The sequence below is a fragment of the Aulostomus chinensis genome, chromosome 8, assembly GCF_037954235.1.
Source record: "Aulostomus chinensis isolate RoL2024-O1b breed Wild chromosome 8, RoL_Achi_v1.0, whole genome shotgun sequence".
NCBI classification, from domain to species: Eukaryota; Metazoa; Chordata; class Actinopteri; order Syngnathiformes; family Aulostomidae; genus Aulostomus; species Aulostomus chinensis.
The window spans coordinates 24,539,486-24,683,664 of record NC_141327.1 but is presented as its reverse complement, the minus strand read 5'-3'; the positions used below and the strand labels follow the sequence as shown (position 1 = coordinate 24,683,664).

Sequence of the window (144,179 nt, the reverse complement as noted above, 5' to 3'; positions counted from 1 at the left end):
GTGTACTTGGATTTTACACATCATTCGTTTAAAGGACCAGTGTATGGGATTCTGGTTCTACAGGCAGTAATGGAATATACCATGCATGCACTGGGCACCATTCAGTGGTGAAGCAATTTTATTCATGTGGTGTTTTTTTTTTTTTTTTTAAATAAAAACTCAAGTAAAAATAAAAAATAAACAAACCCAAAAAGGTCCCAGACTAAATGTTAGAAATCTTTTTTCTTACTCAATTCAGAAAAAAAAGAATGAAAAAGATCTTGTTGTCTGTCACAAGTGTGCATCGTGATGACATTCAGAATTTTCTGATCTGTTTGTCCCAAATAAATTTGGCAAAAATCTCTTCCAGATCCAGTTCCTGGAGACTCTGTGAAATTCACCGAGCGGCGATTCCTGATGATGTCACTGATACAGACGCTGTTTAGTTTACTGACACATCTGGGACAAGGCACATGATTATTCTGGTTGTAATCGATGACATATGAAAATAACTTTGTTGGTAAATGGAGATAAATCTCTGATCCTCTTTTCCGCAAGAGAGGGGCAAGTCGTTTCAGGTTTATTACTCCCGATTATTCGTCTTACTGCTTTAAAATGAAAATAAAATCAATGAATACACAGCCAACATTAGTCACCGAATGCACCACTTATCCACCGTGACCACAGCCCTGATAAGAAGCTGGTGAAATGTTAATGTGGGAAGCTTCATCCTGATCAAAAGATCCATAATACAATCATTACTTGTGGAAGAAAAAAAAAAAAAAGTTGTGCAGTTTAAATCTGCAGCGTCGCTCATAGAATCTGCAGCGGAGTGAAACTCTGATGCATAAGAACACTGGATCAATAAAATCAATTTCAATTTCATCACAAGGCGCGCCAGAAAAACTGCAAGGTCAGTTTTAAATATATCTATGTAAATAAGAGAAATGGATTGAGGGGAATAATAAAGTTTCATGGATAAGAAACTTTAAAGAATTACCAGGCGGGATTACTTGCAGTGTCAGACTTGGGAGAGCAAGTGCCCTTGACCACTGTGAGATAAGGCATTATCTGGCACTCTTGTTACTGTACCTGCTCTCTTCCCTCTTCTTTCTCATTTATTTCCTTCAGTCTGTGCAAGTATTGGTATTTTGTTCCTGCCTTTCTCCACTTCATTTTTCACTCCAGCATCCAGCTCATAAAAAAACTGCCTACTTGGCCAGACGTTGTTTTGACTCCTTCACAGTGAGCCGGTTCTTTCCTGCCCTGAATTAATTGTTGTTTTTTTCCTTTTGATTAAATGTCGCCAGGTATTTCTTTTTCCATATATTATGGCGTTGTCCACATCGGTAACCACAGGAGCACAATGGTGACTCTGCATGCCATTTGAATGTCATAAAGACTATAATCTGAATCCCGATGATGATGATGATGATGATGATGCAATGTGATAAAGCAAAGAACAAACAAATATTGCAAGTGCTTTTCATTTTCAGCCATTCTGAAAACAATAAAAGCACATTTGAATACACTGGTCAGTCCTTGTAATGCTGCACAGCTGGAATTCTTCCTTATCATTCTGTCTAATCTCCTTGTATTAGGCTTTGGGTACTGTACTCATCGTGATTGTGTTATGTACTCATGTCTGGGTGACAAAATGGAGCCCGTTGTCTTTATGGCATAATAAAAAAAACAGAGCTGATTACAATGTAGATTGGACATGATAGACGGATTAGCTGCGACCGAACAGTCTCTCTGTCATGATATGAACGTTCTTACGCGAACAAGAACACAACCACGCTGCAGAAATCCTCTTCACTTATTGTCCTGACACAAATCAGGAAAAAGGAGTGGTTTGGTTTTTTTTTTGGAACTCTGACACAAATTTTAAATGGGAAAAAAAAAAAAAAAAATGATGACAGACATCTGATACAGGACCAAACCAAGACGTCCAAAAATTCAGTATCGCACACAGCTTCTAGAATATTCCTCTTTTCTTGAGGTTTATACGAAATTCAATTACATTACTGGGGCATATTTTCATTTTGGCATCTTTCGCAAACGCTGTAGAAAATGACAGATATGAGTAATGGTTAATAATTGGACTTATTAAATTCACTTAAAAGCATGTGAGACTGTGGGAAAAAAAAAAAAACATAATTGCTAGAGAACACAAAAGTGAGTGACAGGCAGACTAAAGCACCAGCAATGTACATGAAAAAAAAAGAAGCTGAGTGAAGTGTGAAATGACAAAGAAACCCAATGATACAAATCCAAATATTTTAAAATGTTCTTTGTCTTTTAGAAATAGCATATCCCACTTCTATTGTGATTCAAATACATTTAAATTCAAGTACAGAAAGGAGAGATAATATTATTCCACCACTATCTGTTATCGTTGGAGAACAGCCCACATGTTTGAATACGGATACAATACTGAATAACTGCTGTATCTTCTTTTTTAATAAATGATTGGTTCGGGGGGATTTACCATCATTGTGTTCAAGGAGAATTTAATTACATATTTGACAATACACTGCGCCTGTAACTGTATCGTTTATCATAGTTATTGACAACAGCAAAGGCAGTAAGGCAAGTTTTTTCCTATAGCGAAATTTAGCACATAAATATACTGTCAAAGAAAATGTGCTGCATCATTTGAAGTCAGGCACCTCTGACTGAGTAAACTCAGAGTATCTGCCTTGCTCGGCGAACTGGCGTCTGCTGTTTTCACAGACTTTCTCTCAATTTGGCTGCGAGGAGTGCCTGCAGCAGGGAGGCAGAGAGGCGGTTTGGCTGTGTGTTGTGTGACAGTACAGATGAAGCAGTGTTTAATTAAAATTTCACAAAAGCGACATGCATGAATTCAAGCTGCATGCGTCTCTTGCTGTAAATAGTATAGACGGTGCCAGGTTGATGCCACAATCCTGAAAATGTGATGATACTTGATTTTCAGTGGTGCCAAAATTACTGAAGACGGTGCAGCAACAGAAGATGCTGGACAATAACGACAACACGTGGAACGGGGGTGGCAAGAGCAGCAACAGATCTGCTTCGAGGAAATGAGATTAGAGACAGCACAGTTTCAGCTACGAGACGGGGAGCTTCTCTGAAGCTTGAGTGCGGGGCAGCTTTAGGCTCAAAATAAAATACACGCTGTTGCCATACATGGACCTGAACCTACGGTTAATACATTCTACAATCTCTCAAGAGCCAAACCACCTCCACGTGTTTTACTGGTGAACAAGTGAAGTCCTACAAATAAAAACAACTTCTTTCAAAGTGGCACTTCAACGAAACAATTATATGTTTATCATTTCCTCGTGTCTTGAAGTTTTTACGTTTTTTTTTTTTTTTTCCCTCTGCATAACTTTTCGCGAATCGATAACTTAGAAAACAATCGACTGATATTAGCTTCCGAAGCTACAGGAGACACAAGATCAGCAACAGCAAATCCTAAATGAAAATTCTGTTTTCAAACTCTAAGATGCATCCAAGTCATCTTGTATGCTTGATGACGCACGAACTCTTTGACCTGGCCTAAAAGCTACGGTAGCTAAAACGGCTCCAGTTCTCCCCTTCATGGCGTGAGTGTTTCTGTTTGAACTCAGCTCACCCATTCAGTTGCAATCTCATCTCCTTCCTTGTTTATGGGCCAGAACTCTGTCGATGGACGTTACACAGCATTTGAACATCCAACAGTGTCGTCTGGATGAAGAAGGTTTGGACTGTATTGAATTTGAGAGTTTAGAAATGCACGTTTTGTATATTTGTGCTGTTGGTAATCATCGATCTCTATCACCTACGAATTTAGGAAGCTGGTGTTTTCAGAATTCTCCATTCACCAGGAACTCATGCAGACGGCAAACAATTTCCATGAATTCAAGTCATCTGGTGGTGAACAACTGATAAAGAAGTAATCATTTTTGGAAGGCGTATCACTTTAAAGTGCTTTTAACTTATAGATGAACCAGCTCTTCTCATTATAATGAATTGTGTTTTGATTTCTTTTGCACAACGCCACCATGGATTTTACTAATTTTGCTCAAAACTTTGATACCTCGGATAAAAACAGCAAGGCAGATTAAACTTGTGGGGCAGGCAGCCAAAGATAGAGGGATAAAGAATAAATGATTTGAAATCCAGTGATGTACAACAAATTACAAGTGAGCAAACAACGCGCGCCCTGCTGTTACGGACATGACTGTCACAAATGGCAACAAAGAGCACGAGTTTTGAAAAAAAGCCAGATTCTAGCATCTGTGATGAGCTAAAGTCATCACAAATAATGAACAATTATGTTTGCATCAGACACTGTCACTATGACTCCTCAAAGAAACATGAAATCCATTATTGCATTTAAATTGTACAAAATGTCTAATATCTGTGTCTCTTCCACACGACCACCATCGTCTTCATCACTACTGTCATCATCATTGCTTTCCTGCATACTGATGACAGCTTCGTGCTCCCCGCTAACGCTAGCAGTTGAGCCAGTCAGACATGTAAACTTGAGAGTGAGATGAAGCGGGACATATGAGGCCAAATTATTCCTCCTCTGCTATTGATTTGAAACCACTTCCAGAGACCTTCTGATCTGGACTTTTACTTTTATTACTCCAAAAATGAAATACAGCAGACAGCTTGCACTAATATTCAAAACTCCTGTCAGCTTTATGTGGCGGGGGCTCTATTAAGGGGATGGAATTAACAATATTTACAGGCCACACTGCCCCGGCTGGAGCTGTTCGCTGCAGAAGACGAGAACCCCTTGGAAGTGGTGAGGGCTGTCTGTGCTCCGAAGAATTATTTGGATAAAATCAAGAGGCTCAAACTAACCTTATTGAAAATCTTAAACAAAACAGCAAAAAGCATATTCAGTAACTAGAAACGATCGTGGGTAGGGCGGGATTGAGATTAAATTATATTCTAATAACTAATATGGCTGAACTATCAGCAGTATATACATTAATATTGTAGCAAGTTTAAAAAAAAGTTAAAAAAGACAACAATACATATAGTTTACTTACTCTATGCTATAGCTGAAACTGCACCATGAAAATGGACATGTCTTGTATTGTCGTCAGTTTTGGATTCTGTCTGAACACGGCTTTTGAAAATGGTTTTATTCTTTCCTGAAACATTGACAATTATACCAAAACTACAGTATCATATTAAAAATGTGAACAAATTCTTCAGCTTTCCTTCAGAGAAAAAAAAAAGAGCAGCTGTACAGCAAAACTTTCAAATCGTAAATGTTTTATACAGTAATGTCTATCTTAATATTAGATACTGTGCAGAGCTATCTTGTTTGGAGCAGTCGTTGTTGGTTGTCAGTCAGAAACAGGTTGTTTTTTTTCCACACAGTATACCCCGAGCCCTTATCAGTTCCCGCTCTGTGCTGAGAGCTGACCTTCAGACATTATCTCCCCGCACTTTCCTCTCATCAAAGGGAGTAACGATAAGAACTGCCTGCACAGTGATAGAGACCTCCCTTCAATACGCACTCCTCCATCACAGCCTGTAGACCGGCTGGCTCTGGTATTGGGACAGCAAGGGATTTAGTGCATCGGTGGTCATCATGGGAGCGGTGGGGGGGGGGAGTGGGGGCGTCGTTCACAGCACTGTATCAAAAAAAAAAAAAACACCAAAAAAAACCTCCGGGTCAAATGCACAGGAGACTGACAATTCAAGAAGTTCAGTAGATTAATGTATAAATACTACCAAAAAAATGAGAATCCCTCTCGTTTCTCCTGCTAAAACAAAACGCAAACTCAAACAGTGACTGTAGCTCTCTTCCTTTTGTGTAACCTCGCGTCAGCAGACCTCTTTGGCCAACTGTCAAACAAACATATCTCTTCATACAAAGAGCGACATGTAATTATGAGTGAGAGCGCCTCTGAACTTTGATGCGATGCATCAGCTGTGAGATGGCATTCTCACATCCATCTGGTTGCAGCACCTGCTCTCAGTATGTTCTGTTAGAGTGAGATGCAATTAATGTAACCTACAAAGGCAGGATTTGTTTGTGCTCATTGGTTGGCTCACCTGCAGCTGCTTTTGGCAGGAGACGTTTCTGAGAGCAGTAGTTAGGGGAGATGGCTCCTTCTCCATGTGTTAATTAACCTGGAGGTGATCGTACAAAGAGGGTCTTTTTTGTCAGTGTTCAGTTGTGGAGGGGGTTACCAGAATCCATCCGCCCACACCTTTTAAATGTGGCAAAATGTGAACTTATCGAGGAGAAAAAAAAATGTTTAAAAATTCCTTATGACATTCACCACCTTTTGAAGCCGTGCTGGAGCAACAGTATCCCAAACCGAAACAAAGGTTCAGGCAGGCCAGACCACCCACCCCCCCACCCACACCCATTTGTGAACGCTCATTCTGGTTCCTAACAGAATGATTTTCAGCAACTGAATGTTCGTTTTCCTCGCAAACCACAACCCTCTTTGCCTCCCACTGAGACAAGTTAAGGCTTTTGCCACAGAGAGGGGGGCAATCTGTCATCTGCAAGATTAGATGATGGATAAACAGAGAATATGCAGGGACTACCCACGGCTTCACCCCAAAAAAGTGTGTTTTCCCTCTTTTGATTAAAAATAGGGGTCTTGAGCTCACGTAGATAGTATCCACTGGCCCATTACTTCTTTGCGAATCCAGAATGCAGAAAGAGCCAGCCACATACATTTAGCTTGACGGTAATGACGCCCCATGGCAAATATAAACTACAGCAAATCTGGCCAAGACAAGCTCGGGACTTTTAATCAACCTGCAAGGTAAAGTTCAGTCAAAACTAATCCATTTGGACAAGTCTTCACATAGAACCACTAAAGAATGAACTTGTTATTCCAAACTCTACTTTTTCCATTTCGAGCACTGGGACTAACTTGTCAAAAGCGCAGCATTACAAGAGATGGTAGCCCTGTTCATTTTATTTTATCTTTTTCAGAAAAATGAACTTGTCCTCATTGCACACACACACACACACACACACACACACACACACACACACACACACACACACACACACACACAGGGCAAATCTGCTGGCAGTTACAAGCTGCAGCTGAAGAAAATACTTCCTCCTTTGGGATGAAGCTAACAGGTACAGCAAGGTAGTGCTTTGCTAACTTGGCAGTATGAGGATATGTGGGCTCCAGGGTCCTCCACTGTACAAGTGAAATGGAGTCTACTGCCTTGCAAAAGGTAACTTCCTCCTTCACAGCAAATTAGACTTGTTTCCCCCACGAGTGTTGGAGAGCTCACCAAACAACCACAGCAGGAGGAGATGACTCAGATGCCTCAGGGTGTCCCCTCCCTGGGGTGAGCTTGTTTCCCCAGTGTCCTCCTCCCTCCGCAAAATAAAATCACGAAATACAAAGAGTTCTATGGACTCTGCAGCAGCAAGTTTTTTCAAATTGAACCATTAAGACATTCAAAGCACATGGAAATAAGTATATAATCTGAAAATCTTTGCACAGAGGGGGTCCTGACAGGCATCATTCCCATGAGGGAGGTTTTGAAGGAAGAGGAAATCATGACCAGCAGGGCCAGAGGATCTGTCCCGGTTCTGTGTGAAAGCAGCCATGAATTCTTCTCCAGGTACACTCTTCCCGTTGGGTTATATGGATTTGAACATGAGGTTGGTTTTTTTTTTGGGGGGGGGGGGGGGGGGGCAGGCTCATTAACACTTAAATTGTAATTTTGATGCTCATGTTAGTTCTTTAACGACCAAATTGATGCAAACGCTTCAATCAGTGCCACCCAAGGGAACCGAACTTGCCAATGTTCATGTTAGTTTGGAGCTGAGCCACTGAATCAACAGTGGAGGGCATTCCCACACAGAAGGTATAGGCCTGTGCAGAACTCTGACATCAGGCCTAACCTTAGACTTGGCAGTAAAACTGTTAAGTAAACAATATAATTCAGTCGTCCATCTACCGATATATAAGATAAGAATGACTGAAACCAAAAACCAACCGGAACGGGCGTTCAGGATGCTAACTTCTTGGTCGTTCCTGTGCCATTTTAATGCCATAGACCATATTTCTATATTTCTGGTGTTGTCTGTAGTTCCAGGAATTGAAAATCCTGGTCTATCTAACATCCACTCTGCCTCTTCCCTCTGCACGGGTTGTGTGTTGTTCATAAGTAGAGCGAGTTTTAAGAACATGGCTTACCATGTTCCGCTAGCAGAAATGTGATGTCATTGTAAAGTTGCTCTGGTGTCCATCCATTAGTTGTGGGTGCTTCAGCAGATGCTCTGGACTAAAGTCCTGTACTAAATCAGCTTTTGCTTGTTCATAAAGAGCTCGTATGACTCTCTGGGTAAAATGTGGCCAAGGAGGAATTTCATAGCAGGGTTCGATCACCTTCAACCTGTGTTTAAAGCCAGTGTTTTCCATCGTGTAGAACGTTCATTGATCTGCTACGATAAAAACACTGTTATGGCTTTGGCTCAGTCTGAATCTCCAGTGGCTGTTTAAATACAGAAGCCAGCTGTGTTTGCACTATTCTCCTCTTGAAGCAGTGAGATTCGTATTTGCGCAGTGACTTGTGAAGTTTGCCAGAAACACACCCAACTGCCATGGAACTATGTTTTCTTACACTTCACTTTTCTAGTGTTTTCTTGAATCAGGAAACTAGGAAACTAGGAAACTAAAATACTACCAACAGGAGACTAAATGACAAGGAAAGAAAGCTTTGGCCTGGCTGCACCGTTTTCTACCTTTGGCATTCTACATGATGTATGTATGTATTTGTGGAAATCTGAATTTGAAGTATGTTCTCATTCAGACAAGGTAATTCAGCCCAATTATTTACCATACCATACCATACCAAGTGCTGTTCAAAAACCGTCTGTACTAATGCATCATCACAAACTGTTGATAACTATAGACATTGCATGCTGCGTCGGAAGATTTGGTGCATCATTGACCTCGACAGCGTAGTGATGTTGAGGGGGGCTCAGTTTAAGTATCAGCCTCTGCAGAGAGACAGACTGATTTATACCCACGTGGGTAATTTTCAGAGAAATTTGTGCTGTCCTTAACCCAGATGACTCACATCCACTCCAGTTTGTTTTTATGCTTGATATCAAGAGACACCTTTCATAAAGATATGTCTTCGTAACAATAGAGCTGTCAGGTTTATTACAATATAAACAAATCTAATGCTCCGTTTGGGGAGGAGGTACAGTTTTGTCGCAGCAAAAGTTCTGCATACTTGCACACTACATACCTGGAAATAGTTTTATTTGTATAATCCATGTATGTTATGTGAGTAAATGTATGGCTCTACACTCACAGGCTGTAATGCAATAGCAAATAACTGTTGTTAGTGGCATATTGATTTCCACTGAAACTGATTTGCCTGTTTGAGCAACATTTTGCTCCAACACATACTTCAAAAAGAACAATTATTTATTAATGCTCACTTATCAGCAGAAGCATAAATCACCAAAAATGTCAATCAACAAAACACAAATGAATGTTTGCCTTTTCTAGGCGATATCAAGGTTGGAAATTGTACAATATTGCAGAGAAAATTAAGACTGTAAGCTGTGTGTGAAGTGAGATAATTATTAATGCATTAGAAATGGGCTCTTGCATGCTCTGAATACCAAAAATGGACATTGGATGTTTGAGATTCAGGAACACTTAGTAGCCATTTTTCCAAGAACAATTACTCCCTTAAATTCCTCTTCCAGAAAGCCATGTGATATTCATCTTATTCCTCTGACTAACAGCCCTTGGAGATTGTTAGTTCTGTGTCCATGCGAGAGGATATTACAGATTAATCAAATGGCATCATTACACTGACGTTCACATTTGTAAGGCCTTAAAAGAACTACTATAAGGGGAACTGCCCTTTTGTACTGAGCATTTAAACTTGCAGTAATACATTGCTGCTTTGAAGAGAGGATGAACAGCAAAGGAAACTGTGTGTGATGAAGTTACTGAGAAGGAGAGTTTGCTGTATACAGACTCGCCCTCCTCTTTTCACAGCGGGTTCCATAAGGATTCCCATGGTTTCTAAAGTGCACAAAGTAATTCTACTAATTCACCTGAAGTCTCACTTTCCAACACTTGAGTTTTCTTTAGAGTGAAAAGCCATGTAGATTCAGAAATCATTATTCGACTGAACAACCCCAAAATTTGGACGCCATTAAATTCATTCCCGTGAACAGGGAGCGGGACAAGATGGTAGATGCAAACTTTCAAGTGTGCAGAGTCTGTCTGGGTGTCGAGGAATTTTAATCAGCTGTACTGCAGTGTGACAGTACAATAAGATATACAATGTGAAGTGATGGAATATACGCACCTAAATAGAGATCTCACTTACTTCACTCTCATTTTCTTTTCTAATTCTAATTCCACTCCATTCCAGAGGGAAATGTAGTTTTTAATATCGTGGATTTATCTGACAGTGTTGGCAGAACTTTAACAGTGAAACTTTCATTACTTTTCCAGTGCAGGACTAGTTAGAATTATCAGTAAAGGATGAGAATGTATTTTCTTCACCTCTGATTATGATCATTATGTAGAATAGTCCAATCTCAGGGAAACATTTTTCCCTGTTATTGTGTACAAGTATTATTCCACCCAGTGGCCTGTGCAACACACCTTTTATTTAGTTTCAAGGAAAACTTTCCTCTAATTTCCTTCTGCTTCCTGCTGAATTTTCAACATTTTCATTCTAATAGTTTGAAGTTCACAAACTCTTTAACCCCCATTTATACTTGTAATTTCAATTTTCTCGTATCATCATTAAATATATGTGCTTTGTGACACTTTCATCTACACTTGGCCACATTATATGCATCTTCACAGGCCGGATCACAAATCTACAATTAAAATTGAAAGTAGCTGAAATTGCTCGGGCCATTTTTTTTCCCGACTGCTTTAATGAGCAGGGAGTGGAATGGCTAATTTCACTGTGATAACAGTATGAATTCAGCTGCCATTATCACAAAGACTGGACCATGTAAATGGCTGTTTCCACAGCTGACACTTACAGATGCATTAACACTAAAGAAGAATAAATATCACCTACGTGCCTTGATGATGTGCCCCTGCAGCTTCTCAACATCTGTGCAGAATGCCTAGCGAGGTGGAATCTGTTGTTCCCACGCACAGAATTTTTTTCTTTCACATCTGATCCATACAACACACTATCCATTCCATTTTCTTCCGCTTATCCTGTTAAGGGTCCTGAGGGTGGGGGGTGGGGGGGATGGAGCCTATCCCAGCAGCCGTTGGGCGAGAGGCAGTGTTCACCTTGGATATGTCACCGATCCATCACAGGGCCAACACATATAGACAGACAACCATTCACTCTCACAGTCACACCTATGGTCAATTTAGAGCATCCAGTTAACCTTATTTGTCTTTGGACTGTGGGAGGAAGCTGGAGTACCTGGAGAGAATCCATGCAAGCACAGGGATAACAAACCCCACACAGAAAGATCCTGGGCTGGGACTCGAACCTGGAACCTTCTTTCTGTGAGGCGACAGTGCTTACCACTGCACCACCGTGCCGCCGCCCATCCAACACAAATTAACTGGAAATGGGGGTGTTTATAAAGGCATATAATCATATACACTTTTTTGAAAATTAATCCTCAAGAACAACCGTAACTGATAAAAAAAAGAGAAAACATCCCAAATGACTGACTGATACAAATGTCAGCATTGCACATATTCTTTTTCCCACATCATTTAAAGTGTTTTGATGCATAACATTAACGCAATGTGAACAGGTGAGAGAGACCAAAGTTAATTTCTGGGAAATCCTACTTCCGTGCATCTCCCTCATGAACCCTCTACAGTATAGTTTTTGTAGCAATGGCTAATATATGACTTTCACCTCCCGAATAAAAGAACGATTCCCATATTTATTTCTGAATGTGAGCTCTCATCTTAAGGCTTAAATGTTTAATAGGAGCTAAAATGTTTGGAGTTGGTGCAGTATTGAGTAGTAATGCAAGAACCAGCATCAAAATATTCCCACAGAGCATTTGTCTGTATTGAGTTCTCCACTAAAAGTGCTTCTGACAGGCTCAGGTTCTTATAATTATCTGACGATATTATGGAATCCTGGAAGAATAAACGCATAGGTTTCAAGCAAACAAGGCTCGCAGACCAGTTAGTTGGTGATGAATGATGACAACAAGGCCAACTCACCAGCCTCCCTCACCTCTGTGGATGGTACAGCACAGCCCTGTGACAGATTATTCAGAAGACATGTTCAGGTCACAGAGCACCCAGAGGGTTCTGCCCCTCCCTCCCAACCTGCAGACCACTGGGTCACTCTTATGGATCACTACTAAAAGAACTGTCAAGGCACAGGGGTGGCTGAAATTGTGAGCTACACATGGTAACTCTGACCCCTATGCGTACAGCCTTCTAAGAGATGTCATGAACCCAACAGCCCATCAAGAGCAATGCATTTATATAGCTGTTTTTATCCTTAACATTACCGAAACCACTTTATTGTCCATCACCTATTCATTCACACAAAGATGATTTTGGAGCCGTAATGCAAGACACTATTCTGGTTTGCTTTTAAGTTATTAGCAAGGAAGATAGAGACAGAAAAGGAAATGCGTGCTTACTGAAATTGCACAATTAAAAAAAAAAAACTATGTACTGAAGCTGATTAAAGTCGTCTTAGCTTCATTGCCACTCAGGGTCTGCATCTGTAATAGGACAGAGTCAGCAAAGGCGTGCCCTGTGTGGACCGTGGAGGCATTGTTAAATGAAAAGGTCTGGTCTGTGGAGGATTTCCTATTTGCATCACCAGCTGCACCCTCACGTCATGAAGGGGCGCTCCTGTCTCCTAACAATCTTGACAATCAGGTCACAGCTGGTAGAAACCGAAGAGATCACCTGACATTATGACCTGGCAACCCTCTTATGCTCTTCATTTCAAGTAATGATCATAACACAAGAATGCTCATGATCATAAATAACAAGGTCATCACTCACAGCCAGGTTGGCATTCCCCTCTCCTCTAATTCTTGTAGTTGTTGACAGTGTTGGTATTGTATTTCCTGCTTCTGCTTGATTGAGGGCGGCTCAAGGGAAATGTCATTGTTGATTTCGGTGGTATTTTCAGGCCTTGCCGTGTGTCTCGGCTTCATCCTGAGTCTCCAGTGGCAAAACTACAGCCTTCACCCCAACCTGCAAGCGTTCAGTTTGCACCCCAGCCAGACTTGGCAGTGGTCAGACACCTAGTTGGATAAAAGCCAGCCATCAGACTTCACATCTGCGTTAGCTCTACTTGTCTGCACTGAGGTGATGAGCGGCCTCCTCCCCTGCAGTCTTGAACTTTGTTGCATGAGCTGTCACAGTCTCTAAATCCTATTTCTGCCTTGATTCTGGAGCAGTCTTCAGAACCCTCGTTGCAGTCCTCACAGTCTCTTGCAGTGATGTCATTGCCTTTGTTGTCAGCACTGCAGCAGTCTTCACTCTCCAGGGCCTGTACTGCAACTTGTCCCAACTTATGCTTTCCAGGCTTTGTCAGCCCATCCTCTATTGTCCTCACAGAGCTCCACGCCTGCTGCCTGATGCTTGTCCAGCAGCCTGTTCTGACCTGCAGCTGAGTCTGGTGCCGGTGGTCTTTCCTGACCTCCAGCCCCATTGGGATCCCCTTCAAGAGCAGCCCTTCAGAGATGCTATGTGTATGTCACCAAAGCAGCTCCACCTGTCCACCCCCTACCCCCAGGCTGTCTACCTGATGTGCCTTGCTCCATCACTCTCTGGGGCCATCCGCCTGAGGCCTGCTGTCTGTCCAGTGTCTCCACCTTCTGTCTGCCCATGTGTGACCAGAATTGTTGGCATGATGCTCAGCTTTCACATCAGTCTAGCAGCTATGGGTTACTGAATAGACTCAAATAGCTGGAGAAATTCCTCTAAGTGTCTGCTTGGTGTGCACCTTAGGAAACCCAACCGCAAACCTTTGTCTTGGTTGCACAACTAAAGGCGGAGCTTGTTCACATGTAAGCCAAATGACTGAACTGGTGAATATGGGACTTATTGAGAAGTATTTCATCTGCGTGAATACACAACAGCAGTTCCTCATCCCTCTCTTCAAAGTACCAGAGACATGTTTGGCTTCAGCTCTGATTCCTCCATTCCTCAGAACACTTTCTTTAACTACAGTGTATATTAAGATCAATATGCTCATTCAAAAACAAATCCAACTGGGAATAAATTTAACTTCCTACCACTTTTTTTTAAAGCCAGTTGCTTGTAATGGAATTGTAAATGAAAGAGAACTGAGCAAGTTTATATAAAGCAAATAAACCAAAAAGAAAAAAAAAATCAAGTTGAATCCAATACCATCAAATGACAAGTTTAACAGAATATTCCTTTTGCTACATAATGCAAGGAATAAAAATCCAAATTGTGCCAAGTAGGAGGATATGTCTATCATGTTCAAGTACATTACTATTCTAAACTCTTCAAACACACCCACACATCAACAAGTCCACCAAAATACAAATGTTCACTCTGAAAGAGCTTTCAGCCTTCAGGAAATTAGCTAAATAATAGATTAAAGTTTAATAATGAGATCAACTCAAAATGATCACAATGGCAGAAGCAAGTCTTTGAATGCAAACAAACCTTATTTTACATGCCTGAGGCAAATAATCTACCAAAAAGGTTCTTAAATATATTATTTATCCTCATTTTTCAAACATCAGCATTTACTCATTTGCAAGCGGATAATAATTTTATAACAGTAAAAATAACAATATAATATAAAAATAAAAATAATTCCCAGTGTGAGTTCTTTTTTTATTATTATTGAAAGTTGAGAAAGATTTTTAGCCAGGATTCACACTCCTGCTGAGTCCATCCAAGTCTGCACTCATGTGGACCAGTCGGCACAGAAAACAAGTTTTTATTTTAAAACATGAGATGGTCTAGCCCCCTTCAACAAAGCTTGGAATATGGCCCCCCCCCTTCCATCCCCCATCCCTCCATGTACTTTACTTTCAGGGTGCATTTACAGATTCAGATTCAGATTCACTTTATTGTCATTGTAACGAGTACCACGAAAGGTAAGGTGTGGCTTTGTGGTGCAGAGAAAAAAAACAATATTAAAGACAGTGTGGCAAACAATATACAATATGCAGACTTACAAATTCTAGGGAATATATATAAGGCGTATACGTAAACATGGTTTACTGAATATATAAATGGAGAGGTGGGTGCAAAAGCTGTGTGAATTGCATTGACAGTGAATTTTTTACAGAGGTACTGACAGTTGCATGGCATAGATGTAATGCACTTATGTCGTTGAGGGAGCATTTATGGCTTTGACAGCAGCTGGGAAGAAATCGTTTCTCTGTCCGTTTGTCCTAGTTTTAATGGCCCTGTACCGTCTGCCTGACGGCAGTGGCTCAAACGGTGAGTGTCTTGGATGGAAAGAGTCCTTCAGGATGGTGTCGGCTCTCCTGAGGCAGTAAGAGCCGTGAAGGTCCCTCCAGTGTGGGTAGAGGGCACTTAGTGACCTTCTCAGCCATTTGGGTGACCCTCTGGAGCTCTTCCCTGTTTGCCCCTGTGCAACCGGCAAACCATGTACAGAGGCAGTATGTGAGGAGGAATACATCATTTTTGGATGCATAAACATAATTTTTACAGACTTGTGACCAACCCAACTGCAAATACACAGCCAATGAAGAAAGAAGAAGCAGAGGATTATCTGCCATTAGCTTGAGTTGATATCATCTCTACCAGCGAATTTGTTGCAACATGCTCACAGTACCGACGGCGTTTGATTCACTCCGCTCCAACGGCCCCAGCAGTCCATGGAGTCCATCATTTTCACATCTCATCCATACTCCTTTCTTGAGATTAACTGCTAGCTGCTCGTTTCCACATGTGTTTACTTTGCAAACTGTTGCTGGCTCCAGAACTTTTCTGTTTTTCTTACTGAGACTCAGGGGCTAATGACCCAGGTGAGACCCATTTCGGGTATTGAGTGTCCTCTGAAGCTCAGTGAAACGACATTATAAGGCTGGATTAGTAAAACAACCACCCATCTATGGGTTTTAAATAACAGTAAAAGTTATGTATATGCATCCAGAAAGTAAAGTATAAGGAGGAATGGGGGATTGGGGGGGAGGTGTCATATTCCAAACTTTGTCAAAGGGGGGCTGCACCATCTCAGAGTTTAAAATAAAAATTTGTTTTCCAGTGTATCAGGAGCTTGAGTTAACTGAGGATCGCCTTCCAAACTTTTCTGTAAAATCAGAAATTTGTCTCTAAAATATGCACACACTGCAGCATGACTTTTAAAGTCTGCCAGTGGAGGCAAATATTTTCAAGTCAAATCCATCCATAATGAATTTTCCTCCTCAAAATATACTGATTGCTTTTTATGTCTAAATTAAAACTCGATCAGGGCAAAGTGAAAATGTTGGCATTTATTCTCAGGGGTGCTCCAAATATGACTTCAAAAGTTAGAGCTCAAAACGTCAGGGAAAATCAGCATCCTTGAGTGTGTTGATATCTGAAGGATTTATTCATAACAGATGAAACTACTTCTCTAAAACTCCATCTCTGATTATGCCACAAAAATGGTATCGCTAGTGGATGATGAGGGCGACTCCACTCCAACCCCCCTTGCATCACTGTTGTTAAAAATATAAGATTGAAAAGAAGAAAAAAAAAACATGTTGATCCTTTGCACAACAGTTGCTTGGATGTGTTAATGATATTTTCTTACATTGTTTTAGTATCTTCTTTTTTTTTTTTTTAAATCAATCCTACAAAATAAACCATCAGGGAAACATTTCAGTTACTGGAGCTCTTAATTTTTGTCTCCTATCTCACACACACACACACACACACACACACACACACACACACGGTCTATTTGGCATATGCTTCTTTCCTGCGTGGGGGAAAATGAAGTTGAAGGAGAGTTTGCCAGCTAAGAGCTGGCTAGCTGTGCAAAAGAGGAGGTGGAATAGCATGACCATACACCACACCACAGCCCACAGCACTAAAGCACAGAAAGAGGCTGCAGCCATCTACATACTCCATCTGTGGAGGAGACAAATGAACTGCAGTTTTATAGCTTACCCTGCTGAGCTGGAACATAAGAATGTGCTAGAGGTTTTTAGAGAACCAATTGGAAGGGAAAAATGGTCAGAGAAATGCTGACTTGTGGGAAACGGAAAGAAAAATACAAAACTTTTGTTGAAGAAAATGGAGATAGTTGGCTGTTTGAAAAGGCTGAGATCTAATGAGGACAAAGGTCGAGTCCTGCGGAGCAACTTTATGTCCTATGTCTTACTCACCACATCCATATATACTTTATTTACCTGTGTTACTAGGCATGTCACACAGACAAATGCAGGGGTTTTTAACATTTCCAAGAGAATAACTGGCATCTCCTACCTGTTCACCACTGAGTCTCAGATTACATCGCTAGCATTTAAAACATGATTTTGTGGCTGTAAGCTATATTTTTAATTCCCTGTGAGTCAGCATGTGGCCACAGATCCTCAGCTCCTTAGAGGCTTTGAAACATATTGCCTAAGCAGCATCAGGTATTCACACAAGATGAATGAGGTACAGTAATATGGTGGAGCTATTTAGTGAAAACACCTGCTAACAACATTTAGCCTGCAAGGTGCCCTATTAAAAACATCTGGTGCACCCACACAGGTGTTTTCACTTATTCAGCTGATTATTAGAGGTTCCTCAGGTGGTGTGAAGTGCTTTGACACTATTGTAAATTATAAAGATTCTGAGCTGCAAGAACGGAATGAATTACATGTGGTGAAGCATCTTTGAATACATTCAAGAAGTTTACTTTGACAGCGTGAATTATGTGATGTACTATACAAGACGGCTAAACTAACGTGTTGAAGTTTGGACTATCATCACGCCCTTGATTGGAGTCGTGTTAACGTGACATTCATATGAATGTGCCACTCCGACATTCATGACCAGAGCTGAACATTAAAGCTCATGTTGTGTACACACTCACAAGTTCTGTTTGAATCCACTTGATTAATTATATACAGCATGTTGTACAGAACTGGGACGTTGCCGCTCGGGTGATGTCATGTAATTTCTGAGCTCTACCCAAATATGACCTGAGCAGAGGTCAAATCAGCCTTAAAGGGAAACACGTGTGCATGCCAGGCCCTCATAAATACAAACATTTACAACTCAGTGATCAGTCGATTACAGCAAAATGCTCTGAATTAACATTGAAGTCTCTCGTGATGTGTATATTCCTGCCATTTGTTGAACTAATTTGATCAGGCACAACTCGCCCTATCTTAAAAATGTGTTTGGATTATTGCTTCTTTTGTGCAATGTTGTGCATCTAGAGAAACAAAAACTACAAGTCTAAAGTAGTGACCATATTTTGATCCCTGAAAACCAGGACACTCAGCCAGGCAATGAGATACTCAAAGTTTACTCAAAGATGCCCTACAATTTAAATACATTTAAAGTATGCCTCCTCTGTACCGATAGAAAATTGTTAGATCACAAAACACTATCCATAACCAGAGACACAAATTCGGACATGAAAACAGGACATGTCCTGGGAAAACATGACGTTTTGGTCGCCCTAGAGTCTAAAGTACAGCCGGAATCATATCCAGAAAACACTCGCCTCAATTCTGAAGCACAATTTCTCAACAAACTCTAGAAATCATCCTTGTAATATTGTGTGTTTGTGAGTGTCTGAGGTTTCTATTGGCAAGATAAGAGGAGAGAGTAAATCTCTGCAGAAGTGCTTGGCTCAACCCTCTTGCTGCTAACTGCACACCTGCACAGCATAGATTAGACCTGCATTATCTAAGGACCAATTCTCTGCTGCAGCTTCTCCTCCCTTAATCTGCAGCTTTCATCTGAGGTTGTTATTGCCGTTTTCCTCCGACTGAAAGAACTTCTTCTCTCTCAAAACCTTGGATATGGATAGCATGTTAACATCCATACAAGTAGTTTTTAAAGAAGCAAATCAATAGCCGGAAACTGAAATGTCTTGAGTACTACAAACATGGCTGTGTATTGTATACCTCAGATATGATAAGAAGTTTTTTTTTTTCCATTTCCAGTTTTTACTCATCCTTAACAAACACTAGAGAACACCTTAGTCCTGAGTTGTGTGTGGATTAATAGAGATCAACTACGAACAGATTCTGTACACAGAGATTAGAGAAGGAAATGTGGAGACCCTCGTGACCGTGACTTATGCTTCAGCTCTGGGCAGTGAGTTTGCCCCCTCATTTCCTTAGCTCATCAGGAATGATGCACCACTGGCCTCTATGATTTCTCATCTTTGGTTAACTCAACTTTTCCTTCTGTGTTGAGCGATGCCAACATATATTTTCAAATTTTCAGCCGTGTTTCTGGTGACAAAGCCGGGTGTTCTTTCAGTGACACATTGGAATAATATCAGCTCTTGTTGAACTTCAACCTAAACCATAACTTTCTGAACCCCAACCTTTTGTTCAGGTACGACCCACATCATGTGGACAAGCCATCTCTCACTGATGAGCAACGCTGTTTCTGTAAAGCTGGGAAGGTCTCTTGATATTTATACTATCATTAAGAAGCAAAAGAAGGAGGCGTATGAGGCACATAAAGAGTAGAACTCCTTCCAACCTCTCCGGGAAGCAAGTGTCAGTGTTACAAGTGCTGCAGACACAAAGATTAACCGTAGCATAGGAGTCAACGGAGCACCACCATGAAAGCTTGACGTACCTCCGCTTCGCTGTGATTGCCATGTATGCAGTTTGGAAAAAATACATTTACACTGGCACAAATAGAACCTGTAAGTGCTTTTAATGTATCAAAGCGGGTGGGAACAGTACATTCTAATGACTGTCTTTAAAGGCATGGTGTCAGTTTTGCCTCTGCAATGGAGAGATTTTGAAAATTTCACCATTCAGTGGAGCTGGAAATGTGTATGAGTGTGTGTATACATATACACATACACACATACACACATATATATATATATATATATATATATATATATACACACATATATACATATACACACGCGCGCGTGTGTATGTGTGTGTGTGTGTGTGGTGAATGAATAAATGGCTTTAATCTGCTCGTGGCACTAATCTTGTAGATCCGCAACTGTCTGGCTAATTAGCCTGTGAGGCTGCGAGGATACAAAATAAATACACCAATTACTGCTTGTTTGGGGATATTGTCATGGTTGAGGTCAACTGACAACAGGTAATTGGGCCCAAAGGAAGACTGAGGACGAAAGGTATGTGTTTTAAAGCAGCTCAACCAGTTCAAAGTTCAGCTGGAAACTGGCAGGCAGGTCGAAATCAAGCAAACACACAGGGAATCAGCACAAAAGTAAAACTGAGGAAAGGGACCTGAGGCAAAGAGCAGTAAAGAATATCCTGGGCTGTTAAGGTACCTAAAGGACATTGATTAACAGGCAGTGTGCAGTTCGGCATGTACACAACACTGCGGCTCATACGACTAATGGGAAGCAGCTGGGCAGGCGGAGGATTTGGTCAGGTCGTGAAGCAGCAGAAGGACACTACAAAGGCAGGAAGTGGACAGGTGAGGAATAGCTGATGGGTATTTTTCTCAGCAGATGTTTTCATGAATAAAACAAACTTGATACGACTATAGCAATTGGTTGACAGGTGACCGGTCAGCGCCAGTAAATGTTAATTAAAATTTTATCATTGTATGCGGGTTCAGGTTCCGATGATTTTAATAATGGACCTGTAGGTAGATTAGTTTCACAGCAAAATGAGGAAGGCAGCCCTATAGGCAAGGAACCAATTAATTTATGTTGGCAGGATTTTTTTTTAAAGAGATGATTTAATTAATATGTGAAACTTTAATCTATCACATGATTTGCTAAATGGAACTTGTTTTATGCAGTTCAATACACACATCAGTTGTTGAGTGTAAAGTTTGGTTCGAATAATCAGTCTTTACTGTCAAATTCAGCTAATATTGAAAAAATACACATTTCAGAGGTCAGGAAGCAGTGCAGAATTGTGGAAACCCTCACTTTAACTGAGAAGAAAAGCAGGATTAATTCACTTGATATATGAAAATGTTCATTAACACTGTGTTTCCCCATTATCTGCTGCTACAAACTTATTCATCGTGAAGTCTCCTGGACTGATCTAACAGACTTAAAGGCCGGTTTTAAGGATCATAAACGCTCAACATTGATCTGAGCATTAGTCTGTACGCTACATCCATTGGCTTTGTCCTCATTGATGTTTTGGACATTCTGATCATAACATGGTGTATAGTTGTTGATGGTCAGATTTGTGTTCAATGAGAATGTTTGAGGGCGATTTTGACATTTTTTTTCTGGCTCTTGCACAGGAAGAAAATGAAAAACATCTACAGGAGCTTTTGACTGGCTCAGTTGTTTTTCCATGGGGGAAAATAGATGCCAATGGCAACATCAGATCTATTTGAACTGCTGAAAGAATGATACAAGCTGCAGTTGAGGGCTCTGCAATCGAGCTACGTGCCTTTGTAGTGTGACAAGATATATGCAACTGCACAGTTTTTACCCCATAGATTTACAGCACTGCAATGAAGGGTGCATTTCTGCCATCTGTTTAAGACACATGGCATTATGTAAACATGTCACCCTACATCCCAATGACTTTCAGAGAGGACACAAGGTAAAACTGTGGGAAAAGGGTTAACAGAAAGTCACAGGCCAAAGGTTCAAATTTTAACACCACAGCAATACGGCCCACAGGTTTTGTCCATAGCCAGGCCTGGTGTTGTCTTCTTTGTATATCCGTGTGCGGTGTTCTTTTATTGTAACCATCAAACCATTAAAGTCTCTGTGTGAGGTTACTGAAGAGACACCCCCCTGCTCAACAGAGCGTTTCAAGACTCGGCAGGGAGCTGCTGCCCATAATATGGGGATTTCAGTCAGCCGTGTCTGACAGACAGGCCCTGTTCAGACCCGCATGTTGGATGATAGGAACAAAAGTGGATAGTTTCAAGTGCATCAGTTCACGCTGATTAGAATGCGTCTCCACATACATTTCCACTTGGAAATGTGTCTCAGTTCCTGCGCCTGGTCTGTCAGAAATTAAATGGAAAAGAAGTAGAAAATAGTACAGCGTTGGTTCATTCTTAGGTGGGTTCCATCCAAACCAAGATGACAAATATATTTAAGAGATAATAATTAGAAAAAAACGTAAGAGCTTTTGAACACTTCAGACATGTTTGACAAGGTGAGCAACATTAGAGGAGCCACTAAGTTGGTGATTCGAGTCCTGTCGACAGCTGAGTAGCTGCTGCCTCAGAGTGTTCCAGCTCACATTTGCTCCTATATTGATAAAAGGATTCGGGCACCTTTATGAACTGTCTGAACCATTAGTTATGAGGAAGAACTCTAGTGAATCAGGCGATTCCCCTTTCAGCCGAGCCAACATTGTGCCAAGGATTTCACCAATACACCCAAATATTTCAGTTTGTTAAAAAAAGATGTATTTGTCCAAATTCTTTTCCAGACATTCACAAAAGGATTGTCATTATAACTGCTGAACGCATTGACACAAAGTGGGATTTCGCCATTCATGATTTGAAGAAAATCATGGTCCCCAAGATTTCATCAAGTAGTCTTCAGGTTGTGTGTCTCCTCAAACTGTGCCTGTACATTGACTTTGACCTTTGACCTTCTGACCAGCAAGTTCATCCTTGAGTCCCGGTGGATGCTTGTGGCACACTTCAAGAAATTCCCTCAATGAGATGCTGATATGTCCATGTAAATGTGAAGTGAGATTGACCTTTGACCTCCAGTAAAACAATTTTGGTCCTTGTCATCCTTGAATTCCAGTGGTTGTTTTTTGTCAAACTTGAGGAAAAAAAACAACAACAATCCAGCTCACAACTGTCACCCATGCAGAGGCATAACCTTTGAAAAATAATGAGATTTCCATGAACCTCAGCTCTTACTGATTGCTAATCAATAAATGTTAACACACTAACACTCTAAGCTCTGATTGTTTACATGAGAAACGTTTAAATGTCAGCATGTTAATATCATTTATTAGCTTAGCGTCAGAAAGCCTCTAGCAGGGCTCTCTTGATCTAAAACAGGTTTCACATAGGAAACAGAGAAGGAATGAGACAGTAAAAAATGATAGCCATGCGTGTCTTTGTGGATTATATTGCTCCAGATGCAGCTGCAATGGACACATTCATCAAATGACTTCATCTATAACCAACACACTGTTCACACATACAGGGCCAACATCAACAGGACCTCATGATTTACTACATTAATTAACTGCATCTCCAGCCAAAACACATTCCAGTAATGTATTCATGTATTCCCCGTTTTCAATTTCTGCAGGAACTGTGCATGTCTTCCACATCTGTGGAATTTGAATGCAAATTTATCACTTTGGGGTTTAGTGCATGAAGCATATGGGTATTTTCTTTATAGTCTGGAATCCAATACTTTCAAAAATGGAACTCTTTATTTGTGCATGACTACTTCTGATAATGGACAGTTATTCTGCCATGTCCATGACCAGCCTGTTCAGCAGCCAGTTAGTGGGAGAATATTGTAATAGCATAGTCATTTATCAGCCCTGATGGCTCCCCAGACAAGGATTTCAGGACCCCACTGACAAACAGCTCTTACAGCCTTGCCTGCACAGAAACATACCCAGAGAGGATGCGCTGCCTCTGTTCTTTGCTCCTCTCTCCATTCACACACACATACACATACACTCCAGCTGTGTATTCTCCTCCCAATTAGAAGGCAGAACGGATCAGATGGATGATGACAAATGAATCTCCAAACGGCTGTCGCTGGAGATAGAGCTCCTTGAGGTGGAGTTTTCCCAGTGTAAACATGCAACTCTTAACAAGCCTCAGAAGAGCTACCTTGTGCTTCCAAAGCTGTAAACACATAAGGACAGGAGAGCCATGTAGGAATGTTTTGTTGCTTAAAGTGTACAAGCTGCTGAGACTTTTGATGCTTAAAATAAATGTTTCCTTAGTTCTTTAATCAGAAAAACAGAAAACATTTCGTATGACACCTAAATGTTTGATCTGAACAATTGTGAATACTTTCTATTCGAATCCCTTTCAACCCTGCATTCCTATGCAATGCCATCAAAGATAGTCTTTTTTTTTTTTTTTTCAGCATTTATAACATTTCCCTAAACAAAGATTCTGAGTTCTAAACAAATGTGGGCTTGTCAGGTGTTGTTCAGATTTTTTCGCTAAAAGATTTTATAAGCTAATTAGGCTAATGTCATTGGACGACTTTGAAGCGTTTAAATGTCTTGACTGTGAAACACTAGCTGGTTAATGAAAGGAAATGCTCCTCGGCTGTGGTAGTTACACTTTGTTATTGAGGAATGCTAATATTTGCCTTTCATTAGAGCTGAAAAACCCCTTTCCGACTAAACCCGCTTTAAAAATCCCCTGATCAGGAAGGGGCAGAGCCGGCTCTTCCTGCTCAGAAAACTGAGGTCTTTTGGAGTGCAGGGGTCACTCCTTAAGACCTTTTATGACTCTGTAGTGGCCTCGGCCATCCACTTTGGCATCGCCTGCTGGTCAGGCAGCATCTCAGCCCGGGACACAGAGAGATTGGACCGGCTGGTCAGGAGGGCCAGCTCTGTCTTGGGCTGCTCCCTGGACACTCTGGTGGGCAACAGGAGGATGCTGGCTAAGCTCACAGCTATGATGGACAGACCCTCCCACCCCCTCCAGGCCACTCTGACAGAACTGGGCAGCTCCTTCAGCCAGAGACTGTTACACCCGCGCTGCAAGAAGGAGAGGTACCGCCGCTCATTCCTGCCCACTGCTGTCAGGCTGTTTAACAGTCACACCTGAACTCTGGACTCCATTTCTCACTGGAACACTTAACGGCACAGACACTTTTCTCTTAAACTTTTAATAATTTTGTAATATTTGTATATTTAATATTTCCATATTTGATTGTGTGTGGCTCTTAATGTCTATACTATTTGCTCTTTGCTGCTGTAAACTGCAAATTTCTCCACTGTGAGACTAATAAAGGCTTATCTTATCTTATCTTATCTTAAAAGACATTGATCCCATTCCCATTGTGAGTACACAAGGTCACAAACGCAATCAATGCATCAGAAAGGAGTGAATAGTTTCAAAATTGCAGTACAGTAAAATCACGGTGTTTCTGTAATGTGGGTCAGAGATTGAAAATGTCAGAACCCGGCCACAATTTCTCACATCGACACCAGTTTCTTGTTCCCATCAGTGACGTCTGCTGCAAGGTGATTTGGCCCCGGGTCTGAATGCAGATTAAAGATGCTCCCATTGCAGAAAAACAACAACAACAACAAAAAGGGGGAAACTCATTTTCTGTATAAAAAATATCTTTTGCTTTGTTTCTTACTTCATCGCAAAACGAACCCGAAAACAAATTAAATTACATGCTTTGAAAACAGGGATGAAAATGTGATCCGCTGAAAATACTCTGCTGCTGTCAAACTGTTTCAGCTCTTATCCGATTTCAGATTTCTCCCCGTTACCAAACGGAGGATCGAGCCCCTGAAGCTTAACCTCCACACGCTGACGGGCCGTGGTAGATACTATGATCTCTGCAGGATTGCACCATTTCTCAGAGGAGGAGTTTCGGCAAAATGGCCATGACATTTTGACATGTACTGCTGGCAAATGGATTGAATTTTATCAGAATTATGTATACTCTCAGGATATGATGATAAACAGGATGATTTATAGTAGACTTGCATATCATAACTCTAAATTATGGCTTAAATCACAAATCCCTTACTCTGTTTTTCCAATGGGTTGAAAATGATTAGATTGGTTAAATTTGCCAGGAGAAAAGTCCTGCCAGCTTCAGGCATGCAATTGTTTGTTCCATAATAACATCAGTGTGCACGGATACTCAGAGGCTGGGGAGGAAACACATCAGCCGCTGTATTATCTGTCAGCCTTGTTTACAGGTGAATCATTGAATGCAACGATAGATACCAAGCTTTCACTTCCCATCGTGGCAGGTTCTGAAGTTACTACGACGACTCAGGCTGACCCTGAACATTGATCATGTGGACATGAAATCACTCCAGTTTCAGTTCAGTAAATCCTATAAGTGGCAAATACTGAATGTAACTCCAGTACATCTACTACCAACATATACTACACTAATACTTTTGTATTTACTGCATTTGAGAGCTGACTGTGGTTTGGTTTAATTGACCTCCATTTGACTGTGACACACGAGCGAGGGAACTCAGCGGATAGGAGGACTATCCTACTGGTAAGCTAATTTCTTGTGCATACCTGTGAATAGATTAACCCAAAACCAGAGCCTAATAAATCCTCTTTGGATCCCCCACTTTGTGGATTTGCTCAGGAAGAACAGCAGACGTATGCCACGGAAGCATCAGCTGATCGGGCTTACTGAGGTAATCATGGCTGAGCCCAGAACTGAGCTCCCAATCCATTTGTTTAGCAAGGTTTGCACCTGTCGCTCTCATTTCTAACAAATAGAAACAATCAACGCCAGTGACTCCTTCCAGTCAAACTAATGACTGAAAACAACAATCTGACATTTCACCTTGTACAATGTCAGATTTCAGATTTGAAAATTACAAGAAAGATTTAGTTGTTTTAAAAAGAGAAAATGAGCCCACATAATGCCATGTTTATTTTACCTTAAGTGAATCACACCAGACAGACGGTTGAGAAATTTTTATTCATGCACTTATAAAAGCTTTTTTGACTTTTAGTCTTATCGTGCTGCTAGTTCAAGTGATATGGATGATTTTCTCTCTCTGCAAGTCTGCTTCACATTTTCCTCCATGAGTTCTGGCAGCAGAGGAAACGGGACCTCTGCCATTTTACCAAACCTTTTAACATTTTATTATTGACCCATAGTGGAGGTCTAAATTAGAGGTGATGCTCAAGTAGCTACATTTAGCGGGGGCTGTAACAAGTCAAGGCATAGTGGTGCAGTGGTTAGCACTGTCGCCTCACAACAAGAAGTTTGAAAATTACCCACAAGTTTAATAATACGTGAATGACACACTCCTAAACTGGCACACAATAAGCTTTAACAGGAAAGAAAGCAAAATGCAATGAAGTACCTTCTGGCTCAGGCCCTAATAAGTAGATAAATGTAGAGGCGGTACGTCAGTTTTTGTGTCATATTACTTCAAATATTATTACAAAAAATTGTCTTGGAGGAAAATTATCCTAGGACAGCACGGTGGTGCAGTGGTCAGCACTGTCGTCTCACAGCAAGAAAGTTCTGGGTTCAAGCCCCGGCTCCAGCACGGGATCTTTCTGTGTGGAGTCTGCATGTTCTCCCTGTTCCTGCGTGGGTTCTCTCATCAAGAGGGGATGAGGCTGATTGATACTCTAAACTGACTGTAGGTGTGACTGTGAGTGTGAATGGTTGTCTGTCTCTATGTGTTGGCCCTGTGATGGACTGGTGTATGACTGGTGGATGGACAATATTATAAATAGTATAAATTGTTATTAAAACAGTCCACCTCTTGGTAGTTAATAAAATAAATCTTAAATAATATAAGTATTACTTTAATCTGACACTGTTACGGACAGTGCTTAATTTGTAAATAATAAGGTGCCGGAACGCAAAATACATATGACACCCCAGCAGTGACGAGATGGACTCAGGTCCCGGAACGCACAGAAAAACAACAACATGTAAAACCATTGCTTAATTTGTAAATCATAAGGTGCCAGAACGCTAAGTACATATGATGGCTCAGGGGTGAGAGAGGGGCACAGGTCCCGGAAAGTATCCAGAAAACAACATACAAATGCCCACTTGCCATGATGTGGGACTTACAAGCCTCCATTTCAAATAATATCCATAGTATCAATGTTATGACGATAATTCACAGTTATTTAGCCTCCTCTGCACAGCACAGGTGAATGCCCACATCACCACAGGTGGGACTTGGAGTCTACAGTCAACAATTCTTTTCTCAACAGGTCCAACTTGTAAAACAAACAAAAAAGAGCTCACAATAAATCACACATCTTCCATTACTATTATTACGGTATTGAAAGATTGGCACGGCGGCCTATTATTAGACGGTATGCTCACCATTTAGTTGTCCAAGACACCCCGCATCACGTTAGACCCGGCTTGGCTAGCTGGAGGTGAACCTGGCTAGCTGTGGCGGCGCTAGCCTCCAGACCCGGCTTGGCTAGCTGGAGGTGAACCTGGCTAGCTGTGGCGGCGCTAGCCTCCAGACCTGGCTTGGCTAGCTGGAGGTGAATCAGACTAGCTGTGGTGGGGCTAGCCTCCAGACCCGGCTTGGCTAGACGGAGGTGAACCTGGCTCGCTGTGGCGGCGCTAGCCTCCTGCCCCGGCTTGGCTAGCTGGAGGTGAACCTGGCTCGCTGTGGCGGCGCTAGCCTCCTGCTGCAGCCGATTTTGATCGTCAACATGACCGCTGCAGCTGTCCTCGTCGCCGCTTGTGAAGGCTTTTCTGACTCATTTTAAGCGTCATGCGACTCTCCATTTTTTTTTGAAAAAACAGCTAATTTAACTCTTTTTGACATGTTGGCGTTGAAATAGTAACTGTTTATTTCCTCTCTGCTTGCTCCTCAGAGGCGGCGAATTTCGCAAGGTTACTTGTTTGTGTCAGGGGCGTGGTTTGTTGGCATCGGCGCATCAACAGATCTCCGACTCTTTCAAATGACGTTGAATCTTAATAAACAACATGGAATTCTAAGGATTTGGTCGGTAAATTTATCCATGCACATTATTGTTGTATTTTAAACATTTTTAAAACGTTTTCATATTTTCTTTTAATACAAGAGGTACTGCCCAAATAATTACCGAGGTACCGGATCTGCCCAAATAAGTACCGGAACACAGGGAGGCCAAAATTCAGAGGTGCCGGATCTTGTTCCGGCGGGATTGCTAAAAAAAAAAAAAATCGTTTATTTCCCTTGAGTAGAAGCAGGCTAGCTAGTTTTCCCTTGATGCTACATCACTCTATAAGATGCTATAAGCTAATCAGTTGTGGTATGAGTTAATGGATACTTTTCCTCAACACTGTATTTGGGATTCAAGCTGGCCAGAAAACTGTGTTCTTCAAGGTAAGAACAGAAAAGTATTCCCCGATTTGTGGACAAATGTCAAATTTAACAGTGAAACTCAAACGTCCAAGTGAGGTATGAAGATTTGAAGGGACAACATTTTAACGGACAGTTGCTATCATGCTGTGCTGTTTTAATTGGCCAGTCTCTGAAAGAATTAGGGAACCACTTCAGAACCAGTAGTTCTGTTGTGACAGTTGTACCCTTAAAAAAAAAAATACAAAAGGACTTTGTATTTGACTCAGCATGCAAATTCAAGTGATTGTTTCCAATTAGCTGTTTAATGGCAGTCTTTCCTCTCACTGCTCTGTCCAACTTGACACAAGGCGCACTGAGCGCAAGGTCTGATAAAAGTGAAGAGGAAAATAGGACTCAAAAATATAAGCTGTAAAAAGTGCATTCAGGATCAAAGTACTGGAAGTTTTGTCTGTAGAAGTCTATATATCTTTAAGCTGTGATCAATAAGTGACTATGGTGCTCTGCTTCTCATCTTAATAGGCCTCAGAGAATACAAAAGAATGAATATGTCTCGTCTCGGAAAACTTTGTTTGTTCCTCTTTTGTCATCGTTCCGTGGTCTTACTTTGATCTTGGCGATGACAACTGGAAAACAACAAATTAACTGCTCAGTGGGATCCTGCTGGTTTGGAAGTTTCTCTCTGTGATTGGATGGAATCCAGACCCAGCAGTGGTCTTTGATCAGCACTAATAGGCCTCCTAAAGCCTGATTAATGTATTGACAGGCCTGCCAGTAATTTACTGCATTCATTAATAGTGGTCCTCAGCAATCTCCCAAAACACTGGCAACTGTGATTCACTAACACTTAAAACACAGTCATCAGAATACAGATCATTTGGAGAAAGAGAAGGAGAACTCTTGATGATCTCGGCATTGAGTTTATTGACAGACGCTAAGTGTGACCCCCGTTCCTACGTGAATTGACCTTCACGATCGACTTTTAAATGGGTCAAAGTTTAATCAAACACTCTGTCCCCTTTATTTTTTATGCAAAACTACACAACGGGCCTCAGCAGTATGATAATAATATCTTCAGGATGAAAAGGGTGATTACACAGTTGGACAGTGCTTGACAATCTTGGCTCACTCATGTGCCATATGTCAGTGGATCAATAGACTACTGGACAGAGACAGAAATAACCCTTGGAAACCATTAAACCACTTGGCTTTCTCTCTGTGGCCATAGATTAGCAGCATAATCACAGGCTAAAAACGTCACAATCTGCAAGATTAGTATTAAATCGTGTTAATCAGAGCATCAGCAATGTTTCGTTGTTTTACTGGCAGAAAATGACAATGTTCTGTTTACTGTAATTGAAGTGTCGTATTTGCACAGTTTAGAACTTTAAAGATTTGGGATACACTTGCCAAGAAGTTATGCTGTTGCTTTAATCTCATTTGCAAAATACGCTTGGCAGAGTGACAGAATGCTGCGATAAAAACCCGATAAACATCAGCAGTCGGTACAAATTATCAAGATTGACAGTCCATTAACTAAGGGAAGCTAAAAAAAAGCACTTTCTGTTATATTTTCCCGATATTTTGTGTGCTTAAAAAAAAGAGCTAGACTTTCATTGCAGTCCTTCAGCTCCTCTGAAAGCGCTACTGGATATTTGTGTCTCCGGCATTTATTTAGTGTCACAGGTGGCATTTGTCTCGTGGCTAAATTGCTGATAAAGTTCACACTGATGTACTATTAAATGAAATGCAGGGAAATTCCCTACACCAAGTCATTTCTTTATCATCTAAATAGTGAAGCCCCCTCTCATCTGAAAAAACAAAAAAATTAATCATTTCCTTCTATTCCTCAGACAATGCAGTACAAAGCTGGGTAATCATTTTGGCGTTACATCGGGATTTACAAAAGAGGCGCAATCAAAATTAGTGCTGTATTTGTGGGAATTATATTGTCAGGGCACAAATAAATGGGTTGGAGTGTATAAATGAGAAGTACAATATGATTTACTAACTCATGGGGGGCAATTTACTGCCTGTTGCATCACTATTTAATGCAGAGAAAAAGCATCTCTTAATTCTGCCACCGACATGGCTGTCATCGTTGTTGCTTGGAGGAGCAGAGACCAGAGGAGATGAATATTCCCCACGATATCATTTGTTATCAGATGGTAATGCGCTTTCAACTCTGGGTGGGGGAACTTTTCTTTCTCTCCTTAGTCGGTGTTGCCATGGTGCAACCCGAGAACACTGGGACTGCTCAAGCAGATTCGTGTTGTTTAGTAAAAAGTGTCCTAAATACGTTGTGTGGCTTGTGTGTTGGACGATATTAGCTCCAGTCAAATGCATCAAACACACTTGTCTGTGGTCCAGGTTATGGTGTCCAAACTCAGAGTGAATCGACTCATAACGAGCTACAAGGAATAAAAAACAAGCAGCAGTTCATTCCAAGAAGATTCAAGGGAAGATGCGAACGATTGGTCATTGAGGAAATTCAGCTCTTAAGTGGACGACTCGTTTAACCCGACGATCAAAATTAAATTTAAAAAAAAAAAAAAAGGCTGTGGCTCTAAAACAGATGAACAGATGTCCCCTTACAATCGAAGCTCAATCATGACCTAATTGAATCCCTTCTTGACCCGATCATGAAAAGTCTGTTGAGGTTGACAACATGAAGATTTATCGCTTTTCTAATTACAGGATGTATCCCATGAATCAATGAATGCCGACAACTCATTATGACAGACACCTATATTATCGATGACATCATAAAGAGGGAACATTTGATTGAAAGGTGCAATTAGCTTTATCAGAAGAATAATTGCCCCCGATAATTGAACACACACGTGGCCGAATACTAAGAAAGTCCAATCTTTCTCAAAATGTATTCTGGACCCAAAGGCAGAGGGCTACATTTATGATTAATTAACCACTGGAGGCATGGGACCATATGGCATGAGCCAGCCAACTCTAATTTCATTGTGGATTACCACAGCTACACGAGTGGCATCAGGCCTTTTAATGAAAGAATGAAATCCTTAATCACAGCACTTCAGCCTCCATAATTAACAAGGTCCTGCTCCTCTTTTTTTTTTTTTTTTTTTTTTTTGTCTCTGGATGTTTGATAAATTACAGACTACAACTTTGGCTTCCAACTCTAAACCAAAATAAACCAGGATAAATGGAGTCCATTTTTATTCTCAGTACTTTTTTTTTATCAAGTCCACTTGACAACATAGTCGACTGTTTTCTTTTTCATTTTCGTAATGATGTGAGGGAGATTTTTTTTCACTTGTAGAAACTTTGTCGTGGATCTGAAAAAAGACAAAATAAAAAAACCAATCCCACTGAATATGATTTGTTTGAATTACCATTTTGGTATTTTTGAAGCAACTGTGGTCCTAACAGTTGTTTTCATACGGCGTGAGTTCCTAATTTTCGTTAGTGAGCCATAACAAGCTTGATCTGCCATATGGTTTGAATTATAAAAACAATTAAAAGACATTTTGTCCTTCAGCTTTCTTCATTATGGGGCTACTCTCTAACTCTTGTGTCTGTCGCACACAAACACACACGATGACACCCTGTCTTTTACTGCAACGTGTCATTAATTAACTAAATCTCTCAGCGTGAGTTGGTGAGGCGACAGGCTTTGATGGTTTGTGTTTGAGATGCGAAATTGTCCTTCTGCAAGCTTCCACCCGGTAAAGCTTCAGGGGTCAGAATTTTGAAAAGACTTTTTTTCCCCAACTATTTGGATACAACAAACTTGAGCACCAGCGCTTCTCCGTCTGTGAGAGACTCAACGGTGGATCATCCATCACACCTTAGGTGACATGTCGGAGTGAAGAGCTGCCACAAGGCTCTCATCCACACATGCTCTTGGTGTTTGGAGTGTACTGTGGATGTGTTTACAGCCCACTGTGGATGTTTTGTTCTGGGTTCACAATGTCGGAGCATGTAGGATCAACCCACATCCTGGTGATCCATCTTGTGTAACAGCTTTGACTGGCATTACATCTCTGGCTGTTACTTCCGTAGATTTACCTGGACTCTCATATCCCACTTATAATCGGAATAATTGCTCGAGAGCGCCTCATGTAGCGACCTCTGTCAGAGGAGTGTGGGGCGATCCATTCCAATAGGAGGGAATTTTCTTCTGAGGTGAGAGAGGTCATGTAATCCTTTGATAATCTGATTAAGACGGGAACCTCAGCTGATGTTAACAGGTTTTCAGGAGAATAAGAGAAAGATGAAGAGTCTCAGGGTGGGACATCGACACGGCAGGAGCAAAACAATTGTTGCATGCTGACACAGCATATTGGAGACCTTAAAAGATGTTCACTTACGGTCATGAAATATGGCAGTTGAATAAGGCTGGGTGGCCCTTAGAGGATCTAAACACTGCTGAACATCTCCTAAGACTCAACAAAGTCGTTGTTCAAAGACATGTCTGAAAAGAACGATGGAGTTGAAATTGAGTGAATCATCGACCACGTTTAATGGAAAACATCCTGAAGTCGAAAAAAGACTAAACCGCAAAAGTGGTCCTGACATTCAGTCTTATGATTCTACGGATCCTGCAAAGGGGAGGGATCATTGGTGAGCGTCGCTTCCCGTGGCGTGGAGGTTGGGTGGTAGTACAGTATAATTCCCCTGGGGTTAGCAGTAAAACTGTTAATATTAAATTCAAGCTGTTTAGATTTGATGCCTAATTACAAACTGAACCGCTTTGTACAAAATTACATTCCGATTAAATGCTTTGGAGCACAAAAATCCACCTAATGATCAATCAAATCACTTTATCAAGCGTCCATGTGAGCTGTTAAAGTGGAGTGACACTTGCTCTTTGCTAAAAATCTCCAATTGTGAGTCCACTTCATTAATCAGGTGAGGCGGGAGACTTTTACGTGTAATGAGAGAATATTGGGGAGATTTCTAGCACCGGGCCTAAAAAGAAAGTCAGTCAAAATGAAGCTGAAAATCAGGGTATTATATCCTCGCTTGGCTGTGTTTTTCTACTCAAATAACTCACCTCCCTCTGCCCTCTAAATAATCACACACAAACAGCGACTGTATCTCCCTCCATCATCAACAGGACGAGAGGTCTGCCAGGCTCCCAGGCATGGAATTTAGCACTGTAGAGGCTGAATGGAGTGTCATTCGTCTTGTCAATAATTTGTTACAACCCAAACCCTCGAAACGTATTGGACAAATATAAATTTTAATATGTCGGAGCTGCTTAATTAAAAGGCAGGACATCACCATATCCATCCTGAGGGGCATATACAGTCAGTGGCTGTACTGAATGTAACTGCCGTGCCCACAGTTTCATCGGACCCAAAAACAATAAATGTGCACCAAGGGATGAAAGATGCTGTGTGGCTATTTCATTTATTTTTTGTCTCGACATTTGAAAACGTTTCCCACAAAAGCAGAGTTGCTCTAAACGCATGTTAAGATGAAAATGGCTGTTGAAACAGGACGGAACAAGCGGGCTGAGATTGCCAGGAGCGCGGCTGGCCTCCGTTCGCACCCTGAATGTTTTTGGGGTTGTTTTTTTTTTTGAAGTGAGAATGCAATCAACTCAGTCAATAGAAGCAAGCATTTATACAGGCCAATGCAGTGATTGCAGTCATTGAGGAGGGTACGATTTCTGATGATGCCAGTGAGAAAAGAGTTGCATGGTGGTTTTTTTGGTGGTGGTTTTTTTTTCCTTTTACCTTTGGACTGCTGCTGAATGTTGGACATGTAAAAAAAAAATAAATAAATAAATTATCACAAAAAACAACACAGAAACAATTGTACAATTTTGGTTCCTGAGCTCCATGTGAAAATACTCTTGTCCAAGATTTTGTGCCAAATCATTTAATGAGATATTTCACTGGATAAAGGCGCAAACACTTAGCAAGCCAGAGATGCACGTGTTTCGAAGTGCACTAAATGTTCTAAACTGCCAAACATGCAGCGTAAGTATTTTGAGGCATGTCAAACTATCTTGACACCTCGACTCTTGAACTTCAAAAACCTGAGATTTCAGCTGTTGTCAGGGTTGCGGGCACTGGTTCTGCAGTGTGGTCGGAAGCCAGTAGGTTTGTTGTGTTGAGCCGATGAGTTTGGACCTTTTTAAAAAAACAATTCTGATCTTTACATGAATTTCATGGCAATCCTCCCGATGGCTTGACTTACTTCTGTGTGGATGAAAATAGCAGACTGACATCTGAGCAAATGATTAACAAACCCAAATTACCATTGAACGACAAACTCTGGTATGTCTAAAATTAAACATCTTTGGGTATGGCAGTCGTTTTGGACATTTCAGGATTTGATGCCTTTGGAGGTTTTTCCCCTGAATAACTTTAATTATACTTCTGTGTCTCTGGTATATGAGTCAATGAAAATATGTTCAGCATAGTATTCATTTACTGTATTTGGGACTGCAATACATTCATAGCAACTCTACTTTTATAATCTTGTTCTTAGAAAGACAATTATTTTTGGCGTCATTGGTGCCTTGGCGTAATGGCAGCTGCAAAAGATGTACACACGACAACACAAATGTACAAACATATGAATGTCTCATTAGGGAAAAACTTTCTTCAGGAGTTTATAACTTCCTTCATGGAGCTCAAAATTGAATGTACGCTGCTAAAAACGTGTGTGTGTGTATAAATGCAGGAGTGCTGTAATAAGATTCATCTTCTGTCCACTGTTGTACAGAGGACAATCCATTGCTTTGAATATGCTAATTCAGACCACAATGTGCTGCAGAAATAAGAGAATCGTATACCAATCTTGTTAGTCTCCATTTTCATTAGAGAATCAAGCCAATGGAAGCACACTGAAGTGACGCAGGCTGATTCTTCCTTCATTATTTTCACTATTACAAAGTTCCATGAGGAAGTAAATGCCACATTGATCCCTGACAAAGTCCTTGAATAACAGAATGCAAATTAATGTAGAGAGGAGGAAATTCTGTGATTAGAGGAGACGGAAAGAGCAGCAATAATCAAATGTCACAATAGTGGAGTCTGTCTGAAAATGAGTCATGGAGCATTGAGAATGTTTCTCTAATCAACATAACAAAGGGGGCAGGACAGATCTGGTGGGAGTTGGTTTTAGGAAAACGAGGCATATAAGTATGTTACTCTATTCATATCTACACTCTTCTCGATTTACATATAGTTGGTTTTTATAATTTATTTTATATTGCACCATCTTGAACCATGTTTCTGTGTTGTCTGGTGTGTATAGACAATAGTGGAATGACCTGCCAGGGACTACGACTGAGAATTAGCAATAACTCAGGCACAACTACATGGATACAAAAGCAGAAATGTTCATTGATGTGCGTTGTCCCTCTTAAACAAACAAATCGGGGGTGTGCAGTTTTAACAGAAAAATGTATATTGGCTGGTGTTTTATTAAGGATGAAGAGTTCCATTAGCTTAACTTGCTTTTGGTGATAACAGCAGCTTCAGGGGTGGCATGGTGGTGCAGTGGTTAGTACTGTCCCCTCACCACAAAAGGTTCCAGGTTCGAGTCCTGGCTCGGGTATGGGGTCCTTCTGTGTGGAGTTTGCATGTTCTCCCTGTGTGTGCTTGGGTTCTCTCTGGGTACTGATTGATACTCCGTAGGTGTGGCTGTGAGTGTGAACGGTTGTCTGTCTCTATGTGTTGGCCCTGCGATGGACTGGTGACCTGTCCAGGGTGAACCTCGCCTCTCGCGAGCCTCTGGGATAGGCTCCACCGCCCCTCGACCCTTAACAGGATAAGAAGTAGAAAATGGATGGATGGATGGATGGATAGAACCGCAGGTTTGGGTGATGGATTTAATTATCAGATTTAAGTCAGCAGAACTTTACTCTTCTGGTGGGAAATGTTACTTGAAAGGAATCAGATCTCGACACAAGACCGGGATGACTGGAGACGAGTCTTGCTTCTACTATTGTGACATGCTTTACCATGTTTGTCTCATGACAATGACGAAACGTGAGGCCACACGCACCAAAATGTCCTGTATTATAACAGGACGAGCTGGAATACACATTCTACGTTGGTGATCAACGCACCGGTGAATCAGTGAAAGCTGCTAGGATGTGTCTGGCTATAAATGCAGATAGCAGAGACAGTTTTAACTAAAAGTAAACCCAGTTATTACCCTCTAAATCTAACTCTAATACTTAAATGTTAATGGCTCTTCATGGTGAATGATCGCACACTTTTTTTTTTTCATCGAGCTTAAAATATAAAGACCCTTGAGTACTCCATAAATTATCTTCATGGCACTAATTACAAGTGACAAAATAGTCTGGGTACTACTTTTGTAATTATATTCTGTAATGAGTGTACCACACAATTATCTATAACTATAATCAACCAACTGGATGAAAACATCATCACATGCTACAGTTCCAAATTTAATAAACAAAGAGTTAGAAATACCCATTTTTTCAGTGGCTTAAGATGCCATAAGAATCTTAATCTGGTGGACGAGCTGTGAAAAAAACACCAACTGTGTGATGACATTTTAAACGCATCATTATTCTCGCGGGTGAAGCTAGTTGAGTAATTGCAATCACATGCCTCTCATGTCAGCCGACCCCAAGGATACCGCCGTCGATGACAAATTCCTCGTAGTGAAAAAGATCATAGCTGTAAGATTCATATTTGTGCTGTGCTGATATTGGTAAACACACAAGCAAGGACAACATGGACATCAATACAGTTAGAAGGGCGCCAGTCTTTTTTTTTTTTTTGGACCGGTTCTGGTTGATGTTGTATACAAGGCGGGTGTGTTTATTGTTCATGATTTGATCCTCTGGGAATTGAATGAAATGACTGATGAATACATGTTTAGGGCAATTTTGTCAACAGTTTTCAATAAAACAGAAGTTGCCAGCATCAAATACCCCCCCAAACGACATACATGATTCAGAGACAAACCTCTCTAGCAACTGAAGGATTTTTCACAGTGCACACACGTACTACAGTACTATTAAAGAACCATAAATGGGATTCTTCCCAGCTGGGTTTCACTAGCCATGCAGGGGGGGCTAAACCTTTTGTGAGGGGTCTAAGCACAGGAACCTCTGTAAGACCTCCCTCAGGGTCATTTTCAGGGGAGAAAGTCTACTGCTTAGATGTTACAGATGTTCGTACAAAACTACACAGAATATCTGATGACTTCTTCTTTGAGGTGAAGAGTAAGAGTATTACACATGGGGGTGAATCCCAGAAGTAGAGGCAATGGGCTTCTTGCATTCATGATTATTATGTCAGAGTGATCTGGATCAAATTATAGATCCACGACCCACAGGATTGTTTTAGGTGTTGAGTATTTACACAACATCTCATTGAAGATTTTTTGTGATTAAATTTTCTGAGCTTTATGTTTCGGTTCCTGTGAAAAGTAAACGTATATTTCTGATCAAATGTGTTGAAACGAGAGGGTGGTGCAGTGGTCAGCGCTGTCGCCTCACAGCAAGAAGGTTCTGGGTTCGAGACCCAGCTCCAGCATAGGATCTTTCTGTGTGGAGTCTCCATGTTCTCCCTGTGCCTGTGTGGGTTCTCTCTGGTACTCCAGCTTCCTCCCACAGTCCAAAGACAAGAGGGGATGAGGCTGATTGATACTCTAAATTGACTGTAGGTGTGGCTGTGAGTGTGAATGGTTGTCTGTCTCTATGTGTTGGCCCTGTGATGGACTGGTGACCTGTCCAGGGTGAACCCCGCCTCTCGCCTGAAGGCTGCTGGGATAGGCTCCAGCCCCCCCCCCCCCACCTTGATAGGATAAGTGGTAGAAAATGAATGGATGGATGGTGTTAAAACAACGTAATTGAGGGATTGAAAACCATTCGTAACCTAGCATGACGAGATCAATTAAGCAGGAATCAAGATTGATCTTAAAATGGAGAGCGTACAAGCTGATTTGCAATTAACGTGTGGAATATCCACTATAAATCTTTGAAGGTTTGACTTTGTTTGAAACAAGTTAAACCCAGAAAAAAAAATGGTAAAAATCCAAAACAACTTCTCTTACAAGAGTCAGCTTGTGGTTTTTGTGGTTAGTTGCTCTGTAATATCATGTGGAACACAGCAGGTCACATATTGTACACTTTTCAGGTGTGCATAAAAGCTTTCCACCTACTGTGCCTCAGCAGCCATCAGCCTTTCAGTGTACCGACAGCTCTCTACCACCGAGCGAGTCCTCGTCATTTTCTGGTTATAGGCCACCTCCTGCTGAGTCTGAGGGGTGCTAAGTGGCACCTGGTAGTAGCAGATAGCCCATATCAACGTCATTAAAAGTTGAACTGATGTTGAAAGGTAATAATTTAGACTTAGCTCTTATCTGCAGCCTCTACCTCATTATAAACACCTACCTACTGAAGTAATATGTAGCTACCTCCAGCTAGAGAGCCACTTGGTTCAAGATGTGATTCTTTGCGTGACATATTTGGACGTGGATTGATTTGACTTACTTTCTATTAAAGAAGGACATGGAAATGTTCCTTCATGAGCAGCTTATTGGCTAACGTAGCACGCAGGTGTGTTGATGCACCTGCCAGGAATGCTCCACATGTCAAGCACCTCTGGTTTCAGTGCTACAGGAAAAAAATAAGCTCCGTCTTGTTTTCAGAACTTCGGCATTAGCTTTCTTGTGAAGATTTGTTTGGGTGACATCCCTACTGTATTCCCCTGTCTTGCCATTTTACTCTGATTTTGTTAGGAGGAGCAAGAAAACAAACATAAGACAGATTCCTTTCAGGTTTTAAGAGGCCTGAACTATTTACTTTGAATTTAAACTTGTAAATTAGGCAGCTATTAGCCATTCCTCCTAAAACACTATTTTATAGCTAACTGATGAAATTACGAAAATATCAAAGAAGACCTGAGCTGACCTCACAAGGCCAAGAGCAAATGCATCATCACTGCTGGTGCTATTCATTTAGAAACAAGATACTATATTATTAGATGTGGTAGATGCTGGGTTACCACCAAGGCAAGTCTGTCAGTAGAGCACGTACTTCTTCCAAGGCTGATCTAATGTGTAATTTTACTACAAGGAAAGGATCAGACCCAAATCTAATGGGTTCTTTCTTGGTCTATGCTGCACCCTTCCTCTGAGTTTCATGAAAATCGGCCAGGTTTTTTTTTTTTCCCTGCTGACACCTCTGACAGCCACCAAATAGGGGAAACTGCTGCTCCCCATTTCAAGGAAACATGTTGTTCAATCTGGAAATCCATACACTCTGCTGCAAAATACTTTCAGACTGAGGGTGCTCTGGGTGTAAAGTTTAGAATTTGGTGAAATGGTTCCTGAGTTAAAGTGTGGACAAAGTTGTTGACAAGTAGCAGTAAAGTGGTGCTGGTGGCAGATGTAGTATCTGCAAGACACATTTTGGCAGATAGAATGATTACAGCACCTTTACAGCAATGCTCTCATGGGATTGTGAAAATACAAACATATTTCTAAAAGATACACTGCCACAGACTAGAGATAAAGCAACATATGTAGATGCGGTGATGTAAAAGTGTGTCATCTTTTAAGGCATTCCAGTTTCAGTTTGCAACACTTTTAAAAACTACTGGTATTGTGTTGTTGTCTGTTCTGTTGCCAAAAATACACATCTCTGCCACATTCCTGGCACAGATGGATTTGGGAAATTCTAATTTAGAAAGTGGGTTGTATACACACACGCATGCGCGCGCACACACACACACGTAGGCCTAAATGCATGCATGCTTGTGTGTGCAGGCACTTCCTCTATTGCTCGGTTTCAGATTTCCAGGCCTCCCTCTCTCATCTCTCCCGTATTTCAGTCTGTCTTTTTCTCTGCCAGCTCCTGGAGTCTGGCTGTCTACTCTCTAAATAGAGTTGACCTCAGTACAAACTTGGTGCCGCTACTGTCTTTAACTCTGCATGGGAGGCAAGGCTTATTTAGGATGCGTGTGTGTGTATGTGTGTGTGTGTGTGTGTGTGCATATGCATGCTGCTGATTATGTGCATAGCGCAAATATCCTTATGCTGTTTGTTTCTAATATTGCATCAGTTCTATTAAAAAGTTGTATTACAAAGTTAAAAATAGATCCTGTCATAATTCTCTGCCTCCGGAAAATGTACTGAAACTGTCTTGCTGGTTCTCCAGTTTTTCCAGTGATGCAACAAAACATAACATTGTTGTCTTTACCACAATACCACTGTGAGTCCTTACATACAATACATAATAATCACATTAAGTGAATGGGGATAGTCATTCAAACTTCCACGACCGACACAAATCGTACGTACAAATGATGTTTATTGTATATTTGACATATTAACCGTTTTATTGGTGATGTCATGAAAAAAAACTGATTGGAAGGAATCCAGCCATGGATAATTCTGAGTTATTGACAAAATCATATGACCCGCAATTGCACTGGAGAGCTTTTTCTGCTTAAGAATGAGTCACTGCACTTTTCATGCCAAGTAAAATAGGAGATAAGACAGACAACCTTCAACACACAAACAGACCCAATTCTTTATAAAAGCAGTGGAAGACTCAAATGTCAATATGTGCCTCACAACTCCCACACCTGACCTGGCATGTTGAAACTACTCCTACAAGTGGAGCTGTGTGATGATTTCCCATTAATTATACACCCTTTGCTGTTATAATCCATTGTTGACGTTGTCACCGTTACAGTCTCTTAAAGCAATAATGAAGCCAAAAGGTGTCTTTTTTTTCTTTCAACCAATCATAAATCAGTCCCGCGATTATGCGATCGCATTATTCAACGAATAATCAGCCAAAGTTTGCACATTTATGCGGAGATTGCATTTTTTTTCGAAGACGCCGCACTTTTGCCCCATAAATCGCAGATTTCCACGCAAAATACGCAACATATGCGGGGCTTGCATGATGTCATAATCCCTGCATTTTTGTTGCAAAAAAGTCACACATATCTTCGTAGAAAGTTGAAAAATGTTGAGTTTACTTAAAACAAGAGCAGCCATTTTCCTCCTGTTGCCTTGGGAACGTTGTGAAGTGATGTCATCTGAAAGCTACAAACCCCTGCTTTCTTATCATAGGAAGCTATTAGAAATGACTCTTTACATTAAGGTTGTAGCTTAGTGAGAACAGTGTTGGAGGAATCGTTTTTTTTCCTATTCATCAAACCACAGTTTTTGCAAAGTCCCCCAATTTCATCGCATAAAATTGCTTAAATATCCTGCATATTCCATCATATTTTTTAAGAAAATCTGCTGCATAATCAAGGATTTTTGCCCAAACCAGTCACAAAAAACTCTGAATTTTTCTGGAAGGACTGATAAATCTGTGTTTTGATTTCACAAATAACTTTTCCTCCTCATGCGTTCCTTCATCGTGACTCCGGAATGAAAAAGAGCTAGCCACGTAAATTCAGCTTGATGCTAAAGGCTAAAATTAGCAAAATTATCCAGAAATGTCAGCTAAAAAAAACTCTAAAGTGCATTTTCTAGTTTAATCCACGTCTTCTTTATCCAGCCATAGGCACAGTTATTCACAAAAACACAAATACTGTATATCACTCCAGTATGGCGCTACCAGGAACAAAATGTGCTAGCTGTCTCGCTCTTCCCTTAGAGAACAATCGGGAAGGGTTATAGTTTGCTTGTTTCTGGTAGATACATAAGGAAGACCTGGGTTATAGTGGATGCTGGGTTGAGAGTTCGTAAATGAGTGATTTGGGCAGCACTGTTGTTAGCCATCGGTCCCTGTTAGCTTTGAGCTAAATATACTGCTGTCTTTATTGACAAACTGCAGTCACAAAAACAATGCAGGTAAGAAAGAAAACTGTCTTTGTGAGTTCAAGACACCTAGTGTATTTGTGAGCACTTGAAAGGCATAATGTACTTTTTTGGGTGAAGTATCACTTTAAAGCTTAAACTTGAAGCTTTCATCTGAGTTACAGCTCTAGCGTAAAAAGGTTCTGCTGTGTATTGACAGGTGAATGCAGGCTAGTGAGGAACACCTCCCTGCGCATCTCTTGAAAAGGTTACAGTGCATGCACATTTCCTGATTGACTGATGTCAGGAGGATAACTTAGTATAAGATTACTTTCGGATGACCTTTTCTGACTTCACTCCTTCAAATTTTGCTCATCTGTCCTTTATACTCACCTTCATGCCCCTGAAAATGCGGTCATGCCCGGGGCCCCATGAATACATCAAATACATTTTGAAAAAATTCTGATCATGCAAGGTGGCTTTCACTGTCATCGGTAAGGAAGTCAGGATGATTTAGTCAGCTTGTCCTTACTTCTCTCCTTACTGTTAAAAGGAAAGTCTTGTCTCTACTGCTGAAGTTTGTAAAACAAATGAACCAAGAAAGCAAGCTCTATTCTTAGCTGATATGAGTTCAGGGAAAAGGGTTAATTAGTTTTAATACAGAGGTGTTATTCTCTCACTACCTCAGGAGATGCTTAATCAGCAAAACAAAAAAGAGAGGTGACTTTAAAACAGCCCTTGAAGGTGGCGGCGTTTTAACTGCCGAGCACTGACTGTAGATCACCTTTTTCCTTTCATATTGTGAGACTTTGGAAGACATGGAAGACAGAACGTGTCTACTGACAGAGAGCAAATCACAGGCAATTTATCAATCGTCTGCCTAACGTGTTTGACCGAGATGAAAAGCTTCTTTCCTAATTATTGTGGGCTACATCTTGGCAGATTGACTTGAAATTCAGGCATCAAGACGAGACTATTTTCTTCTGTGTCATGCACGTAAAATTCAATTGTGTGGAAAATTCTGTCAGTTCTTCCGCTCTGTTGTCACTGCTGCTGCTTATTTGCCAACATTATGCTTTGCACAGGCTATGTAGACATAGTCACTGTCTTAAAGCCAGAGAAGAGTTATCCTCAGTAATGTTCCCAGGTGTACACACCAGCTGCTCACTGAGCCAAATTTAGAAGAGTAGCTGTGGCTGCATTGTGGTCATTTAGACAAGGTGATAGGCTGGCTTAAAGGTGATAATACTGGATTTAGACAGAAGATTCATAACACATTTCACCGGTGCATTTTACATCTCTTTTCTGTTTGAAAAGCTGCCTCAGCTTTACATTTGGCAAGCCTGTCACATGGCTTCCAAAATATGGCTCTCGGACAATCCTGGCATTCTGACCCCTGGAAAAAAGGCCTGCAAAGGGACAGCAGCTGCTGCGATAGAGAGGTCACAGAGAGAGATCAGCCTCCTGCGGCTTCTAGAGTCCATAATTAACATTTTTCCACCTGGTAATTTCTTCATTCTCTACACTGTCTGACCACAGCTCTTTGAAAGCTGCACAGAGCTTTGGCAGATCAAAGCTGTGGAAACAAGCTTCCTCAGAATGAAAGACATCAACCCAATTACCTTTCAAATATTCACTCCACACATGTTACCAATTAAAGCAGGTTGGAATTCCTCTCTGTGTGAAGAAAAAAGGTAACAAAAAGAGGAAGCTTAAAACTCTGAATTCCAGGTGGTATACATATTTTTATTGTACTTTTTTTTTATTTTGCCTGTACATGATTTGAAAGAAATCCTGAAGTATTTTTGGAATATATCCTATACCTCTTTGAAGCTACAACCAGCAGCAGAAAATATTAACTAAAACAAACTGCAAACCAAACATTTGTATATTTTCCTTATTTCTGAAACAGTCCTCTATCACTGTTTATGATGTTACAGTGCTATGTTCTTCACCCAGAAAATGTTATTTTCTCATCTTGCTTCAGGAAGATGGCTTTTCACCGTTCCGTCACTTCTTTGGGACTCCAGACTGAAGAAAAAGCCAGAAATAAAAGTTTAGCCTGAAGCTAATGGCCCCATCACCTCCAACTACAAACAATTAGCAGAACTGTCCAACTACGGTTATTTAAACACTCTCAAGTGCTTCGTCCAGTAAAAACACATCTTCCACTGTGACCCCTCTGGTTCCGTTAAGGAGTGCAGACAAGGCTAGGTGAGTTAATTTACTTGAATGGGACTTGGACCAGACAGGTTTCAAGTCAGTTTTAAGCTCAAACCTATGCATTTTCTTGATTACATACAAATACAAATGGATAAAGAAGGCATGGATGACAGCGGACAATGCATTTTAGACTTTATGAAAACAAATGGTTTTGGACAGTTTAGTTGATGTTAGCAGTCAGGTGCCATTAGCTTCAAGCTAAGTGGCTAGCAGTCTCTACTTTTTTGAGTCGCAAAGAAGTAATTCAGGAGGGGCAATTGTATTCATAAGCTCAAAGCACCAACTTGTGAAAACCTGAAAGGCATAATACATTTTTTTCTGTTACAACATTTACTTTTCCAGCAGAAAAACAAAAAAAATGAATGGGTACTAAACCATTTGTGGACCTCATGAACAGAGATATTTTGTTATTGCACTTGTTCAGCCTGCAAACCTGTGACAGCTTAGGGTTAGCAGATTTTATTACCTCTGGACTGAGACAAGGGGCGGCATGGCTCAGAGGTAGAGTGGCTGTCTAGCAACCAAAGGGTCCTTGAGCAAGATACCGAATCCCTAATTGCTCCTGATGGCCCTGCAATGGACTGTTGACCCGTCCAGGTTGTACCCCGCCTCTCACCTGTGTCAGCTGGGATAGGCTCCAGCTCTCCCACGATCCTTAACGGATAAGCGGTATAGAAAATAGATGGATGGATGGGACTGAGACAAGTTTGCTAAACAAGCTATGCTCGTGATTTCTCTCTGCCTGCAGTTTATGATGGATAATAAGCTGTTTTCTATAATGGACAGACTTACAGTAAAAAAATGAATCTTCTCACTTCCCTCTTGGAAAGAAGCCAAATGAGCATGTTTATTAAAGTGTAGAACTCTTCTCATATATGTTGTTTAAATCGAGCAAAGATGCATGCATCGCAGAAAGGATGGCAGGTTGACTATTTATTGCAGAAAGCCCCAGGATATGATTTAATTTCCACAGAATACTGAAAGGATCGTCTGCAGGTTTTGGCATCCTGTCATATGAGTACAAATTGATTTCCATTAGCATTTCAGTCCAGAAAATACAAACCACAAATGACAATGTGTGTGGGTTTAATGTTAACGGTAAATGTGTAGCGAATGGAAAATGAAACAAGAAGCAGCAATAGACAACAGGAAGAAAGAAATGACTGGGCAGAATTTTGTGGAAATAGTTTTGCCGTGGTTGCATGTTGACATTCTGTCTGTGATCATGGGTGATTAGCATGGCTCCGTCCCTGAGGAGCTAAGCACACACACGCACGCACGCACACACACACACACACACACTCACAGCTTTTCACTCTCGCTCTTCCCCAGAGAGGCTGAGTGCAGGAGGGAGAAATCACCCAGAGAGCTGGAGATGTGCCTGCTCACGATCTGTGTGTGAGAGATGGATTTTGAATATTTGGATCAGGCGTCTTGGTAGAGTAATGCCTGATAACACTGTCACTTAGGATATCACCCAAAACAAATTATTCCGTTGCAGAGACGAGAACAACTACGGATGTTGAAGACAGAAAAGTAATGTGGCTGACTTTGGGAATTTGACAAACCAGTTGGCTTGGTCCAGAACATACAGACAGACAGACTGGACCTGAAGGTGCCAGTTAGTCTCAGTGACTCAGCAAACCAGTTCTGCGTTCCTTTGGTTCTCATATATAGGTCATTGTGGTTTACTGCTACTTTCTGTTCTTTTCAATCACATTAAAGGCAGGTTTGAATATATTCCCTGTTCAAGAAAAGGAGTAAGTTGTGTAAGAAAATGACGATGACCACATTAAGGAGTCACCCAGTATTTATGGTGTCAGATTCATCAATTATTCCTCATCCACACACCAGTTCATGTGAAAATATGAAGATAAATTGTAAGTCTAACTTCTAAAAGCTCTATTTGTCATATTCTTAATTATAAAGCTGCAGTATTCTGCAGGACTACCCTGCAACACCAGAGCAAAGCTGCATTATCTACATGTCTTGTATGCATAATCAACTTGTTAAGGATGCTGACTCTTCAGCCGCAACATGTACCTTTCTCCTTAATCCTTGAGGATTATATCATAGGTGTAAGCTATTGTGTGCATATTTATGACTGTGTTGCTTATGTTTTGTTTTTAAATGAGTCAGCTGGAGACAAAGTTTTGTTCCAACTCACAGTGTCAAAACCAATAACAGCTGATGTTTCAGCCAACACATCAAAAGTATATCAAATCAAGAATTTACCAGCTTTGGTTTGTAATCAGATACCAGAAATTGAAAACAATTGAATAGGCGAAGAAGAATAAGATGTCTTTATTGTCATTGTACCTCTGCATCTAACCCATCCTGTGGGACGGACTGAGCAACCATATGCAGCATTTGGTATCCAATCTCCAGATCGGACCAATTGGAGGGTAAAACTAACTTGAGGAACTCAGAGCACCTGGAAAAACCCACAAACATACAGAAAACATGCAAACTCCACACAGGATGAACCTTGGACCGCCAGGACCTGAACTCGAGGCAACCAGCCAACTAGATTTAGGCACAAAAACCACTGTTAGTTATAGTGAAAGATGGGGAAAGTCTGCAGAGGCCCCGATATCTCACTCCTGGCTCCTTTTTCATGGATTTAAGTAGAAAAAGTGAACGAGAACAGCCTGACTATGGAGGCTTATCTGCCTCTCCTCCATAGTCAGTAGACTTCTTCTGGCCATGATGATGTAATATTCATCTTTCTACAGTGAAATATTGTCAAACTAAAGTGTCCCAGCGTGTATTAACACAATCTCTTACACACTGCTATAATATAAACAGGTATGGACTTAAATAGTCACTGGTTTTGCATTCGTACCTCTTACGGTTGCATTTGTTCCATTTAAAGTGATTGACTGGACTTAGGCTGCTTCATCTTCTTGTTCTGTTGTAAAACTTTTGACCAGCAGTGAACGTTACATGCTGTCCTAGAGCGGAGAGAGGACGTAACAACAAAGGGGGGAGGCTTTTAGTGACTCGGTTAATTCTGTCACCATCTGCGATCCACGTGGTTGCCATGTCATCTTTGTGCCAAAACCTTGAAAACAAAACAGGTGTCATCTCAGTTGGCATCAGTAAACCGCCAAATGTCAAAAAAGGCTTTTAAAATAATCCACATTTCGTGGGAATTTTAGACGAAAACAACAACTTCACCAAATTCTATAGAAGTTTTGGTAAGGTCAGTGCAATGTTTCTGCTGTACTTAAATATAAAACTTCACTCTTAGAGGAAAATGTCAGGTCACTCGGGGCATCACAGATGAGAGAGAGTGCCAATCCATCACTTCAAGTCTAGTGACCTCACTTTGTAGCGCAGAACTACAGCCACTTTCTGAAAACATATTCCTCTCTCTCTTCCTCACACGTCTTGACGGCTTTCAAAGTTTTTAGTCATGCATGAATCGAGCGACTCCAGGGAGAAAACTTTTGTAACATGAGGGAAAGTCTTAGTCGACAGTTACATTTTTTCTTCTACCACATCAGTAAATTCCTGATGAGTTGCCAGCATTGGTAATCTCATGCAGATAGATGCATTTCACTCCTTTTAAAATGTTAATTTTAATCAAAATATCCTACCTGGAGTAGAATTTTTTTGATATGGAACTGACATGCCCTTTTAAAATGCTGACAATCACATCGATATATTACAGAAAATAACACACTTGACTGCATGTGGTTGCGGCTCAATTTCTGATTGCAGTCAGAAAATTTTTGCATTTTAAAATACTGCTCAGTGCTGCACTGAGTTTTTTTATTTATAAATAGTTAGAAATCCCTCTTATTTTGCCTGGCTGGGGTAGATTTCCATTTCATCCTCACTTCTACAAACACCTAACCACCTGCTGACAAGAACAAGACATGTCAAAGGCCATAGAGAAGCTCTCTAAAACTCATTAGGAGGGTTTCTGTTGAAGAACGTCTGGATGAGGACGAGGAATTGACAGGAATTTCATTAACATCAGTTCTTTGACACCAGCTTAGTGGAATATAAAATTGGCAGCAAGTCTTAAAGGTGTTGGTGCCATCATAAAGGCTGAGTGGGGAGGATGGAGTGGATGATATCCAATTAAATAGAAAAATTGGTGGTGAATGTGGATGTACTGATGAAATTCCGGTGAAATACTGTAGTGATACTAATATTTTCTAGCAAGCAGGAGCTACAATAAGCAGAGGTATAGCAGTGTCTGCCCATCTTGTGAAACAGATTTCCAGATAATTGAATCCATTTCCAACTCCATCAGATAGTGACACAGATGGAGGTATGTGGGTGTTCAGTCTCTTGCTACCATTGTGGCTGTATACATTAAGTGCATGATAACTGGCTGCTGACAGTATGTAAGCTTGGATATCGCCAGAGTTCCTTCATAGAACAGGATGTACTGAAAGAACAGAAGTTTGCCACCCCCCCCCAAAAAAAAAAAAAAAAACTCCGAACGTGACATGAACAATAAATGAAGGCAAAAAAAAGGAGTTAGCATGTCAGATTAGCATATCATATTTGAGTCATCGCTGGAGTGGGACACAATTTTGCCCAAGAGCTTTATTGGAATGGTCACAGATCTTTTTAACACAGCGTAATTATCCAAAACAGCGTAACTGGAGTGGGGGTGTCCGACTGTCATCAGTAGTATTGTAGGATTGACTGATTATTCAGGCGAATTATCCAGCTTTATGAATATAATCACTTCACACTTGGGGGTGGTGGCAGATTTTTAAATCATTCAATATTATACCATATTGTATATTCCAGGAGAATGCACACATGGACATTCAGTAGTTGCAGTAGTTGTCATGTGTTCTTACAAACAGAGATACAAAGTCTCTCCTTGCGGATCTTCTCCAGTTTCTGGCACCCTACCACATCTGTAGGTGTCTTTTTCTGCAGAATTACAGCAGAAAACCAGGCAGTAGGGTCTTAGTACATCTACCCTTCGGTGTAACTACATGTTTGCCACAATTCAAAATATGTTTGTATTTTATTTGTTCTGAATGGATCAGCCCGCAGGCCATAATACAGCTCCCCACACCAGCCAGCTTTCTACTGTGCTACCGATGATCACTTTCGCCCCCCCCTGCACCTCAGCACTGTAATGACCCTCCTCACTCCAAAACAGAGCAGCAGGCACTCTTCCATTACAGATTGAAAAGCTTTAAATGGAATAATTTCCCATCTCTCCTACCAATATTTTCTCCTTTGAAAAATGTTGTTACCTGAAAGATACCTTCACTTATTCCTCGTTTTTATCTGTGTGTGTGTGTGTGTGTGTGTGTGTGTGTGTGTGTGTGTGTTTGCTTGGTTTTTTTGGACGGGCATGCAGCTGGCCACCAACAAAAAAAGATATTGACCTATTAATTGAATGTAGGTTGTGATGTCAGGTCAACATGACATCAGAGAGCAATGACGACAGCTGACATTTACATTCTGTCGGTTTTAAATGATGTGCTCTCAACTAAATCCAATATCCTGCAAATATCCAAATGTACAAAACTACAACAACAACAAAAAAGGATACATGGGATATTTTCTTTTTTTTATTAGTGATTATGTGAGACAAGCTATAAATGAGTAACGTCATAACATTAAATGAGTCATGCTTGGTGTTGCTGGGAGCTGTATTAAGTGTCGCTCTCTGATTCAAACTTTATGCCAAGTTTGGTTCATCACCTTCCAGCTTGAAGTCTGCACTTCACACATGAACTTGTGACTCATCTATCGTGCTTTGATAGACTTCAAACATGCCTATTAGTCCGAATGCTTCTCTATTTCTCTAAGAGAATATAAGAATATCTAAAGTAATGAGACTCCTACTGTATATCAGCTAGTGCACTAGTTGTTGGAGCCCTGACCCTTTGTTAAATATCCTTAATGATAGTGGATCCTCACCAGCAGTCAATACAACCTCCGTGTCATTTTATGTTTTTATTGCAAGTTTGAAGCTTTCAGAGGCAAAATACACCTCACTTGTTTCTCAAAAAGTTCAAACTGTTGTGCTGTAAATGATACGCTGATAACAGCGTGTGTGAGTTAAAGTAAAACTTGGAGTCCGGTCTTCTCGACCCAAAGGGCTGGAGTGCTCCCAAGGTCAGCCAAAAATCCGTGAAACTAGACCAGACAGTGGAAATTACTCTGCTGCCACTTCCCCCGGCCAGTGCGATTTTGACCTCTGCCGACAGTTGAGTCAGGGACACAATCCAAGCAGGCAAAATGGGACGGTGGTGCACCAGCGTTTAGGCTCTGAATGAGAACAACTGGCTTTGTAATCAAGGTTGTTGGGCGATCAGAGAGAAATTTACCCTGCTACCGTTAAATGTCAGTTAGACTATTAAAGATGAGCCTGTCAAAGGTGAAGTGAATACAATCTACACCTTCAACACATCAGGCTCTGATTCCCAATAGAAGTTCCCTGCAGCCGCAGCTCCTACATGTTAAAATCTCTGAGTCCAACATATGCAAACACTGTCAACTCTACATGGATGTAACATTTATAAGCTCAACTTTATTAAAATCAACCAGCCAACGTTTGGCTTTACTGCCTTGAAGTCACTGGGCCTGGAGTGGACAGGTTGCCAGTCACTCACAGCACTGAAGCTTAGACACTCACAGTGTCACATCGTCACTTTTGTTAGAAGTAAATGTCTTAAAGTTTTTGGAAAAGCCTTCATAAGCAGACTGAATGTTCTTCCAATTAGTGGCAGCAGGTGAAAAAAAAATACATATCAAACAAAACAAAAACATAACAGAAAAATCTCATCTCATTAGATCCTTTTTGTATTCAAAGTTGAATGAAAGGAAGAAAATAATAATCGCTGAAGATGTGATGTCACGGCCTTTTTCTTCTGTAGCTGTGACCCTAATGCCTATACAGTCTGTCATACTGTCTTGAGAGGAAATTGTGACGTACAGTTTTTCAGGTATTTCAAGAAGGAGAAAGGCACGTGTAAAGTCTGAGCTGGCATCAGTTGCCATCCATTTTTAAAAGCAGAAAAAACTCTGGAGGAGAATAAAGCCCAGTTTTTCTAATCGCAGCCCAAATTAAATTCAAATGAGCATGAAAACCTCCATGATGTTGAATTTCCATACTTTTTTTTCTTTTCTTTTTTTTACAATGTCTGGCTACAGATACAACTTAAAGGTGTGTGTGTGCGTGCGTGTGTATCAATTAAAATGACTAAAAGCTCATTAAATGATGCAGCATTTATCTGTTCATTTACTTCACAAGCATTGCAGAAAATTCCAAAGTGAACTAAAGCAAAGAAACAACAAAGACATGGTGGTGTTGCCTCCATGTGGCCTCTGGCTTTGTAACTGAGCGACAACAGTGGTCCGAAGCGACCCACTCACAGTCTTTCAGGGATGCAGCTAAGCTAATGAGTTTCAACTCACACAGTAAAGCTCAGAAATACTGTTGGGACGAACAGTGACTTCTGGAAAGGCCGGAAAGGAGGTTTGTTGAACAAAGATGGCGTCACCTGACAGACGCCGTGCATCTCTTCAACAGAAGAAACCTTAAATGACACCTGGTTGTAACCGCTTGAAAATCACTAGTCAGGTTTCTGTCAACTCATTTTGACTTGCAGAAGCAAAGTCTAATGATGGAAACAGCGAAATAAACACTTGAAAAATTCTTTTAATGCTCGTTTAAGGTCCTCTTTGCTTTATTTCTTTGTGTCTTCCTCACAAATATTCCCAAACTTTGTCCGACGGCAGCCTATGACATGCTCAGCACTGGCTGCTAGTACTGACTGGAGGTTAATCATCATGCTCAGGTTTTTTTGCTGATAGACGGCTCTTTGCATATGCTTCATGTAGCCTATTTTATTCACCTCAAAGCAGCTGATGGCAACACAATCACTGTGTATTATTGATCCAACTTTATCATCTCTTAGCTCAGCTTGATTTGCATGCACGTCGGGTGGTGCTCTCCACCTTTTTCACTGCACTCTGCTGGTTCTTTGCCATCTTTCTCCTTTTATGCCGTCTGTCCCAGAGCGTGGTACTGGCCACCCTTCAGCCTGCTATTTGTGCATTCTGGTCGGGTGCAGGGTTGCGTTTTGTTCCTTTGTGACCTATTAGAAGCAATGGTCTCACTCGTCAGTTTCACCACAGGGGTTAAAAAAAAACTGTAAACTGGATCTCTTTCGCAGGAGGGGCCGGCTAATGAATTAGCTTACAGTTCCACTTCCCACTGAGCCTTTCGAGAACTGAGAGAGGGGAGGTCATTTTTACACAGTAGGTCTTTTCTCGGGCTGATGTATACTCCTTCATACACATGCACCCATCTGTCATTTCAACCAATTTTCCTCAGTGGTGACTTTCCCAGAACCGCATTTTACAAACAATAGAAACACCACACAGAAGCGACTTCCCAAGCTTATATTCTCAACAATATTAACATTAGAATGTTGAAGGTATTCATTATTTGATATTGTGTAACCTGTGGTGAGCTATTTAGCTACATTTGCAGCACAAATTATCCTTAATAAGGTCCCATTTGACCAGAGAACTGCAGGACCATCTTGCCATGAGGCAAAAATGCAAGCCATCCTGCCACCGCTCCTCTCATGGGGAGGCCCAGTTTCCAAACTCCAGGTGAGTGCAAGTGTCAGGACCCTTGTTAGAGGAATCTGTGATCAGGGAAGGAAAAATGCAGTTCATTCTTTTAGTTTTTGAGGAAAGACACAGGGGTGTTGTGTGATGCAGCCAGCTCTCAAGGTTTGCTGGAGTCTGACGGTGGCAAGCCCTTCAGGCCATGATGAGTCAGTGGTCCAGCTCTAGGCTGGCTCAGTATATAATCTCTGACTCATCTCATAGCCCCCCCAGAGTATCAGTTCTCCCCTCAGGCAAGCTAACAGATGCATGTTTCAAATCTACAGGTATCCATTTGAAGGTCTGTAACAAGCAGTCATTTTTAAGCAATGAACCGTGTGTGTGTGTGTGTGTGTGTGTGTGTGCGCGCGTGCATGTATTCCACCAATGTAATTTGTAACATATCAGTCATGTGAATACATGGCAAAGTCCTTGATCTTCTTTCACCAGCAGCACTGATTCATTAATGCATTTCCCTGGAGGCACCGAGGCTGATCTGATATTAAACACAGAATTCAAACAAACAATCATGTGTCATTAGGCATTTTTATGTGCACACATACTCTCGGCTCACACAGTAGAGCTGAGGACACCCGGACAGGTTTAAAAACCACCCTGAATGTTATAATCAGTAAACTGACTGTGACACAGCGCACATATGCGCGTCTCTGCAACGCTGGTAGTAAGGGTTGGTGTTAGCGTGGTGTCATGATAGCAGATATCAGAGATCTGTACTGAATCAAACTCAGCTGACAGCTTACTCTGCAGCGAGAACAGTCACTTACAAACTCACTCCCCACACAATTTTGTCAGTAAAACACCTTTTTTTTTTTTTTAACTGACCTCTGATTCTGCCACAAATGTGATGTACTTCAACAAATGTCAGTTCTTCTTTCTTCAGCAAGGGCAGCTGGGTCGGCCAACATCACGTGTTGCTGGTAGGACATTGTTTCCGGGTACATTTGCATGTCCCCGCCCAACTTGGGGGGCTGCTCTAAAGACTTGGATCTGTTCTGCACTGCAGTGTTGTGCATGTTAAGAGTTCCCAGTCGCTGGTGTGGTGCAGCAAGTTACAGCAGTTTTACAACAAAAGTGGGTTTCAGCTGTTGTTGGTGTGCAGAACTGCACAACTGTAACAATTACATGACCTTTAAGGGTCAAAGGTCCCACTGAAACAGATAAACATCATGGAGAATGCATACTTTTACTTTGGAAACTTCAGTAACTCAGATTCAAAATGTTTTATTTTTTTGTTTTTCATATTTATGTAGGATTTTGAAAGGAGACTTTTACCAAAGTATTATTTTAATCAGGGTATTGTTACTTGAGGAAAAGTACAGTGTCCTTTGGCTGAAGTCGCGTGCACGCGCGCACACACACACACACACACATGCAGTCATCAACTGACAGTGCATACTGAGCAGCGGAGATCATGGAGTGAGGACACTGAATTATTCATCCACTTCTCTCTGTCACTCTGTGGTTACACAACACTGAGCCCACTTGTATTAGTTGCAAAACAGAGTTCACACACTTTGACCAAAAGCTGGTTTCGCTACATGTTTTTGTGATGCTCTCCCTCTCTGTATCCTTCAACCTTGGATTGACGGCGGTCGCTCTTCTACCTGCTCGTTTTTACTTTGCTTGATCTTCCCAGCGTTTCCTCAACACTTGTTACCCTCTTGCCCTCGTCTTTTCTCTCACCGACTCCGTCTCCAAATGTTCTCCTGCCGCTGTTTCAAGGATAGACGGATTGATGTAGTGTGCCGTTGCTCCAGAAGTGACAGGCAGCCATTGGATGACAACACAGTGGGTTGAAATTGGTGCGTGTGAACCTCACATCTCATTACCTGGTTGCCTGTGTGCATCTGACACATCCAATTCCACAGATTTACAGTCCACAACACATCAGGAATATCAGCTGAAAGGAAGGGAGGGGGTGCTACAGCAGCTACCACCACTCATTTCAAAACAAACTGATGAAACTGATAAAACAAATTAAGTAAATGAATTAAGTGCAACTCGAATGACAAAAGAAAACAGTTTCCTGTTGAAAACATATCAACTGATAGACAGCCACTGTCTGATGGCTGCTTTTAATATTCAAGCATGATTTCCATTTGGAAATTAATTAATATTCAATTGTACATTTGCTGAGACATGCTCATTTCGTTCTGCTTTAACAAACTAATTAGTGGGAGAGCTGGAAAAACAAATTCTCATTAAGTCGTGTCCCTTGCCTCCTCATTTAAACTAAATTGTAACTGAGCTGTGTAGGCTTCAGGGTAACATGGTGGGAGATATCAGGGGACCAAGATTTAATTTCATGTTGGGATATTTAGGTAAAAACGAGTAACTTAAATTATATGAAAACTGAGAGCACAAAGCCCAATTGAACTGAGTTTACTGTTCTTTTTGGTAGAAGTTTATTAATTTACCCGGAGCTTACTGCAGATGGAGGATGAATTGAAAACATGGCCACCAAAGTGTAACTGGAGAGCCTTGTTCAGAGTATTGACCACCTTGTTTGGTGACCAGTCTTCTGCTTTTTTGCAATTGTCATATCAGCATGATTAATTGGATCACTTTAATGAGCACACAAGCTCATAGTCTTCTACCAATTATATCTTGTGATTGAAATTTGATAATACCTGCATCGGTCTCTCTTCAATGAGCACACAATAAGCTTTAACAGGAAAGAAAGCGAGAGGGAGTAAGTAGAAAAACGTAGAGGCGGTACGTCAGTTTTTGTGTCATCGTTCTTCAAATATAATTAAAAACATAATTCGAAGTACCTTCAGGCTCAGGCCCTAAAAAATATTGTATTGGAAGAAGGTTTCGGCTTCCTCCCACAGTCCAAAGACATCAAGAGGGGACGAGGCTGATTGATACTCTAAATTGACCGTAGGTGTGACTGGGAGTGTGTTGATGCTATGATTTTTATTGACTTTGAACATTTTCTTAAATGTAGTTTACCAGTTGAAAGCATAAGACCACACCAAAGTTGGAAGTTCTCACCCCTGGAAAGTAGAGTATCTGCATGTCAGTACAGTTTAAGTGTCTTGCAAACAGGAGGCCACGCCCCTCAGCATGCTGAGAATCAGCTCTGCTTGCCAAGATTGTACCAGAGCAGATATAACAAAACAAACGCATCTATGTCTGAAAAATTGACCCACATTACATTCAGATTCCACAAAAAATATTCTCTGAATTTAAACCGTCATAGTACAGAATCATTAAGCAACTCTCTCAGCTCCAGTGGCTGTGTTTCTCGAAGTGCGTGGTCATAAAATCTGTTTCATGTTTATGCTTTCATCTTATTTACTGAATGTCTCGTTGGTTTTAAGGTTAAGATTCAGAAAATGTATTCATCTCCATCATTGCATTTCTGTTTTGTATGAATACACAAATGATTTTTTATTGAGGACCCAGCTTACGTTGATGTGAGCTTTTTCAGAGTGTAACATAACTTTATGTAACATAAAGCCACAGTGCTTTTTTTTTTTCTTTCTAAAATTCCTGTTTCTTCTTTGTTTTGTATTCTGATGAAATAACCATGGTAGCCTATATTAAATTCAGAATATCAGCAGATGGGAGAACAATCGCTAGTTTATGTTGCAACGCCAATGTTATTCTCATTACCCTGGAGTTAACGTTGGAATATACAGTACTCACTGCTGAGCCTGGTTAGGAGAATGTACTTTCATTCTTAAAATATGCTTTTATTAAACAACAAACAAGATAGATAGTAGTTCATTTCGAGGTCACTTGTACACATCCAGAGTAGGAGGACCTGCGTGTAGGGAGAGGAAAGTCAAAGTTTCAGGAATCCAAAGTTGTAAGCAGTTATAGAAGGGCCCCACACACTCCTCTGAGAACCCTGCAGAAGGGCTGCGTGTTTCTGTCTGCAGGATTTCACAAAAACTACAAGGCTGATTTCCACCAAACTTGGAAGGGTGTAGCATGAGCCAACGAAGGGCTAGATTAGTCACACTGCCACCTACAGGCACTGGCAGCGAGAAGTGTTATACTCTTTATTGTATTCCTCCTCGTGAGTCGGCCAAATCCGTCTCTAACTGAAAATCTTAAAAACCAAGTTCAAACTTTGATATTTCGTTCTCAACAGGGCGCTGTTGTAGTCGGACTCTACGTGGTCAGATCTGGCCAAAACCTGTAGAAATCTGGAAGCTGAATACAAAGTTAGACATAACGCCAACTAGTGGAAGTGGCTTTTAGGTCAAACACAGCCTGAGCGTGACAGTGCCAGGAGCTGAACGCTGGCCTCGGTGGGGGTCTGCGCTCCCTTCGTAGTTCTTGATGTTATGACTTTTCACCAGGAACGACCAGCAGACTTCTTATTCTGGAAGAAATATAATTTATCCCCAACTAAATAACACGTATACAGCAATTTAAAAGGCCCAAGGCTGCCTGACAAAGAGGTAAACATCACAAAATTGACTGATAGTGTCACATTGATCACTGGAGATCCACTTCACACGTGTATGAAAGGATCCAAAAATACTGTTTGTCTGACACTGTGCTGAGCAAAAGTATCATAAGTGACACATCTGTGGTCCTGATGCGTTTACAGCAGTTTCAGGCTCTGTGGATGTTTTCTCCTTTACCCTCTCCAGTTTAGAAGTCTTTTTTTTTGGGGGGGGGGGGGTGATTTTTGAGATGCTCCATTTAACTTTACAGCAGCCTCTTGTCACCTGTTGATAATGAAGAGCGATATCAAAGGTCAGGAGGAACATGCGTAAAGCTAGAAAAACAACAGTAATGATAAAAAAAAAGTATAAATTAACTTCATCTGAATTTTTGGTAGAAATGAAATCGCTTATTTTTTTTATATATATACACGTCATCATGTTGACAGTGAAATATGGCTCTTTCTTGAGATATTTTACCTCATATCATAAACATGCCAGATTCTGAGTCTATTATCCGCTGACACTGGCTAAGAGGTAACCTTTTTACAGTCTGACCTTTGTGCAAAGGCAGCGTGTGTATCACCTAGACAAATACACTGAAGGTTGTCAGGTGCTGTAGCGTGGAAAGGAAAAAAAAATCTTTTATTTGTTTATGTTCTTTAAAATGTCATTCCTTTCCTCTAAAACCTATTAACTGGGGCTACAATGGAACCGAATTCTTATCTGCACAGCCTCTCATGAATGCATCAAAGCTTCGGAGCCGCCGCTGAATAACAATGAGATTATTTTACAGGGAGAAATATTTCATCCAAATATACGAGGAGAGATAAACAACTAAATATTATACAGACAAAAAAAATACACTGGATACACACCTTGTGCGCTGTAGGAAACCTTGAAGCTTGTTCAAAACACCACTGTTTTTGTTATGGTGAAACAAATCAATCATGTCTGAAGCGATACTCACAAATGACAACACAATTACCGTTGAATGTTTTGCGATTGTAGCTGTCAGAGAAAATGTGGCGAATCATGAGTCGAATTGGTTTCTTTGTGGGTTATCGTTTCACGCGTGTATATAGGTCTAATTTTCTGTTCTACCGCCAGAATGACGTTGACACCCGCAAGAAACATCTGTAATGTCCTCACACTCGTTTTTAAAGACGGTAGAATGATGATGTTTTCATCGGCGTCAGTTAAAGTGAAGGAACAGCAACAGTGCTGACTCCTCCCTCCATCCACTGGCCCTACTGGTCTAAATAAACGCATCTCAGGGCTCTTAGCCCATTAGCCTTTATCATACAAGTAATTACATGATCAATTTGCACAAATTAAAAATGCATGAATCATGCAGACCGTTATGAAACAGATTGCATCACTGTGTATCTTGATGAAAAAGAAGAAATGTGCAAAACATCAAGTTTAAAATAGCTCACCTGCTAACTTTAATGTGAAGGATGCTACTTCGTCACCAGAACCCTCAGAGTGTCGCTCGGTTCATCAGGATGTTGCCTTCTTTGTGTCGTGGAAATCCCGAAACCAGACAAACATGTTTGATGTCTTCGCTGACAGCCCCTCCAGAGTAATGTCGAGCTCCTCTCCACTGGTGTGCCTTTCTTCTCAGTACCTGCAGTTTCTGTGTCCTGCTGCATCTGATGTCTGATTTCTGAGCATCTCGGTGGAGACGCTGAACACCAGTTCACTCCGCACCCACAGAGCGTTACCCCCCTGGTGTCAAACTGGTTTATGACAGACATCCGGCCCTTGTGGCCATGTTTACGCAAATTCAAAAATAATGAGGAGAATGGAGACCTTCAATGTAACCTGGTTTTTGTAAACAAAGTATGTTTTCATCTCAAGCGTCACAATAAAATGCATCGTTTGCTTTCCAGCAGTTTCATTTCTGGTTGCAACACATTGCTTCTCATCGCGAGTCAATGCCGCCAACAACTTGTGCACACTCGTGAAAATTGTGGCTCTGTGTTGTATCTCCTCCACCGTGGCAAATTTGGGGGAAATTCCCTCAAGGTGGTCCAGAGATAAGGGCAGCACGGTGCTCTCGCCTCACAGCAAGAAGGTTCTGGGTTTGAGTCCCCGTTCGAGCACGGGATCCCCCCCCCCCCCGTGACCCTTAATGGATAAGCGGTATAGAAAATGGATGGATGGACGGTCCAGAGACAACAGGTTAACAAGAATGAGAAAGATAATGAGAGAATGTGCGGCGACAATGACATTGAGCTTTGACCACCAAAATCTCTTCTGTCATCATTGAGACCAAACAGACATTTGAGCCAAATTTGAAGAAAAATATCACTACATCTAAATTACAAAAAGTATTTCTGGGATTTCTTCTGGTTCCCCGTTTCAGTAAGGGTGAGTAGATTTCCATTTCCTCTTAAAATCTGTAAAACTCTAAAAACCTCTCTACTACATCAGCAAAAATCATCCATTCTGGTCTGTGTATTGTTCCAACAACAATTGGTTTTCAGTGGTGTTATTGTCAGTATGAATGGAAGCAGGCGGTTAGCAGGAGTAATATTGTTCAGTTACAGTGAATATTAGTTCATTTGCATTCTGGCCCCCCACCCTCAACCCCCCTGTAGTTCTGTTCCACTGAGATACTCTCAAGTGTGTTAATGACCTCCACATCTTACTGGACTGTTAGCAAGACAGGTGGCGAAAGCTGAGGTAATTGTTATGATGATCATTAAAAAGGAACAGTTGGAAGGCCCACATTTGATTGAAGCTCTGATTGGAAATTGCAGTCCTTTATTCTGGAACCCCTGACAGCTCTTATCTGCCATATTTATTCGGTGAAATTGCATTTTAAAACACAAAAAAAACATTTCATGACTCTCACACATGCTGGATCCCATTCCTGCCAAGCTACAAAGTGAACGCATGTTATTGTGTTTGTTTGCGTTCATCAGTTATAACTAGTAAAGCAAATGCTTTGTATGATATTACAGCCCGCTGCAGGATAAATCATGAAAAATGTCTCCGCTTACTTCAGTTTATTATGTGCTATAATTGCGCTCAAATCCTGGCCGAGGCTGTAGGGAATAACAGGAAACCAAATAGAGACGAGAGAGAGGAGGAGAACTGATTAAAATATCAGAAAGGTTTTGCCTGTCTCCATATTTTTATTGCTATTTTCCATTTTTTTTTTCAAATTATTATTCTTAAACGTATTCTTCCTTTTGTTGAGAAAATATTTGTGATAAATTGCTGTTGCTGTCCTGTCTTGTGTCCGCTGGCAGAGTTGCTCACGTCATGAAGTGTTCGAAGACTTCAAGAGAATATGAGTAGTTTTTTTGTTTTTTTTACAAAACAAATGTAATGTAATAATGCAGGCTTCTCCAAACTGAGAGAGGCAGTAAACCCAGATCTTCAAACGGTCACTACCGTATCTTTCAATCCGAGAAGGCAGACGAGTTACAAGGAATGGCAGCTTTACAAAGAAAAAAAGTGATAAATGGCTGTATGGTGGCAGTGGTGTGCCAGCTTATCTCCACCAGCCAGCAATGCCTTTATCACTCTTTTTTTAATTGCCTAAGTGGCAGAGACCCAGTGAAACATACACACAATGTGCATAAACAAGTTTCAAGTAATACTCCACCCGGAATGCATCTTCTTCACAAATATACATACATAAAACACCCACCCGGTTGAGACTTGAAACATGGCTATCAAATGGGATAAAATATTCAAATATGCCAATAATCGTCTCAAACCACTCCTGCAGCTTAATCCAGTCCTCTACTACTCATGCTTTCCTCAGTCTGCTCCCGTATTTACGAAAAATGTATCTGTATACACCACTTCCATCTTAATCATCACAAGCGGGATAGATTTATTCAGAATATCCAGCTCCTCCATCGAGATCCACCTCAACCAAGCAAATCCATTTGTCTTTAACTACATTTTACGTAACGTTACGTGTAGAAGTTTGACTTCACCGTCACGTGTTAGTAAACTAAGGGGTGCTTGTCAAGGCAAATGTAGTTAAGCAGAGAGAACAGTACCTGCATTTGCATGACATAAATGTCAAAAGTACGCCCACCAATAAGTCATCAAGTAAAGTACAGACACTCAAAAATACTCTCTGATAATACAAGTCAGAGAATGAGGGGATGAGAGTGCTTGCAAAGCATGTTCTTACATTTGCCCACCAGCAACAGTGCACAAGGAGTGTGCAATTCATGTACTTTTGGTTTCATGCTTGGATTTCATTCTATTGGGTATGCAAAATGAAATGTTCGCATGGAATTTCAGATGCAGCCATGAACCTACAGACTGGACATGGTTTGGTTTGCTAAGCTTTGCATCAAGCCTGGAAGTAGAAGGAGAAAATCAAAACTCTTGAAGTACATCTGTGAATGTGTGTGTGTGTGTGTGTGTGTGGGGGGGGGGGGGGGGGTGAGAGCTTGAATTCATGGCCTATCCAAACTAACACCATGTTATACTACACACGAACAGAGTGTTGTGGTTTGATGACATCTACGCTGGCCCATCTCTTCACAGAGTCAGTGACTTCCTGTCGTCTTGTTGTCAGTGTGGAGTTGTCAGGCAACCATGAGGTAAGCAGATTTATTTGTTTCCTAACCTTTCGAGGGGGATTCTTGCCTGCCCCCCCCCCCCCCCCATCTCCACTTTCTCCTGGCTTACTGTTGCACATCCAACATGTTAGTCATCCTCTCATCCAACTCTGGAAGGAACCGACACACGTAACTCAAAAGTCATAAAACATTTCTTGCAATTCTACATATTATGGGATTTTGTAAAACCAAGGATTATGCAACCAGTCTTTCTCATTTATAGACAATATCAGCACTTGCCCATCCAAACTCCTGCTAACATCTAGTGCTCTCAAACACTCCTGACTGCTCAGTATTGACGCTACAAGACAAAGTCTTCCTGTGACCTGGACAAGAAACCACAGTAATTGTTTGACCGACTGCAACTGGAATCCAGACCCAGGAAAAAAAGCCTGACCGTGATGATAAATGAAAGTGTTCTCAGATATAAAATCAGCCGGCTAAACTTCCCTCTAGTCTCCGTGTGGCCCTCCATCTCTTGATTCTGTACGCTTCCCCCATCTCTAATAAAAGTATAATATCCTTGAACTGAACACATTTTACAGGGCATCCCAGCAAATACAAGCTCAAATTGAACAAAATTAGAAAGGGTGGTGGCTCCAGTTTGCTTGATAGGATCCTGTACACCAATAGAGGTGTAACAGCCAGCTTGAAATGGATAAATGAGTCGACATGGAGGGCTGAAGTAAGTGACCTTGAGTTAATACACCTGCAACAGTGGGAGGCAGACCTGAGAGAGGAGCTGCTGTGGTGCAGAACAGGTCACTGATAATATTCTATAGTTTAATTTTTATCAGAGGCAAGAAATAATGCTTCTTTTTTTGGGGTTTACATTATGAACGAGACCACACTGCTTTAACTAAAGTGAAGTTGAATCATGACTTAGATTGGTGATATTCTATACAGATACATGGGGTGTGTGTGCGTGTGCGTGTGTGCGGGCGCGCTTTGCTCTCTCAATGTGTTCATGTAATCAAAGTGACAAGCCGATGATGAGGAGCAGGATACGGCCTCACTGACCGAGAGTCAGGATGAGTTGAGAAAAAAGCTCCCAGGCAATGTTTGAATTAATTGAAACGGTAAGTTATCATCCTGCTCCGCCATTTATGCGTTTTGACTTACCCACCTTATCCCCGCTACATGTTTAAATGTAATTCTTCAGTGTGAATTTGTTCTTATTAACTACATTGGGCATTCCACTATGTTCTCTTCGTTTAATATCATAATTCCCTCTGATAACACAATAAAACAGCTGAGTGACAACTTTAATGCACTGGACTCAAGTGCGAGCATCGTGTTGGGGGAGTGTATCAGGTTTGTTTGAAGCGACTCAGTGGCTCCATCTGGACTGTGTGTTCAGAGTTCTCCAAAGAGTAAACAAGCAGAATACTCAGTGTTCTGTGCAGTTTCGGTTGCCAGTACTGTTCACAGACATCATCAACTGCTCTGGACGTATATCGACTGTTTAAACTACAGGACATCAAGGCTGTCTGTTTTTATTCAAAGTTTGAATGTTCGTTGGAAGGTGAGGGGAAAATTTTGCTTCCGGACTATCATAACCTTTTTGAAATGGCGTTGTTTTGAGCTCATTGATTGGACCATTCTAGAAGTTGATTATTTGTTGTCCTACAAGGAGGGCGGGGCTCTAAAACTTTAAAACGTATCCGAATGAATGTATTATGGGCTGTTCAAAGTTATTGGACCTTCATTTTGAATCCTACAAATACACATGGAATTGAGTCACCATTTTGAATGTGGTGCTGCTTGTCAAGCCTGCGCGCTGACCAGACTAAATCTGCCATAGCAAACATGAGTTTACAGAGGTTTCCAGGCTTCTTCAGCTCAGCTCATGGCTCTATTGGACTGGGTTTTAGGAGCCAACGGGGCTTTAAACTGATTGCAATCAGGCCATTGAAAACCATAGAAAAAGAAAAAAAAACGGATGAAGGAAAAAAAAACCCACCAAAAGAGCGTCGAGCCTCAGTGTTAGCAGACTTCACACAGGCTCGCAGCTCATTCTGCTGGTGCTTGTTAAATCTATATGACCCCGCAAACTCACTCACTGGTAAGAGAAAAGGAATCAAGCTCCTTAGTTTTGCATGATTTACAAGTTTTTAAAAACCTGCAGTTATAAAAATGGTATAATACATACTTTTGCTGCAATAATAATAACAGGAGTGCATACTGTATACTAGCGGCAGTGGAGAAGAGCCTATATGTCATTGAACCGATGTGACTGTGTTGATATACTTGCAGTCACGTGCTGTGAATCCTGTAGGACAGAAGACATCAACATGCTGATGGTGCCCTTCAGGTTGCGTTCAGGCGCCAACATTTGGTTCCCAGGGGACTCATACATTCTTAATCTCTCCTCTGCAATACTGAAGAAATGTATTTGCAATGATGGGATATTAATGTGATGGTAACTGAAGGACACATAGGTTTATATAAGTTTCAGTGAGAGATAGTTATCAAATGTTTGTGTGAGTATAAATACATCTTTAGTGCTTGTGCGGTTATACTGAGGCACTGTAGGTTCAGTTTAAGTATTTACAGCCTGTGTCCTGTTCAACTATCTATAAAATGACAAATGCGCTTCATTTTATTTGCCTATTAACAATGATAACCATCGAAAGCAGCGCTATTAAGTGAATCCACCACAAGCAAAAGTCACTGTGCTGAGCAATATGTGACATCCCTCTCTGATTTACTCTCCCATACACAGGTGAGTTATAACCCTAAGAAGACTCGTTATTGCCTTTCAGATATTTAGTTGTTAAATCATCCATCCAGTATTTATAACCTCTTGTCCTGCCCAGGGTCAGCGAGGGTTTAGCCTCCTGGAGCACACACGCTGAGGTTAAGACGCTGGCTGCATCACGGACAGGTCACTGTCTGCAACACATAAACATCCATTCTCATTCACATCGTCAGGCAATTCCAACCCAGTCAGAGGTTCTGGTGCACCTGACCCACAACCTCTGAGACAACCCCCCTGCTGAAACAAGGCCATCACCTTGCGTTGATGCGATATGAGAACAATGCATTTCTTTACAAACATTTATTTTTTTGGATGTGCTCAGTATTTCTGTTTTCTTCACACAGTTGCGAACTATACAGCATCCCCCCTCCCCTCCTGCTCAGATGATTCACTCGTACCGCCATAGTTGCATAATTCATGTGTTCTCATATTAACATTGAAGAGGTGTTGTTGCAATTTCCCTGACAAATGCGTTCAGTGTTTGATGAGCAAACACAGGCTCTTATCAGTCTTTGACCACCTGTGCCATGGCGATGTATAACCTCCGGGACATGAGCATAATGTATCAATAAGTAATAAGGGCAGCATAACTCATGACACACTTCACTGTTATCTGTGCAGCAAATGCACACATTGACTTAAATGTCATCAATTAGCAATCACAACAGATACATTATTTATTGACATGACGTAGCTTGACAGTGATAATGTGAAATTTCTGATGAACAGTCTTCAACTCTCTACGTATGTCCTTAGTCACTTTCAGAGTAACTGGGAGAGAGATCTAGGAAATGACATTCATTTCTTATTCTTTATTCATAACAGCATTCAAGCAAAAGAAAACATTTCTTATTGACTTTTCCAGCTAAAGGCTAAATAAATCTGACCTCCAGAATAAACAATTACATAATATTTTTGAAGCATGCCTGGAAACTAATATATTTAATGTTAAAAAAATAAAATAAAACAAAAACAAAGCATGCCTGTTACTTTTATTTAATTTTCACTTTTAAATCTTGTTATTTATTGGCTATAAAGGATATTTGTTTGAATTGCAAGTATTCAGTGGATGTATACTTTCACACTGAATCAATATAGTTACTATAGTTACTCTGCACCACAGCCTGCACGAGCACAAAAGACACATAATTACACATTGTGTGCACATGAAAATAGACATGTCTAGAACACAAACTACAGCTGAAACATATCAAGGTATTTTTACCACTATCAAATCCTTCACAAATACAAATTGTTAATTAGAAAGTTCCTTTTCTGAAGCGTCGTTCAATTTTGCCGTGGTCATGTACTCGGAAGACATGATCAGAAAAGTAATTGCACGTGGCGGCCGCAAAAACCGTGACTGGTCTGCTCCATAACCTCCCATTTCCTCTGCATAAAAGGCTTTCCCGCATGTTACGTAGTACATCATCTCCTCCTTTATGTATATTTTAACTGTTTGTTTATTAACATCCATAAGCTCCAACTTTAAGACATTTTGCTCTCTTTCGGCCAAGTGTTTGAAGAAACTCGTCACAGGCATAGAAACCCCGCAAATAACTCGTGTTTTAGCAGCTTAACTGCATGGCAACATAGCAACGTCAGTCACATGCTCAGCTCGCGTGCCCACAAATGACACACTCGTATAAATCAGGTTAGATGTAATCTGTCGCGAAACAAGAAGACGGAGTCCTACACAGAAGGGAAACAGGAATGAAATCACCAGGAAGTCTCCTGCCTCCAAAGGGCTTTTCTCTTGTCATTACCCGACCAGAGGAAATTCAATACATGGAAATCTATCAGCTTTGTCACTCAGAGATTATATGCGATGTATTGTTGCATGCATGTATTGTCATGTATAAGATGGACTTCAATATTTGCCTGAGCATGTTCACAAATTCATAGAGGTATCTCTGTGTACATAAACTGGAACATTCAGCACGTGGTGTGTCACTGATATGAAACAGCCGGTGATTTTTTCCCTCAAGTCATAAATGGAATTGAGATAAAATATGAATCCTTTTGGCAGAAGTATCGAAAAAAAAAGAAAGAAGAAGGTGTTTTCCCCCTGCAGCCATGTTGCACAATGATCACCCAGAAACTGAACATAAAGACACATAATTGCATTTGTATTGTTCGTTTAAGTTGAATTTGGCCTCACAGCTTCTACACTAATGTGATTCTGGGTGATTTAGCAGATTCCAGAAGGTTCCGTCAGAGAAAGAGCCAGATTCCTGTCTGACCTTCAAACTGCCAAAATCCCACTGTCGCTTTAAACCTTAGCCACCTCAGCTTTGAGCCTTTTCATTTGAAGAGTAAATATTAGCTTCAGCTCACTGCTCCCAGAAGCAGCTCATTCCACATTTCTAGAACAGTGGATTACATCATCAGCAATATTTTGTCCAGGTACAAAGAAAACGTGTAGGTTTTTGAGTACAGCGGCAACATGATACACATGCATGTCAGCAATCGTTGACAGAAACAAGAAAAGAAAGACTGCGACCTAGCAAACACAACTGCAGTCAATCCACCGTTCTACAATGAATTATTGTCAGGAAATAGCTTTATGGATGTTTTTGCAACACTTTTGTTAGAGCTTTCAGACACCAAGTGTTTTCTGGGATATCTTATATATAAACATAACCTTTGGCTACAAGAAAACTTTGCAGGACTCCTTGAAGTTCTTATTAACATGTCATATTAGGTAAAACTCGTTGGCAAGTTGAAAGGCATTTCTGTGCTGAAAAGCTAATTGGATTGTCTGTTGTCAAACATGGACGCTGATGAAAAGATGGAGATAAAATGATGCCCCAATTTTTTGTTTCATTTAAAAGCATGCATTGAAAACTGTCTCAAGAGCTTTGCCAAAATAAACTTAAAAGAAAATGCCACCACATGATTCACTTCCTTCTCGTCGCGTCAACTGCTAGAGCAATTAACCCACAGTTAATTAGAAAATTCCTCCTCCTGTAATTCACTTGGATGAGACCGAGGTGCAGGATGGTACAGTGGATTATTCATGGCCTACTGGTAATCACACAAGAGCAGAAACCAGGATACTTGAATTAATCACACCTTCATTTACTTCACAGACGTTGGCCACCATGACTTTATGATTTAACTGTGTTTACTTACTATATATATATATATATATATATATATATATATATATATGTATATATCTTCCAAACACACCCCTCTTGAGCTATTCAGTCTGCTTGTGCATTCTTAGTTTAGACAGTTCTGAAGGAGTTTTTAACACCCCTGAGTCTTCTGAAGCACCGCCAAGTTGTGTGCGAATTTTAACGACCAAAGTTCCTCAAAACCTTTATTCTACCAAGGAAAAGCCTTTTGGCTTAAACAGAGGTGTTTATGATATTTTGCCAAACCTTTTCCCCTAAACCATGTATACAAGTAACATCTACAAGGTTATATGGTAATTTGTGTTCCCAAAAATGACCACCGACTAAATCAACAATGACGTCTTGTTATTTTACGGCTGCAAACATTGACTCGCTGCAGAATATTAACTGATTACTGCCTCTTGTGTTTTATCTTTCTGACTCACTACTGCGCTATTCCACCTTATTTGATATCGCACGCACAAGATAAATGAATATCAGCGCGAGGCGCCTTTAATCAAATCTCATTTTCCATGAAAGACAACAACGGGAGACAGTGCCTCGTAACCTTTTAAGTTCAAACCCACTTTGATTTCATCTCAACAACTGTGTGATATTTTCAGTTAAAATCTGGAACAATTAAATTTTAATCTTTGAAATAAATGACCTAAATCATTCTGTATTCCAGGAAGTCCCCAATTAAATCATAAAATTGTTGTTATCAATTTTTCTCTTAACTTTAATGAGGATAAGGATTTTTTTTGTTAATTCCTAATGACAACTAGAGATCCAATAAATATTCATCTTCACTCTATATTTTACTGACTGCATTTCTTGTTTTCCTATTTATTTGAAAAATTTGTGTATTTTATCATTTAAAAGTCCATGTTTGAACATAAAGTTTCTTTTTCCGTAACAAAAGACAGACAATGAGGTTGTAATAACCAGTTTGGACATATTGATGTAGAAATATGTCATCAATTTGTTCACAAAGTAAGAGAGGGTCAATATTTGATCAATAGTTAGAATATGAAATAATTACATGTAATGAATACAATTATATCACACAGAAATGCATGAAATAAATGAATGAATTTGGGACATTTTTGACCCATTTGAAGTCTGTCACATGCTGCTCGTGTTCCAGACTTCTCTGACAGGGTTATGGTGTTCTAAAGGTTTTAAACTGGCAGTGAGTCAGCGATGTTTGACATGCATATGCACAGATGCACATGCAGCTCTCCATCTCTCCCAGAGGAACCCTGCTAACACCTTGTCTGCACTGAACAGGCAGTGAAAAGAGCAGAGCAGCAGCAGCTGCACTCCTCAGTCACAGCATCATTTCAGCCACAATGATGCAGTTTGACAGAGCTTCCAGCCTCATATACATGTGTACTTTTGAGAAAAATGAAAAAAAAAGAAAAATGGCACATTAATTCGAGATGAGGTGAGGACACTACGAGTCCATGGCAGCTGCTTCAGTCAAAAGGGGGTGTATCTGAACTGAATAACTCGATGAAACACACCTGGTGCCATACTACTAATGGTATTACAAGTTCAGGTATTACTAGCAATTTGACGACCAAAAACTGCCCCAAGATGGCTGACTTCTTCTTGACATTTTTCCTGACCTTATCCAGGGACAAATATAAGGGGGAATTTATAAAGGGACTATGTGTAACCTGACATGCCAGAAAATGGTGGACATTTTCAAGAAATACTGGGCAGGTGTTTGGATCAACCATCAGACTGTAAACGTCCACGGGATCAACAAACATCGTTCTGATGAAGAGGTCATGATTTGCTTCTACTCGTTTCTGAGAGAGCTAATGCTATAGCAGCATCTACGCTAGCCTCTTCAGGAACTGCCATTATTGTTCTGAAGCTGTGCTGTCATCATACCTAAACCACGCCCCTATCTTGAGGCACAGTGACTGGCCAGGACCACTGTTAGTGTGGACACTTGATTTGACGCATGACAAGACGAATTCTTGTGTGATCTCGAGTATCTAGCAGCCTGGAGAGGAAAGGCTGTATGCAGTAGTCTTGCATATTCATGATCTCACCTTCTGTGAGCAGCAGCTGACATAAGCATATGGAGAGGACTACCTGTGTCTGTATGTCTCATGTGCATGAAAGTGTATGATCATTTTATGAGGTAAGAATGGAATAATTCACTCCAAATAGGCATAGAGAGGAATGATGAAAGACATTTTCACCTGCAGGAATGTGTTACATCACTTTGCTTTGAGCATGCCATCAATTCATGCGATGTGATCCTACTTTTAAGAGCCTAAAACAAGTATTCCTCATGCTCTCATATGATAGAGGAGCACATGTTTGCAAATATTAGAGTCCTGACATGTTTACTTGAGCTCAGCTGTCTGTAGAACTCACTTATGCTACTGTACATCCATTTTTCATGTCACCAGTCACAGTGAGAAAACCGATGAAGTGTGATGGAAGAAAAGATTTTCTACATAGACCTGAACAATTTGAGATGTCTCCTTGTGAGTGGCATGACATGACCTTCCCATCTGAGATGCCATGCAGAAATGTCACTGGACTGTCATAAGTAACCATCACCGGTTTGGATGTCTGTTGGCAGCTCAATTACCACACAGCAAGAGCGATGGTATTTCAGTCTCTTATCAGCTGTTCACCCATGCAGGTGACTCACAACCAACTCTGAAAGCACAAGAGGGGGCTCCAATTACCCTGGAAAACAACCCAGTATGGCTCCCCTCTTAAACCAATGTACAGTGCATGTAATGATAACAATTATTCTTCAGCCAATGCTTACCGTAGAGGTCTGAGAGATATGCCACATTGAATTTGTTATTAGTGTAATTCATCTGTAGCGTGTGGTGGGATATTAGTGCATTTAAAGGGTAGATGTTCTCCCTGCAGTGCAGAGATAAGACTGGCAGAAGTTACTTCATGATGAAACCTGTCACCTTTCATGACTGTGCAGCAATGCCGTATCATATCAGTGCCCTATATTGGCTGTTATTTTTGGGACTCTTATTGCTTAAATCCCCCCCTCCGTATCATAGGATTAAAGGATTCCTAAGGTACGTGTGTGTGTAGCTGGATTTCAACCAGTACCCCAGAGAAGCAGTACCTTCAGAATCCATCTGGAGAGTCTACACAACACTTGACATACTTCACATTCAGGTTTTTTAAGGTATCAGCATTTACGTATCTCCTTAGAAATGTCAGACATCTGCAAATGAAATGCCTACCTGGAAATAACTAATAACTGAGTATCAGCATCATCAAATACACGCAGAATATGTCTCATTAAATTGTTTGAGTGCAAAAATGTCTGCATATGATATATACTGTCACCATGAACCTGAACTCATCAATGTAGAGATGCTGCTTATTCCTATGTATTCATTTTACTGTTGAAGCATCCTTTACCTGCAGTTACAGTGACTGATGGGAAAATGTTACCTCTCCATTTGATCAAGAGCTGCGCTGCTTCTATTTTTACACATGGGTCCATGACATAGAGCCACACAACGTGTGTTAGGCTACATAAAGAAGTGATAATTGATCATTCACACACTGATAGTCATGAGAATCAGAAAATGTACAGTTACGGAGAAATGTGCTTAAAAGATTATGTTTGCCTTGCAGAAACATGCTTTTACCACTGCAATTCACATTTGCAGAGGCACAAATCCTGTTCTACCCATCACAAAATTAAGAAATTCATACAATCACACGTTTTTGCTGCAGTTGGTGCAGTGAATATTGCCCAATGTATGCAATGGACTTGGCCCAGTTGTGACTAATCATCGGTTCCCTTGGCTGGGTTCTGGCTCTACATGGCCGTATGCTGACACTTGTTAGACTGCCACTCTACTTCTGAGCCATGCCACCCCCCGGTTTTATTTGTATAGCGCCAAATCATTACAGAAGTTATGTCATGACACTTGACACATAAAGGAGGTCTTGTACGTCACTCTTTCAATTAACTTCCACCCAACAATTCTCCATGAGCAAGCACACTTTGTTACAGCAGCAACGAGAACCTTCGTTTTGACAGGCAGGAATGTCGAGCAGATCCAGGCTCAGTGGGAACGGCCATCTGCTTTGATCGGTTGGGGGGGGGGGGGTGGATGGATAGCTGCAGCAGAGGTAAAGCTGGATAAGAGAAATAGACAGAAAAGAGAGGGATGGAAAAAAAGAGAGGGAACGACAGAAGGACGAGAACAGAAGGAGAAGGATGAGCGGAGAGAGAGAGGGGTAGACACACAACAAACAATACAACAAGAGCAGCAATAACAGGATACTACCAATAATAACATCTACCAGCGAAGTAATCAACTCCAGCATAACGAGCATTAAAGTGCTCGCAAATACAAGACAAACACAATACTAATATGAATACTACTAGTACTAATACTAATACCGATACGAAGTGTGGCAGCCTGAGCTTCTTCAGGTGTGTAGCCTCCTCCAGTAGTATCATCTGTCAGGGATTTGGGAGTTGGGGAACACCGAAGACCCCAGGGAGGAAGTCTACCTCAGACGTATCGAGGGTGTCTGCGTCCCCGACCGAAACTGGGAGACGGAGCCTGATAAGTGAAGGCTCTGCCGTCCATTGAGAGAGCAGAGTTCTAGCTGGATAGTAGGGGACTATTCGCTCCGTCAGATAGGAAGCTACAAGCACTGTTCAGAAACATTGAGCTTTGTCAAGATAGGGTACTCAGTACTCACAGATATTTGTACCCTTGGACTATTTTTTTATAAGTACACGTTTCACTGTGGCAGAACCTCAGGCGTTTTGCTCAGATAGGGTCCTCAACCGAGAGTCACTTAGAGACACCAAGAAGGCCAGACAGTCGAAACGCTTGCTCATGGACACAAACAACAGTCAAAGAATTTGTCTGCGCAACACTAATTTGCATAGAGGTGACCCTCTTTTTCTTCCGGGAAAACTCCAGCATATGATCGTGCTCAGCTGGGGGCTCGTGAGTTTCTCCGTAGGGAAATAACCAACATTTGTTCAAGGTTTAATCTGGCTAATTAGGCTGCACATCAACCCAGTAATCAGCATTCTAATGTAATGTTACACTGAACCGTCTGTGTATCCTGGTCTGAGCCTCTTCGTGAAAACACAACTTACACAACACATTCCCCCATCAGTCACATACACTTTCCACAAGATGATCTTTTATTGAAACTTGTTTCAGATTGTTTTTTTCTTTTAAACTTAGTTTGTGCAGAAATAAACATCTCCCCCTTAAAACAAAATCTTGGTAAACATAGAGAGACATCACACTCTAACTTTCAGAATCAAAAAAGCAAGTTGTATGGACTTTCAAAAATCCTAGTTCTGTATTTTACTTCATATTTCTAGTACAGCATGTGCTCATTGATTCACTTCAACTCTATAAATATATGTAAGACTTTTTGTTTTTACTCCTGAGGGTCAAAGGTCCTATGGTCAAAACATTTTGAGCTCAATTCTCAGTCAGTTCTGCAGTTTTCATTGAATAATAAATATGGCAACATTTCTGAATAAAAAAAAAAGCTCAGCTGGAGGTGCACAGTTTCTGTAAATAGTTTTACGATCATATAAATGTATTATCATAAATAATAATCAAATACAAATATTATGATAAAAGATTAAAAAAAAAAAAAAAAAACTTCTGATTAACTCATGTAGATATCGAACAGCTCTGTTCCGGTCTCAGCCCCAACCACATCTAATCTAAGCTCCGCCCCTTCGGATTACAGGCATGATTCAGTTGCTTGATCCCAGAATTGATTCATCATTCTTATTATGGCTTGTTATCCCGAGGCAAGGCTAAAAGAGTTTGACAGAAATCTGGTTGCAGAGATTTTACAAGTAATTTAGCCTGATTTCTACATTTCACATCTGCCTTTCCTGTTGACACACGTCACTCTTTAATCTGGAGAGACCAAATTAGAGGCAGTGCATATCCCACCAATGTCTTTGCCACCCGCACTTTTACCACTGTTACCGGTCGCTGCAGAAACAGGGAGGAAATGCGTAACTTTGTAGCGTGTGCATTGTAATTATTTGTTGAGGAACAACCAAAACAGATGCTGTTGCAGAAATTCTCTCAAACGCTGTCCTGCTTGTCCCTCAGTGAGGGCCTTTATAGTACTTTACAAACGATAATGAGTCATGAATCTGCCAGATCAAAACAAAAAAAATTCAAAAATAAGTTTCCTGATAGATGTCAAAATGGCACATGACCTTGAGTTGATGAAAAAGCTTAAAAAGTAACATTTCATGTTTTATTCATCAGTTGGTCTTCAGATACTGAGCGACACACACAGATATAATTAATACTCCTGCAGCATCATAATAAAGTGCACAAGGATGTCAAAATAGAAAAATCAACAGGAGATGAATCTCCAAGGTATTCGTGAGGAGTCATGCTGCTTTTAAAATCAATGGTGGGACAGTGCAGGAACACCTCATTTTTGCATATATCAATGTAAATTAACATTTCCACTGCACATGTTCATCTACGCCACCCTGAACGGTGCTAAAAGCCTCCTGTTCTTAGACATTGATCAATTATTATGTTCAAGAAATCTACTGTTTAAAGACTTCTAAGTGAAGATCAGAATTTGAACCGTACAGATACACAAGTATTTCCTTACCGGTGCGTCATTTGCTTCATCTGACATCATTTAAACTCTTAAATACACCCAAAGTGTTGCATTCAATAAGACATCGACTCCAGAAGTAAATGTGTACTGAAGATCTCTTCACACTCTTTGAGAGCCAGCTGGCTCCTCCATCTCCCTTATCAATGTACTTTATCCACATTTGTCAGAGTGAAAGATAAGAGTTGTCATTTTCAGTCCATTAGAAGTCTCGGCACTGTCTGTCTGATGGTGGCTGCTTTCTTCGTTATTTCATCGCTGCAATGTGTTTGGTGGGTAACTGTCGTTCATGTGTTCCTATCAAAACTGTCGTGCTGTATGTACTTGAAATTTAAATGCAGAATCTACACGTTTCAGCCATTTAGAATTGTAATATTACATTCCACGGATTAATGGCTGCTAACCCGAAAACTGAGTGTGAGCTGCGACACGTCTAAGTATTATCTGTTCTTCTCATACCATTATTCAGTTATTGTCATCGTGAATACCCAAAGTGACACCAAAGACTTTCTCAAACAAAAAGATCCCACGTTTCAAGCTGCGCTGACAGATTTACAGTAAACGCTGCCTTTCTCCTCCATGTTCCTCCACCTCAACCAGGAATCTCCCGAAGATGAATTTCATTCATGCAAGTTTTAAAGTTCAGAATTTCATGTGTGTGTTGCACTGTATTTCAGATTCGTTTTTTTGAAAATGGCCTCACTGCACCGAACCCTGACCAATAATTCAGGCGATAGAGACGTGAAACCGTGACCACAAACAGCAAACTACATAATCTGTACTTGTGTCCACCACACCCGTGGAGGTAAATAGACTCAGGACCTGTTGCTTATGGGCTGTCTGGTTTCTGAACCATCGCCGCTGAAATACTGTCTCACGACACAACAGCTCGGGCTTGAAGCTCTGTTTTGTTCTTAACAAGCTGGTGCATATAGATCCCTAATTAGGTTTAACTACTGGAGAGTCTTTCAGACATGATGGGGGGGGGGGGGGTGGCCTTATCTGTACTGAAATGTTGCTGCAGCCCCTGAAACACAATCTGAGGCGGCTCGCTGAAACAGTTGAGCACATGGTTCCAACAACCCCTCCGCGTTTCACCACCTGATCCACGCTCAGGATGCGCCCTCCTGCTCCTGCAGCACCTTCTGCCAAATTTTGCATCATTTAACTTTTTTTTCCAGTATTAATTATTTTTTCCAGTCATGGGTGAGGTGTCATTGCTAATTACTTATTACAAACTCCGCAAATTTAACAAAAAGTTGTCCTTAATTTGTTCCAACTGAAATGTGAATTAGGTGTATTTAATGAAACTCTTAACTTCCATGCAAGAGCCAGTGAGCTTTCTCACCAGCATGGGGATGACGTAGCTCTTCCTCCAGCTGAGCTCCTGTGCTGCTGCTCTTGCTGCTGCTGGCATATTTGGGTTAATTGTGCTGGCAAGTCCAGATCAGCCTCACGCCTTCTCCAATCCTGTAATGTGTCCTCATCATGCCCAGGACATGTCCACGACATGATGCAGTGTGGCACAACTCACAACATGGCACAAAGAAAATGTCACAGCAACAACAAGCAGTTGAGGTACTATTGTTGTTTTCTTTATTGTCTTGAGCAGTGCGCTGTTTAGCGGGAACGCCCTGACCACAGGCACACAGTCAGACACTACAAGCACTGATCTGCTGCTATCGAGCAGCTCCACTTCGGGGTTAAGGGCTTTGCTCAGGGGCACCACGGTGCTTATGAGGGAGTGACTAGCACTATTATAAGCTTACTTTACTAACCCTGCAGCCTCTACCGCCCTGTACATTCTTTTAAATGCTAACAAATGTGGGTTCAAATGTGTTGCTACACACTAGCTATGCTAAACCTGATAGCTAATTGCAACTGCTTCCCTCTGACATCTCTTTTGTTCACACCTGTTGTGTACAATTACAAGCGGTACATGTGGACATCAGGAGCAAAGAGTTACAAGTAGCCATCCATGTGTCTGTATATCTAAGATTTGTCTGGAACAAAATTCCATCAATGAGGACCAATGTAAACATGCAACTTAACCTCCTTGCAGTTTCACTGACATTACAGTTGATAAAGGTTGTAAAACTTGTGAGAGGACTGTAATTGGTCTCGCAAGTTAGAAGTAATCAGGACGTGTCATTAAATCTGGAAAAGACAAGCCTGCTGATGCTGCTAACAGTGATTCATCTTCTGCAGATCACGAATGCCTGCGGAAAATTTCCTGGAAATCGAACAATAGAGCTGTGAATAGAGGTATGACGTTTTGTACTTGGCATCGAACACGCAGGATCTGTTGGGTGGGGGGGGGCTAAAATAAAACAAACAGATGTTGCAATAAAATCATGATAAGCAGCTTTGTAAAGCAGCTGAGACATCGCTGCTTCTCTTCTCTCATCCTGGAGGCCAGAGCTGTTTGGGCTGAGTCACACGGAAGTATTGCGTTTATACCCGGGCACACCTCCATGTGTCCCTACCGTGAGGGTGATGCTGCTGGGAAATCATATCATAGCGAGCACCTTTCTATCCTCAGTGAAACTGGAATGCCGCGCGGTGTTGGATTTCTTTTTTCATTTGCCAGTTTGAACTTTTTTTCTTAATAACTACCTCATTCATTACTTCCTAAATGAGAAAGAAATTTGCCCTGCCCTTCCAATAAGCTAACGGACAGATTCAGTGCACCATTGAAAATGAAGTAGAAAACATGGAAAAGGTGATTGGAAAGCCTAAGGTAGGCATTTCTACATTTGGGTTCTTTTTTTTCTCTCTCATATTAGACTTTTTTTTTTTCTCCCCGGAGTTCAAAAGTTCACGCTGAAGATTAGAGTGTCAGCTTTATTATCCCTCCAAACATTAATTACATCCTGGAGCTGGTGGCTGGAGGAAAATGTCACTCTGGAAAAGTCTAAGTGACATTCTGTGAATGTCTTTGCTATTGTCTTTTTGTCAGAAAAAAAACAAGAACTAGGGGCACAGTTCAGTTCTTGACTAATGGTTTTGAGACTGGAGGATGGGGGGGTGGGGTGTCAGTAATTGTTTTTGAGCTGTTGTTTCATCTGATCAAATGAAAACAAATAAAGGGCCGTGGCAGCAGATACACATCTTGTTTCCAGCCCTGCTGCATGCTTTGCTGCTTCAGATGCTTGATCTCATGTGCAGGTCATTAATGGGGACATTGGGGACGGGGAAGCGCAAGCAGGCAGCGGTTTGTTAAGTGAGATGTGTCAGGGAAGTCTTGTTTGGTATGCCAACTTTGTTTTAGTCTGCTAGTGAAATTCAGTTTTAGCCCGCACTGTATGTGCATGACTTGGTGTTTAAAGACTTTCGAGAGAGAGAGAGAGAGAGAGCATCTGTGTGCATGTTAAGAAGCTTTAACATCAGGGACCCAGGCCTGGATCACAGTACCCTTGACCTCTAAGTCCAGTTAATTTGTTTAGTGTGAAGACTGTGCGCAGTACAAGGTGGTGTTCTCAAGTAGTGTTCGTGCGTCCTCAAGTGCTCTCAGGTCAAGTGTGAAAGCTGTTGTACCAAATCACAGACGTGGACTGCTACAGTCGTTGGAACATGAACTTCTTCCTCACTGTGGTTTTGGAGAGAATGGAGTGTTGAGATCCTGGAATGTTTAGATATGTACACATGTATGGAAGAGCCTTACTAGGGAAGTGGAGAAGGGAGGATATTTGCACCTAAATCAAGACACAGTGTCTTTTGTCAGCCATATCAAGTTGAACCTAGAAAGCCCCCAGAGAGCACATCCATCCACCAAAGGTGAATTGTTGGCTCCAGATTTTACATGAAGGCGTGCACTGTAATGAAAGTATCACTTCCTGCATCCACTAGGCGATGCTGCCCAGTTTAACCCTTACATACTGTTCGGGTCAAATTTGACCTGTTTTGACTTTTGACAGCAGTAAAAACACCCTAAACGTCATTCTTTAAGCCTGAAACTTGATGACTTTTCCTGAAGCGGCCCAAAATACATGAAAGTAATTTAAAAATATTGATACATAATTTTGTATATGTGCTCCACATTTTTGCCCTTTTGAGGCTGTTACGGGTCAAATTTGACCCGCATCTATTTCGATGGATTTTACATTTCCCAGTGGTGTCATATTTATATGTCATGTTGGTGTGAATTTATAAAGAGGGAGAGAGGTGACAGAGGTCAAGATGACCTTAAAACAAGGCATGTGGGTTTTACTGGTATGGCAGAAGGGCTGAGAGGACCTGGGATAATTTCTTCACATCTCATGACCTGGGTCAGGTGCTGCTGAAGAAAAAAATCACAATGTTTTGCACTGTGAGGAGGAACAAACCTGAGCTGCCGCCTGGCCTTACTGCAATAAGGGGAAGAGAGGACTTTTCTTCTATGTGTGCCTTTACTCAGGACTACAATGCCAACAGGGACGGAGTGGACAATCTTGATAAAGTCACAGGCACATACAGCTGCAAGAGGAAAACTGCCCACTGGCCCCTCGTCATATTCCACAACATCATTGATGTGTCCATGTACAATGCCTTTGTGATTTGGAGGCAGCTAAACCCAACCTGGTGGGCAAGCAAGAGGAACTGGAGGAGGTTCTTTTTCAGAGGAGCTGGGAAAGGCACTTGTGGCTCCTTCCATGCAAAAATGACAACACCTCCCCCGCACAGAAGCCTTAGCAGCATTCATGAGGGCAGCGCAGGAATCTGAGCCTGGCCCTGTTCAAGAAGCATCCATGGTGGTGCAGTGGTCAGCACTGTCACCTCACAGCAAGAAGGTTCTGGGTTCGAGTCCCGGCTCGGCAATGAGATCTTTCTGTGTAGAGTCTCCATGTTCTCCCAGTTCCTGTGTGGGTTCTCTCTGATACTCCAGCTTCCTCCCACAGTCCAAAGACATCAAGAGAGGACGAGGCTGATTGATACTCTAAATTGACCGTAGGTGTGAGTGTGAATGGATGTCTGTCTATATGTGTTGGTCCTGTGATGGACTGGTGACCTGTCCAGGGTGAACCCTGCCTCTCGTCTGAACGCTGCTGGGACAGGCTCCAGCCCCCCACCACATTTAACAGGAATAAGCGGAAGAGAATGGATGGATGGAATAGAATAAATTATGACTTTTTTATTACATGAAATTATCCTGTGTAATAGATATTCTTCTCCAAAATATATATTTCACCAATCACGAGTGGTGTTAAGACTTCAAAAATACACTTTCCCTGGTCTTTGAAACATTCAGGAAGGACTAATCAATCATTTTTTGAAGTAGCATAGGTCATTTAAACATTATGAATAGGTTTGGGGTTATAACTTTACTGAAAATACTTGTTATGAGGGCAATGCCTGGGCCGGGTCAATTTTGACTGTGAAGGTAGGGGATTTGAACAGTATGTGAGGGTTAAGAGAGTTCATACGACCCACAGTCATTGTTTTCTCGCGAGCTTGCTGTTTGGTGATAAGAATGTTGTTTTGTCATCGTCATCTTCATCTTCCGCTTATTCCTACACATTAAGGGTCGCGGGGGGGGGGGGGGGGGGCTGGAGCCTATCCCAGCATCTACGGGCCAGAGGCGGGGTTCACCCTGGACAGGTCACCAGTCCATCGCAGGGCCAACATAGAGAGACGAACAACCATTCACACTCACATTCATACCTACGGTCAATTTAGAGTATCAATCAGCCTCGTCCCCAAATTGCATGTCTTTGGACTGTGGGAGGAAGCCGGAGTACCCGGAGAGAACCCACACAGGAACAGGGAGAACATGCAAACTCCACACAGAAAGATCCCGTGCCCGAGCTGGGACTCGAACCCAGAACCTTCTTGCTGTGGGGCCACAGTGCTGACCACTGCACCACCGCGCAGCCCTTGATTGTTTTGTATTTATTTCTTTTTTTACTACCACTGGAAATGTTGTTTTATGAATGAGGACAGCTGTTAGCTGTAAGTGGCCTTAAGGATACCAGAGAGCTCCATAGATCGATTACCAGAACTTTAAAATCTACATTCAAAACACACATCTCCAGTGAAGCAAGTCTCAGCACCTGGCGAGGACGTCAGCAAAGCCTTTTCCCTCGGAAGTGCACCAGACACCACAGACTGGAAGGGCACGCAGCAGATGGCAACAGAGTTGTCAGATGGGTAGAACAGAGACTAACTTGCATATATTTGCAGTGCATGGTAAAGTAAGGACCAGATGTAATGTCAGAATAGTAGAAGAGGTGGTGAGATTAAGACAAGTTCAAATGGGTCATGATATAAGCCTCTCAAGATCGGGGTGAGATGAAGGGATTATCCAGCACGATGGGAGAGGCTAATCAAAAGAACAGATTGGAGAATTTCATAGCGGGAATTTTAACAGAGAAACAGAATGTGGTTTGATGCGGTCAGTCACACGACGGCCTTTAAAGGCATGGATGGACAGATGACAAGGTTTGTGACGTATGAAGTGATACCCCACGTCTGCCTATGCCATGGGTTTTTATTTGTAAAAATGAGTCTTAAATGATTCAATAATTCAGACTGAGTGATGAACCATCACATACATGGAGAAATGTTGGAAAGAAGCGGATAAACCTGTATACTGTTGAAATAAGAGCTGATTATCATAGCATACATGAAAAGGTTCTTTTTTTTGGGGCTACTAACGTTTGTGACTATTGATATTCAGAATTCAGATGTTTTTTTCCGCATACTGTAAAATTAAGTGTTTTTCATCCCCCCCCCAAAAAAACCTTTAACCTTGTCATGTGACTCAGGGACTCCAAATCAGTACCATAGTAGTAGTAGTAGTAGTAGTAGTACACATTGGGAGGCATCTAACAACAAAACCTTAGTTCTTCTTGCTGTTTGTTTTATCCGAAACATTAAAGAAAGGACAAAGTTGAATGCGCGGCATCTGGTAACTCATATCTTGACGTGAACAGTCCATTGACAGAAAAGGAAGTGTGTTCATGTGGCAAACTTAGTATTTAGAAAATGCTTTGCTCAGCGCTGCAGCACCACAAGAAACATTTTTTTAATTGGAATCTGATTCTGATAAATGGGCTTTTTTTTTGTGCCCAAGTAGCAAATCATTTACGGCACTTACTGATCCAGACAGCTTTCTAAATGTATCCAGACAAAAGATGAGGCCACAACCTCATTACACACACACACACACTAAAACACACACTCCTGAACAGATCTCTCTCTCTCTCTCTCCTCTCTCTCTTTCCTCTCTCTCTCTCTCTAATACTGGATTGTATTCAGGGTCATTCTAATTGCAGGTGGAGTTCTCTTTGTTGTGAGTAAAATATGGGGCTAAGAATTGTGTGTGTGTGTGTGTGTGTGTGTGTGTGTGTGTGTGTGTATGTGCTCTCCAATATAGAGATGCTGAGATTGAGTTTATTTCTCTACATATATTGTGAATATGGTTTGATTCCCTGTACTGTAATTGCATGTACCCAAACGGTCTCTCTAAAAAAGTAAAATAAAGTAAAAGAACTCCCCTAACCACCATAACCTTCACAAACGTTTTTTTTTATTGTGTTATATACACATTTTTCATTAAAAAGGAAAGGAAGTCTGACTTAAACGGATTACATTATTTTAAACTACCAGATGGTTCCCAAGTGCTATTGACACATGGTCACAGATGGTATTTAAATTTGATTGATTTTTTCTCAGATTACTTTCCATACATTATATTTCCATGCGTGTTCTCCAATAGATTCTGAAGTCCACAAGAGGTGGCAACGATTTCTATATATTCATAGAAATGCATTTACAGATATGCATCCGTTCACTTGAAAACATTCACTTTCGCGGTCGCATCTTCTTCTGCTCTGCTTTAACTTTACTGTTGACCTGATTCAAAGGCGCTTACATGCGTGTCTGTAATGATTTTCCATATATACTGTATATTTTATGATATAAGACAACTAAGATCAGAATACCCCGCATTGTCATCATACTCTCTTGCCTTCTCCTGCTTGGCAGTCTACAGCACTTAAAACTGCCACGAACTCCGAAGAACTACTTTGTGCATTTTATTCCTTTTTCAAAACTAAACAACACGGTTTTGCAACAAAAAACTTTAACACATTTTGTCTCTCAACTTCAACTCGACTTCTATGCAGGAATTTTGTTTTTGTTTTACCATCAAGGACACAAAGTGCCAACACTGCTTGACCTGGTAAAGAAAAGAAATGCTATAGGCACCAATTTAACTTGCACACCAACTTTCCACATCAGGGAGACTGATTACTTCATGAGGCATTGGCCATCCTGCATTAAACTCAGCTGAAACTAATGAAAATGTTCCTCTCAGTGCTTTTTCAGGATACTTCTTCAACTGCAACATCTTAAACCTGCACTGAATATCGTAGTAGTACAGCGCTTTGGCACATTTTTAATCTATACAATAGTTTTTTAATTGTATTATTATTTGATGTGCTCAGACTTTCTTAGGATTTTGTTGCAGAAGCATTTGGACATTAAAGGAAGGAAATCATTGCAGTCATTGGATGTTTGGTTATGATCCCAGCTTAAATATCAGAAATCTGCACATTTAACATGCAAAACAGTTTTTTTTTTTTTAAAGGTTTAAAGAAATAGCCAATGGAGCACAAGTGTCTCTCCAAATATCTGCTGTAACTAATGATGTAGGTGAGAATGCTGCATAAACCCGATCCAGTAATTGCATGTTAAAGCAGAAGTAACAACATGCTCTCAGTATTGTGAGTAATTACAGTGCTGCTCTTTTTTTCATCAAAGGAAATTACATCATTTTGGAAATATGCGCGGACCCCCCGATGAGAGATTTCCGAGGAAAAGAGATTATCCTCTTATATGCTTCATTTGAATCATTGAAGTAAGTCTGCTGACCTTAAACACACACATGTTTGATACTGTGCGTGGTGCTGCATTTGGGATGAAACCTGTATTCATAAACCATTTTCCAGACAAGCTGGAGGCTTAGAATGCTGAAGCTCAGTAAATCACCAAACACATCGTTTTCATTGGCACATAAAAATTGAATCCTGTTAATGCGAATAGAGGCATTGTTCATTGTACCGTGTTTTCCACAGAGAACATTTTGACACTGCAGGAAATGCACATTGTGTAAATATTAAAATTGATAATGACTCAGAAGTAAATAAATGACCCGGTAAAGCCATAACAGGAAATAAGCAAGCACAGAACCAAGATCTTGGAACTGACACATGTAAATAGTTATAATCCCACATTTCTGCAAAAAAAATTGTGAAATCTCATGTTAAAATATACAGACAATGTATTTTTTTGATGGAGGAACAGAAGGGAGCAACAAATCTTTGCATACAGGAGTATATTTTGAAAGTACCACGGTCTTAAAGTCACCTGGTTTTTCTTTTTCCTTATGAGCAAAAACAAAAAAAGACTGAAAGATGGTGTTGAGATTGTTATTTTTGAGTGTGAACTCCTTACACGGCGTGCAGGACACGTGCTCATGAGTGACACGTGTTTAAGTGTGTGTCAGAGGGTCAGAACTAATGACTTGTATCGTCGACTGGGCTGGAGGGCTTGCAGATTTGAACATAGATACAGAATGTCATTAGACTATGAGATTTGCCTTCTCACCTACCGTGCCACTATTACAGATGCAGTACCTTGTGATGAAGTGCAGCCCACACAACTTCCTATCGTCTTCCACACAGGCCCCAATATGGTTTTTTTTTAATCAGTCCCCCTTCATCGTCATCGCTAGCTCACATGTGAACTACAAGGCTGAGGGGTTTGTTGAGAACAATGTAAGACATACACGTGCTGAGGCGTGTTAACACACACACACACACACATTGTACGACAGAGGCCCAAACCATCTGTTAGTGTTTCTGAACACCTGTGTTGGCAGCCACATGCACTGCAAACATCCCGGTTGGACAGGTTTCTCAATAAGTCTGTAATTGACTGTGCCCTCTGTAAAATCTGGAGCAATTTGGAACTCGTCACTTCACGCATCTGGAAGGTGGTTAATGAGTTTGTGACTTGGAACAACTATTCAGTTCATACGGGAGTTTGTAATTTTTGTTTTTTATTTTTATTTCCATAAAAGAACACTTTTAGAACTTTTTAACAGTATTAAGTTTAGATGAGGTTGCAGGATTGTGTCGGTAAAGTCTCCAGAATACTAAACGAAAGCATAAAGTTTATTTCATGGTGGATAAAATTCACTCAGCTTCTGTATTCTGAAATGTGTAATAAAAAGCATTTTCCTCTGTATCTCCAAAACAGAAAGTGTGTTGAAAGTTTCACAAGCAAACCTCCACACATTTATCTCTCTATGTACATTTTAAAACATTCATCTATACATAAACAATGTTCGCTGAATCTGAGATCAGAATGTCATTGTCACTTCAGGTGATGAGTCTCTGTCCCACCCACCAGTGGTTCCGACCAGTCAGGAACCTTTGAGGGGATGCATCCATGCAGAGACCACCATTCATTCAACACAACTATAGTTAGCCTAGATGCTGCTATGCTGATCGGTTCTCCTGCCTCTCTTTTAATTTGACTTTTTTTTTTTTCTGCAAACAGTCTCCCATACGGTGGCGTGACCCAAACACACCAGGTCAGAGCCGACACTGCACTTATATCTGCGTAAACTTGAGGTCCAAAACTTGAATATTTATTCTCCTTTTGGCTCTATTTTTGGTCTCTACTTCACCTCCTGAGGAACATGAGCAGCTTAATTCTGCGCCACGTTCTATCTTCATCAGTCTGCCATCTGGTTCTCAACAGTGTGCTGTGAGCTTTTGGAGCTGTTTTTGTTGGAACTATTTGTCAGGGTCAAGGTGCCGTTATCACTGTCATTTGATCTATCATTAAGTTATTATCGTAGTTAGTTTTAAAGATGCATTGAGGTTGTTGGGTTGTTTTTTTTGTTTTTTTTTTTTAGACCACTACACTTAAATAGCTGCTTTTTAAATGTGTCATATTTATTAGACCTTAAATCTACATTGTTTTAGAGAGCAGAGCACACATATTAAAAGGGCCAAATAAACAAGTTTGTATTTTATTGCGATTATAAATTGGGTTTTGATTTTAAAAGTTTTCTCGCCTTTTTGTTTTGCTTGAGGAGAAACTTTTTTTTGGTGTGTGTGAGTCTCACACTTTTGTCTGCAAAGTTTAATATAATTCCATAATAGCATAAAATCACATTTTCATTTGCCTGATTAAACTTTCATCCGTGGCAGGCGGCAGTGAAAGTTCACCTGTTGTAGAGAAAATGGCTACATGGAAATATGTAGTACGCACACACAAATCTGTTGTGTATTCAGGTATTGGTCTGTCCTGTCTGCCTTGTTATTCCATGCCGGTGCACTTAACACACCATGTTGTCATGAACTGACCAAGCAGCAACAATAATCCCTGCAGTAAATTCCTTTCTAATTCATACTGGAAATGAATACTTGAGAATCCTGCTGGGGTGTTGCAGCCCACAACGCAGGACTGTCGTCTGGCACACTCTTGTCCTGGTAACGTCGGTGGTTGTCATCCCGGGGATTAGAGGATGAATAGAATGATGAAGGATACATGCCGTTTCTCAGATTAGGATTGACCTGCTTTGAAACATAATGGTGATTTCTCCTCATCCGATTAAAGCCACCAGCTGACCCAAATTATATTGCTTTCTCTGCATTCGGTGTTGAGATATTTGCAATGAGATATAATTAATTCATCAAGGTTCAAAACGTACTAATAAATGATCAAAATGTATGCTTAAGTAAATTAGATTTACTGCATTGCTGCTGTATTCAGCCACATGTCCATCATCCTTACTGATCCAGTTCTGTTTGTCTTCACTGACATTTAGACTCCAATAAGCTTCTCTCCTGATTTTGACTGAAATAAACTCATGTTTGATGCTGTGATTAAAAGACGAAATGTGCACGTACGATTGGAAGGATCATGAATGGACACTGTTTCCTGCTGATGGATGCTGGTCCCTTTATGTTCTGCCTTCGCCCCGCCTCTTTGTGGGCTGGTTTGTCACTGCAACAAGATTTAGTACGACAGTGTTCATTTGGTAAATAATGTCGACTACTAAGACAGTGGACATAACAATACTCTATGCCCTGTAGCCTTATAACCTCATTTAACTTTTTACATGCTACGGATGTTTGTCGCATTGGTTTGAAGTTGGCAAAAAACTCAGTTCAAAAACATATATTTCATTACACAAATCAGTATTTATCAATATTACATTGCATGAATAATTAATGTTATTTTCAGAAATACATGAAATTAACTTAGTTGCCAGGGACTTTTAGTACATGGGGTTGTTAGTGTTTGGGTTATGAGTTTGGTATCCATGACAGATGTTTTGCTTGACAGCAGCGGTAGTATTATCGCCTCGCTGATTCTGTGGTTCATAATAAAGGGATGGAAGAGGCCAATCTCTCTGGAAAACAGATAAATTAGAACCACATTACGGGCTGACAGGACTGGTGCAAATGTGGAGGTGGGTGAAACCACTGATGGAAAACCAGTGACATGATTATTTATGACATCATATGCTATATCACCGCCCCCCCCCCCCCCCTGGAAAATAACAAAAGAGTCCATGTAGCAATGAGCCGCCCCCAACAGTCAGAGGTCTCCCAGGCTTTTATCCTCCTCCTCCTCTACACTATCAGATTCAAATGCCAGTGGCATGTTGTTGTGAAGATCAACCTCCGTCTGAACTTTCCCTCTCCCAGGAGAACTGAACAGGAGGTAAGACGTAGGGGAAAAATGAAAGAGCAGAGAAAAAGTTGAAAAGTTTCTCTTATTTAAATTTTTTTTTTTTAAATAATTTTGCCCCAATTTTTTTCCAGTATCACCACTTTACCTCTCCACCCTGATCCAGTCTGTTTTTTTTGGAGCACCACGGCTGGCAGGCTCCCTCCGTGCCCTCGTCAACTGCAGACACAGCTTGTGTCCGTAGATGCCGCATCAAGCTGAGGGAAAAGTTATTGGGAAATATTGGCACAGTTAAACAAACAAACAAACAAAATGTTTCCGCATATGAAATTAAAAATACTATGGAAGTGGGTCTGACAAAGGAGACGCAGCCTGGTGGATACCGTAGTGGGAGTGATCTGAGACACCATCGTTACCTGTTAGCGACTCAAAAAGTTGTGGATGGATTTTAATCAGATTTGATGTTATGATAGATTAGATCAGATTAGATTACATCAGATTAGATCAGAATAGATTTTGTAATTGAACCGGATCCAGATCTGATAACATGATATGAATGATGTCAACGGTACAATTAGCCTTTACGGTCAGACTGTTATTGTTTGTTTGTTTGTTCTTAGTTGCACAAACGGCTGCTATGAGAAAAGTATTGTAGATGGAATTAATGTTAGCAGCAGCCACTCGATAGAAATCAATAGAAAACGTATTCAGTTGTTTGAGCGGACAGGAAAAAATAACCCACTTGTTTCCCTGACTAAACAGAGTTGTAGCAATAAATTCCATAATAACACTGATGGGGAGTCATTACATACCAGAAATTATGGCTGCTTATTTGTACCATAGGGGACTCTGTGATTAGATCAAGTCAGCACTTCCTTAGTGCTTGGTAAGCATTTCATTTGTGCCCACTTGTAATTTCATTGTGTTCTTCTGAGTTGGGGGATTTATGGAGAGATCAAATAAAGATTGGTCAAATAAAGAGATGTCAAAACTTGTGTGTAGTGTGCCGTAAGCTCCAGAAATAGAGAATTCTACATTTTCAATGATGCAGCTGTTATTAGACCGTTCCTGCCACCTAAACGCCCACGTCTAGTTTGGAACACAGGCTTTCTGATTAAAATGTTTTCCCTGTGAACCCAGCTCAGCTTTTTCAGACTTAATAAACCTCCCTCCAGGCACAGAAAATAGAAATACAAGTGTTTTTCCCGCAGTAGCTGGTCTGACCTAAAATAGGTTTGGAAAATATTAATAAATAGATCTTTATGTCATAGCACACCGAACACATCTTTTGACAAGTTCTCTTAATTAAGTTTGACCAACTTTTGAAAATTGTCGTTTGGAAATGTTAACTGGGGCGGCACGGTGGTGCAGTGGTCAGCACTGTCGCCTCATAGCAAGAAGGTTCTGGGTTTGAGCCCCGGCTCAGGTGCGGGATCCTTCCGTGTAGAGTCTGGATGTTCTCCCTGTTCCTGCGTGGGTTCTCTCTGGTACTCCAGCTTCCTCCCACAGTCCAAAGACATCAAGAGGGGACAAGGCTGATTGATACTCTAAATTGACTGGAGGTGTGACTGTGAGTGTGAACGGTTGTCTGTCTCTATGTGTTGGCCCTGTGATGGACTGGTGACCTGTCCAGGGTGAACCCTGCCTCTCACCTGAAACCGCTGGGGTAGACTCCAGCCCCCCTGCGACCCTTAACAGGATAAGAGGTAGAAAATGGATGGATGGATGGAAACTCATCTAACCTTGAACACACAGCAACCACAAAGTCAGCCAAACTTCTCTTGAAAACTTTAAAATGCGCATGATTGATGCCTAAACCGCAGACGACTTCAACATATCAGCATTGTTTTTGGCTTTCAGTTTCCACAATGCAAAATATAATGAATAGATAGTGTTTAGGTTGTTTACTGGCCAGAAATCAAAACTTCCATCCATTTAACCAATAAAAAGCAGGCAGGAAGAAGAGTCAGGAGATAGGGAGCAACTTTCATATGCGCCTTTTATGGAATTTCAGTGGAGGAAAACAAACAATATTTGCACCCACATCACAAAACAAAAAAACACTCTCTACAGCTGAGTGAGATTTGGAAACTAGTGATGTGAACATATAAATAAATAAAGCTCTTTGGCCACAATCAGCAACGATACATTTGGAGAACAAAAGGAGCAGCGTTTTCACGAAAACAGCCAACGCGTGGGTGGATCTTTCATAACTGGAAAGATTTCAGCTTTTAATATGCAACAATATGAATAGTTTCTCATCGTTAGTCATGTAACTACGTGCTATATAAAATATTCTTTTAACTGTGCAATCGCTACAAATCATTCATCACCGGGTCTGATGTAACGGATCGTGGTGGATCAGATGGTTGCACAAACACAGCAGACGGAGGTGCATCTTGTGTGTGTGTGTGTGTGTGTGTGTGTGCGTGCATGCGTGCGTGCGTGCGTGCGTGCGTGCGTGCGTGCGTGTGTGTGTGCAGCTTCCTTTCACTCACATAGTTCTGTATGTTATCAAAAGATTTTTTTTCTTCGAACTGCAACGCATGAGGAGGCATACAGGATCATTGGACACTGAACTACTCCAGCATCTTATGGCCTCTGGTTCTGTACTCTGGCATAAAAATGTGCTGTACCAACCCGAAAAGTCTCAGGACTGGGCCCCAAAAGTAAAATCCATCCTCTTGTCAGCAATTATTTTCTCATTTGAAAAGCTGTGCAGTGATTCGATTTATGTACTGCAGCCAGTAATAATTAACATTTCATGCCAGGTTTTCAGTGACCTGGCAACACTCTCCTCCTTAGCCCAGAAATGGGCAGAGCGGAGGCGGGGTTATGCTGATTTAAATATTTGTCATGCAATTCTAAAATGGAAATGCAGATTAATTTCTCATTCGATTGTAAAACTCAGGCAACATCACGTCATGGGGGGGCTTAAGGATTGGCAGTGGTGAAGCTAATTCATAGTTATTTGCTGTTCACTGGATAGACGAAGTGCTGCGCACATCAGATGGATTCTTAAAAGTGAGCTGTGAGCTCCTGCAGTTATGTTGATCTGCCACTTACTCACACATTCGAGATGAGTAAACAGTTTAACAAACTTTCAACTTGGCCTTTAAATCAATGCAGTAAAGGAGTGCCCAGCAAGAAGCCAAATAGTGTAGATGGTGACAGTCTGCCCAGTATTGATTTCGTCACTATCAGTAGCTACCTTGAACCTGCAATGCCTGTCCTTGAAATACATTTAATTCAACTCTTAAAACTAAACTGAGTCGAAGTGACACCGATAACATGTGATCATAGTGCAGCAGTTTAATGCAAAGAAAATTATCCACATAAAAAAAAGCTTCATGTTGTCAGGACTCTTCATCCTGGGTCGCTCGAAGGGACTCCGAGGGGGGTTTACTCTGCGGGTCAATACGCTGATGAATCCTCAAATTGCTTGTTGGAGACTGTGTGTCTGTGCGTGTGTGTGTGTGTGTGTGTGTGTGTATGTGTGTGTGTGTGTGCGTGTGTGTGTGTGTGTGTGTGTGCATGTCTTAGAGGGAGAGACAGAGAGAGAAAGCAGTGCAGGAGGGTGAGGGAGAGAAATAAAGAGAAAGACATGAACAGATTTACGTTCATTTCCCTTCTATTTATTGTCCTTATGAAATATGAAAGTGCATGCATAATGCATGTTCAACCCCTGTAAACCCAACTACCTTTCTTGCATCAGACGTTAGTTTGACTGGGGCCTGCCCTTCCCTTGAACATTGTTACTCTTTGATTTAATCAGGTAGTGAGGGACGTGTTGGAACACAGGTAGAGTTTCTCACTCCTCAACGCCACTGCAACTCAGAGCACAAGGATCCCAGCAAACACATCCACAGCTGATTAAAACAATTCCAAGCTTAAGGAATATGTCAGCTGTTGGAATGTTTGGTGGGATGTGTTGATGTATTGTGTTACTTTGGTATATGTATGAACATTGTATTGTGTTCACATGCTTTCCATTTTATCATATCTTAATAGTGAAGCTTTTACATTTGTAATCTTGCAGTTAAAAACCAGTGAGCTCCAAGAGTTGCAAATTAGCAAACAACAAAACCCCCCCTTGCAACACTGAAGTTTCATGGTCTGAGTTGGAATTATGTTAATTGCATAATTAATCCATCTCTCCAATATCTATACCACTGATCTGTTAAGGGTCGCGGGGGGGGGGGGGGGATGATCGAACCAGCAACCCTTCGGTTAGGCTACGAGATGGCCACGCTACCTCTGAGCCATGCCACCCCTCAATGCCTTTTGATCCATCCATCCAATTTCTATACTGTTGATCCATTAAGGGTCGCGGGGGAGGAGGCTGGAGCCTATCCCAGCTGACAATGGGTGAGAGGCGGGGTTCACCCTGGATGGGTCGCCAGTCCGTCACAGGGCCATTAGGAGCAATTAGGGGCTCAAGGACACTTGGCCATGGTCACTGGGGAAGTGAGGATCGAACCAGCAACCCTTTGGTTGCTAGACGACCACGCTTCCTCTGAGCCATGCCTCCCCTTAACGCCTATTGAAGTAAAATACGAACAATGCGTACATTCAAGGGGTAAACTCAGAAATGTCAATACCAGAAAAATCACTGGAAAGTTATAATGAAAGGGACAGTTAAAATCTTTACTATTAAATTGTGCTGTAAATCATTTTTGATGAGTTATGAGAAACAAAATCAATTATTGAATATCTGATATGATGTTGGGTCAGCATTTAGTCAAACGCAGGCAACAAAGAGGGAAAATTGCTACTCATACATCAAAAGGAGGATGAAAAATGTTGACGATGATGAATAATGATGGTCGCATTATTAAAGTTGCCCATGCTGAGCACACACTCATGCAAGAAGGATAACACTGGGATCACCCCCCCCCACCCCACCGCACCCCACCCCCCACCACCACCACCACATGCCTTTTTTTCCAGTTGCTTTGTTCAGGAAATGACATTAATTGATCTGCTCTCCAAGAAACTTCAACTTGAGCATGTGTCAGTTTTTAATCTGCTCTGCACATCAAGTCATCCTGCAGCTGATGGAACACAAGCTGAACCAACTGGCTGAACTGCTCCACTGGCAGCCAGAAATTGCCCTTTAAGTGGTCACTACCCAAAATTTGCAGCTGCCTGAAATGCTGGGTAATTTTCTCCATTCTCACAGTTCACTTTTTTCCCAGTTTTGTCTCCGAACAATGTGATTGACATTGTGTCCTCAAACTGACGGTGTATGCTTTAATTTTCTAAAATAAATTTGGTTGTGCATCAGTACAAGCAGGAATTGAGTTTTGTATCAAATACACTTTTCCAACAGGAATTCTACAACATTATGAAGACAATATGATACATAAAGGTGTCAATAAAGACTCCATATCTATTATTTATATAAATATGCTATGTCAGAATCAAGATATTACACTAAGCCAAAGTATAAAAAGAAATATTTTTGCTGGGGGTGGAGCCTATCCAAACAGCTTTCGAGCAAGAGGCGGGGTTCACCCTGGACAGGTCGCCAGTCTATCGAAGGGCCAACAACCATTCACACTCACAGCCACGCCTACAGTCAATTTAGAGTATCAATCAGCCTCGTCCACTCTTGATGTCTTTGGACTGTGGGAGGAAGCTGGAGAACCTGAGAGAACCCACGCAGGAACAGGGAGAACATGCAGACTCCACACGGAAGCATCCCGGAACCTTCTTGCTGTGAGGCGACCGTGCTAACCACTGCACCAGCGTGCTGCCTCCTTCTTCAAATGTATAACAAAAATCATAGAACCACAACAGTAATATTCCCACACAATTTCCTGTCCTTAAACACAACTGACAAAGACCTGCAACTCAAACAAAAATAGATGTTAAAACTCGAGTGAGTAAAGTGAAGATTTGCTTTGTGTTTGGTGTGAACTCAGAGGTTGTTCCAGCAGTCTGGCATCAAACCATCCACCACGTGCCTGGAGAGAACATGGGGCCACCCTGGCTCGTTCATCTGCTGCATCTTTGTGACCGCTGAGAGTCAGCAATTGGTACAGCTGATGAAGTGTGTGGTTTGAATCTCTGCAAAGACAGTTCACATCCGCCTTAAAGAAGCTGAATTATATGCTCATCATTTCCCTGAGAAGCCTTGAAATTGGCATACAAGTCCTGTTTCACCCCCATCGTGGAGACGTAGGCGTGTTGGCGAGTACTTTGTTGATGTTAATGTCTGCAGAGAGGGCCGTGGTAGAGATGGCAGAATACCAGCTACAGTCTAATGTTGCTATTCCAGCTGACATTTTTAGTCAAAGTGTCTGTATTTTGTGATTATGATTTCACGTATTCTTTCTGTTATCAATCTTGTGTTTTACATTTTAAGTCTATTTTACTTGTACAATTTACAGTTTATCTGGTATGCATTCCAAACTTTTCTAACTTTCTTTTTTTTTTTTTCCTCCAGATTCGCTCACTGTCAGTTCCTCTTCTCGACTGATGTTCTCTCTCTCTCTCTCATGTTGGTGTTGGTAGGATTCTCTCACGGTGCTGTTCGTCTGTGCCGTTGACGAACTGTGGAGCAAACAAATTTGACACATGCAAGGTGAATGCATTCGCGAGAGTGTCAAAGAGAACTGAAAGATATAACAACATTGCTTTATTCGTCAGACGTCTTAGTGAATATGTGAACCACAGACTGCAGTGACGCCTCTTATCAGGAACACGTTATGTTGTTAATCAAGGTAACAAATGACTTATGCTAAATAATTAGCTGTCAAATGTTTCCAACTTTTGTTTGATATCACGCCAACAGACGAGACGGTAAACCAAACTTCTTTGGCAAAGATGATAGAAACACAAATCTTTCAGTCAGCTCCTTAAAATGCAGCAGCAGACCGGACTTTTAGTTATAAGCTGTGGTTGAGTTTTATCAAATAAATGACACTGTAAGAACGATGGCCACGCAAAATCAGTCCTATAAGAGGTAAAGGGTTGCAAAGAAACTGCTTTATTTTGCTGCGTTCTTTGAATGTATCTCCAAGATCCCTCAAGACTGTGCTAATAATACATCCAGCTGTATTATGTCGCTGAAAGCCTAAATTAAAACATGAAATCATCTGTATTCCTCGCTGTCAGGAGGGACCTGAGGTGTCTCGGCAGTGTATAATAAATGACAATGTTCTTATTTAGCCGTCTTTGAATACCTTTTGTTTTTCAATCATATTCTGTATTAGCACATATTTCACCTCTGCCGCCAGTGTTATTAAAGATCTTAGTTGCAGGTCAGACTGCAGCAGCGCTTGGATTTATGACCGCTGGCTGCCGCATCCTAACATTCTATTCGTTCATGATTAGCAACAACTATATTCTTATGGATAATTTTAAGAATGTGAGTTCATGGTAGAAGTGGAAATCAGAGTGACACAAAGAGTCGGCTGGAATTCTAGCTTTTGCCAGACGACATGCATGCGGCTCCAGAGATGAGAAATGCAACTGACTGAGAAATGGAACAGACTTTAATTATAGGAAATTAAATGCAACTCACATAATAGAATTTGTCAGATCAGGAGACAATAGCGTTTACACTCACTGTCAGCCTCTTAGGGACGATTTGAACACTTTTCTGTCACACAGGAAATCTTACCGCAGCGATGATATTGTTGTCATTTCGGGTGCTTTCACAACTCCATAGTTCAATTTGTCTCTGCTCTGCTATCCACCTTGGTGGGGTTGATCTGAGCATCGCGCTGGTGTACACCAAAGGTGGACCAAAAAAGCAGACGGAGACCTTGTTGAGGAAGTGGTTGTTGAGTCTGGTGCAGTTCTTGTGTGTTTAGACCTCAGTCCTCAAAAGCTGTGAACTTAGCAAGTTTGAGTCCGCACAGCTACGCTAATTAAGTCCATCCACCCATCCATTTTCTACCGCTTATCCCTTTAAGGGTCGTGGGGGTGGAGCCTATCCCAGCAGCCTTCAGGTGAGAGGCGGGGTTTACCCTGGACAGGTCACCAGTCCATTGCAGAGCCAACACGTAGAGACAGACAACCATTCCCACTCACAGTCACACCTACAGTCAATTTAGAGTATCAATCATCGTCGTCCCCTCTTGATGTCTTTGGACTGTGGGAGGAAGCTGGAGAACCAGAGAGAACCCACACAGGAACAGGGAGAACATGCATGAGAACATGTCGCCCCTCGCCAATGAAGTCTACCATTTTTTTGGAGGGTGTATCAAAGAATCCTAAATTTGTGTGTTAAAAAAAAGTAGGAGATAAACATAAAAAAGGAGTAGCAATATACACTAGTCCAGGCACACAGGACCTCCTTCCTCTACTCTCTTACTCCAGAAACACAGGAGAGTTCCCTCGCTCTTCTTTGAGGGTGACAAACCAGCTCACAGATGTCCACCTTACATGGTTTGTACTGATGCATGTTGCTTTGCTTGGATTTTATTCTGTGTGAAAACAAACCATACCATGAAGGAAATGCTCCAAACTGACATGTTCATCAACTGATTCAGACCACAGCAAATGAACTATGAAAACAGCCTTAAACATTATAGACATAATGCCACTACAGGCTCACCCTTAATTATGCCCTGAAGAGCTGCTGAGCCTTTTTTTTCTTCTTCTTTTTTTTACTCATTTTGAAATCAAGATTCATTACACACAGAGTTTCGCTGATTATCTGCTGTCTAATAGGACAAACGTGTAAGATTAGAACATAAAAGTACATGGCATACTCCATGATTTTGACAGGCAGTCCCACTTTTCACATAAATGCTCATCTCCTCATCTGTCAGACACTTTTTCTGCGCGCCTCCCTCGCCTTTTCACTTCTTAATAAGAGCGCTCTCAAGACACATTACCTGTTGACATCAGCTTTGTTGTCATTTTCAAACTAAATGAAGGGAATCTTTAATCATCCTCTTCCAGCTGAGAATGCAGGAGATTCTCCTGCTGATGAAGACAAAAACTAGACTCATCCTCGAAGGTTGAAGGCTTAGAACTACGCATCACACGGGGGTTTGAGTTCATTTGGATACATACTCGGATTACTGTTGGGTTTTTTTTTAATCTGTTTTATTTGGATTACAGCAATAAACTGCACATATTCATTGAGAAGAAGTTAGTTGTAAAAATGGCTTGATGACGCAGTCGTTTCAGAGTTGTTTTTTCCTTAAGATTGAATACAAAAGGGCCTCCCCACCAAAGAAGTACAAATTCTTAATTACTGTACCCATATTTTTTTATTTTTCTGACAATAGTTTACTTTTCCTTCCTACATTTTAAGACTATTCCCCTGTTCTAAAAGGAAGGTTCGAAGCTGTCAACAACCCCTCTTGTTTTACATTTTGGAATCTATTTAACAGTTTTCAGTCAGTGCTTGTAAGGCAGTAATGAATGTATGTGGTTCCACCACCGCCGCCTGTTCTCCCTACACGTTCTATCTTCCATGCATCACAATACTGTATTATTATGACCTTAAACTGCTCATGTATTCAGTCTTAACACAAACCAGCCGATTAAAGCCCAACCGAACAACCGAGGCTGATGACAAGGTCAAATATACACTGTGAGATTTTTACTGCGCCACTCAAAGTGTTGTTGAGATGATATGTTGTCTTTGTGCCTTCACAGGAGATTTACATTGATAGCATTCTCATGGATGACATATCAGGAGCTGCGCATGTTCCCGTAGAAAACAGGATCTCCATACTAATCAGCCTTTGTGTAGATGTGTTTCTTGAGCGCACCACGCATCGCACAACCGCTATTGATGCTTTCAAGACACGTATGTACACACAGCGGTTTTAATTAACTACAAGCTGCGGCACTGTGGAGGAAGTCAGTTAACTATCATTTCAGGAAATTGCATTCACTTTATTTGAATTAGCTTCCATCAGATTGACGTTAATTAGATCCAAACACAGGAATCAGCGATGAGACATATGAGATATAATTAAGATGTCTTCTGTTGAATTACTGCAAAAGGAAAGTCTGTCAGCAAAGCAAGCAAGTTTGACAGAAAGGTTATGACTGAATATCTGTTGGACCTGCAGCACCAGACGTGAATCTCAAAGCAGGCATTTCTGTGTGGCAATTCAGCTGCCGGTGCCAGATTCTGACTTGGCAACCTTGTAGAGTGTCAATGACGCAGCACAATGATAATGTTTTAAGGCAAGGTCAAGTGGTTTTCAAACAAATCCATCACCTGAGGTAATAGCAAAGGGGTCAGTTTAGGCTGTGAAGCTTGTATTATTCATGAGCGTGAGCGAGGACGCGCACACGTCTCACCAAGTAGAGGACAAATGAATATAAACATCAGCCTCTCTCCCTCTCTTCTTGTCTCTGAGGGGATTTTACCCTTGGATCCGTCTCAAACATACATCAATATATTGACTGGAATAATGCATTGAACACCCAGAGGAATCTGTTTCCTTCCGTCTTCCTCTTGACAGCGTGTGGAAGATTGAAACCATCCTTGTTCTCATTCAAAGGAAACTGCTCCGGCATTAAGATATTTCAATCAGTTTGCTTTGAAGACAAGCAGCAATAAGAGCATGCCGCTAATGAGGATTTGCTGAAAGATCAAATAAGCTTTAAAATGTCTGACACCCTTCCAAAAAAGTAGTGTAAATTCAATTAATACAAAATTAATAGATATGCTAGTAAGCAAATTTGCTTTGTACAAAAAAACGGGGCCAAAAATCCAACAAGAATTGAGACACGGCATGTGAATTCTGCTGCTCTCCATTCTTTATCTTGCCTCTGAATGTGGGGTTTTCCATTAGCAGGAGGAAGTGGGATCAGCCAGACTGTCTCCCAAAGGCTTAGCTCAGTTGGCTGGAAAGATAGATTTCCAGCGTCCTGCGCTGCTTTCAGTAAAATCACAAGAACAAATGGTCTCTTTAATTTGGAGCTCACATAACCACAAACTATTATTAATACATGAAAACTCTTCAACTCTAAATGGGCATAAATAGGTCAGTAAGTACATCACGGGCAACACAGCACAGGCAGGGGAGTTTTTTAACTAAATAAAGACACACTCAAACCATTCTTTTACCGCTGCCTGCTTTTCCACACCTTTCTGTCCTTCCTAGCGACCCTTGATGTGGCTAGCCTCAATTAAATAGTCGACATCTGCCACCATGCTGTGCCACCCACTTCAATACTTCAGTCATAAATCCTGACTACCACAGAGGCAGTAATCTAGGGAGTCTTGTTCCTGGCAACAAGTCTGGCAATAGAGTTAGAGGTTACCTTTCCTGCCCATGTAGCTCAACATGTATACACTTAAAAGCTATCTTTGTATCAAGATGGATCCTCCAAATGTTGTTTATTTGACTGATATTTTACTTCATGCTTCTATCATATGTGGCGTGTGTGATGTTCCGGTGCTAATATCCGTGAAGCGTCATGTTTTTCAGCATGTTTTGACTCGCAGCAACCCCGCCAGAACTCGCCAGGATAGCATAATATTGAACAGCCCTTCAAAAATACCCAGCGTAAGAAGTGCTGTTAGAGATTCTGGAGACTTCACACTGTTTGTCCTTCTCTTTGCACATTGGATTACCAAAAATCCCTCGTTTTATTATGTACATTTAAAAAAAAGAAAAAAAGAAAAAGCAAATGCTATGTATACTTGATAATCGTTTGAATAATCTAATACAAATGAGAGTACAAGGATTCCCAAGCTGTTGGCTGCTCTGTCTGTTGGCCATATTTTCTCAGAATGCAAAGAATTCACAGAATATTTGCTTTGCTTATTAACTTTTATTTTTTTGTCTGAGTGTACGGTTATTCGTGCTTTTGTCTGAAGTTTTACAGATTTATTTGTATAAATCATTGCCTAATTGTCACCTTCTTAAAAATAATTGCCTAAGTCATTTTTTTGGACGAAAAATATGATTTGTTTGCCTAAATTTACTCCTTATGATGTTTGGTCTCCAGCTTTTTGTGTTTTCTGAATAACTTGGAAAAAATGACTTAGGCCATTATGTTAAGAGGTCAAAACCCCAAGTTCAGACATATGAAATAGCAGTAACACTTTTCTGGAGTAGGTTCATCAATGTGAGAGGATTATGCGTTCATAGAAATGACTTACAAGAGCTTTGTGTGCGCGCGTGTGTGGTGAAAAGGTAGGAGTAACGTGATTGAGCGTTTATGTGAGGGGTAAAACCAGTTAGATGTCAAGTATTGAACATAAAGTGTGACTTACTGGCATCAGGATGTGAGAACAAGCTGGTGTTTGTACATCCAACATACACCTGAGCTCTGTGTGTGCATGCGTGTGTGTGTGTGTGTGTGTGTGTGTGTGTGTGTGTGTGTGTGTGTGTAAATGCGCACACATGCTTTCTTCGGCTGCTGTAGTCGCTCCTCCTGTCCTCACTGACCTTCGTTAGATTCCTGTGTCATGTCAGCAAATGTGAAATGACTCAAAGAGAATCCCTCCACTTGAGCTGATCAGATTCCGCAGTCCACGTTTTTACACGGCACCATTAAGGAGTCGGCGGTGCTAACTGGTTGCCTCATCTAAAGGGGGGACCTTTCTGAAGTGGCCAAGTGCCTGGTACTATAAGTTCATTGCTGTTTCATCACTGATCCATTTGTATTTCCTCTCATATTTGATCTAAAGAGGATGAAATAATCTTTGAAGTCACCGTGGAAGGACACTTGCTGCAGCAGAGAGCCCCTCCTCAGAGGTCTTGAGGGTTTTTTTTTTTTTTGGTTTTTTTTTTTTGCTGACACTTCTTTTTAAAATCAAGGAGGAGTTGAATGGAGATCAGTGCAGGCAGCAAGGATCAGCCACTAATTTTGAAGGAGCGTAACCGAATGTGAGCTATGGCAGTCAGCAGCAGCCTATTCAGAAGCCACCGTGCCGTCACCTCATGAGGTCTGGCATGTGAGCAAGATGCCTCAAATGAGCAGAAACCTGATTATAGGCGAGTTGGAGCCGTTCAAGTCACATTTCAGGAAGAGTGATTAATGTGACAAAAGTAAAATCCTTCCAAGAGAATGTGTTTTTAATCTTAATAGGAATAAGAGAGGAAACTTTAATGCACAGTTATAATTACGTCCTAGCTTGATAGTCTATTGGAATTCATGCTGAGCTTTCTTCAGATTGGTTTGAATTTAAACCACTCTCATTTCAAGTAGCTCTACATACGGAAAATGGATTTGATACGTGTTTCAAATAAATGCGATTTTACTCCTGCTTTTTCGCCCACATTTGGATAAGAAATTGCCTTATTATCTATGGATGCACGTTTTAAAGGATTTTGATTAAAGGGGTTAGAACTATTAGAGTTAAGCATTTGCAGAGTCTTTCTGTTCCTGAACATTCAGTTTGGATGGGTGAGCTTCAGCACTCTCAACAGTAGCATTCTGCTCGTTCAGAAGACCTCGGCTCATGGAGTCATCATTGACAAGATGGCTGTGCTGTGTAAAAACAGACAGGTACAAGGTACCTGTAGGGAAGAACTGGAGCTGGTGGCTGCACCTGAGAGGAGGGGGGAAACTAGAGGATGGCTTTTGCTGTGACAATGAAAAATACACATATTGGGTTTTTTTTATATAGTTGATTAAGATCAGCTGATTGGACTACTTCTCTTAGTCTTAGGTGTTTACTGACTAACTGATTAACTTCTCCAAGAGTCGAATTATTAGAATACTGATGTTCTGTTTAGGTGAGGCGGCATGGCTCCGAGGTAGCGTGGCCATCCAGCAACCCCAGGATTGCTGGTTGGATCCTCACTTCCCCCCGTGACCATGTCGAAGTATCCATGAACAAGATACTGAGCCCTTAATTGCTCCCGATGGCCCTGAGACGGACTGGCGACCCGTCCAGGATGAACCTCGCCCAGTGTCAGCTGGGATAGTTCCTTTTCGCTGAGCAACTTTTATTTGGATTGAAGGATCAGCACTCAGACTCAGAACTGGGATTGTGTACTGCACAGCGCCACTGCTCAAACATCGATATTTCATTCAAAGAGACGGTCGTCATCATCATCATGATTTGTTAATTTTCATAAAATAAATATGCCTCAGGACATTTATTTCTCTGGAAGTACTGTACAGACCTTGGTATGGCCTCTGCTGGTTAATGCAAAGAGCTGAATATTTAATCAGCAATGTACCGGAGGCTGGATCGGCCATAATCTCATTCAAAATTTAAGACTGAAATTTGAACTGGTTTTGTCCGAATCCTTGAGGGCTATGAGAAGGAAACGTGTGTCTGTGTTTTACAACCTGACATCCTCACAGGAGGGGCGTGCCCCCCCAACTCAGGAATGTTTTGGGGAACCGTGCTAATGGGGGTGAGGGCGTTCACCTAGCTGCCAGTGAGGGTCTTGTTTAATCTCACAGATGTGTTTTATCAGTGTTCACCTGACTTCCTCTTCTCTGTATTATCTGCCTAATTTCTGCTCTGGCAACTGAGATGGAAGTTGGAGAGAGAGAGGAGTGATAATGTTGTTTTCAAGGAAGTATAAAGTGTGAGTGCTGCTCCTATTACTGTTGGGGCCTTTTCGTCTCAGTTTTTGAGGGTTTTATTTATTTAAACTGAAACGTTTTACTTTCTATCTTCATTTACATCCTTTTATCGCTTAAAGAAAACAGCTCCACTTGTTCCTATTTACCACGAAATCTTTCCCTTTACATGAGCTTATCGTTGACAGCGTGTTGTGGCTGAAAGAAAAGACCTCATACCGAAGAGTGTAGGGCTTGCCGGTGATGGCGGGTTGAAAAAGAGAAAAAACAGGGAGGGAAAGACGAGGCAGGGGGTCAGTGAAGGCACCTCAAGAGGGAGGAAGAAAGGAGAGAGGTTGAAGGAGAAGAAGGAATTTAAGTGATTAGAGAAGGAGAGGGAAAGAAACAGAGGTCTACATTTACTAATCCTGCTGCCTCCGCTGCCTTCAGATGGATTTTTTTGCCTTGAGACCTGTGCTTTATATCAAACGGAAGCTCGTCATGTGATGTACACCTTGCATCGCATCATTAACGTTCCTCTCTCTGCCTCATACATATGCATGCGCATGCCTAGACAAGAAGCTGGAGATGTAAACTTCAGATATATGGATTCTTTTGGCTGTATTCCATTTTTTTATGTGCTGAGATTCATGTTCAGTGGTGGAAAAAAAAACAAAAAACAGCTGGATTTATTCACCCTGCCACTGTTATGACGTCAGAAACTGAAGAAACTGTTACTGCATGTAAACACACGTCCTTCAATTAGCTGAAGCACAACAGGTGTCTTAAAATGAAGTGTTTTTGTCTTACTTGTTTCCTGGAGGTGAGTCAGGCGCGCTCCAGTCACCATTTGAATAACAGAACACAGTCAAGCTGGGAACAAAGCTTGGTCCAGGTAATTTTCATATTTTTTTCCGTTCCCCCACCACAGCTGGACATAGATACTGACTTTCGGCCAACAGCATAAATGTACCTGCGACTCACATACTCACAATTAACTCCAGCTGAATGTGAATAAGAACAATCATCAGAGCCAACAGCACAATAACTAGAAGGAAATTCTCCAAATACCTCCAAAAAACACATTTCTCATTGCTATTTTAAAACTAAAAGCATGTTAACAATACACTGCTTTCAACCACTTTTGATACATCAATATAAAAAACACTGACAACTCACTGATGTGGTGTTACAGAGCAATGTTTGGAACCTAAATTGATTATCAATGTAGACGTATCTTTCGTGGTGCATTATTTTCTAGCTCTACTTTTTAGAAATTCATCCACACTCAAAGTCTGACGTACTGGTTAGTGTCTTTCTCATCCTGTCTTCCTGTGGTCCTGACCCACCTGTGAACTTTCAAACGGGCGGCTGGAATTACGCAGCTTCTGTTCAACGATAAAATACGCACAACGTGCAGCCTCACCCGCTTTATCTCTCTAACTTTATTTTACCTTTACTTTTCCTGTCTTTTATTCATGCGTCACGCGTCAGTCCGATTCCAACTCTGTTTCGATTTCGTTTATCTATTTCCGCTGGATCTCTGACATCGCATGCATGGAGGGAAGAGAAAAAGACAATGATTGTCTACCACTGCGCCTGTCTCGCACCTGTCAGCAAGGCGTGCTGTGTCGGAGCCGTTAAGAGAGGGGACGGAGTATAGAGGGGTTGAACTTCCAACAGTCTTAGATTCGAAATATGGAGGAAGCTGGTTTTTCTTGTGTTGTTGAGGATTTCTTGACTCACTTTCAACCCAGTTAAGGGCGAAGGGGAGAAGGTGTGAGCTGGTAATGGCTTTTGTTTCCACTGGCATGGTGGCAACCCCAAAAATAAACTCTAATTATTATTGTTAATTATTATTGACAAGATTTTTAACACCTGCATTCACACCAAGATCCACAATCTGAAATACGAGTAAATCACATGTAAAACCTCTATATTGCAGCTTAAATAAAAATTGATCAAAAGGACCAAATGCTCCAGTTAAAGGCAAATGCTCCCTGGAACAGAACTCTGTGTGTGTGTGTGTGTGAGAGTGTGTGTTGTCCTGACCCGGCTGGTGAGCTGCTGAGAGTAGTTTCCATCCATCCATCCATCGTCATCTTCCGCTTATTCCTACACATTAAGGGTCGCGGGGGGGCTGGAGCCTATCCCAGCGTCAACGGGCGAGAGGCGGGGTTCACCCTGGACAGGTCGCCAGTCCATCGCAGGGCCAACATAGAGAGACGAACAACCATTCACACTCACAGTCACACCTACGGTCAATTTAGAGTATCAATCAGCCTCGTCCCCAATTGCATGTTTTTGGATGGTGGGAAGAAGCCGGAGTACCCGGAGAGAACCCACACAGGAACAGGGAGAACATGCAAACTCCACACAGAAAGATCCTGTGCCCGAGCCGGGACTCGAACCCGGAACCTTCTTGCTGTGAGGCCGCAGTGCTGACCACTGCACCACCGCGCAGCCTGAGTAGTTTCCTTTACAGTGATTTATGAATTTGTATTGAAATAAACTGAACTGAATTGGGTATTATGGATGAATATCTTAGAGCCCTCAAGGTCAGCCATTCACAGTAATACCTGCGGAACTTTATGAATGAACTCCCGGGGGAAAAAAAAAACTAATGATGAAAGAACAGTTTAGTTTATATTCGCTGTGTCCTTTGTGTGGAACATTGCATTCAGAATTGCTTGTTTTTCCTTGCGAGATGTATTGAGAGTCGCCTTTGTGAGATTACCAGCTGACAGTGACTCATCCACTCCAGTGTCCAGTTAGCTGTGGTCCGCTCAATTTAGAGGTATTCTAATTAACGATAGGTTAATTGCTCTGGAAGCAGCTCCCCTCTTTATATAATGTGCTTTAAGTCACATGACTCCGTCGCTGCTCACTATCCCCCTGCCAAGACGTGTTTGTAAAAGAAATACAGAGAGGAGAAAATAATTACTGAAATTAATTGAATACTGGCCGGGTCATTTCGTTATGGTTGTCGTTTATGAATTTAAAAAGTCAGACGTAGTTGGGAAACTTGTTACCTAGCAACAGATATTGGGACAGCTACTGAGATGATGCTCTCATTGAACTTAAACTCTGTAGGTGTAGGGTTCGGCACATGTGATGCTCGGATGTTGGAATTCGTCAAAGCAGCTACTGAGTTTTTAACTGATTATGTAGACATTTCCATTTAATTCCGACGCATCTATGTGACCTACATTAGAGATCGCCCCCCAGCACATTTCACCTCTAGCGCTTCCAGAGATCTAAAACTGCCATTTTCAAGGGTTAAGTACTGATATCATATGTGGAATAGGATAATTACAATATACAATGAACAAACTTTAAATAGTTAATAAATAGTCCGAACGACCTTGAATGATCTGCCCTGCAATCAAGAATATCTCAGTGTGAATATGAGGCCACAGATGTCAAGCTATCCATGTTTGTCTTTTCTTGTAAAATGCTCATCAAATCTAAAGAGTTTGGGGATTCGATTTTGCTGCTGCTGGTGGAGCAGGACCAGCAGAGGCTGTGAAGGGAACTCTGTGAATTTATGTTATTAGAAAAGTTTCAACATTTAATAATGAAATTTGACATGTAACAATACAAGCAGAGTGACGCATTCTGCGGTTTCTCTTCCTGGTGGGACATAAATAAAACTCTGATGATGTTTAACGTATGAGCAGATTCATTTGGACGCTAAATCTGATCTCATCCCTTATCCAAAGCCAGAGTCTGATGTGATGGTAATAACCTTTATAACGTAAATGAAGAATGACTCTTTGAAAAAAAAAAAAAAAAAAAAAAGGAACATCAGCAATAATAGACGGTCAGGAGTCAGAGCTGGGTTACAGAGAGCATCTCAGATGGATTTCTACAACCAAATGAATGCCAATTTGATGAGATAATGATCAGTCCAACGTGATGTTGTCATGGTTGCCGGATGGTCCGTAATCTCCGATGTTCTAGTACATGGCGGACGGTTGGTCTAATGGCTTTAATCATGTTATTAAAATATTTAGCATATTCAATAAACTCATCGGCCGAATGGCACTCAGAGGCAATTTGCGCTGGAGAGATAATCAAGTTGTCAGCTGCAGAAGAGAGAGCAACAAGGATTGCTAATTTCTTGAATTGTGAGGTCAACGACGAAAAAAAAAACCCACTTTGCATGTTTATTATAAACTTAATTTTCAATATGTAATGTTGGATTTATTATTTGAAATGGTCAGAGTTCAACTGTAACTGCACTTTATTTGTTGTTGTACTGTGGCGTGGAAGCATAAAGTGTCCAATCCTCAGAAAGTCTCCATACATGAGCGATCAACAACATTCATAAATTTGCTTTGCTACATTTCATCCATCCATTTTCTTCTGATTATTCCTGTTAAGGGACGCGAGGGGGGGGGGGGGTGGAGCCTATCCCCGCAGCTACGGATGAGAGGCAGGATCACCCTGGACAGGTCACCAGTCCATCACAGGACCAACACATAGAGACAGACAACCATTCACACTCACAGTCACGCCTACAGTCAATTTAGAGTATCAATCAGCCTCGTCCCCTCTTGATGTCTTTGGACTGTGGGAGGAAGCTGGAGTACCAGAGAGAACCCACACAGAAAGATTCCGTGCTGGAGCCAGGACCCGAACCTGGAACCTTCTTGCTGTGAGGCGACAGTGCTGACCACTGCACCACCTGCTACATTTCATACGGTTAAGAATATGATCCGTCCTCTCCAGCCTCATTTCTACTCATCTGCCTCCATTTTCTAGCACAGCACATTCGAACACTTTTTGGAAGATGCCACTGTATTTAAGTTTTATCCTCCCGTTTTCTTGACTTCCATATTTTATTTCTTTGCTACCTTTCCCCCTCTCTGTTCTTGACTCTTGACTGAGTAATAAATCATTCAGTCCAGTTGAGCTTGAAGCTCGCTCACGTGGTCTGTGTGACCTAGAAATACGAGCAGCTTTCTTCTCCACGTGGCTGGATCTTTGGCAGAGCTCCTCCACATCAGCCATGGCCTTGTGAGGTCATCCCCGATTGTCTGGCCACACTCTCGCTGTCCTCTGGATACACAGTAAAAAATCTGACAGCATACACAAGAGGGTTTTTTTTAGCAGGAGAACCGTCTTCTATCAGAACACTCATTAAACACAATGGGGGTAGATGTGTGTGATCTGGAATGCAGTGCAAACAGATTCCATGCTATGGCTGTTCACTTTACGCTCACATACAACTAAACAGAATCTTTCATTCTCAGAGGCAGTTGAATCGTTTAGTTTTGTCGATGATTATGTTTTTGGAGGAAGGAAGGCACTCGTGTCAGTCAACATCCCTGCGGCGTTTGATAGTGCGGGCAACTGCTAGAGTGGATATGAGTCAATGTGCAACTGTCTGAGTTGGGAAAGTTTTGCTAATTTTGCCAATCCATGCTACAAAGAGGATGAAGTAGAAAATGAGACAGTAGGAAATTCAATGTACACCCAAAATAAAGGTGTTTATTTAACACGGATGATGAGAACATTGCTTCTGTTGTTGGAGTTTGTCGTGTTCATGCATCAAAGGTGATATAAAGCACTTGAACGTAGGCTAGAAGAAGAGTCACAGACGTGCGATCAGGGTGGACGATGAACTCCCTCGGCTGAAGGTCACAGTCGCAGTCGAAGGTCACAGTGATGATGGGGAGGAGCTGGGTGGCAATGATCTGGGAGCCGGAATGAGGAGATTGCAATGATATTTAAAGAACAGCCTCCAAGGACCTGTGGCCTCAAGGAGCAGTGGCAGAAAGGTCATCAGTCGGATGCATTGGCTTCATAATTTTACTAGTTAACAGTGTGGGAACATGAGCGTGACAAAGGGGGCTGGACAGAAAAAAGAAGATTACAAGGACCTGATAGAGCTACTATTGACAAAGGTACAAGACCAGATGTGTCGTTATAAATAGATATACCAATTTATATTGCTGTATCCGGGAAGACTCATGATTAATAAACAAGGGTGCCATAGCTTCACATCAAAGAATGCATTTGAATAAGATCCACATAACGGCTCTGTGCTGTCTGTGGGTGGTCTCAGGCAGCTCAGGCAGGGGTCTGCTGGCAGCAAGAAATGCAACGATCCATCCGAGCGCTCAAATGGCCACGAACAGCAGGGCGGGCCGCATCCAGGCAGCCTGCAGTCAGATGCTGAGGGTGGAAGCTCCTCATGCGGGGATCACAAACGCTGCAGGTCCCACAGCAGTCAGACAGCGAAACAGATTCTTACAGGTATTGATTATCACTGTTCTGATAGACCAGAGAGTTTAATGCTAACAGTCATTTAAGCATTGCGATGTATTTCCTCTGTTTATGAGATGTCAGGTTTCTGTGCAGGGTTAGGAGGGAGGCTGTCTCAGAGGTTTTATTGCAGAGGCCTGGATCTAAGGAATGCCTTTGAAACTGGACTCCTAATGGATAGGTCATCAATAAAAGATTTGTGTGTGCAATCAGATGTTGACCTCCTCCTTCACTCACTCACCACCAAACCCCCGTGGGTCACTCTCATTGTGGGGGGGGGGGGGGGGTTGGCAGAGGTAACTAGCGTAAATATTTAGGGGTAGCAGCAGGAATTAGGCTGTAAATCTCTGAAGACCATCCACAACACTGGCGGCTAAATACTTGTAACAAATTAGGCATGTAATAAAAAAAAAAAGTATCCTGAGAGTCTCTCCTGCATTTTGATTTACGGGCGTTCTGTGTCTGTCCTCTCTGTTGGAGTTTAATACACACACATGCGTACCCACCTCGAGCCTGCCTCCGATTGGCTCTCTGAGCAACCGTCTAACCGTAACAGTCATCAAACAACCAACGGTTTCTTGCTAACTACCGGCAGGTTCATTAAAGGAGATGGGGAGATATTTACGAGGAGTAAGGGAAGCCTTTTAAAAAACACTGAGGAATCCACCTCTGCCGTGTCTGTCCAGTCGATGCTTGAGTGTCAGCTCACCAGCGCGACAGCACACACTGTTAACTCTGCTCTGAATCTCCACTGACTTTCTTTGTGCTCAGGATTCTTGCTGCTACTCCACCAGCCACTGAAGGTCACCTGCTGAGCTCACAGTTTGCCTGCTCCTGCCAGACTATAAAGCCCCCCGCTGCATCAACTCAGGGAAGTCTTCCTCGCTCCAGCCACACTTACAGTAAAACCCCTGAGGCGTTCACCTGAGTTCTGTAGCTGGTCCAAAGTAGCCACGATACAAAGTTTAAAAATTGTTGTTAAATTTGAATGAGGTTCGTTTTTTTTTAAGGAGAATGATGCACATAATTCAATATTTTTTTGGTTTCGGAGTGCTTTGTCTCCTTACTGTAAGATATTTGTGAAGTTTTGGCAAATTCTTTGCAATTTTGTATTTAGAGATTTTATTAACTGTGACAGTTTCTGGAAATATGTTAGAACTTGTCATTAATCAAAATGTGACAGAATAAATGTCGGTTTAGTTTGCTCTTGTCTGGTTCAGTTGGTATCCAAAATAATACATGGAGGATGTGACTCCAAAAAGCAAATTGTTACTTTTGGTCAGTAAAAAAAGAAAAAGAAAAGTCATTTGCTCGAGGTTAACCTTGGTCAGTGAGTGTAAAAGTTAATTCTCAGACTTGGGTTGTTCTTCTTATCTATAACAACTGGCATTTATCACAAACAGCAGGCAGCAGGCTCAACTTAACTTATCTCGCTTATCTCGTTTCATTTATGTACTGTATTTGGTGAAGCAAGCATCCGTAGCTTCATGGGAGAGTGTGGAAGATAGGACAGGTGAAAGAAGGTGAGTTCGCTGAGCTTCCATGAATACGGCCCAGATGTGACCTCTGAGAGCTGGATCCAACACAACTACAGCCCATGGGTGCATGGGGTCCTCAGCAGTACAGTATAACAGCCCTGAGACTGCAGAAATCTTCCTGGTGTATTCTTTTCCAGCAGGGCCTTTATTGATTTATTAACATGGTGATGTCTTTGTCAGCATGGTTGTCTTGGCAGAAAATACAGACGATGAAAGGAAGAAAATTACGTGACAACAGAGGATGACTGTATCCTCCAGACACACCACGCTGCTCTCTCGGTGAAATTATTTACAGTTTGTTTTCGGAAATGTTGACTGGATTGTTAGGAATGTGAAATGTCAGACATTTATGACAGCTTAGCAAAAACAGCTCGTTTCTGCTGCTGCTTTAAAAACACGGAGGACAGTGCAGGATGGAGGTTTGATGTGTTTGGGTTGTCCGTCCTTCCCTTCCTCCCGTTTTCATTAACGCCACATCTCTGGATCGTCAGGAGAGAACCTCCTTAAATCTGACGTGAATTTCCACTCAAGTGATGACTGAAAAAGACTTGGTGATCAAAGGTCAAAAGTCAGGGTCACCGTCCCCTCATATGCTTGATATTCAATCCAGTTAGCGTTAACGCGCAATATCCTAGGGGCACTTCCAAGGGAATGTCTTCAAATTTGCTACAAACATTAAAGGACAAACACTAAAGGATGACCTGAAAACGTTTTGGTGGTCAAAGGTCAAGGTCACTGTAAGACATTGAGGAGGCATACAAGCACACATGCTATTTTCAGTTTTATGTGACGAACTAGAGCTGATGGGGGGGGGGGGGGGGGGGGGGGGGTCCAAACAATAACCAGTTGGTTCAGTTGACATCTCTCGTACCCATCAGCAAACCAGTCCCTGAGCTCTCTTACTTTGTCTTGCTGAGAAATTCTGAAACACGTTGATGGAATCACTTGTGGATCAGCAAAAGAAAAAAAAAAGTTTGCGTTTTCAATATCGTACAAACAAACGCCTTTTTTTTTTTTTAAATGGTTAAAGTTTTTGAATAAGTTGCATTCATGTTAACTATGAAGACTATAAGAGAAGGAGCTGTGTAAAACATACGCTACTCAGCTGGAGGCTCTGTGAACCTCCAAAGTCCCTGTTTACGATACACTGTCTCATGTTTTGAAGAACAAGGCATTAAGCTGTCACTGGGAAACTGAAGCACCCAGGAATTACCACAGGAGTGTGACAATATGAGCCCACAAAACATCCCCAGGGAGACAAACACAAAGAAAGACAAAGACTGTTTTTGGGGCTGCAGCATCATGTCAGTTTCCCTCTCAATAAAAGTGGAATAAGGCATGACTGGGGAACAAACAAAGTGAGAAAAACTGACTTTAAAGGTAAACAGACGTTACAGTGACATGGATCTGATTTAATTGAATTTGACGGTGAGAGTTTCTTTTCCTGACTGTAGACAGATGCTGTATCATCAGTATGTCTCAACTTCAGAGGAGAGCCATACCATTCTGTGCAGCTCGTCTTCGTTATTGCCTTTTTATTCTTGCTTCACTTGTCAGCCGAAGCCCTGAAAAAGAGAAAAAACAAGCATGAGATGTCTGCTGCTAACAAAGTGACTTGCTCTGCTTTTGCTCCATCTTCTATTTCCTCACATTTGTTTCTTACCATTGTGGAAGAAATTCTGTGCTGTTTCACAGTAAATCGGTGTCCTAACTCCATACCTGAGAGTGCCTCTGAGCAGGTAAAACAGACTGTGTTACATCACCACTGCAATGTGACATAGACAACACTCCAATATTTGCTATGTGAATGTCAAAGCTGATCGTGGCTCCAGTCTAACCTGAGAAAACGTCAAACCGATTCAAAAGATAAGGTATGATGCTCTCGGGCAGCACGGTGGTGCAGTGGTCAGCACTGTTGCCTCACAGCAAGAAGGTTCCGGGTTCGAGCCCCAGCTCCAGCACAGGATCTTTCTGTGTGGAGTCTCCATGTTCTCCCTGTTCCTGTGTGGGTTCTCTCTGGTACTCCAGCTTCCTCCCACAGTCCAAAGACATCAAGAGGGGACGAGGCTGATTGATACTCTAAATTGACCGTAGGTGTGACTGTGAGTGGGAATGGTTGTCTGTCTCTATGTGTTGGCCCTGTGATGGACTGGTGACCTGTCCAGGGTGAACCCCGCCTCTCGCCTGAAGGTTGCTGGGATAGGCTCCACCCCCCCCACCCCACCCCCCGTAAGCTTTGACAGGATAAGTGGTAGAAAATGGATGGATGGATGGATGGATGGTATGATGCTCTCATGGCACAAAGTCCATTTTGTAAAGCTTGGCAGTGCTTTACTTTCTTCCTCAAACTGAAGCTGTGCTGTAATTTCACTTCTAAATTAATATCCAAGACGAATCAGTCCAAAAGTGGACATGATTGAATGGTTTAACAATAATGTGATTTTGGTGTGACTGTCAAAACATTCTAAAGAGCATTTAAAGCTGACAACAATATGACTTTTGAAGTTATGATGCTGAAAATGAATCCTTGACGTGGTCAAACTCCCGATTTAATCTCTATCCAAATGTTTTTATCTGTGTGTTGACTCTGCTCAGCATCTTTCTACCTGAAAAATGTTTACTTACTGGAGCCTTTACGGGAAAAAAAAGGAAGATATATGACTGAGGCTGCGGTTGGAATTTATTTAGTGTTTGAGAAGAAAAATAGCGTCTAGACACAGATTAAAGAGACAGACTCTTTCCTATTTTATGACCTTCAATTGTAATTGTAACTTTTTTTCCCTTTTTGTTGAGATGTCCATACCATCAGTATACTGTGTGTGTGACTTATTTGTGCACATAAAAAAAACCCCCATCAATTTCGAACTTTGAACTGAAACAGCTCAGATTTAACCCTCCCGTTCTTGTTCATGGTACGTTAATTAAATCCGTGTCATTGGTGAAAAAGGAGCGAAACAACGCATGGATTGTTCAGACAAACATACCCTGTCGTGAATCTATCCGATGAATCGTCTTCTATTCATCGCAGACATTTGGTTTAAATGATTTCAGATGTAGAAAACCTCCTATAAATGCGGTAACCGTGCTGGATGGTGTTCATCCACATGAAAGTACAATATGGGTGAACAGCACCCGAGACAGATGAGGACGGACGGTGGTCTGATCCTCCGAGGTCCAGATCCTATTGTTGCCACACTGAAGACAACTGTGATTGTCAGTCCTCGTGTTTATCACAGTTAATAAAACTCTAAGCTGCGCTCTTTTCCAAAAACAAAATAAATAAATAAATAAATAAATGACAAACAGAAACGGATCCAGAGTGTGAAAGTGCTTTTAGATGAGCTACCTCTCTTCATTTGTGAAGCCCCTCCACCCCCACCGCTCCTGCACATAGATCTTCCTCTGGAAAGTGTGAGCACTGACCCCAGCTGAAACTGGGAGGGGACTGATCGAATACCTCAGTCAAGGCAAAGTCGGCTGGACCCGATATTGAAAAAAAAAAAAAAAAAAAAGGTCCAATTTTTCTGCAATGCTGACAGATTTGCCCCTAAATTGAATGAGTTCCTTGGCCTACAGTATTTTGCACCCCCCACCAGTCCTGCTACAGACAGACAAATAGCACTGAAAACGTTGCCTCCTCGGTGGAGGTAATAAAAGCAGCTGCATGAATCAGCATTCTCCTCCGCTTTCGTCTTCTGACAGAGTTTAGGTTGCCTCTCTTTCTGGAACTGAAACCCGGAGTTTCCCTCAGGGTTAACAAACTTTTTTACTAAAACTTTTCTAGAAGAAATAAGAAGTGGGATGTAACCTGTTTGGTCTCGGCTCGGCGCTGACGGGTATCACCAGAACAGACAGACGTCATCACTGACTATTAGCACCCTGTTTATGTGCTTGTTTCTATTCTCCCTGAATCATACAACAGACTGAGAAACTGCTCATTGATCTGCCAGTATGTTCCTACATGTACTGAGCAACGTGATATTAAGCGTTCAAAATAATTAAGTTACTGTGCTTCCCTTGTAGTTTCTGTGTGAAACTATCCATGAAATAGACAAGTGATCTCCAGAGAGTCTGTCTTCACTGTGGAGAAGATTAAAACATTATCTGGATGGAGATGTACATGACTGGGGGCAAATTACAGAGCCAGTTTGATGGAAACTGCAAACTGTGAAATGATTTTTATCGTAGTCTCATCAACGTTTATGGTGCTGAAGATGTAAGCGGTGACATTTAATGTATACAGGGTGTACCGGAGTGCAGACACACACACACACACACACACACACACACACTCACATTCACAGCTCTGTTCCAGGGAGCTGCCTCCTTCTCTAACTTGTGACTTCAGAGCATTAGGGAATAATGCACTAGCTGTCACACTTTGTAGTTTTGGATTACAATTATGTAAGATTATGTGTAGTTGAGGATAGACGTTGGAATGCAAAGACAGAAAAAAATAATAGTATGTATGTGTATCATTTTATGATTCAGCTATTAACTGTTCATGTCCTTCACCCTTACAAAAAAAAAAAAACCTGGGTTTTCTAGGCTGAGTAATATCAGAACTATAAGCTGAATAATTTAAGGCACCTTGCAGAAGAAAGTAACTGAAACCATATCTTTTATGATCTGGGGGAATCTGTTGGTTGTTCGAGCACGACTTGCCCCCCGATGACGCCTCTGTCTTTTCATCACAGCCTTTCGTCAGAAAAGAGAACGCTGAGCTGTAATGGCTGCAGACTTATTTTAGCTAGTGGAAGGTCGTGTTTTTTTTTCCTTCTCCTTTCCTCTCCTGCTCGGTTAAGAGGCCTAAATTTCCTTTTCAAAGAAAAGCTAAGCTGCGGATGGAAGTGAAACATTCTTGTCTCGAGCATAAGTGCCTCTATGTTCCCTGAAAACTGTAACAAGAAACGCAAAGGGTGAAATTGTAGCCTCTGAATTTTTTTTTTTTTTGGTAAAATGATGGTGGATTTTTTTTTTTTTTTTGCTCAATATGAATTGACATAAAAAGGCAAAGGAAAGCAGTATTACTTTTGATGGAATGTGGGATGAAATGGAACAGCAAGAGCAAGTGGTGACTGAATAATATGGCACATCTAATTTTTTTTTTACAGAGATTCTGAGAAAACTTCAGAAATGTCATAAATCAGAACATCCATTCATTCATTTCCAACCACTTACCGGGCTTCAGTTTGCAAAGGTATTAAACTCTGTACAGAAGTCCTCATCTACTGTTACTCAGTTGTCTTTATAGAGGGACTTTCAGGAAGCACATCATAAGATTCTTATAATACCTTTACCCTTCTCACATCATTTTTTTAATATTGTCATCTTTTGTGGGGTTTCATTTGATGGCATTGCAACTGTCCAGTGTCATGTATGTCCACCTCCATACAGCACTACAGGCAGAACACAAAGATCTGCATTTCCATATAAATCATGTACCCTCAGTTGTATTCAAATAGCTTTATTTGGCCTCTTCGTGTTGTTTCTTCAGTATTTTCTGTTGTCAGATACCGTTAATTTAACTGTCTCTTTACATTTATTCGTGTCTTCAGGGGGATTTAATTGGAGTTTGTTGGCCCATCGAGAAACCCCATTCTTGGACTGAGAGGAAATGAAACAGAAATATTGTGTAATATTGCAATGTTTTTGACCAAATCTTTTCCAGAGTTTCTATTTTGCATCAGACTTTACGTGGCTTTTTCAATGAATTCTGACAGAATCTGCACATTTTCAGTATGAGAGCGCGCTTGTACAGTCACATCTCCGTTGTGTGGTGAATTTGTTTTTTTTTAATTTGGCTAGTTTTTACACACTAGCTCAGTCTGGCTCCAAGTCACATGCATTTGTACCAGATAGGCCAATGAACCCTATTTTTAATGCAAATCTTGAACAACTGCTTCATTTTTTCCCCCTCTCATTTAAGAAACTTTTCAGAAAGCTCATTTACAAGTTCATTTTCAGACACAATCAAGGCACAAACACGCGTTGCAACTCCGCCTGAGACTTCACAACTTCCACTGATAATTGGCTGTAACATTGAATTCTCTGGATACCTAAATGTGACACTGGGGAAAAAAAAAAAAAAAAAAAACCACAAGAAGAGCATTGGTGTACTTGTGATGTCTGTCAGTCACCACAGCCCCAGGCAGACAGCAGTCTTAAATAGTGACAACGTGATCTCACATTTGATGACGCTCCACCACTGTGGGCACGTGGAAGACCTCTGGAGGACAGTGAGAGCCCTGCTGTTGTTATCACTCTGTAATTCAGCTCTAATAACACCACTGACTACTAAAGTGTTTGCAAAATACCCCACAGATTCACAGAGGCATCTTTTTAGCTTATGTGTGTGCTGCAGAGGATATGGGCATCTACTGTGTGAGCTATTCCCACAGGCCCTGTCCCATTAACCTATCCCATCATGGTGGAGTCTGTAATGCTGCTAATGTGTGTTTAGCTCTGGGCTGTTTGAAATAAACATATGCTACTGCTATATTTGTCTCTTTCTCCTGAGAAGAGAAAAAAAAAAGGCAGGGCTGAATGAAAGGAATACGTTGATACGCAAATACTGTGACATGATGTAGCGCCTTTTTATTATGTCCAAGCTAACCATCAGAGGATGAGATATGTGATATTTCTGTTTTTTGATGTTCTTGTTTTTGATAAATACAAAACGTTAGGAAGATGCGGTACAGTCACTGTTCTCTGCGCTGCAATTTATTAGCATGACCTTTGTGCAACTCATTTCAAATAACATGTATGAAAAAGCCGATGGATCTGATTAATGAGAGGAGCACCGCAGCGAAACCAATGGCAATTCAAAACATCCCGTCACGACTGGCTAGTTCCTATCGTCACTTCATATCTAAGTAATTTGGTTCTGTTAAAATCAAAAGAAAACTCCACTTTGCATCATTATTACGTGGCTTTACATCAGATGGTGTTTTGGCCTTAGTGGATGGCATCTTTGGAGCTCATCAAACCTTCATGAGCAAGAAAAGAATGATGTTCTTTCATATGAGGTAAATCTGAAAATGTACGTGGCACTCGAGACGCTCCAAAACCGACTGAAACCTTGATGTGTTTGTGTTTAAAATATGTGAGAAAAGCATGAAATAACAAGCCCAGCAGATTGCATTGATGAAATGAAATCCCTGCATGAATACACCAGTGTGCATGGCACTTCTTAATTTCACATTTCAATAAAAACTGATGGATCTTATCTGGTTTCTCTGTAGCTTACCATGTGCACTGAAGCTTAAAAGAGCAAATGCACGAGATCTTTCATTTCATATGATGCTAATTTTAGAGTTGATGTGATTGCATAAAAATACACAGGGAAACCTACGATTCATGACTGAGAAGAAGAGGAATGAGCTTTAAAGTTCATCCTTAACATCAGATATATCAGTTTGACGTTTACTTTCCTGAGCTTTCAACCACATCACGTGGTCATCAGCAGACGGAGGAGTTCATTTTAAAGTGTTTCAATTTGTTAAGTGAGTAACCCACAATTACCCTACAGGCCTGACGGATGTTTAAGATGAGACATCGCCTTGAGAAGAACAAACAAAACTACTGGAACATGTGGTGCATCCTGAGTTTGTTGTAAAAAAAAAAAAAAAAAGGCTTTGGCAGTGTTGGTTCCAGGTCCAAGCCTTTCCCCACTTCACAACCTTAATTTGCAGGCTCGGTTTTTGCAGCGTATCACATGAAAATCCCATGTGATTTTTTAAAATACAATTACTATATTTATTGACGCCCCAGGAGACCCTCACCTTAAGTGTGATGGATAGGTTTTCTTTCTTAAATCAAGTTACCGAACGATGGTGCACAGACACTGGCACTAGATCTGACATCTATTTCCACAAAATCGTGCAAATAAAAAGCAGACAGTGGATCACTGCCAGAACCTGTGGACATAAGGAGAAAGTTTGAGCTGCAACACACACACACACACACACACACACACAGACACACACACACACACACACACACATGGGAGCAGCTTGCAGTAGTGTTCCAGTATCTCACTTTACCTTTGGCCCCTCTTCACATAGGAGCAAACACATCACTCTGTCGGGGCCCTCACTAGGACACCAGATTTAATGCCTCTCACACTTCAGCTCTCAGAGTGAAAGGGGCACAGAAAGCCCTGAGCTGAGATAAGATGGCAATTCCAGGACGAGGTTTTATTATTTTTTGTAAATCCCTTGAATTTGTCTTGCCTTCATGTGGCGAAAGAAGGCTTAAAAATGATGGTTAAGCTGAAGAGTAAAGACATAATATCACCACTGTTGGAGATCCAAATCCCCTTTTGTGATTTTACACAACCTGGTTTGACCCAGAATATGATCTCCGCAGAATATGATGATGTGAAAAACTGGGTTTAGGCGCCCAGGAGGTGCCATTGAACGAGACGAAACTTTTTACCAAAACTTTTCAAAAACATCTCTTGAAAACAAACTGCTGTGGTACTGAAATGTATGAGCCCAAACTTAGATTTTCCTGTTTAAAAGTTTAAAATTCTAGAACAGAACACGATATAATGCATGAAATGCCCAGACAAGTAATGTGAAAATAAGTCTTGAACAGCATGAAACTAAAGGATCCACCAAATGTGAACTAAATAGATGTAAGAACTTGCGCAAAGGAAAATGAATGAATGAGGCACTGTGGTCAAACATGTGATTGTAGACTGGGAGCAACTAATAAACATAACTCCGCTCTCAACTTGTGGTTACACACCCAAGAGGGCCCAGAGTAAAGGGGTTTTAAAAGTAGTTAAGTCAGCAAACAACAAATGATGAATAAACACAAAGCAAAGCCAGTGCAAAGGTCAAAGGCACAGCAATGCTAGACAAAGAGTGTGAGCCAAATCAGCTTAAAGCAAAGCTAATGCTGTAGCAGCAGCCCTCTTGTAGCATGAGCAAACATAGCGCTCCCCGGTACAGCGTTAGCACCTTAGCATCTTATGGAGGTGGGGGGGTACAACGCAGGGGGCTGAATGTTTAAGGGGGTACAGGACTTGTAAAGTAACTTGTAGCTTCACCCATCATATGTTTATATGTATGTATGCATGCATGACTGCGTTGACTATATAGTATATATCACGCATGGGCAACATGCAGTCAATGGGCCAGTAAATCTCAGTCTGGGCAATTGAAAAACAAAGGCAACTTAAAGGGGAGCTATTCGGTGTGCATGCTATTTTGTGTCAGTAATTGGACGACAGGGGCTCTAAGTAACATTTCTCTATTTACTCTTGGGATGCAAGAAATACCAAGAAGAGAGACAGCGAGAGGCATAGCGCCCCAAAGATCGGCAACGTTTTCTCTGGGGTCTGGGTGCTCTATAGAAGACCAGAATCAATTACAGAGACACACAAATGGGTAGAATAGCGACTATTGAAAGGCCCATACACACAGAATGCACAATGCCCCCAATACCATTCATTGTGTATGTGTTGTGTGTTCCAGTGTGTAAGGTTAAAAGCTGGAATGTGTACTAGACAATGAACTAGCGCAAATATGATGACATATTTAAGTATTAGATCCAGCTGAAGGAGAGAGACCGTGGGCCAAAGCTAGCAGCAAGTCTCCAAAAACACAAAAAGATGTTAATGCTGACCAGTGGGCCACAATGCGATGCCTTGCACTGTTTCAGCATTGTAAATGGCGTTCATTTGGGTCACAAAAATGTGTGTTGCAAGCATCGGAGTGATGCCCGTCATTGTTTGGAAGATGGAGAGAGATTAGAGTTGGCCCCTCATGACAAAAGTAGTTTCTGATCCCGTCAAGCCTCCATCCCGCCACTGTGTTGCCGAAAGAAAGCTGATGAAGTGACAACAGAAACCTGTCAAAAGAAGACTGTTTTGTCATTAATGTCATCCGTCCCCTGTGAACCCAAATGTCATGGGGTGTGAACGTGTGTGTGCATGTGTGTGCGTGCTCCACATTGCTCTCATTACAGAGGCCAAACAGAAATTTTGTGTAACACATTTGCCAACAAATGCTAACACCATCCGCCCCTGAATCAAACGAAACCAGTGAGTGAATGAAGGGGGAAAAAAAATATCACAGGTAACAAAATACTGCAGTAGCAAAGGCTGGGTAGTAAATAAAGCCTCCTCCCTCAGGGTCTATGGTATTTCAGAGGAATTTTCCATTTAGAAAAGAGCTGTAATTGATGTTCAAACAAATTTTTTATCAGTCCGTAACACAACGTTATCAGTGTACAGTAGGCAGAGGAGGGAACCATTTCAGATCGTGCTTGTAATGTAGAGTTGCTGCGTATTCCAAATCACACAGGTAACCAATGTCATTGGATCTTTAATCCTTCAAAGGAGTTTTTGAGAACAAAAGTGCTGTTTTTAATAAACGGTAGAGCAAATGTATTTGTATACTGTCCAAACAAAAGAAGTGCAACAAAACAGATCAATGCATTTTGGTGTTAGTCGTTTGCACTGTTATGATTTTTTTTTTTTTTCAAAAGATGCCAAATTAAGATGATAGTATTTATGTGCTCTCTCATATGTGTTAGTGTTGTTTGTTGCGTCCTCTGGGGAAATCCGTAGTGAGACGACCGCAAAGCCGCAGATAAAAGGATGTCTTGAGCATCTGACAGGCCAATAAGATTAACTTTATTTTTGAACACATTCTTGTTATCGTTGCTTACTGTACGATTTTTTTCAAATTTTTTTTTAATCCCTGATTTTCACAACCCTTTTTTTTTTTTTTAAACACCTGGTACCAATTTGTGAAGAATCCTGGGTGCAACCTGTGCCTTCCAGGCACCACCTATCTCTGCCAAACACAGAACTGGACCCATGCGTCCTCCTATACATGGCTCGTTAGCAGACCGCTGCTTGTCACGAGACAGAGGGGACTTTCACCAGTAGGACGTAGCTCGTGGGAGGATCACGTTATTCCCTCCGATTCTTTTCCCCTCCCATCAGTCACCCCGACTGACCAGAGGAGCTGCTGTAGGGATCAGCATTGTTGCATGTTTTTGTGAGGGGTTCCTGTTGTATAGGAAACCCCCGGGGACATGCAAACCCCTCGTAGGAAGGCCCTTTTGCGTACCCCACCCAAGGTATGGGCACTGGTGACATTGAGGAGAGGACACGCCACACAACACCCACAGCATCCTTTGTGGGATCTGAACCCAGGACCTTCTAGCTGTGAAGCAACAGCGCTACCACTGCGTCACTGCGCCCTTCCACTGTAAGATTTTAGCAGAGAACAGTGACTGTCCAGGTTACAACAATCCAAATGTTTTACAGACACAAAGGTGGTTTTTCACAGTGTTATTCAGTTATTCTGCATGAACTTAAAAGATTTATGTTTGTTTTTTCCAACAGGTTTCATGGCACCAATAATAATTAAATAGCTACCAGCTTTTTCAATCCTTCAAATAAAGGCTTTACACGATAGAAACAGGAGGACGAAAACATTCATGGGAGTACAAGTGCATTCCTATTTAAACAACGTAGGCGTCGGGTGAGAAGACGGACAACTGCATCGGTTAAAAACTCGCAATGAAGGCTAATTTGTGACTCTTTGCACCCTGCTCAAGTGAACACCCTTCATCACCTCGGCAGTCAGTCCTGCAGTCGTTCCGCACAGGTAGGAAGTGTGTCCCAGACTTAAGTTCCAGAAATTCTGTCCCTATTCAGCATTCAATCAATACAGCAAAAACTAATAGGATAAGCGCAGAAACAATCCCAAAAAACTGAAACCCTTGACGGTTGTCAATTAAGATTTCAGCGAGGCAAAGAGGGACATGTTTGGAGCAGCGAGAAAAGTGACAGGTAAGAATCTAGGGTATATGATGGATGCTATCTTATACATTCCTGTGATATAAGTACTCTGACACACCGTACATGTCCCTGGGTACCTGAAGTGGAGTCAAATTTTAAAAGTTGTCAAAAGTATCACTCAGTTGCTGTCAGTGCACCTTCTAAGAGAGAGCGAGAGAGAGAGAGCAGATGAAACCACACCTGCCGTACTATTGTCAAAATGTGCATATAACCGATATTTCAGGAGGCGACTGTTTGGCAGTGGTTGCCGTGTGAAAAAAACAATATTGTGTTATAGGCTGGTAGTCAGCGCTCTCTTGGGGTGATGGCAGATGTGGGACTGATGACCATCATATTGTATAAAACAATGTTTTAGCAGTGGTTACCTTTTGTGACACTTCTTCAGCGTACGTCATGTGATAGGGAAGACTCCTCTGTAAAATAACTGGTGCTCCTGGTCATGGTCTTCCTCATGCAGATCATGGAGCTGACACTTTGGGCTGACCTTTAATAGAGACAGAAGCTACACTGCATTTAGATCACGAATTGGGATCATGAGCTTAGTTGTTTGCTCACTTTCACATGTATCTTAAAGGTTGTTAACCAGTATCGGCCCTATGCAACTGTTTTACAGTGTCACACTTTCAAAACTTATCCAAAAAAAATTAGAATAAATCAAATAAATGTTTTTTTTCTTCTTTTTTTTTTTTTTTTTTACAGCATGAACCATTTTGATTCTTTTTCTGTTGACTTTCCAGTTTAGTGTCTCCCAGATTTTGGAGGACCTGGGGGCTAGTCTGTTTGAAAGACTACGCCAGCTGCTTTTGGAACTCCACACAGAAATGTACTATATTTTCCACTTTCTCTACGAAATGCAAGCCATCATATAACATTCACAACTTCCCTTTTATCACTTTTGGCAAGTGTAACTGTAACCTGATGACCTGGACTATGCCCCTGAACGGGTCTTAACAAGCCCAGCTCAGCCTCTGTTTCCTCTGATAGCGCCCTAACCTGCAGGGCACTGGCCCCCTCCAGGGTACAGTGTCCTTGGGGCCGGCACACTGAGCTATTTCTAAACGCGGCAATACGAGAGCCTCTTCACCTCAACATTATGAAGCCACGTAGTACCAGCAGCTACAGCACCAAATTTTAAGTCTGTAAAGCAAATTGAGAAGAGTTTGCACCGATAAAGAACTCCACAGCAAATGTTCCCTTCGGCCATATTTTTCTGTATACCATCCAAAATGAAGTCTTCTTTCTCTCAAGGGAATCGGGCATTCACAGACTCTTTTGTCCCTTTTCTTTTGACGTTTTAGCGTAATTGGTCATTTTCTAAAAGTTTTGAACTTTGCGGTGAATGAAATATTGACCAGGGAGATGGGAAGCAGGCTCGTATTAATGCTACATCCCCGGGAGCTTTTTCCTGAAATAAATGAGGTAGAACATCCATTTGTCATTGACCCCGTCTGGATGTTTGGTGTTTCTGTTTTTGGACTCTTGGGTGGTTTCATTGTATGTTTTTACTTCCTGCCTGTTCTCGTGTAGTGTCAGGATTAATTCATTGTATTTATAGAGCTGGTCCGACCCCCTCAGTCGTTAGTTCATCTAGTTTTCGCTAATTCTATAGGTCTTCGGGTTAAACATTATCTTACTCCTCTTCACACTCCTGTGTTCTATTTTTTAAAGTCTTCAGAATGTATCTGTAAGTACAGAGCTGTTCTTGAGTAATTCATCCGTGTCTCAGTGTGTTGATCAGTTTGAACTTTCTTTCTATGGAGTAGTTTCTCTTTTGGACTTTGATTATTTTTGGACTTCTTGGTGGTTCTTTGGTGGACTCGTTGTAATTCAGTATAAATCGTTTGTTTTTCTTTGTCTTTTTCAAATAAGATTTTGAGCTGCTTCTTATTTGCTTTGGAGTCCGCAAATGTGTCCTACTTCTCTCTTAAGTTTCCACACCTTTGAGTCCCAAACCGCCACGTACACACATTACTGGACTGTTACTGCAATCATTTCACCCAGTCTGTGTTATTGGGACACAATTTGGTGGAATATTGACTCATACTTATGGTATAAGAACAGATTGCACTATTTATTAAATGTTGCAGGCCCTGGAAAATAATCCCAACCTGCCAGCCGTGATGAATGTCAAAATGAATTGGAATAATGACTCGCAGAGAACTCTAATGACTTGCCATCACTGTGTACTTTGCTGTCAAAATGTTGGCCCATGTTATTTGCCCAGGCTGCTCCTATGAGCAGCAGCATTCTCCAAACTTAGTAGTCCATTTACATCAGAAATATCTACGGGGTCTAATTTGTCTGATTATTTTGGGGATTTTATTATTTGTGTTATATTACAGAAATCCATCATGGTTCAATTATTGGCAATGTCTGTAAAACTGTTCTTGTACTTGTGCTTGTCAACAGATCTGGTCCATGTTGTAGCTCTTCAACCACAGATTGTGTCCATTATCAAGCCCTCTGAATGATAAAAAAACCTGAAAACAACATCATATGTTAAAGCGTGATAATAATGACCGCGTATATTAAATCATCAGGTTTATCTGAAACTCACCTTCGCACAACCGTTTCTAATCTGTAGCTGCAGTAATAGTTGCCATGGATACAACCATTTTATACAGGGATGTATGTGATCGCAACCAGGGGTTAAGTTCCATTCCAGCACCTTCACTTAATATGTAAATAAATCTGATTGGCACTTTCATGCATAATAATGTCAAGTGAGTTCATTTTTCCAGTGCTGCCCTCTGACATTCCTTCCAGCTGATGCCATCCAGATACTTTACAAATGAGAGAGTAATTTGCATCTGCGGTGCATACTGTTGTGCAAAAAAAAAAACAAAAAAAAAGTATTTTACATGTAATTATGTGATTTTGCTGGAAAGAGCAGATCATGCTTCCCTCATGACCATCTCAAGATGTTACCTGACTGAGTGTCTAACTTTAAGTGTATGGAATTACCCTGTATGGAAAAGAAAATGCCTTAATTCAATGCAGGACACCAAGTTAATGTAATGCACACACGGTCCGCCTGCTAGAAATGACATCAGAAATGATTTTAATTAAATCAGAGGTGCAGACAGGCTGTCATGTGACAGTAATTCTTCTCTGAATCTGGGCTCTGGATCCTCATGTTTGTGTCCACAGGAGTTGAAGCTTTAAACTAAATGCGTCCCATAAATCTTGCTTTAGTCTCTGGCTACTTTAGGATCAAATGTGGAGTCTACGGTCTCTCTTCACTCATGCATTTTCAATTTTACATCAAGGTTTTGTCACGTAGGACAAGGCCTTCTTGTCCTAATCCTGTTATCCTACCTTTATAATATTGTTAAAATTCTTGGTATTTATTTGTGGTTGTTTTGATTGTGCTAAATGAATCTAACGTGATTCGAACCTACCGTGAATTAGCTGCAGCTCTTAGCGCTGTCACGCTTCCCAGTCACCTGCGGCGCACTCTCACCCTCTATGACAGGAGCTATACAAATACAGCTTGACTGATTGATTATATGATTTAGCTTCTTGACTGAGCTGCTAATTGTGCGGCTGTCCAACCCACGTCTTCTCCATTAAGTTTCACTCTTCTGGCTCTGCTATTTTCTAGTTCAGAGAAAAAGCTCCGGGGAAAAAAAAAAAAAAGAAAGAAAAAAAAAAGTCAGTCTACACCACCTGCTCAGCACCGAATCCCAGGTAACAGCAGAACATTTACCAGCCGAAGCACATTTCCATCAGGAGTTGTCCTAGAAACCTAGAGCCCAACAAAAGAAGAGCACATATAAGACTTAACAGTCGCCCAATGAAAAGAAAGTGACTCAAAGACAGTTATGATACTGCGAACGCACAATAGTTCAGTAGTGATTCCAAATCAATACCAGATATTATTACTGTTATGGAAAAAGAAAAGTATCGCTTTTTACTTCCTCCAGATCACGCATGAATATTCCAACGCAGAATTCCAGTTTTTATTGTTTTGTTTTTGGTAGATCTTGTGATGTTGTTTTAAATTTTCTGCCAGTTATATTTTATATGAATATATTATAAGTGCTGAGTCACAACTCACTTTGCTACCCCCCCCCCCCCCCACAGACAAAAAAAGAAAATGATGCAGATCGAAGGTGTCACACACACAGGATTATCCTCTTATGGAATGAAATCTATTTCTTCAAGTTCACAGCTCTAGGGAGAGAACACAGACGTGCTCCTTAATCCTCTTCATGATCCTTCAATGTGATACACGATATGTAAATGCAAAATCTGGACGGTCGCTAATCAGCAGAGTCCATTTCTGTCTGGCGCTGATCCACTGCCACTATTTCCCTCTCTATGCTTTTTTTTTTTTCTTCTTTTGTCTACACGGGATGTAATCCAGCTTTGGGAATTTGTTTTTTCGATTTTCAGCACATGTCCAATCAGAGTCCATCGGTGTGTAGGTAATGTTGTATATATTCGGTCTTGCTGAGTGATTCTCAGACAGATATTGTTGGAAATTTTGTTTGGACCGAGAATATGCAAAGGTTGTTGGGTTTTTTTTTTTTGGGGGGGGGGGGTGTATTATGTCAGAAAGTGAGCAAAGATTATTTGCATAGAACTTTTCATAAACAATAACGGAAGAATAAATAAGAACAAAATGTGAAAAATGTGTGAAAGATATTTTTTGAAAGTAAAATGCAGGTTTGTATAAAAGTGACGACATGGCTGTCTGAATAGCAACATTCTCGACTGTCCTTTAAAAGCCTCCATTGACTCACTGGCACGAGGAGAGCGGACTCTAAATCACCAGCAGTCTTTGAACAAGTGTGTGGTGCAGACAGAAGATTGAGGCTGTTTGATCTAAATGAACAACCTGATAAGTGATGCTTGAGCAGCTCTGCCACACGGGCGGAAGCGCGCCCACCAAAGCTCTGGAAGCAAAGAGAGTGAGTACTGGAGTAATGGGGCGCATGTGTCGGACCTGGTGAGCAGTCTTGAAAGCAAAGGAGGAGAAAAGTGCTTTACAGTAATCAATTCACCAAGACATGAGGGCAGGTGAGCATTTGTAAGGCAACGTTTGCAATCACTGGTCTCAGCTTGCTGATATTCATCCGATGGAAGACACGGGATTTTGGTAAACTACTCATCACGCGTGTAAAGAATACGGAATGATCAACCATAACTGCAGTGACGTTCAGTAGGTGGGGGGTCTGCACAGGAGGGGAAAATGTCAAGATGATAGCGTTTTCCAACGCTACAATGAGAACCTCCTCATAGATTATTTATAGATGCCACATTCTGTTGTTTTCCAGCTCTCTGCTCTGTGTCTCAGTGCTGTTTTGAAATCCTTGCTAAAAATTGTGATGTTTAAAATATGGCAGTGAATACCAGTGTCCAGTGTTCCGAAGCCCTCTGGAAGTAGATGAGTTGCTGCTGGTGAAATTTGCTGCACTGCCCAATGATGTGTGAACATCCGGTCTCTAAACCCTCCACCTGCCCTGAATGTTGTTTGTTTACTTTGGAGAATCCCATCGACAGCTGACGTCACTGTGTGTGACGATGATGCGGAACATCTTGCTGAGATGCCCCTCCAGCTTCCTTGGGTCAGTTGTGCGCTTTGTGTGCATGGATTTTTTGCTTACTGATTTGCAATCAAGGATTTGCTCATCCCAGAAGCTGCTCAACGCTCACATTTCTTCTACACCGTGTTTACCTAGAGCCCTTGGTTTGTTGTGTGTCTTTGTCCGGAGATAATGGAACGTACCAGCACATCTTAGCTTATAACCCATTCACATTGGACCAACAGCTTTACCTCCCCAGCGTACAGAGAGATATTATGAATGCACATATACATCTCGAGCCATTTGGTTGCCTGGAACACGGCCCACGCTGGAGTCCTTCCATTACTTTTTCTTTTACTGCTGCAAGGGTAGTACATCATCATCTCCCACCAAAGAACCAAAACACGTTCTAATGTTATGTCTGTAAAGGCCCTTCTGGGACCCCTGAATTCATGACTAAGAACCTCATAGTTGTTGAGACCTGTCTGGACTTGGTAGTGGACTGACTGATCAAAGAGCTGGAGTTGCCTTCCTTACAGTCCCACTAAAATATCATTTAGACTCCAACCTTTGCCATTCGCTTTCAGTCACACAGTTGCAATCTCAGGAGAGCTTTTAGAGCCACAAGGACCTACAATGATATTAAATGTCATTGTTTGCTATCACTTATTATCGTGTTTAACTTCAGCTAAAGAATGGGATATATGGTTTTTTTTTTCTCAACTGTGTGTGATAAACCGTACATTAAAAAAGAGATATATTTGTTATCTCCACGGATGAAAGTATTTTATTTATCATATCACCTCAATCTAGTCATCATACAGTGGAAGCCAGCACCAATCCTGTTCCCATCAGGAACATGGAAAGTGTGAAGAAGTAGAACCCCAGGTGATGAGTCATTAATTAAGATGCGTATCTGCACCAGTGAACCTATTTACTCTAATTATTTAATCGACCTTATGTCAGCTCGCGCTACATGCTCAAACTATCAATTATAATCAGAGAAGAAGCAAACGAGGAACTTTAGAAACTGTATAAAGCAACCACAAGATCACACTCCAAATGAAGCCAAAATAAAAACAATCAGATCCGGTCATTAACATGCATCAGCTCTACAGTAGATAAGATAATGTGAATATAATAGCACTTCTGATTTGTTGGTGGCACTTCTGTGGAAGTATTTGCATATGTGATCGATGCCAAATTGTTTTTAATTAAAAAGAGAAACCTTCCAAAACATTATAATAATTTATGAATACTGCAACTCTAATTAGTGATTTTTAATGCATGACTCTTTGCCAATCATCTTTTATAGATCTGATCATTTTTCTCATACCCCTGTTGTGTGAAAGTCTTTACAACTAAATTGACAAGTCTAACATTTCAGGAAGCTGAAGCATGGAATATTATACAACCTAAAAGTGACAGAACATGAGCTAAAATCGGTGGAAAATCCAAAGAATGAAGCAAATCATCAAAGATTATGTCAACACATGTGTTAGCATCCTACTTAAACTTTGGGTGCCTTTAATCAGCTTCTTGGTAATCTGTACGAGGACGTCAAACGACAAAATAAAGAAAATAAAACTGGTTGATGGACTGCTCATCCAAAGTCCTGCCATCGCCAGTTGGCTGACAATCTTTTAAATGTGCACACATCTGCACCATCTGTCTGTACGCAGAGCAGTTGTTCATCCTGCCAGTGAGATGTGTCTCATTTCTGCTTGCCATCACAAATGTGCCAGCCAACATGTTTTGCTTTCTGTGTGTGTGTGTGTGTGTGTGTGTGTGTGTGTGTGTGTGTGTGTTTGCATGTTTTATTGAAGGGTTCCATCTATATACTGCACTTTGCCAATTAATTCACCTGTTTTTCACCTGAACCGGTCAAGGGCCACCTACACTGAGCCCAGGGAATCGCCGGGTTTCTTTAAATCAATTTAAAGTGCGTGGTTATAAACCTGCTTCATTTGTGAAGAGTCATGACATAGCTTTTCTTGCAATTTGCTTAATGTGAATAGAATTAACTTGACTTGATCTGTAATGTCCCATAGTGAAATTAAATACCTGTTCTTGTGTGCATGTTAAGAGCTTCTTAACGTGAGGCGTACATGCTGCTGAGGAAAATTCACTACTTGGAGCATCAACCGCCACATAAATAATCCCTTATCATTATCAACTTGTAATTCATGGAGGCTCAGGAAAACACACACACACACACACACACACACATATCTATATATCTATATCTATCTACACACACATATATATTATAATGAAATATTCATAAAAAATATAGGAGGCTGAAAAAACAATAACCTGAGGTGTGTTCTTTGTCATGGACATCAAGAACTAACGTTCAGTTCTTACATCATGTGACAAGGAAATTACTGGAAAAAAAACCCAGTATTTTGCAGTCATCAAACAAAACAATGCATTCTGAATAAAAATGCATTTTGCAATAAAAAGAGATGTATCCTGTATATCCAGCCCAACACTGCCGTCTGGGACTGAGTTCCTCGGTCGGGTGATATGGAAACTTCTAATTTAAAAACTTAAAAAACAACAACAACAACAACATGAATTTCCTGGGATAAGAGAATATAGGAAGCAGAAATTTGCATTAAAATGTAGGAGGACATTTTACAGTTCCTTTTTGTTAGAGCACAAGCAAGCATTGTGTTTGGTGCTTTCATCGATGTGATAAGGCTGGTCCCTGGTATCTTAGATTTAGCTGAGTCTTACACATATACTGTAGTTTTTGGATATTTATGGTGGTATGAACCCCCCCCCACACACACACACACACACATATACATTGTTGCATTACAGACATTGTCCTCTTGTTTCCAAATGCCTCGAACTGAAACTCCCCTACCATCAGGTTGTTTTTCAGACCCACTCATGTGCTGCCAGAACTGCAATTTTCTCTTTGACACTCTCCCAAAAGACTCCCTTCAGCACCTATAGCCCATCCAGCATGCCGCACCTCATCTCAGCCTTCATTAATTGTCCTTCGTCAATCCCCCTCCTACATTCTCTCCTCAAATCAACCCCCCAGTACCCAGCAGCGCTCTCTATTCTGCCTTCAGAGGCCATTTAGCTGCGTTCCTAGCTGGTTATCTCTCCATACTGTCTCAACTCCTCTCCCTCCTGACATCCCCTCAGTGAATGAGTGACCTTCCTGTTGACAGCTACGTTCTTGTTTTTTCTTCCCCGGCAGAATCTCGGATCATTGTCTCCCAACTGAATTATTCTTGTTCCCCTAAATTTCAAACTCCTCTGCAACGTGGTCCATTTTCTCTTATCTACACCTCCTCCAAGGATTGTTGTCATTTTAGATGTTAGTGTGTGATGGTGGTTTACCAGAAATAGGAGTTTTTAATGAAGCTTTAGGACGTCTGAATAAACCTAATACTTCTACTCATCTCATGTTTCTGATGGCTTCATTGATGTCCGCTCTTTACTTACTGATTGACCAACCAACATCAATCCATCCATTATTGTTACTGCCTGTCATCTGCAGGGTCGCGGGGGAGCTAACATGCGGTGCTACAATGGACAGCACAGTTTGTCATGTCAAGCAAAAGCTGACTTCAGCTTGTTGAACTCATTAGCTCCAAAAACAGATGTCAACCATTTTTCCTCTGAAGTCACATGACTTTCATCTAAAGCGTAATTACCCCCCCCCCCCCCCCCGCCCCCATCACAGCCTCTTCTTGGGCGACTGCATAATTTTGAAAAGTGAGCCTGGTGCTGATATGGTAACATGGAGGCTGACGAAAGGTTCAGAAGTGTGACAGACAATCACTTTCTGAGATGGAGGACGAGTCCCACCCAGAATCCAGCAATGTGGACATGCGAGCCCCAGCAATGTTCCGTCCCACCCAGTGAGATTTATTGCTTTGCCATTACTCTAAACAGGTTGTTAACTTTCAAAAGAGAGGTGGAAGGAAGGAAATGAGCTGTCACTCCACCTAGGAGGCAAAGCTGGCTCGGTTACTGTACGTCACCTGTCACCTGAACAGCAAATGTCAAAGTTCAACTATGATAGGTACGCGTCAGCCCATAGAGATTCATAAAAATGTGCAGGATTCAAAAAATGTCCGGATAAATGTCACGATTTGAAATGGAATTAATCAACAACACTAAACACCGAACGTGGTTTCCGGCTAATACAGGTGTTTGGTGGGTGTGGTTCCATCAGTCTAGCTCAGTATCAACCAACCTACAAGACGCACAACTGAAGCAGACAGCTTCCTTGGGCAAACAGGTTGTGTTACACAAGTGAAGCTTAAAAAATCTTATTTGAGTCTTTCTGATTCAAATCTAATCCAGCTCCAGGTGTGGCTTGGATCGAGTAGCACAAATCTGATTTTATTTGGGTGTTTGGCTGTATAAAACTCTATAAATTTGATACAAACTGAATAAGCCAAAAAGCAGATTTGGGTCTGGACACGGCCCGAAAGTCTCAGTTGGCAAACATCTAAACTCTGACACAAAGCACTGTTAAATGTAGGAGGGGAAATATGGAGCTGTAAAATAAGTTCCCTTTGACATAAAATAGTCATGGTTTTAAAATATAACTTGCAACATTTTCATCAGGACCAACCATGTGTAAATTAGTCCTCCTGTCAAAATAGCAACGGGGAGAGGTATGAGGCCAAATACAGATTCATGAAATTTTCATCTCCATTTTCTGACGATTTCTGTCCTTGTCTGTTTTGCTGGGAACATGAAATGAAATCCATAATTATAGGTAGTGTACAAAATCCTGTAAAAAAAAAAAAAAAAAAGAAATTGTGCCTCTGATGGTCATTATACAAGCTGCGAGTGCAAAAATAAACCCCAAATAATTATCAAATTGAAAGCAAAAAAACCCAAAAACGGATTACAGTCATAATTCAGTATGGAACACAGTCAGAAGCATGTTGCTGAGGTATGGTTTGAGGAGGGTTGAGGAGGTGGTCAGGGCGAAGAGTTTGGTGAGTCAGACTGTGTAGGAGGCCCTCCTCCTGACTGGGCGATCAAGCAGGACCTGCTGAACCTCCATGACAACTTTCTAGAGATTAAAATCATCTCTCTTCATCTCAGCAAAGGGAAATTTTAATCTGCTGAAGGGGGAAGAATTGAGTGTTGTGTTTTAATATGTAGGATTTACTACGCGTATAAGTGCATGATTTGTAACATTACACGACGTGAGACAGGCAAAAAAAAAAAGAACTAAGACTGTTGCGTTACTGCTCACTGAGAGATTTATGTTTTTACATATTGCCCAGCAAGATGAGAGACTCACATAAATTAAACTGATGGATTCCACACAGATGGAAGATGAGGAATAGATGAATGCATGGACGATTCCTCAAATAACAACATTCCGCCAAGGTTGGGGATGTCTCTGAGGGAGGAGAGACGCGGTCAGCATTTAACAAGACAAAGAGAGATGTGAATTCAATTGTACGTTAAAATTCAAGGGATGACCTATACATTTTTAAGATGTGTCAATTACATGTAAAAATACTAGCATCATGAAAGTACAATGAGTGCACAGCAGACTTTGACCTTCATCCTTGATTCCCAGTGTTTGTTTTTTTTTAATAAACTGTACGCGTGTGAGGTTTCCGGGGATCTCGTGTTTTTATAGCATGACAGTGACTTTGACCTTCGACCAACAAAACCTTTTCAGTTCATCCTCGAGTCCCAGTGGACATTTGAGACACATTTCAAAATGATAATAAGATGTTTCAGAGATATTGGGTCAAGGATGGCACAGAAATTGCATGCAAAAAAACTACGCCAATGGTTCCCAGAGACACATGAGGCAACATGAGTGTGTAAGCGGTAAATATTTGGGGATTCAGAATAAGCAGACATGATGTCAGGACTGCCATCATGAGGCAAAAATCCCAAGGAGGGTAACATGCAACAGTAACACTTGCATCTAGTTATGAACCTGTGTTGCCTGATATTCAGTAACGTCAAAGACAAATTCACGACAACAGAAGATCTCGGGTCAGCATGATCAGATGGCGATTAGTAAATAATACACATGACATCATCTCATCCTGACTGCATGTCAACTTTGGGTATTATGGCAGTTTATCATCAATGTTGAACAATTCTTCCAACATAACATCCATTATAACATCCATCCATCCATTTTCTATCCCTTATCTGTGAAGGGTCGTGGGGGGGGGGGGGGGGGGGGGCTATCCCAGCTGCCGGGATCAGGAGCAATTAGGGGTTCAGTATCTTGCTCAAGGATACTTGGACATGGTCACTGGGGGAAGTGAGGATCGAACCAGCGAGCCTTCGGTTGCTAAATGGCCTCTTCACCTCTAAGCCATGCTGCCCCCCCCCCCCCACGTAATATTTGTCCACTGTTATATTAAAATTATAATTTATGCAGTGTTGCCGACTCCTAAATAAACACCAGCCGCGGATACTCGGCTAGGCTAGTAGCGGGCTTCTACTTGCGTGTGAGGAAAGGGAAACATTCGTTCACTTGCTCTGTATGAGCTGCACACACAGCAACTTTTTTTTGTAGCTTCATGTACCGCTGAGCAACTTTCATGGTACATAACAACTATAAATTATACCGAACTTCTGAGGAGTCCAGGAATCAACCCACAAAGCAGGAATCAAACAAGAGGTCTCCTTTAGGCTTTAGGGTAAATATTTGCAAGGTTAAGTTAAGTTTAGGGGCAGGGTTAAAGTTCGGCATGCAGAGGCGGTTAGGTTGAGTCTCCTGGAAATGATATTAAGTCAATGTATTCTGAAATGTGTGTGTGTGTGTGTGTGTGTGTGTGTGTGTTTACATACATCACAGAGAAATGCCAGTTGAAGGTAAAAACATGAGGGCAAGAGAGAGCCTGTGAATCATTCATCATCCCCTCACTGTTACCTTCTCATTACGCACCACCAAACTCCTATTTACATCCGACGACAGAAGCCAGCAGCTCAGGGGCTTTGACCACAGCTATTTGGTGGGCAGCTCGCTTGGTTTAAATCCCATCACTTAACACCACCTATCTTGTTTGGTTGCGTATTTTCATAGTGACCCTGATGTTTTTTTTTCTCATCTGAAGCCTACGCTTCTCTAGGTGTGTTTCCATCCGGCTCTTCTTTAGCGTGGTGGTGTGTTGACTCGCGTGTCATCTCGCTGCATCCTCTTCTTCCTCAGTGGTAGACAGTACGACTGGCACGCCACCTGCTGCTTTTCTCGACCGACAAACACTTCATAATGCCATGACACTACAGCAAATGAAAATCAGCATTTTATTCTGCAGAATTTCCAAAAATTCAGTTAAAATTTATTGACGCAGTAGGACAGAAACCTGAGCACGATCTTTGACCCTCCTCCTCTCCATCTCTGTGGCATGACAAGGAGGAACATTGTGGAAAACATGGGCCATCCTCCTGTCCTAAAAGTCTCCGAATGGATGACTGTCTTTGCAACTTAGAACATGAGCAAGGGAATGTAATGCTGTAAAATTTAATTATGGCACCAAAACTTGCCCTCGCCTCCGTCCTTGTGTTATTTCTCTGTCTCAAAAATGCATCCGGTTGTATTTGAAGGGCACACGTGGTGATGCGCATGGACAACCTCAGTCCTTTTAAAAAAACAAACTTTACAACTAGGGTGCATTGATGACAGTTGTAAAGGCTTACGTAACCTTTAGGTAACATTGAAGGGTCTAGCAATCATTTACTCACAAGCTGGCGTCCATGTTGACTGCACCACAGGATCCTCTTATGTTTTTGTTTTGTTTTTTTTCCAATAAAGGTCAAAAAGAGCACGAATATCTAGTTAAATCTGCTTAAGCAATTCTTAGTCGCCATTTTTAAATACACCTAAGCATCACCTCACCCTTATTGTAAGGGGTTTAATGATTGATTGATTGATTGATTGATTGATTGATTGGCTTGCTGACAACTAAAGTTCGACTTAGAACTTACAGCTTTATGTACATGTTGAAGGAAGAAAGAAGAGTAAGAAAGAGAGAAGGGACGGTGTGTTTTATGCTGCATTTTGCAGCATGAAACAGGAGTTGTTACGGAAGGCCATCAACATGACACATTGGCCATCGCGTGGGCAGTGCAAGGCATTAATAATTCATTGACCTCCACCCCTCTTATTTTCCATTTTCCTGCTTTGTGGCTGAACGAAACTTCATGTCAATACCAGATGCTGGAGCACAGCACCATTCATCAGTGTGTCGAGCTTTCCTTGCGCTGGTGGAGAAGATTAAAGTCAGAGAGTCTGTAATAATCACGCGGGCAACGGTTCCCTGCATTTAAATGACACTTGACTATTTATCGCTGTGCTTTTGTGCTAATTATTGAGCATATTCACACAGGTACTTAAAACTTAAAAGCATACTTCTCCATCAGTGTCTATCTACCAATGTATGATAAATACAGTATGTTAAAAAAAAAATGACCCAAATTGTCTGTGTTCTATTTGCTGAGATTTATTTCAGGATCTAAACTATCAATAAATGTCTGGATGCTGACTAAATTTTAGCGTTGAAGGCCGTGAAGTTTTTGATCAGAGCAGTAAAGATCAGATTACAGCAGCGAGCAGAGTCATTTCTCAGAAAACCTGTTTTTGAAAGGTAAGTGTCTAGCGCTTTTCTTGTTAACCTCTTTAGGTGTGAGTGTGTATTTTTATGTGTCAGCTAGACAGACTGAAACACACTTTTAAATGTTGTTTTGGTTCAGGATGGCAGCATGTTTGGGGCCGTCTGGAGTTGCAAACAAGTAAATCAATATTATTTTGTTTCCTGACTTCTCTCAAGATTAATACCTGGCCGTCAGACAAGTGTGGGTGCTTCAAGTAGGTCATTTCAAGCTTGTGCGTGTGTGTGTGTGTGTGTGAGATGGTCTAAAACATTAAGAGAACCAAAGCTCCAGTCTGCCTGCTGAACAGTGAGCATGGCCAGAAGCTGTTTCTGTTTCTTATAATTCGAAGAGGCTGTATTCTTTCTTAAATAATAAAACATGCTTTTTGAAATAAACTCAGGTAGACCGTCTGGAATAATTCGTGTGAAATAAGCATTTCCAAAAGCCTGCAGTTCAAATATTTCTATAGGAAGCTTCAACCATACACCTTAAATTGCATTCTCATGATCTGATGTGTCCAATCCCAATTCACATTGACAAGATACACTCTGATGCTCTCCAAACCTGTAGAGGGCGACCACACACAAAAGAGTAGGTGGAACCTGAACTCTCGGCAAGTGCTCCTGGAGGGATCATATTCACCTGCGCACCCCTTGGAAAGCGTGGAATTGAAATGTTTGGAGGTAGCGCAGTTCGCTCTCTCTCCTGCTCCTGGAAACAAGACGCCACCTCAGCTCCTGGTCAATCAGAAGACGCAAGTGGTAGGAAAGAACGACTTCAAATGTGGAGGATGTGGTGAAGTCGTGCTTCTTTGTGACTTTTGATTGGGTTAGAGGTAGCGTGCAACTTAAGGTGGTAATTTTGCTTATGCAAATTTAAGCTTGTGTTCTTTGTTGAAACGTTATGTTAATTGAAATAGTCAAGTATGATGGTACTTTAAGTCTCCTGTTACTTGAATCATTAACTATTTGAATCCTAGTTTATCTGAATGACTTTGTTTGGGTTGAGTTGATTGAGTGGAACCTCACACGCTCCTCTGTAATGTTAAGTCTATTGATTCTGTTCCCCCCCCCCCCCCCCCCCAAAACGCCTTTTCTTCCACATTTTTCAATGCAGAGCTCAAACACCAGAAGGTTCAGACATGCGGGAAATTCCTGTCTTCTACTTTGTTCTTGCTGCTCTTCATACTGGAAGGAATATTGGAAGTTCTGCTGATTTTTTTTTTTTTTTTTCCCATTCGAAATCAGTGGGGATGTCAAAACCATTTTCAAGCGCTTCCAAGTCATTCATACTTTAAGATAAAAACTCGATTAAAACCTTCAGATGCTCACAATCTTCTAAACATTTTCACATCAAGTCCACTTGTTCATGTCATTCATATGGTTTCTTTTTTGTTTGTTTTTTTTGTTAGACGTTCAGTCAATCAATATGTCAATCAAACCTTCATGGTGATTTCGGTGTTTCCTCCTCAGGTTTTTACGCCGGTGTACAGCCTAGAGTGAGCTGTCCGTAGGAGAGTCCCATTAATTCCTAGTGGAAGTTTCCATATCTTTTGCAAAACAAAACTGAATTCCCTACAGATCCAGAGCTTAACTTCCCATTTAAAAAAAAAAAAAAAAAAAAAAAATTCTGAACAGTTTGCTTCAAAATCCCCGACACTTACTGGCCTGTACAGGTCTGAGTGTTGCACACGGAGCTTGTGTGAGTTCAACAAGTTGTCTGGGTGTCAAAGATTGAAGCGACCAGATAAGGTCGGTATTTTCAACATGAGGTTATAGTTCGATTTTTGCAATTCTTGTTGAAAATGTGTATGAACAGAAGGATATTCACATACGTGAGTGCGAGAGAGAGAAAGAAAGCAGAAGAAACGGCATCATGGCTTTCATGGCGGATGGGAGTTGGCATATATAACAAGAATAAATTAACACGTCTCTGAAAAATGTGAATGATTTCTTCAAGGAAAACGGATCAAAGCTGCTTTACGAAGCACAGATGTCTTAACAAAATCAATTTCTGTTGCAGTAAATTTCAAGAGAAGGAATGAAGACGTTTTTTAAAGTGTTTGTCTATTTAAAGCAGCAGAAACAGTAAAATCACAACAATGGAGCTGCCTTTTCGCAAGAGAAGCGGCATTTTGTCGCATCAAACCTCTTCCTGTCTGAACCAAAACACAAAGAATTATTTTGTTGACTTTCAGATTGAATATTATTCTCCCATTGACATTTGAGCAATGGTGAAAAGATGTCTTTATCTCCTAGAGAAACAGCGAGATGCACCGACACAAGAAATTCAATTTATTTCTTTATGTAAAATGTCATCTCTCACTCGGCACAACTGTTCAAAGCCTCACAACAGAGAAGAACTGATTAGTTTTCTTTCATGAATCTAAAGTGCGCCTCCCTTCATAACCTTATGATTAAATTCTTCATCGTAGCACATTCTTGACCTGGCAACTGAATTTCAAGAGGCTCAGCTCAGGAGAAATTCTTTTAATATTAATTCTATTCTTCTGGCTGCATCTTGATACCTTAGTACGAGCTCCAGTATGAAATAGTCACTCTGACACGCGACTCTTCATTACACAAGATGCTTCACATCGGTGGGAGTTCAGCCTGTCGCTCTGAAGTTCTTCTCGGTGGGGAATCCAGTAAATTGGAGGCCGTCATATCTTTCACTAACAATGGACACGTTGATTTGAACTAACTCGCCTCCACCATGCAGACGAATGAGCTGCCTGAGTCTTGTTGTCCTCGTAGACTCAAATATTAACCTGTTTTTGTTTGTCGGTCTGTCGCGCAGTCAAGTCACCACCCGTTAAATTTTGAGGCATTCCTCGCTACAGGGTGGGAATTGACCCGATTTTTGCTGTGTCGATGTCATTACCGATTATGCAAATCACACCGATTCTCTGTCGATCCCCTTTATCGATTCCTTCCTGTTTGTTTTGGGAGTTTGGAGGTTTTTTTCCTTGCGTTTTGTCAACACTGTGACGTTCTCCTCAGTGGGTTTATATTGATCTCAAATTAGGACAGAAACACCTTAAGAGCTCGATAACGGGTAAATGTGAAAACCGCGAGTTGTGGCGAAAGAGCGTTACCATGGCAACACGTGCAATTTTGCAGGAGAAGATGTTGTAACTGGACCCCAAATGATCCGATCCTTTCCAAACATCAAATATTTGAAGACGGTCCCCAACCTGAAGACAATACAAGTCAAAGGCATAGCGCCACCTAGCAGTTACAGGAAGCAAGTCTGATGTTAAAAAAAAAACACAAACATTTGACTTGCATCAAAATGACAGCGTTGTCTTCATGTGAAGTACAGCAGTGTGTTGTACGGTCAAAGTGCCAACTAGAGGACAGGAAATGACATCAGCACCCCAGTGCAGCATTAGTCCATGCAAAATCCAAGATCTCTTGTAAATTAGAATTTTTGAATTCCAGATGTACAGTAAGATTGTGACATACTGGCTTAGACGGTAGTTGAATTCCATCTGTTGACTCTGTGACTTTTTCAAATACTGAATTGCTGAGAAACATCCCTTTCATAATATTATTTTTCACTCCTTTATCTTCTTCTTTTTTTTTTTGCCTCCTTCATCCCGACTTTTCTTCTCGGCTCGCCCCAGGAGACCCCTGTCCACCTGCTGACAAATTGTTGTTGTTGATTGTTGTTGTGTTTGCGGCTGCTTTCATGGTCGTGTTTCTTCGGGCATGAAGAAACCTCAGCATCAGAGTAATATGATCTTCCTTTTTTTTATTCAGTCTTGACAGCAGTGATGCAGAAACGCGTCGCCGGGGACTCTGAAACTCTGCATCCTGTTTGTTGCATCTCGACACTCAATCTGCGTCTTCTCTCTGTGATTGTGCATGTAGGTTGAATGTGCCTTCTGTGGTCTGCGGCTGCCAATCCACGTTCGTCTATAAGCTGTTTATTTCCCTGACACAGCCAGCTGTCAGAGATTTTACCGTTCTTTCTGTCAACACTTCAATCGGCATTCCCCGTTTTGTTTGCCTGTGGAGCCACGGGATCCTGTTTAATATTTCAAATGACTATGATGAATAATTAAAGGTGGATAAATTAGATAGTTACAAATAAGTAGTTTAATTCCAAACTACTAATGCCGCGGTGCAGTCAAATTAATGTATGAAAGATTGTCGTCACAGCATCTGATGAGGGCAGAATCTGGAAGATCTTCATCCCTCCAGTATGGTTCCACAGATTTAACGCGCGGATGTTATTTTTGCCTACTTATGTCCATCCTCCTTCAATTTCCCACCATCTTTTTTTTTTTTTTCATTGTCTTCATTTGTTTTTTTCCTGTTTGTTTTGGTTTGGCTGGATTATCTTTGGGATTTAAAGCCCACTGAAATACACATGCTTACTCTGACATTTTGAAATGTACTGAATAACCCTGATCGAAAATATCTTCATTATTGAAAATAATCTTAATTATCCTGTAACATGTCCAATCACTCTGGCTGTACATGATCAGTTTGAACAGAAATGTTAAAATTATGCTTTTTTTTTCCAATATTTAACGTGTATTTTGTACATTGGAAACTTTACACCACAAAACTTTTTTTTTTTTTTAAGTGTGAAGGAAGTATACATTCACACATCAAATCACCTTGAAACGCATGGGATTGGATGTGAAACCCTAACGACAGCTGGAGACTGTAAAACACAAGTCACAGTCAGCACTTTGGTCCGAACTCGGTCCTCAAAACAATGTTTGGTAGCCAGAGATCAGTCCAAAGGAACAGCAGGTAATCAAATTCGGGGCAAAGCAAAACTGTGATCCAGGTTACAAGAAAGAGTCCGACACAAGCTTAAGGGGGGAAAAAACACAAGCTTGGAACGCGAGACACACAGAACACAATAGGAGAACCGCAGACTAGATTCACGAGGGGGCAGGATAATTGGACCTGTGTGGAACCAAACGAAGTACGGAATCAAATCTGGAATGAGAGGAGAGATAAGAACGTGCACCACATGTTCTAAAAGCACTGTCAAAATAACTGATCATATGAATTAATAAATGGCAGAAACATTTACTCCAGTGCTTCTCACGGCCAACACTAATATATGCTATTAATTTAGTTGAATTATTTACTATTTTTTTATGGATTGATAACCCCAGCCTTCAGTAATGGGTTTTCTACATGTGCAGTCGTGTTGCAAACAGATTGCTACTGATTGCTACTAGACAGCTTCTGCTAGGAAATTACTCTGCAGTTTATTTTAGTACATTATTCAAATGGCCTTCTTCTTCCTCTGTGCTTAAATCATCACTCGCACATTGTCTTGATAATTCCACTCATCGCCCAGAGCATCTGACCTCTGACTCTACAGCTCTCATGTCTTAATCATGGGAGACATTAAGCACTTCTGTCTGTTCACAAGGTTAATATTGCCATTAAAAAAGCTATTATTCACCAGCAAGACCCTGAGCTCATGCCAATCTGTGCAGGAACACCAAATCCATCTCTGCTGCTCCGTAAAGATAATCAGCGTGAAAAAGGTTGAGGCTGGGATGTCGCTGGCTGATATGTATCACAGGGCCACGTAGAAACTGGGCTCCATTAAGCATGTGAGTGGATCAAAATTGCGTTGTTTGTGTTTTAAAGAAAGAGACTCCACCTTTGACCTTCAATCCGTTCATGCACGGGGCTTCAAAAGTTGAGCAAAATTGATTAATTAACACGTCAGCAGACACCGCGCAGCATTAGCATTCATTCGGCATCTCTACAGTGATGAGTGTTTTTCTGTCTGTCTACCCAACAAATGAGGTCAATATTCAGTCTCCTTTAAGCCGGTTTTTACAGACACCTCAGGAAATATGCAGCTCGTTAGGTGCTAAAAATGCAACCGCGTTCATCAGCCACACGATCTGTCTGTTAGCTGTTTACAGGTCTGGGCAGGGTGCACACTGTTGGTCCATCAGCATTTGAAACGAATGCTGCTACAGCCTAAATTTATTGTCACTATTAATTGTGGCTTTCATACATGTTTCAGACTAATTCTTTACTTTTCTCCTCACAAATTTGACATTTCCGCATGCACGTGATGTCCGGCATGGATTAAATCGGTGTTCTTCACTCCAGGGGTCTCCCTGAAAACATGCCATTCATTTGAATCTGAACGTGTAAACACGCAGGGCAGAGCATCCTCAGGAACATTCAGGACTCTGCTCTGGATCACGCTGTCAGTAATTTAGATTAATTAACTGGAAGTGTACCAATTTAACATCGCCTTACTTTAACTTACATTTAATTAATTAGAACCAAATTAAAAAGCTCTTTCCAAGAAGCCTTCAGGAATTTGTGAGAATTTCAGACTTGTAAAATGAAGTGTAGCCTGGCTTTTCAAACCTCAGAGCAACTTTTTGGGGGAAATATCCATTTTGCCCATCATTCACCAGACAAGCAGATAGATACCTCTCTTTCTGCATCCGTATGCAGACCCTCACTGGATGACTGACTGCTAGTTAGCTTAGCTGCAATGAACGTTTGAAGTGGGGGAGAGGAAAGTAATCAAGTCTCGTCCTTTCAAATCTATCTCTCATGCTCATTCATGCATGTGACAATGAATCCCAGAATTAGCCAAATCAAGTCTGTATATTCCACACCTTGGTTGAATATCAAATCCCTTTTTTTAAATTCTTGTATATACATTTGTTATCATTTGCAAGAAACTAAAATTTTTGTGTCTGAAAACACAGCCTGCAAAAAATGCTCGAGTTAGACAATCTGCAAGAAAAGAGTTATTTAGAATTCACTCAGCATGTCTTGAGGGTAAAGGCCAGCGATGAGTGTCCCTGAGGAAGGGAAAGAGGGAATTTCATTCCAAAGCGTCTGTAGCTTTGGAAGATAACAGCTTGATTTAGCCAAAGCAGACTGCTGAAACTCATCTTGGATTCAGCCAAACCTTTGAATGCATTTCTGCATTCGCTGAGGATTTGTCCTCTCTTTCCTACAGAGGAAAGAGAGTCAGGCATAGCACAATGTCTTCAAGAACAGAGAGGTGAAATTCTTCAAGTAACCAGAAGCGTTTCCTTGTCACATCAGTGTGTATTAATAACGTTAATTTAGCACCTCTATACTGTACGTAACCAAATCATGTAACTACATTCTGATCAAACTGTTTTCTTGGCCTCCAACTCCTATAGTTCTAATCTTGCGCTCGTTTATTGTGTTAAAAATAATCAATCCTCAGTATTCATCTGGTGGTTTTGGTCTTCATCGCAGCAGCTCGGGTTCGAGGCTCTTCCCTTCCTTCTGTCACTCTCTACTTTCTATCCATCAAAAAATAAACAGATATGCCTAATAATGCTCCCCCCCCCAAAAAAAAAACTCTTAAAGGAGAAAAGCTGGCTCAGTTCCACTTGTTTTCCTTCCTGAATCCTAAGCACAACAAGCCTTCGTAGGCGAGCCATGAACGATCCATAGGCTCTGTGATGAAACAGCTTATACTATAGGGGATATCGTGGGTTGACAGAGTAGCACATACATTGAGTGGCCACTGCTTCAAAAGTCCTTCAGCCACCAATGAAAGCTCTGAGCTGTAGCCTCTCTTGGGAGATTTCTGATGCTGTGGGTGATGCGTGAGGCTCTCAGACTTCGAGAGTGATCACAGTGTACACCCACAGTAACTGCATCATCGACCAACATCGCTGAACAACATGTCCGCTGATGGCCCTCGTTGCTAAGGATTTCTCGACAGGATTTTCATAATAAAAGAAAAGGTCAATCCAAGTCCCTTTGAAACCAGAAAGTGTTACAGTGTATAGGCAAATGACAGCCAAGATGTGACGGAACTGTCCTTCAGCCCTCACCAGTGTGAAACTTTGATGCAGTGTCTTATGTCTTGTTTTTTTTTTTAGAGCAGTCTCCTCTAACATAGCTTTGAGAGTAAAGCAAATCAACATATGTGCAGGCACTGCATTAAATTCAAGCTTCAGAGGAAGCTCCAGGGAGAGTGGTGCAAACTGGTCATGTATGCTCTTGTCAGCCTCAGA

The 144,179-nt window shown here is 41.3% G+C and overlaps 1 long non-coding RNA gene across 1 annotated transcript; it reads left to right on the top strand.

Annotated features, from left to right (window-relative positions):
* Window positions 1-28,893: 28,893 nt before the first annotated feature.
* On the top strand, window positions 28,894-109,773 carry LOC147257737 (uncharacterized). Its single transcript, XR_015117490.1, has 3 exons — window positions 28,894-29,089; window positions 62,602-62,657; window positions 109,413-109,773. It is a non-coding gene; the product is annotated as an uncharacterized LOC147257737 (long non-coding RNA).
* Window positions 109,774-144,179: the final 34,406 nt, after the last annotated feature.